Source organism: Rattus norvegicus, chromosome 1 (assembly GCF_036323735.1).
Source record: "Rattus norvegicus strain BN/NHsdMcwi chromosome 1, GRCr8, whole genome shotgun sequence".
NCBI classification, from domain to species: Eukaryota; Metazoa; Chordata; class Mammalia; order Rodentia; family Muridae; genus Rattus; species Rattus norvegicus.
Window position 1 is genome coordinate 133383922 of NC_086019.1, and position 144179 is coordinate 133528100.

At 43.8% G+C, this 144179-nt stretch overlaps 1 protein-coding gene and 3 long non-coding RNA genes across 9 annotated transcripts in view; 1 reads left to right on the top strand and 3 right to left on the bottom strand.

Moving 5' to 3' along the window:
* LOC102553173 (uncharacterized) overlaps positions 1–20317 on the bottom strand; it is a 49151-nt gene extending 28834 nt beyond the window's left edge. Inside the window, exon 1 of the long non-coding RNA XR_005499217.2 lies at positions 19371–20317. This is a non-coding gene — a long non-coding RNA (uncharacterized LOC102553173). The remainder of the gene's footprint in view (positions 1–19370) is intronic.
* Positions 20318–35239: 14922 nt separating this feature from the next.
* On the bottom strand, positions 35240–50369 carry Nr2f2 (nuclear receptor subfamily 2, group F, member 2). Of its 4 annotated transcripts, none has more exons than XM_006229366.5 (3): positions 47813–50369; positions 39502–40029; positions 35240–36722 (listed from the first exon to the last, which is right to left on the bottom strand). In XM_006229366.5, the coding sequence occupies exons 1-3, from the start codon at positions 47853–47855 to the stop codon at positions 36448–36450; spliced, it is 846 nt and encodes a 281-aa protein (XP_006229428.1). In that variant the 5' UTR covers positions 47856–50369; the 3' UTR covers positions 35240–36447. The 4 variants fall into 4 exon arrangements, with proteins under 4 accessions (XP_006229428.1, XP_017444132.1, XP_038961923.1 ...); XM_017588643.3 differs by lacking the exon at positions 47813–50369 and adding an exon at positions 41559–41686; XM_039105995.2 differs by lacking the exon at positions 47813–50369 and adding an exon at positions 40241–41530.
* LOC102553329 (uncharacterized) lies at positions 46704–117587 on the top strand. 3 transcript variants are annotated; one of them, XR_010063061.1, is made up of 12 exons: positions 46704–47216; positions 70069–70189; positions 70473–70649; positions 71983–72114; positions 72347–80684; positions 82155–82218; positions 83565–84364; positions 85999–86145; positions 88248–88379; positions 92084–92249; positions 94088–95620; positions 112883–117587. It is a non-coding gene; the product is annotated as an uncharacterized LOC102553329 (long non-coding RNA). The 3 variants fall into 3 exon arrangements; XR_010063060.1 differs by lacking the exon at positions 112883–117587 and having other exon boundaries at positions 94088–106588; XR_010063059.1 differs by lacking the exons at positions 94088–95620; positions 112883–117587 and having other exon boundaries at positions 72347–72418; positions 80551–80684; positions 92084–92640.
* Positions 53676–57496, bottom strand: LOC134485134 (uncharacterized). Its single transcript, XR_010063062.1, has 3 exons — positions 57312–57496; positions 54876–54946; positions 53676–54005 (listed from the first exon to the last, which is right to left on the bottom strand). It is a non-coding gene; the product is annotated as an uncharacterized LOC134485134 (long non-coding RNA).
* Positions 117588–144179: the final 26592 nt, after the last annotated feature.

Consider the following 144179-nt stretch of genomic DNA (forward strand, 5'->3'; position numbering starts at 1 on the left):
GTCTATGAAGAGAAAAAGTTAACTGGGTTCCCAATTTTGAAGTTTCTGGTCTATGAGTGGTCCCTATTTCTTTGGAGACCTTAGTGAGGGGTTGTCCTGTGGAGGGAGCATATTGGCAGAACATATCCCAAGTTCAGAAAGGAAAAGAGCCAGAGAGCCAGAATGAGGACTGAGGCCAGCACTCCCTTTATGCGTATACCCCAGTGACTTAAGGCTTTCTACTAAATCCATTCTCTTAAAGGTTCTACTATTGCAACAGGATGTATTGTGTTGGGGGGACTTCGGGGGGTACTTGAAATAGAACCACAGGAAGTTCATATCGGAACCATAAAAGTAAAGTCAGTCCATGCTGCTTCATCGCCTGTACAGACAAGAGTTAGAAAAGACCTGATAAGCTGCACGCGTACCTGTGTCAGCTATTTCCACCTGAATCTCTGAAAATAGGCTACAGAGAACTACAGTGTAGTGTTGACAGCCAAAGTTTGATTCTGTCCTGTCTTCTGAGTCTCACAGTTTTGCCTGTCTTTGAGTCATGTGTGAGTGGCTAGACATTCGTACATTTTCTCAATTGTCCGGATGCCGAGATGCAGGCGAGTATCTGGGTGATGATTATTAAGGCTACACAGCCTTTTCAACTCAAAGCGAACAAAAGTCAGAAACTTCTTTATTGAAAATTTCAACTGTTCCCTAGAGCTGTGAACACCAGAAGGCATATTGTCCAAAAGAAAAAAAAAAGATGAATTCTGCCTCACTCCTGAAGCCCTTTGCAATTTGAGTTCTTAAAATACAATTCACACGGGAGATGGGGTGGTATGGGGAATTTTTAAAGGAGGAGTGTGTCTACAAAAGAATAAGAAGATCTCTTGCCACTAAGCCAGTGGGAATTTGAAATTACTCCAAGCCAGCCAGCCAGTAGAGTAGCTAAACATAAGGTAGAATTCAGAGGAAGCTGATCATGTTTTGATTTAATTTAATGCTTTTCTCCATGCTTCTTTCTGAGGTCTAATTGATGCCTGTGTTGGAACATGTTAACACGGGGCAGTGTTATAAAAGAACTGCATTAAAGCATCTTAGGTACATGGATCTTCCCCTGCGTGGATCTTGCCCTCTGCTCGAGACTCTGGCAGTAAGACATTAGCTCTTAAGAATCCAGGTCACCGCCATTTTCTAGGCCATTCAAAGTCATAAGGAAGCTATGTGAAGAAAAGTCTTCCACCCACTCTTTTGCTCAACTAAGAAAGTATCTTCACAATTGCCAAAGCTATACACAAAGTGATAGATAGAGACGAGAAGATCAGGTTGTAGTCCTGTGAGGTTTTACCACGGCTCTGAGTTGTAGAGACACTGGTTTGCAAACCATGGTGGAGCTCAACCATCGGGGTAAGACCTGACTTCAGCCACAGATCAGAAGGCATTGATTTGAAGCCTCTTGACTAGTGTTCCTTACACTTGAGTTTCTTGAAAGTGAGTGTCCAAGGCGAGGTCAAGTGTCCAGTTCAATGTCTATACTCAGACTCTATCATTTTACCATGCTGGCCACACCAATAATAATAACCAGTTAACAACGACTTACGCAATCATGATTACAAATGACAAATTTATAAAGATAGCCAGATGCACCCACCATCATTACACAAATTAAAAACCTATATTCTTCAACTTGTATCATTCATTCATTCACAATATGCTGAGCTCTGATTATGAGCCCGGCACAATGCCAGGAACTGGGACTATATTATGTGAAATCAGCCAGCCTCCCAGTCTCCGAGGAGCTTACAGCCCTGGGGGAGAGACCCATTGAGAACTAAACCAAAACAGTGTTTTTCATCTGTTCTGGTGGGGGCACAAACTCTGAAGAGGACGCCAAAGGTGCCAATGTTTTTGGCACCTGTACAAAGTTAGTACAGGATTCTGGCAGGATTGCCTTTGGACACTCTTCCTCCTGTACGAACCGCCTCTGTGGCTTCTACATTGTGTCTACTTTGATGTGTTCTTCTCTCTGCCTTAATTTCATATACCAATATTCAGGACACAAAAAAACTGAATTGATCCTATCTAAATGTGAAGAAAATAGAAACTTCAAATTCTAGGCTACCGTTTTAACTCTGACCCACTAAGAAAGGACAGAGAAAAGACACGCTGGGATTCAAAACCATGTAGAATTTTGTAGCTTTTTTACACAAAATCTAGTGATCTAAGGAACAATGATTTTTTGACTATTTCTCCCTCCATGAGAGGAAGTCAAGCATGGCTGGCCTCTGCCTTTATTCTTTTCCCAGAAGCAGTATACTCATACTTTTCTGACTGACATCCTTGTCTTTGGTCTGTCCTTACCACCCACAATTTCCAAGTCCCAAGTCAAAGGCCCTTCCCTCTAGCATGTAACTTTCCTCCACATAGTTGACTGTGTCAGAAGGAACTTCTCTTCCAAGTGTCTAATGTTCTTGGCATTAGCTATAAAGATACATCATAATGTTACGTTTCCTTGCGTCTCTATTGCATCATGATGAACATCTCTTACCTATCCAATAAGTACATAAATGTAAGTAAGAGTGTTCTCCTGGAAAAGAGTGAAGTAATCATTATTTCTCGGCTACTAGATCCTTACCTCTAGTTACAGTCCCACACTCTCCAGATGTCCAAAGTCTGGGTAGCCTTGAAGTATAAATAAGTAGGTACATTTTAACTTGACTTTTCATATTTTCCTGAGATATTCGGACCTTGCCTTCAGTGGACAAATAAGGAATACAAACAGGGATAAGTCCTCCCTACAACTTCAAACTTGAAGTTTTGAATACTATCCCATTTGAATCAATAAAAAAATAAGTAGATACACTTAGTTTTCTTTCAGGATAGCTTTATAAATAAAAGCCTCAATGATGTGTCACACTGCTGTTGCACAGGAAACAAATTGGACTCTGAATCACTAATCTTCTTTGTCTGGGTTATCCCTTATGTTTGGTTGACCATGTACATTCAGTGTGCTTCCAGTACCACCACTGATCAGCCATGCAGGTCAATTAGAGAAGGCTGGAGTTATCCCAAGTTGGTGAGCCAAGGTTTGAAGTTTTGCTGGGTACCTCAGAATGTAGAATTAGCCTGAGGCCGACTCTCCAGTAGACAAGGTATTGACTGCCTAGCATTTTTTTTTTTTGGCATTTATTTATACAGCTCCCCCGCCCAAGAATCCTTTCTCAAGTACTGGATGGCACCCATATCACAGATGTTGTTCTTTCTTTCCCATTCTCCTATAAATGTAAGGCTCTCTAATATGCTCTCACAAAGGAATGGTTATCCTAGACTTCTTGAAAAGAACATCATAGCTACTAGTTCATCTCTAGAATATGAAAAGAATGGTGTCACAGTGGCCCAGCCCAGAACAATAGGCTGTGATGTGGAGGGGTCTTCCTCACCTATCTGTATTGCTTTACTACTGAGCAGTCAATGAGCCAAAGATCTTTCTAGGCTCTCTGCAGCCTCACACAGACTTCTTGATATGGGTATTGCTCTGCCCCCAGTGAGACAGAGCTCTCCCCTTAGCACCTAAGAGAGCTGAATTCTTTCCTGAATCCCTTTGAGAATGAAGTTGGCTCCTGTCAGGGGTCAGCATGGCTGTATTCAGGGTAAGTTTTATCCTAGCTGTTTCACCTTGAAATGGTGTTGTTTACCGCCCTATGCAAGTTTTCCTAATAACAAAGATCTCTCTCTCTCTCTCTCTCTCTCTCACACACACACACAGAGAGAGAGAGAGAGAGAGAGAGAGAGAGAGAGAGAGAACTTAAACCTGGTGGGTGTTGTAGGGCTGTGAGTAAATAGCAGGTATAGGCTGAAAAAGCAGCTTGCTGTGGAGTGCTTGTTTTCTATGCATGAAGCCCTGGGTTCAATTCCTAGTGGAGGTGAACGAAACAGGAAGTTCTAGGTTAGCATCAGTTACAAGTTCGAGGCCAGCCTTGGCTACGTGAGACCCTATCTCACACACAAAGAAGTTGGGATAGTGTGTATAGAAAGGGAAGGAGAGGAAGAAAAGAAAGAAGGGGATGGGAGTGGGTAAGGAGCTTAGTTCCAGAGGGCTCAGAACTCCATTTGGCACTTCCTTCTGTTTTCTTGGATGTCTTCAAACGAGTCTTGGCAATTCGGGGCAATGGTTTTTATCGAGAAGGTCAAACTGTGAATAATGCAGCCAAATCTAGAGATGGGCAAGTCAAGACTGCAAGGATGTAGGTTCTATCAGGACAGGTGGCAGGGGCTGGAATAGAGCAGTGCAGTGAAGCCAGGGCAGGTGACAAGAGTTCCCCTGCTTGGCTGCTATTCCTTTCTCAGAGTGTCTCAGAGCGGCTTGACTACTGAGCCCACAGAGGAGGATTTTCTCTGGACCCTTACGGAGATCTGGAGCCATTTATGCCTTGAGTACCTCCTTGCTCTTGCAAGGAAACCTAGAAAGCCAGGCACAGACCTGCCAGGTCTTGAGGATGCTAAAGAAATGCAAATCAAGTATTCTTGAACTCCCTGCTGAAGGTAGGACCTGTTTTTTTCCTGGTGGTTTCTTACCACAATTCATCCTGACCACAGCACCCAGGGCAGCTCAGAGCCAGAGCCCAGCACTCCAGCCTTGCAGGCACTCAGCACTCCAACTCCAGTTTCCAACTCCATCTCAACCATTTCTCCTCCTCTGAAGTCTGGAGCAGTGGCAATAACTCACCTGCTCCACCTCCAGGACACGCAGGAAAAATCAGAATTCTCTTTTAAAGAAAGGTGGATGTGTGACTCTTGGTGGTGTGGTGGAGTTGGGGGGTGTAATTGTGTAGCACATCCATTCTCTTTCTGGACTTTATAGGACGCTTTCAAGAGCAATGGACCTGTGGTCTCTGGGAAGGACAACTGAGGGTCTCCCAACAAAGAGAGGTCAAATGGAGACCCACACACTGGCTTATGGTAGGGGTTTCTCCCCAACCTTGGTCCCTGAGTAGTTCCAAGACAGAGGCCCTTGCCTCACACATAATCAGGTATTGAGGTGCATTGTGGGCTGGAAATGTTTGTGTAGGAGTAAGACTGAAGATGATTAAGCCAGTTTGTACTTCTCAGCCTCTTTGGCTGTGCCCAACCACACTTGGGTCGCCCTCCCAGGGTCCACCTGCTGCTTTTTCCGTGGAGCCTTCCAAAACCCTGATGCTGAACGCCGAACGGTGAACAAATGACATCCTACACACCTTTGTACCTAAAGCTATGAGGCCAGTGAGCCAAAGATTACACTGAAGGCTGGGAGGGTCCTGGCTGTCGTGATAGAGCGGAAACTACAAGGTGTTCTCTGTACCCAGAAAACTCTGCGCTATGAGGGTGGAGGGAGTGAAGAGTGAGAAGTGGCAGAGAAAAAGGTTTGTTCTTCCCATCAGCGGGGCAGACCGGGCAGAGGAGAAAGCAGGTTTGAAGAAGAGTGTGAAAGGTGAATAAGGACCGGGTAGGGGTGGGGGTGGGGGTGTATCGAAGTTGGGAATCAAAGTGGTCACTCTGGCAAAACAGGAGGAAAGTGGAGTGTGGAAGGTGGATTCAGCGAGAGAGATGGTGGCGGGCACTGTATGAAGCAAATAATTCAGCTCTTGGAAGGTGGGGGTAGCTATCTCTGGCCCCTAACCAATCGGCAACCAACCTTATCGGAAAGTGGGTGTGCCGCTCTCCAGCTCCGGTGCCAGCAAATAGCTCCGGAGTTCAAATTAAACGGAGACATAAAGGCAAAAGCCTAGGCTATGTGGAACTCCTATCAAAATGATTTTTCCCTCGCTTTCTGCCTTTCCACAGCTCAAGTCGTCCACTTCTGTAGTTCAGCTTTGGATCTAAGTTCGAAAAGGACATCTACCCTCCCAGGAGTTCCTCGAGTATTAGAAAGAACAGACGCACATGTGTCTCAGCATGAATTCTCCTAGGACCGGCTTCTGGGCTTTCTTGCAGGGTCTGACAAGAGGTGCCCCATCCCCCTGAAGCAGCTCTGCCTGGAGTGTGGTCTGCTACTCCAACAGAGGCACAAGAAGCCTCAGGCCGCAAACACAACTTTTTTTTTTTTTGAAAAGCATTACTGGCCTCTGAAAGGTGTTACAACAGCAATTCAATTACAGTAAATGGCGCGCATGGTCGCACAGCTGGGAAGTCGGTAACTAACTGCCACTGAATCCGGATAGATACAAGTCACCTTTTTTTTTTTTACCCCCATCCTTAGGATTAACCCCAAAGCGCTTAGTCTATCTGGATCAAAACCAAACAAACAAAAAATTAGCATGAAGTCCTAAACACTGGACACGGAATCAGAAAGATCTCCTGAAGTTTTCCCCCTTCCTTGTTTCCTAGTGGAGAATATCCGTAGTTTGTGGCGACATTGCTTGGGGTGATCCCCCGAAGCCCTGAACTCACTGACCTGCCAATTTGTGCAATTAAATGATAGAGTTCCCTATCTTTGGGAAATGGTCCCCAATGAACACCAGCCAGCATGGTCTGCAGGCCCCTGAGGAAGGGTTCAGTTCGTTCCTGGTGGGTTTTCAGTCTAGGTTCTCTGCAGATACCATGGACACTTGGAAAGTCAAGGCTCATGCCTCCCTCCATGAAATGAGTATCAACAGACATGAAGCAGAGAGAGAGGAGCTGGATGGAGTAGGAAGAGACCCTCTCCAGTCAGCCACAGCAAGCTCTTAAGTAAAAGATAAAATTGTCGTTCCTTCCTTTGAAGTTGAAGATAACTTGAAAGAGGATTTTATTTACTAGGTGTCATATCACCCACCCACCAGAAAGAAAGAAAAGAAAGAGAAAGAGAGAGAGAAGAAAGGAAGAAAGAAAGGAAGGAAATGAAGGAAGGGAGAAGATAACAAGAAGAAAGGTGTTGCCAGCAGTTTGCCGGTTCTTCTTACTTCAAAAAATAAACAATAAGTAAACAAAACATTCTCAGAATGCCCAGATGATTACTCAGAGATCCTAGCATATTGTCCCCAACTCAGCAGGACAATACGGGGCCTGAGGTGGCAGAAGCTTTCCTGTGAGAGGTGTGATAGAGCTTCAAGTGGTTTGGAGACAGTCTCTTTTCACCCAACTGGTGGATACGGCCCGCCAAGGCTTTCGGTGTTTGCCTTGGAGAGGGCACCCTTTATGGTGAGGACACAAAGCGGCTGCCTAGCCTCAGGTGCCCCTTACTGGGTTCTCCACTTGAGCCAGCTCCGTCCTGCTGTGGGCTGCGCCCTTCTCTGGCAGCCAGCTTTTTGAGAGGGTGAGCAGTGTGTGCTCAGGGTCTCTTGATCCCAGAGCCACTTGGCAAGGCAATGCCAAGGTGAAGCCTGAGAGTTTGGATTCCTAATGTGCCCCGCCTTCGTTCTGCCCTAAAAGCAACAAGGGACCCCAGGTCCACGCACCAGGAGAAGTGTTTCGGCTTTGTTTGCTTTAAAACGTAGGTGCTGTGTTTCATCCCAAGCTCAGAGAAGCCTCTGACCTCCAATGTACGATCCTTTTCTAAGTTATTGGGTGTGTGTGTGTGTGTGTGTGTGTGTGTGTGTGTGTGTGTGTTCTTCTTGTATTTTATTTTTTTAAAGAGAGTGGAACAGTGGAGAAAAGGTTATCCTAAGCTGGCAGTTGTTTAAAAAAAAAATGTTACAATCATCAGAGGTCTCTGGTTGCCTGTGATCTGGGTTTGCTGCCCTCCAGGGTTCTTGCCCCTGAAGAGCTTGGCTAAGAAGTTGCCCGCGCCAGTCCTTAGCAAGGTCTAGGTTGTATGGGTCTCATTTCCACCCAGGATGGGAACACTTCTGTTGTATGAACAAAGTGGCTTGCCTATAGATCAATACATTAAAGTGTTTTTGTTGTTGTTGTTTTTAAAGAGAGTCGGGCCAGCTCTAAACACTGCAGGACCTCTGTCCAAGACCTCTCATTCTGCGGCCAGTTTCGAAAGAACTCTGGGGCTGTAGGGCAGGGTGCCCTACTCTACTCGGAACCCGGATAGGGACTCGGTTCCTTCTCTAGCTACGCAGTCCCGGGCCAGTCAGGAGCCCCTTTCCAGCTCTCCGCACTCCCTTAAATTTTTACTTCCAGCCCATTTTCTAACGTAAGCGCCCATCCAGACAGAACTCCAGCAGAAACCCCCGCAAATTCAGAGCGCAAAATCTTTCTTTCAAAGTCCACTTGAGTGCCTCCATTCTTCCCAGCGGGAGACAGAGAGCCGGGGAGCCTGGGAGGCGGGTAGGTAGGTGGCCCCTCTCCGAACACACTGCACACACACACACACACACACACACACACACACACACACACACACACACACACACACCATTTGCACCTCTGTTCAAGTATTTTACTGTGTGCCTAGAGCTTCTCTGTATTCCTCTACTGTGGATTTGAGGACCTGAGAGTAGCAACAGATCCCATGGATACCGGACCAGTCTTCTAAACTTCCAGAACGCGAAGTTTCCTGGCTCGCATAGGCAACTTGAGTGCTTTTGGTGGGCTCCGGATTGGAGTCCGAATTTTCTTCGGCTTTGCACAGGAGACCTGACCAGCCTGTCAGTCGGCCTGTATAGTTTAGCCTTTGCACCCCAACCCTAGAGTGTTTCCCTTGACCGGGACAAGATTCAAATCTTGAAAGATTTGAATTTAGGAAACCTATCAGAGCAATGTCTCTGCACAGTTCTCCCCCCCCCCCGCCCCAACCCCACCTACGTACATCATTGTGTTCAAAAAGCAGAAGATCTTTCCCGTCCCCTGCCACCACCCCCACTCCCACCCCCACCCCGTCTTCTCTTCCACACTTCTCAACACATAATATGTTCACTGCAGAGACACACACAGAAATCTCCCTTCTAATGGTCATGATTTGGGGCTCAAGAAGATTCAAATTCATTCATAGTATTCGGAAAAAAAAAAAAAAAAACCTCCCTATTTGTTTCCCTGAGATAGCCAGGCAAAGTTAAAACAGTCAAAGCAACATTAAATCAGTTCCCTTTTCTGTTCCTGAAGTTTGTCCAATCACGTATAGTAATCGTTTTTCTGGTTCTCATTTTTGCTTCTTTGCAGTTGTTGTTGTTGTTGTTGTTGTTGTTGTTGTTGTTGTTGTTGTTGTTGTTGTTTCCCAGGGTGGTGTCTGGCTGCTCCCCTTTCTGTCTGTCTGGCTGTCTACCCAATCCCTTGCTTCTCCTTTCAGAGTTTCTTAGATTATTCTATTCACATTTAAGTCAGTGTCATCGGGATTTTCTTATTGTTTTCCTCCTAGTGGGCCAATCGTTGGGACAATTGATTTATTTGATCCAGGAAGTGCTGATATCTTGGGGAGAGGGAGCAAAATTCGAGTGAGCGCTTACTCACGATATTTTTTTAAATGACAGTCAGGTCAATCTTACGAGGATTGAAGGGGATGTGCCTGTGTTTAAGTATATATTCATGGGCATACGTATATAATAATGACTGTAGACGCTGATATGTATAGAGTTGCCAATGTTGACGAGTTGTCTAGTGTCAAAGTGGAGATTGATCTTAGAGTGTAAACTAAATGAGGAATCATCCCAGTGAGGGAAATGAGAAGCAAAATAATCTAAACATGTAATAGTCAGTCATTAATTATGAAGTCCAAAATTCTTTTGAACGTCCTATGCTTGCTAGAAATGAACCATTCAGGGTGGTTTTGTTGTTTGCTTTTGTTGTTTTGGTTGATGTTTGCTTGTTGTTTCTGTCTTTTATTGGAAATAAGAACCCAAATTCTTGTTAACTAAATGGAAGTTTTAGGACTAAGATGTAGTTTTCTCTTTCCTTTCTTACTACGACTTTTTCATCCACAGGATCACAGGCATGTCAGAATATCTGGAGAGAGACAGAGAGTAGGCAGACAGACAGACACACATGCTCACACACGGGATGGGGGGGAGAGACAGGCAGACAGACAGAAAGACAGAAAACCTAGGGAGTGAAGTCCTACAGCCATGGCCATCTTTGCATCAAAAATTTTCCAGACCTCTATTTTTTATTGTGATCCTACTGATCTGAGTTTGAAATGCGAGCGCAGTGAAGCCCCTAAGCCTTCAATCCTGTGAAATTTTCAAAAGATCTCTAGAAGCAATCTCAAGCCGTCTGACCCCTGACAGGCACCGATCTCTTTATTCCTCCGGCTGCCAGCACTTCATTTGTTGGGATATCTTTCAGATTTGCACCTCCGGATGACAAACCTGAGTGTTTATTATGTGAACATGAATCGGAAATCTCCAAGCCCGTACAAAAGCACCATCTTAAACATAATATTTAATTTCTCAGTCTAAGTGCCAGCCTCTGTATTTGGTTTTCATTAGCTTAAATATTTTTCCAGGTCTCCTCGTGTGTCACTTTGATATTTAGATGATTCTCTTTTTTAATCATCATTTCCCCCTTGAAAAAAAAATCTTCTCTCTCCAGTGTCTGAAAGTGCTCTTACAACCTCAGGCAACCAGGATGAACTGCCTGGCATCTAGCCTTGGGAAGCAAGTGACATGGGACACTTCTCTAAGCAAGATGAGGGTTTAGTTCCTCTCTCCCTCTCTCTCCGTCTCTCTCTCTCTCACCACACACACACACACACACACACACACACACACACACACACACACACACTCAGCTTGTTTTTTAACCAGCAGTCAGTGCTGGCTGTGGACCAATGATGACCCTCCATTTGATTCCATTTTATTTTCTTCCTGGCTTTTTAGATTCCTTTTATTTTTATTTAAAACAAAACAAAACCTCAGAAAGTGCAGGGAAAACCTTCCATGTTTCAAACATGTCTCGTTTGGGGGAGGCAGTATATCCCTGAGTGTATTGAGTTTTAAATTTTCTATCCAAATCAATGATTCCTGCCCTGGGCATTCATTCCTGCCCTGCTGCTGTGGAGCTAGAGGGCACTGAGGAGGGACAGGGAGTAGATTGGCATATTTCCTGAGATAGAACTGCTGTATTTAAATTGCCATCTGCCAAATAAATATTCCACCTATAAGCCATTGGGGTAGAGACATTGAAGGCCCTTGTCCTAGTCTCAGCCTCTGACCGGAGTTTTAGAGCCCAACAGGTCGCCCTGTTGAATGAGTTTAGACAGAGACAAAACTGCACCCAAGCGGACCCTGAGGATGATTCACCAATATGAAGCAGTCCCGGGTCCAGAGAAGGTGGGCTGACACCCCCTCTACGTGTTTGGATGCCGTGCTGCTATGATTAACTTATTAAACCCCCTCGTAATTATTTTAATTTGACTGGAAAAATACTTTGGGCAGAGATAGGACATGTTTGTATTTACCTCCCCCCCACACACCACACACACCCATAAAACCTGTGTTAAAACAAATGTTACTTTCCTCTCTGGGTACATGGGCCCTCCCTTTTTGAAATAGACCAGAGGAACTGCCATTAGATCGAATGGCAAGTCTTTATGGAAAGTGTTTTGCATAATTACATACCAAAGCCAGAACAGTCACCTCCACATTTTATGGGTCACAAACCATCAACAATTGCCACATTATTGTCCACGAAACCTTCGTCCCTTCATTGATGGAGCGGACTCCACTGCCTAATCTAGAACGGGAGAGGATGGAAATTTCTTCTAATAAGAACCCAAGAAGATTATGTCCTCAGTGACGCCGTGTTTACATATAGTTATAAAGTTCAGAGAAGCGAAGGGGAGTGGGAAGGAAATCGGACTAGGCCTGATTAAGAACGCGCATCCGTGTAATATAGATAGTGCCTCAAAAGCGGAGGCTGAATACCTCTCCCCTTTCAGTTTCGACCCCTTTTCTACCTTTGTGATGCTGTAATTAAGATATTCTTATTTAGACAGCTTCTCTGGTAACTGAATAATATTAGCCCCTTTGATGTCAAACTTTTGACAGTTATCACACCAGCACTGGGCAATTTAGCACAAATGCCCTCCTTTAAAAAAAAAAAAAAAAGAAGAGAGAGAGATAGAAACCCCCAGCGTCTTTGAAGAAATCTAATAAGTGTGATCCTTATCACCAGACGATTTAAATCGCCGCCGACAGGCCGCCCAGCTATGAATTACATTCGCTTTATACATAATAAAGCCGAATTTGGGTTTCAGTTCATTGCTGCGGTCCTAGGGTGGAAGAACTAACTGCATCACCTCTCGTCTGAATCTCTAAACACTTGCTCAGATGAGGAGAGAGCACCCAAGATTACCAGGCCAGGGAGAGGACGTTGCGGAGATGGGGACTAGCGAAGGCAAAGCCAAGCGCCCTCTCCCCAGTTCCAGGGAGTTGGGCAGGACCAGACACCCACTCTCGGGATGAGAAGTCGCCTTGCTTTCCTAGCCTGGCCGCCAAATTTGGGATTTGCCAGATGGTGGGATTATCTTCGCGTCTGTTACTGTGTGTGTGTGTGTGTGTGTGTGTGTGTGTGTGTGTGTGTGAGAGAGAGAGAGAGAGAGAGAGAGAGAGAGAGAGAGAGAGAGAGAGAGAGAAGTAAAGAAAAGAGAGTCAATACTGAGAAATCCAGAGACTGAGCTGGCTCATATAAAATGCTCACTCGTTTTCCCTTTAACCGCTTTGGGCCCTGCCACCTTCTGGACCCTCACCCGAGCCCTTGGCATCTCGGATTGGCCTCGCCTCAGGCACAAACAACACCAGTGCCATCCGTGTCCCTGGGCGTCGGCTCCCTGCCTAAGTCTCAGGACCCGAAGCCTAGTGCCCAGATGCAAAGAGCAAGGAGTTGGGGGGTGGGGTACGAGCAAGTCTCCAGGAAAGAAGAGTGGGTGGGTATGAGAGTTGTTAAGGGAGTGGAGCAAAGGGCGGATTGGGAGAAGCGGGACTGGAATAAGGACACCTGGAAGGCATTGTCTTTGCTAGAGACACCTGTCAATCTCTGCTCAGGGGTCTTGGGGCCAGGGGCGGGGAGGCCGCCGCTCTCCTTGGTGATGTCATCTCGGAGTCTCGTCCCTAAGGAGGGTGGGAATGGCTCCGAGGGCGCAGAGCCCAGAGGGCTTAGAAAAGCGTGGGGGAGGAAAAGAGAAAATAAACAGAAGTAGCTCTCTCGGCTGGCAATTTACATGGAAATCAATAATCCAACTTTAATGTTATTTTTAATCTTCCCTGACCGTCTTGCCTTTTCACTGGGGGAGAGGGGATGGGGTTACAGCAGCCCATCCCTCAACCCACACAATCGCTGGGGAAGCCTTGTTATCTCAAATCCTGATGCAACCGACCCTTCCCCCAGATCCACACCCCACCCCCCTTTTCTGCGGGTCGTTCCAAACGCTGCCTTCAGGCATGAGAAGGAAACACTTGGGGACGAGTTTTGAAAGTCTTCCGATACTGCACCGGGTGAAGGGGGAGTTAATTAACGCCAGGCTTGCTCAGCGAGTGGGAGAGGGGGCCTCGGCGTGGGTGGGCGGGCCAGGTCGCATGCTGAGGTGCGCGCGGTGCGGGAGGCGCGGGATCTGGAGGCCCGAACTTGCAGGCCTTTGCTAGCAGGAGGTGATCAGAGGTGGCTTGGGCAGGGAGCGCTGAGATGCCCCCAAGGAGATCCCCAGTTAATCCTGGGGAATTCTGATCTCCCACCTACTGGGTCCCCACTCCCAACCCACCCTGTGCTACAGAACTCTCATTCTTTTCGGCCGGAGCTAATTAGCAGCCTGCCAGCGGCCTGATTTATGGAAACGCTCGGGCGGGCGGAGACGCACCGCTAGCGGAGCTCCGGCTGCCTCCGGGCGGAGCGAAGGAGGAGTCTCCACCGACCTCCTCCGACGAATTTCCCTCCTCCCTGCCGGTTGGGGGGGTGGGGGGGAAGAAGTTGCTGTTTCATTGCTTCGACCTGGCTAGTCCAGGAGCCTACCCCTCGCCCTAACTACCTTAGCCTACGGCGCAGGGATGTCTAGGTTCCTGTGGGCAAGGCGGGGACTGTGACCCAGCCTCAGCTCCCCGCCAGTGTTGAGGCCACCAGGTTTCAGCTCCAGCTGACCAGAAGTTCAGCTAGAATCGGACCCTTTCAGCCCTGGGTTGAATTTCAGTCCAAGGTCCCCAGTGAAGGGACACCGGATCTGAAGGCTCTTAGGACGCCGCTGGAGGACCAAATCAAATCTCCAGGCATGAAGGAGAGATGGGCATCCGTAAAGGGACAGACTCATATGTCTTTGTGTGGATCCTAGAGGCCACCAGCAGTGTTCCTTTCCAGTTTCTAGTTTCTATTTGGTGTTGTCCTCCAATGAGAGCCTCTCTTCGGTCCAAGCGAGTGCCCAGCCAGCGAAAGGCCATTACTAGAAGTATTTAGCCAGTGGTTTACCCCCCCCCAAAAAAAACCCAGCAAAATCTGATGTTTGCCTTCCTGGGTTGTTGTGCGGGACCGAGGAGGAAGGGGAAAAGCAGATCTCCCCTTTTCCCATTGACCCCAGTAGTGAGGGTGGAGGGAAAGGGGGAGGTGAAGGACAGAGGAATCTCAGCATGGACCTGTTGCTGGCATTCAAGCAACCCTTCTGCTCTTCAGGAAGGCACTGTTTGCCCATGTTTCTCCAAAATGCACCAGAGGGACTCGATCGACCTTGAGAGCATCTGTACCCACTGGAAGCATTTGAAAGGGGCAAAATAGGCAGACCCAGGGGCCAGAGGCTCGGAGTTAAACTGGACTGCACCCCGTTTCTCTCTCAAACCTCACCCTAACAACCCAGGCCTTTCTGGGTTGAAATGGAAGTGGTAGTGACAGATTATCTCTACAAGCTCGTGTAAACTTAAAAACAATGCATCGCTCTGCCCTTTTCAGAAGTTTTTTGATCTCCTGGCTGCTACAAGAGCAGCATCAGCAACCTTCCCCTCAAACCTGCAGGCACCTGTCATCTCCCACCTATAGGCCCTCAGTTCCCCTCTCTTTATGGAGACCAGTTTGTGTTTGAAAGCCCTAAGTTTCCTAACAGATTGAGAAAATTTAGTAAAACACACACACACACACACACACACAGAGAGAGAGAGAGAGAGAGAGAGAGAGAGAGAGAGAGAGAGAGAGAGAGGAGAGGAGAGAGACACACAGAGAGGAAGGAGCGACACAGAGAAAAAAGCAGAAATAAAAAACATTTTCAAATGGTAATCGTTAATTCGTAAAGTTTTCCAAACCCATGAAAGACTGTGGAACTGAGCCTTGCTCTCCCTCTATAATGTGACATTCAGAACCTTGAGTGTCTGTGGCCTCTCTGAATTCCCCACTGTCCTAAGGCCTGTCATCTGCCTGGCCTGGACACATTATGGTAACCCAAATCTACCCCTGGTATGAGTACCAGGGGAGGCCCACAGGTTCACCAGCCTATCTCCCTTTGGCTCACTGTGGAGCTTGAACCTCTCCTTGCTCCCGTGACGTTCTCCAGACCAAAGCCTCACTGCATCAGGTTGCTGATGGGCCAACTGCAGCCCAACGAATGCAGGAGGTTAGGTGCCCAAATAACATCCCCACCCCACCCCCGTTTGTCTTTCTCAAAGCTGATTTATAGCAATCGACAGGTTAAAGGCTCCTCTGACATCATTATTTTTAAAAGCTGTCTATTTCTCAACCGTCACCTTTCATCACTTAGCACAAATAAATACTCGAAGAAATGAATTGGAAAAGACTTTCAGAGCATGTTTATAATTCTTGATCATCCGTTAACATTCCTAATGACCTGGCCCTCTTAGTTTCTGTAGATTCCTACGTTGGGTTCAAAATCCTGCCGTTTCTGCTTTAAAATTTCGAGGAAAGTAGGCGAAGTGGGGGCTAAAAGAGACAAGTTTGCAACGGGGTGAGGGGAAAGGAAAGTTTCCTGGCAGCCTGAAGGCACAGGCCAGTTCTGAAGGCCACTGAGGAAGGGGCATCCCATGAGTCAGGAGACCCAGTAGAACCAGAAGAAGAGGCCCTCGGAGCAGGAGCACCAATTTGCATGACTGTTGGTCCTCCTAGCCCCACTGCAAAGCCACAGTGACGTCTCCATTTTACAGGAGTGCTGCTCAGGGGGACCACTGCCACTGTCACGTCGATCACCATTTCCGAAGGGTTAGTCTAAGGGGCTTTTTCCTCTCCTGCAGCTTTTAACTTGGCGTTTATGAGCCTGAGACCCGGCAAATGTAGAAGCGAGGTGGAAACGAAACCGCGTGGATTGAAATTCACGCGATATATCCAAATTGTTTCTTCACTTTTGCTGCCATTTATTAGGGATCTCCCTCTCCAGCAATGGGGTGCAAAATATAACTAAATAAAGGAAGGAAAGAAAATGTACAGAAAAGAAAACAGAAAAGAAATGGCAGTAAAGAAAAAAAGAAAAGCTAAAAGAAAAAAAAAGATCCAGTTTGAGAAACAAAATGAAGGCCATCAGATGCACACACACACACTCACGCACGCACGCGCGCGCACACGCACGCTTCTCATTCCTCATCCTCCTCTTCTTTCTTGTTCTTTCTTTGATGGGGTGTATGTGGAGGTGAGAGGATGGGAGGCTGAGTCGATAGAGCTGGGTGGATGGCGAAGAAACCTCCGTGTTTTTAGCCAGCCCATCGCAGATGGGAAGACAGGGAGAACGACTCCAGCCTGAGGTCCCTCTGCAGCATTCTAGACCGGGTTCCGGTCCCACCACGAGTTGGAACTTTACAGATACCAGGAAAGACCCAACACAGAGCCCGGCCAGGGCCTTGGTGGGGCTGCTCTCCCTGCAGCCACTCCCATTCCCCCCGCCAGAAGTGACTTAGGGTTTTCTCTTACTCATGTGGCCACTAGGCCTTGGAGGGTCCGAGTACCCTTGTACTCTGCACCCAACGTTTAGGAACTCTGCGTTTACATCGCGCTAAGGACTGCAGCCTTCTAGAGCAAACTCGACGAAGCTGGTGCTCGGCTGCGGAAACCCGGGCGCAGTGCAGTGCCCTGGAGCGCCACCTCGCTTCGGAAACTGGAATAACGCGACCAAGACTTCCACTCTCCTGCAGCCTAACTTGTTCTTTTTCCTTTATTAAAATCTCCAAAGAAGCCGAAACGTACAGGCCTCTTTCCCCACTGGTGCAAAATCAAAACAAAAACCACCCCATCGTCTGTGACCCACAAATCTTAGAATAGATGAGTAATGGAAGAAAAACACAGAAGCATACTTTCACTAATCAACTGTAGTCACCTAAGCTGCATTCAGAGAAAAGATGAAATGAATGAAACACGTAGTCAGGAGGCCACCAGGTCAGGCTGCGGTGTGCTTTAAGTCATTCCACTGTGGCCAATGCAAATGTCTTCCATGAAACAGGGGCCCATGGAGTTAAAAACCTCCCAGATACGATTTCCACAGAAATCCATTCATTCTGACCCCTGGGGTATCACAGAGGCTTTGCCAGGCCAGTGGCTGGTCTATCAGAGCCTGGCTCCTCTCCGTTTTCAGTCTTGCCGAGACATAATCAGCAAACACAATCCTCAGCACGTCTGCCTTTCGACCAATGAAAGTAGCAACAGCCAGGAATTATGAATTACACAGCATTATTTTCCTCCAATATGCAACTGGCTATTTGCCCTTGTTTCAGCCAGTGGGTCAGTTAAGAGGTTTATCTACCCTTAAATATATCCACTAGACTAGACTATAAAATATACAGAATTAACTCACTGATGAGCTGTGGTGAGTCTTTGTTTCATTTTCTTTTTCACCCCAGAGGCAAGTGTAATAAGAAACAACACCCTTTCCATGCTGAAAATAAGTTTTGGATGTGTAGCACTTGATTTTAGACCAGTGAGGTTTATCTGTTTTGAAAGGAACATCGAACTTCCATCTAACTTAGTTTTTACGTACATATTTGACTGATTCTCTCTCTCTCTCTCTCTCTCTCTCTCTCTCTCTCTCTCTCTGTGTGTGTGTGTGTGTGTGTGTGTGTGTGTAATGTTCAATAGATTCCACAGGTAATCCGATGACCAACCTGAGGACTGTGAGTGGAGGGAAAGATAAGGTGGTGGCATTGAAACTTCTATATTTTTCTACCTGAGCAAGCCAAACTTAGCCTTTTAGAAAACTTCGTGTTTCTTGGAGTTGGTAGCAGCTGGGCAGGAGATGGAGTGAGTGTCCTGCCTCTCTACATGCTAGGCAGATTAGAAGGCTCTCAGGGCTCCCACTCAGAAATTATAGGGCTGCACCAGGAAAATAGCCAGTTTAGTTTTCTGGCTGGCTTGTCCCTTTTCCATTAAGCTAAAAGAGGTTCCTGAGAGATCATACCAGAAAGAGATCTTAGATTCCTAGCAGGACTTAAGGGGTATCCTTTAAGGAGCCAACTGCAGAGGGGTGGTTGGGTTCTCAGGAGTTCCTAGGCTTTGGGGTGGGGGGGGGATGCTAACTTGTGGAGAAGACGGTGGCTGGCAGACTCTGGGAGCTAAATGGCAATTCCTGAGAGGGCCCTAACATCCACTGAGAAGTGGCAATAAGGTACAGAGACGAAAACAGAAGGAAGAACGTTCATAAGAACTTCAAGTCACAGGGCTCCAATTTGAAGGAGGTTCTGAATCCTAAATCGGAAACGTTCTCTTCTCTCTTTCCCTCTTTCCTGCTCTCTCCATTTCTTTCTCTTCCACCGGCCTCTTCTCGATTCATATTTTCTGAGATCAGCCACCTCCAATCCCACCCCACCCCCACATACAGACAGGCGCACACAAAATAAAGCCTTTGGATTAAAAAAAAATATTTTCTTGCTATTACACTTCCTACCGCAAGATGCGGTGCAAGAGTTAGTGTTATGGCTATGCCAGTGTTCCCCCACACAAGCAATGCTCGCACAGGATGTTGCTAATGACTCGGGAATTAGAGTGAGCCTGAGCCTGGGAGAAGGAAGAGAGAAAAGAGAACTACCGAGGAGAGGGACATTTTCATTAGAGAACGGGGGTGGGAGCGAATCACATTTAATCAGCTCTAATAATCTCATCAGTATATCAGATTTCAAGGTTCTCTCTGCTTAAGAGTGTGAGCTAGAGAGAATCCAGTATCCTTTTAACCACCACTTTTGGGGGGCATATTAATAACAATCATGTTTACAGTTATATGAAGAACTCTCCTTTGGGAGGGATCAAACATTAGAAATCGCTTAGTACTAGATTCAAGGCTAGTCCAGGACTCGGGCCCTTTGAAGGCTGTGGGGACCTGGTCATCAATTACCCAAGGGCCTTTATGCAAGGCAGAGAGGCCAAAGAAACTCAAGGCTCGCTCATCTATTAGGACACACAAATGGACAAGCGCCTGTGAAGTAGTAGGGGGTAATCCAGGGTAACGCAGTTGGGCTCTGGAGCAGCCGGCAGGTGCAGCAGCCAGCGGTCGCCTGCCAGGCCTGCGCTAGATGGAGGCGAAATGTCCCTCCGGGCTCGGAACTCCCCTGTGCCCTCCCTTGGGACCAGCTATTTAGGGGTGCATGAGGTTTCGAGATTCCTACCGTGGCCCAGGCTGGTCCCACCGCCCTGCAGTCTGCTTCTGCACCCCGGGGCATACGAGGAGGGCATCCCCTCGGGGCTGCGGCCCTTTGAACCAGGGAGCCCTTAGCTCCCTCTCGGACGCGAGGAGCTCGCTGGAGGCCCGGCAGCGGAGCCGAGTGTGGGTGGCGGGTGGGGTTGAAGGGGAGTGGGGGAGGCGGGAGGGACAGAGGGGCGGAGGCGGGAGCGGGGCGTTAAGCCTGGAAGCTTGGCTGTTTACCCAAATGATTTTCTTTTCAGGCCGGAGACGCCAATGAGACAAGATCAAACTGCCCTCCAAGCAGTGCATGTGGGGCGTGAGTGTGTGTGTGTGTGTGTGTGTGTGTGTGTGTGTGTGTGTCCCCTTTGCAAGCAGGGCTTTGTGAATGGGGGCTCCAGAACTCTGGCTGGGAGGAAGGAGAAGCGCGACCCGGCCACCAGCGCCTCCTCCCGGGGACTGGGAAAAGCTTGGTGTGTAGCGTGCCTTAGTGCAGGGAAGGACCGCCCAGGCGTGCATTAGTCCTAAGAGATTGAGAAAGAGAACCAACTACAGAGGCGAGATGCAGAGAGCTAAGGCCCGCATCCTTAAAGGTCAAGACGGGAGATTCAAGGTCATGTGAGGGTAGAAGGACAGAATAAAACCCCATCGTCCTTCTAACCGGTTGATTTTTGACCCATTTAAAGCGTCCGTCTAGTCCGTCTAACTCGTTAGGCCATTGGTTTCTTCCTGACTCCTGGCTCCAGATCTATTGCCTGAAAATTGGGGCAAGGTTTCAGCGACTTAGGTACAATGCAGACTGTGAAATGCACTGTTAGGACGGCGCCTGGGTCTTCACATCACAAAATGGTTAAGGATCAATAGGGCAAAGGTTGTCTATCTTACCAAAATTTTTGATTTTTAAAGGAAGCTAGACCCAAAATTATCCGTTAGCTGGGCAGAAAGAAAGAAAGAAAGAAAGAGAAAAGAAGGAAGAAGGAAAGAAGAAAGAAAAGAAAGGAGAGAGGGAGGGACAGAGGGAGGGAGGGAGGGAGGGAGGGAGGGAGGGAGAGAGAGAGAGAGAGAGAGAGAGAGAGAGAGAGAGAGAGAGAGAGAGAGAAGAGGAGAGGAGCATAATCTGGCTAAATTTGAGCTACAGCACCATTATGCTGGATGTGACTCCTGCAGCTGACCCAAGGAGCCACATGGGGGCTAAAAGGTCGTTTGAGATAATAATGGCATGATGTGTGTGCCAATAAAAAGAATGGTAAGACAGAACTCTATTTCTTGAGGTGGAACTACAATTAAAATATGGTAACATGGCCATTGTACCTATATGTTCTACTTTTCATAGTTCATTCTCTAGAAGGTGCCACACCGAAAGCTTACCCAAGCAATCTGGAAGAAAACAGCTTCATTTCAATGTAGTTAAGGTCTTGGTCTCTGTTACTCCTTGATGTCCTCATCCTTACATACTTTGCCACTGGATTCCTTTAGAAGATTGGGGCTAGACTGGAAGCCAGGTTCTGCTGCTTCTTCTTCTTCTTCATCAAGAGTAGCACCTGCTTCCCCCCCCCCACTCTCTTTTGAACAGAAACTCCATTGCCCCATTCTCAGAAAGCTCTTATTTAATGAAAATCCTCCTTTCTTTGTGCTGACCCAAGGAAGGCACACTGGGGACCTGCTGAGACTTGCTTCAGGCTCACTGTGACAGTCCACATCTGCACCAACATCTTGTGAGAGTCTAAAGGCCTCCACCCTCCTGCTTGCCCTCCAGAATGTCTCCCTTTGGATGTTTTAAGTCTAGGCCTGAAAGACCAGAGGCAGCCAATACCTAGTCACCCTAAGACAAAGTAAAGATTTGGTCTGAAGACCTACCTGAATGGTGGCTGGTCTGAAGTGTGTGTGTGTGTGTGTGTGTGTGTGTGTGTGTGTGTGTGTGTGTGTGTGTGTGTGTGTTATATTAGCAGAAGGTTACTTATAAAGGAAGATGGATGTGCCTAATTTTGGCATGAAAAACAGCTGCATTTCGAGACTACTCTCTCAATGTGTCCATCACTGACCTTTATCTGGGGGAGTTTCCAGACCTTACAATAAATGGTTCTTGCCAAAGAAGGGTAGACCTTGGAGCAAGGCAGCCAGGCTGGGGAAGCAGGCAACCAGATAAATGAGGTTACATGGCTAGGTCTAGATCATGGTTTCTATGCTGGACATACTGCTCAGTACAGGGCAGCAGGGTGCTATAGGACGTTGAAGAGGTTACAATTCCAAGGCATGCCCATCTGGAATCCCATTCCTTGGGATTGTAACCTCCCTTGACAACTGTGGCTCCTGTGGCTCCAAGCCTCTGGCCTGGGAAGACAGAAAGACCGTACTGTATTCCTATTTCCTCTTCTTGCTGGAATCCTGAGAGGAAAGTCTGGTGAAGGCCTGCGGTGTCCGAGTGTGGGTAGGTGCCAATTGCTAGTCGCCCAGAGGTTAGGTCCACACCTTGGGCTTCCAACTGCCCAGGTGTCTGCTACTACCTCTGCTCCAAGCTAGATGAGCTTCTCTTGAGTGCCAGGGGGCGCTTGACTGACTCCTGTGTGTGACTAGCCAGAGAGGGGTCTCCATTGGCTGCCTCCGGGTGTTTGCAAGAGCCCAGGGACAAGGGACTGGGACAAGACACAAGGCACTGCCCTGGACGCGCCTTGCCACACACAGGTCTTTCCAGGCCCCACCTCGCTGGGCTTCTCCGGCTTCCAGACACAGGGAGAGTCTCCCCATTCTCCCAAAGCTGGGGGTCAGAGACTAGAGGATAACCCGGTGCCAGTGGCATGCCTCCTGAGTGTCAAAAACTCCAGGCGCTACACTGTCTGGAGACAAAGGACCTGAGCTGGCTGGCTCCAACAGGCCCAGACACTGCGTCTTTCGCACCAGCCTCCACCTTTGCAGAGGCAGCAGGAGCAGGTGGAGGAAGGGGCGCTAAGGAGCAGAGAACTTTTATTGATTCCCTAAATTGAACACCTCCGAGTCCGCAGGCAGAGGCAGGGGCAGGCATCTGTTCCAGAAAAAAAATAAAATCTGCCCCCGGAACCCAGCCACCCATCCTCCTATAAAGGCTGTTTTTTTTCCCTCCTACATGTCTCATAGAAAATCACCTGGCAGCTAGGAAATGCTCGCCCCTGATATCGACCTGCAGGGCGTTACTTCTCCCCCCCCCCAAAAGAAGGCTCTTGTCTTCTCTTTCTCTACTAGCCCCCAGGGAGAATTCACTGGCTTTAGCATTAAGGAGTGGGGGGGGGGGAATCTTTACATTCTCTCTAGGTGTATAAGAATTCAGGAGGGCTGCTGGCACTCCACACCTCTCTCTCACTGCTGCACCTGGAAAGCCAGCTCTGAGAAGAAGAAATAGTCTTTTCCTGCAGTCTGTCACTCCGCTACCACAAATAACCCAATGTGAGAAATACCCCAGGCTTGAGAATATTGATAGATGATAGTAGCGATATTCACCATCGATCCTTTAATAGGCAGACGTCATAAATCATGTTCAGTACCCTGACAGAATGGTACTTCACTTAATCATATAATTAAGATTAAAACTCCAGAGGTACTGAGGCAGCGGCTATTGATAGCCTTAAAAAAATGCATTCTGGGTACCATTGTGGGATACAATAGGACTTTGCCTTGATTACCAGCCCCACCCCCAACACATCTTTTTCCTCCAGTCATACAGACTAAGGATAGACCTTTTAACCTTTTAAGAATTCTCAAGAGACTTACAGAAAATGGCTTGTTGTTATTTTCAACGCACTGAAATCCCTTAATAAAGTATTGTTTTTCAAATAACACATAGAAGACAGCACATACAGCTTTGTCAGGCAGCTCCTGAACCCTAGCCTGTGCCCTCTCCCATGGACTGTTCCTCCAGTCCAAGCCATGGGCCTCAGGAGAGGTAACAAGGTCCTGAGAATATTGTAAAGTGGTAGGTTCCTATCCCAGGTTGGGAGCCTGCCATCTGTATCATGGGTAGAGTTGATTGAAAGTGCAGCTTGAAATAATTCTAAAGAGTAGAATATTAATCAAATCAATCAGAGCTGACAAATGAGAAATATCTTACAGTTAGTAGCAATTTACAACTTTGTTATTAGTTAAGAATCACCTGCCTTGTAAGAGTAATTAATAACACAGAGAGGAGCCATTCGGAAATCCCCCTGCAATTCTTCACATTTCCCTCCGTCGCTTGAGGAAGGAAGGGGAAAAAGAAGCAAATGAGTGATCAGCAAAAACGGGGGAAAAAACCCTGCTGCATCTGTGGGGAGAACAAAACTGGAAAATATAAAAGGGGGTGGGTGGGAGGGAAAGGAGATTTACCCCATGGGAAGCTATCAGGAAATAGAGAGAATAAAGAGGGAGGGCTAATAAATCAAAAAAATAAATTCTGTAACCATATAGCATGAGCTGGCTAAAGGTTGAGTTTCAAATGGCCCAGAAATGCCATCAAAATGAACGGTGCTGCAGCAACCCACAGCCTGACTCTGCCTGAATTCCAGGCCAAGCTCAGGGCATTGTCTGTCTTGCTGTCCTTAACAATGTATTTCTTTACGGCCCAGGAGCAGACTTGTGCAGGCTCTTTCCCAAATTCCATCCCTGGAGACCCAACAGGCTTTCATGTGTCTGGTAGCAGCTCTCTTTTAGGTCCTAAACCATCCTCCTCTGTCCCAGCTCGCTCTTTTTCGATCTCTCTCTCTCTCTCTCTCTCTCTCTCTCTCTCTCTCTCTCTCTCACACACACACACACACACACATTTTACATTGATTATCAAACGGTTTCAGCCCCCACCAAAATCACAATCCAAAATAAAGATTTCTTGAAAGACTATAACCTTTTTCAGCATTGTTGTTTGGGAAATCGTTTCAATCAATAAGACTCCTGTTTTTTTTGGGGGGGGGGACCAACCTCAAGAAATACCCAGCTTTCTGCACACAGAGAGGGAACTACTGCTTTGTAGATTTTGTTGTTGTTGTTGTTGTTGTTGTTGTTGTTGTTGTTGTTGTTGTTAAATGGAGGATATTTTCAGATTTTCTTTTTGGATGAAAGAAAAGAAAACTACTCTTAACTTTGGAAAACTTTATCTGGTCATTACTCTAAGCCCCGGTCCTGCTTCACTAAGTCCAGGCTGGATCAACAATAGGTAGCTAGGAATTGAGATTTATTGGTCTCTAAATGAAAAGATTCACTTGATATTGAGGTTAACTCTGGGTTCCTTCGCTGTGACTGCCTTCCTCAAATACCTTCGTGGAGCCAGCATCAAAGCAGTTGAGAGAAGCCTTCAAAAGACACAGGGAAGGAGCATTTAAACACACTCACTCACTTAAACCACACGCACCTCTTCCTTTGTCATCCCCACTGTGGCTACAGATCTCCAGCTTCTCTCCAGGTAGCGAGCATCATCTCCTCCCCACCACTTTGCCATTTTGTATGTTTTGCTTTCCCTAGCAATTATTGAAAGAAGAGGGATGGTGGTGGGGGTGGGGTGGGGTGGGGGATAGAAAGGGAGAAAGGGACTAACTCAGATCAACCAGAATGTGTTTGTAAATAATGTGTATGGTAAGGAAAGATACCAAGGTGAAAGATGGCTCCTGGATAAAAATAGGCAAATTGGTTGGAAACTGATGAAATGGGCTTTCAGGAAATGGAGTTGGTGGTGGGAAGGAAGGGAGAGTGAGAGGAGGAGGGAGGGGGAGAGAGAGAATATGAATATGAATATACCAGCAATATTAAGCTTAGAGAAAAACAGCAAACAGCAGCCTGAATCCGAGCAGACTATGGAGATGCTAATGAGAGGAAATTAACCTTCGGGTTGGGTCCCTGACATGGGCTCTCCACTGAAAGTCTGACCCAGGGGCTGCCAGCAGCTTCTCTCTGCACCAGGGAAATTAGATAATCACTCTGAAACCCACCAGCCTTGGTACAAAGTAGCTAAGCTACTGATATGGGCAGCATCGAGCAACCAGCAGCTCTTTGCAATGAAAAGAAAAACAAATACACAGCTACTAACCCTGCAGTCAGAAGCAGAGAGCAAACGAAACCTGTCTAGGTTCTAGCTTTTTCTGGATGGTGGGAGTCACAAAGTCAAGGAAATTTGAAGTCACTTTCTCCTTTTGGCTCTAGTCAACCACCAAAGAATTCTGAGACCAGGGCCTCAGCGAGAACACGTAAGGGACAAAATGAATTTTTAGGTCTAGGAGCACTACCACTGGGCCGGAGAATTTCTGACTGGCCAGAAGGAACTTAGTGGGTCAGGGTGGTGTTTGGTAAAGAAGAGAGCTGATGAAGAGAAAGGACACAGAAACAACAAACCAGACTACAACAGGAAATTCTTAAAAGTGGTCCTCTGTTTTACATACATACATACATACACACACACACACACACACACACACACACACACACACACACACACACACAGGGGGGGGGTGGATTTTATTAAACAAGTAAACCAACAACTGAACTAAACACATTTCTGCTTCCACCATAGGCTAAGAGGCATTGGAATCTTGGGCCTCCGATGACTGCTCATTCTCTCCCTCTCCCTTCCCCTTTTTTTCTCTGTAGTGTCACAATACCCCAGAAGTTCCTGATGAGGAGGTGGTTGGCTAAGCCAGGGACGACTCCTTATTGGAGTCTAGGAGGTCGTGTTTCCAAGTAGAGACATCAGCAAACCGCAATCTTAGTGACACTGACAGCGCAAAATTATGTTTGATGTTGGAAGGGGGAAAGGGGAAATATAAAATTAGCGCAGAGAAAATGTTTCCCAGACCTTCCAGCAATTAGGGCAGAAGTTTTCCGTGGTCATATCAGCGGGGAGTCTATGGAGCAGGGAGCTGTGACCTGCCTGGCTTGTGCCCTGGGTCTAAGCAAACGGCCCACCTGCCATGGAGTCTTCACTCCCTGGGAAGAAAAGAGACACTTCTGAAGGCCAATAGGGACACTACACTCTGCCCAGACACTTCGATAGGTTCTGAACCTTTTTGGAAAGGAAGGGATGTTCTAAACAGCCCATCCCGGAGTAGGTGATAGTTTAGCCTTGGGCTGGAGAAGGAGACAAGGGTGTAGATGTACTTACTGTCCTAGACACGCCCCTACAAGTGGGCGGTGATGGTGAGAACGTATTGAGGGGAAAGGTTTTTAAAATATATCAACACCCTTCTTTCCAGAACTATCTGCCTGCCTTTGCAGCCACTTATGGGCTATGTTGCTCCTCCTCTTTGTCTTCCAGGCTAGATATGCACCCCTCTATTTTCATGAAGGGGGAGGCAAAAAAAAAAAAGTGTACCAATATCTGAAGAGACTGCCCCAGAGACCGGCAGAGAAATGGAAATGGTGACACTTTGACAGAAGCAGCAATTTCTGCTCAATGTAGGTGATTACTCATGAAATTATTTTTAAGAGAGAAAAGGGGAGAAACAAGAAAGACCCTCCCTTTGCACTGGTTGTAAAGACTAAATTTTTGGGGGCGAGGGGGAAAAAAAAGAATAAACTTTGCCTTTGTTGGAAAAACTGTGTACATTGCTGGATATTAAGCAGTTTCTCTACTTGGTGTAAGACTACAGGAGTACGAAAAAGAAAGTAATGAATGAAAAACCCATTGCAAATAATACAATTAAAAAGTAAATTTACTAAGAAAACCCGAAAACAGAAGCTAAAAACGGGAGACAAGAAACTACCATGAAGACAGAGAGGAAATAGAAAAAAAATTTTGATTACCATTGAAGAATTCAAAGGGTAAACTGGAGGCAGAGCAGCCATCATTCCTTACGACATTCCTAACTAGACCACCTTCCTTTTTAAAAGGAGGGGAGCAGCTAGCCCTGGAGGTTGTAGTTTTACACTTGTATTTTAGCAACAAGTATCAAAAGATCTAAACTAATTGATTGCCGAGTCCCTTGGCCCTCCTCCAAACAGCAATATAGATTTAATTGTATGTTGCTTAAAACTCCATTTCTTGAACAGTGTGAAACATGTAATAAAAGCCATACGCCATATTGAAGATCCCCCCCCCCTCCGCAAAAGCATAAATACTCAACTGACACTTGGAAGAAAAGCAAAACAGCTAATACCCCTAATGGGTTAAAATTGGGGGGAGCATCTGAAAGGGGTAGCTACATAATAAAATTTAAACTGTTAATCCATTTTAACTCGTTCAAAATAACCTGCGGTTGTGGGTGGTGTTTTACTTCGGAGGGGTCATGGCGAGGAGACCCCACACCATACACCTGACTTGTTCAGAAGCGGTCCATCAAAACCGCATTCCACTTAAGGAAAGAAGTTCTGTCCTTCCGAACAGGGCTAGAACAAATCCGAAAGTTGTATCTCAACTACCGGGCCAGGAGTTCTCTGGCCAAGAGCCTTGGGAAGCCCCTCAGCCGTCCTCCTTCTCCTCTGGCCTCAGTCAAATCTCCCTGCAGTCGTTGCCGAGAGCTCCTAAACGCACGGCGACAGTCTCCTTCTGCCCCTCCCGGACAGGCCCTGTTCGCCCCATTGTCCTCTGTTATCCGTGACCCGTGGTGGCTTTCCCAGTATAAAGCCAACCCAGGTGCCCCCTCGGGCAACAGCATCAAGAAGAAGGGAAGAGCCCCGGCGCCACGCCTGCGATTTGGTCCGGGATCAAGCGCGGCAGCCAAGTTCCTGGCCGCCATAAAGCAGGAGGCTCCGAGCATCGCATCGCGGGCCGTGCCCTGTCGCGGCCACGAGGGCTGGCTGCAGGCGGAGAGCCGTAAAAATCCACGTGAGCTGCCCCTCCTCCTGCTACCCGCAGCGGCCCCTGACACTGCAGCATTGAAGCCAGTCCGGAGGTCCCCAAGGTCTCCAAGTGTGACAGTACTCAGCATAGCGGGTAGATGGCACAATTTTCTAACATTTAGAGAGAGGAACCCACGCTGGGAGCAATAAGTCCATTTAAAAGCCCTTTATTTAAGAGGAACAAAGATAACTGACAAGCGAAGTACAGAGACATCTCAATGAAATTTCCAAAGAAGAAAGAGAATTCAGAGGCCAAAGCAAATTCGAACTGGGCTTGATGGAACAGGCCAGCACTTTCTCCCCCGCCTCAGGAAAAAAAAAAATAGGGGGTAGAAAGAGAAAAGACAAAAAAAGAAAAGAAAAAGGGAAAATGTGGTAGTTCATGGGACTGTGGGTGTTAAAGATCACAACTCAAACCGATTTCTGAAAATCCGTGGTCCAGAGAACTTTAATTGGCCGGGTGGACACGGCTGGGTCAGGTTTTAGAGAAACAGGATCAGTTTAGGGGGAAAGGTCTCAAAGTTTTGCTCCACTCTTGAAGGTTACCTCTGGTTGGTCTCAGTGGGATTAAGGAGTCCGAGGTAAGGTGGAGAGGCCTACTGGAGCCTCTACGGAGGCCTGAAGACGGGAATCGTCTGTCCTAGAGCTGTACCCATAAGCCATCCAGCCAGGATCCTAGGCCTCTAGAATCTGGTCAAAGCCAGGACATTTAGGCTTCACAATTGCAGATTCAGGAACAATTGCTATCTCTGCCAAACCAAGAAGGATGCTGGGGCACTCAGTGATGTCTCACAGCAAAGCCAAGACACTTCATCTTGCTCCCTAGAACCCTTCTCCCCCACTGCCCACCTGCAAATCTGTAAGCTAGGTACCCCCACACTCTCCCAGAGAAAGACCGAAGGCCTTTGACGGAGGAGGAAGGGGTTAGACACCAGGAGATGGATGAGACCTCCCTTCTAGTCCTCCCAGGTCGGGAGTTGGCCCTAGCGACCCTGACCTGCCTGCCTAGCTTTGGGAAGGGGCACAGCGGCTAACGCCCGCAGGGGGTCAAATGATTGTATTTGGGTGGGTGCTCTCCGACATATTTGCTGAGTAAACCTCCCTCGCTGTGCTGAAGGCGAATCCCCGTTGATAAATCCATCATTACCGTTTGGATTCAGGGAGGCAGCCGCGCCACTAAATTCATCTTACATTTGTAGCGCTTTAATAGACATTTATTAAATGCTTTTAGAGAGAGGCATGGGGCGCGTGATTACATCCTAGTTATAGACAGAACATAAAGACCCACGTTAACACCCATTTGCAGGAAGGAAGGAAGAGGTGGGGAGGGGGTGGTAAGGCAGAGGGATGAAGCGTGGAGAGATGGGGAGGGCGGGGGCCATCGAGCCTGGGCGTTATTAACAAGGCTTGCCTGGCGAGGCGAGGCGCAAGGCAAGAGCCACGGGAAGTCTCGGGCTGTGGAGAGAAGCATCCGCTCCACTAGCAGTTCAGGGTTTCCCTTTCCTTGTCCCCATCAATTCCCGCATGGGGGTCTCCTATTCTCTCTGCCAGAGCACAAGGGATGCCCACACTGCCTCCGCCCCTCTCTTCACTTTATATCATGTCTCACCAGCTAAACTAGGAAGACATGGGGGGGGGCTTACCGAACTTCAGAGTCCTAAGACCCTGTTTAGGACACCCTTTGCCTTACATCTCCCAACAAAATAAGTACAGAGCTAGGCCAGACCTTTAGTAGTATAAGCAGATGTTTCCACCACCCAACAGTGCATCCCCGCTGGCTTAGAGGGCTCTTAGACCTGGCAAGTTGGACGGCAGGATTCCTCCTCTGCCCATCACCTCCGAATAGTCCCTATAAGCCTTGGACGATCTCTTAACTGAGAACTTGTCCTGGGCTACACCACCACCACCACTCCCACTCTGAATGCTGAGCCTGAAGGAGTGCCCAAGACGTTAAAGGGCCTAACGCTTTCCAGAGAGCCCCAAATGGCACAGTGCTTCTATTCCGAGAGCCTTGCGATGGCTCTCAGCTCGTCCTCACTCCCTGGGGACACAGCCGCCGACCCCATCCAGCTTAGCAGCGGACCGAACTCTCGGCCCTTCCTGGCTCCCGGTAAGGAGCACTTCCGCTATCTCAAAGTTGCCATAAGAAAATAAATACAAGTGACATTGTACTGGGCCACAAAGCTCATTAGTTCGTTGTCCAGGCCTAATAAAGGAACAGAAGCGCAAATTATAGAGTTCAGCTTCAACACACGCTCTGTCACCCGAGATCAACGTAGCGCGAGCCTGATTCCAATTGCCCCGAACTTGCTGTGCAGTTCGCCCCCCCACCCCCTCCTCACAAGCAGGAGGTTGGGTGGAAAAATATAGTTCCAAAGGGAGTAATGATCAAGCTTTTCCTCTCGGAAGCCTGCGCCACCTCATTTCCCATCAGTAATCCCAATAAAATTAACGTCGTGGCTGCAATTGAAAAGAGGAGAGCCCGCGACACTCCTGAAATAACACACTCTTCCCAGCAAAAGGTAAAAAGCAAAACGGCCCTTTGTTCAGCTAATTAACGAAGGACCAACTCCGAAAGCACATGTGTTTGCTTAGCTAATCACAAGCATGTTTCTTTCAAGAAATGTCATTTTCAGGGGCCAATGGGGTGGGGTGGGGGTTGGAGAGAGGGACACTACTCCCATAGGCCCTTTTTGCCTTGGGCATCTCTCACCCGGCCTAAGATCCTGAGGTGGAATCCAGCAACCATCTCTGACACCTTTTTTCTCCTCTGCCCAACCCCAGAAGCCCAGTAGTAAGGGACCTCCCCAGTTAGCCTCAAAGCCAGACCTGCAAGTCACTAGGCTGAGGCGGGGGGAGGGGTAGTTTTAATGGCACAGATGCCATATTAAATGAGGCACTTTTACAATTCACATTGAATGGGACGCTAACTTATTACAAGTGTGTTATCAGAAGGACGATAAGATTTATAACTCCAAGAGTCAGCTTTGCGCCTTAATGACAATGGATACTGGGGAGGAAATCTGTTCTGGATTAGAGGAGTTGGGAGTCCCTTCCCAGTTTTCAAGTCTTTACGGATGCATCCAAGAGGGCGCATACCAGTCTGGCCCTTTGTGTGTGTGTGTGTGTGTGTGTGTGTGTGTGTGTGTGTGTGTCTCCAAAGGATAGATTCTCCCTTTCCTGTTTCATCAGGAAACTGGGGCTGCTTGAAGAGTTAGCACCCAGCTCAGCTTTTTAGCTGGAGCGTGAAAGGGAAAACAAGAGGAGAGAGAAAGGAGACTGAATAGGACTTAGGAGTGAGGGTGGGATGGCAAACAGTCCTGAGCCCTCCCCTTCGGAGCAGGAAAGCCCTTCCCCATCTTTCTTTACCATACAAAAGATAGCTTTCCCCTAAACCAATACAGTCAACAAACTTTAAAAAACCGGGGTCCTATTACAAACCAACGCCCAGCACTAACTGCTTTAAAATTACTGCATAATTAGATTTAGTTGAATTTCACCATTAATTAGGCAGCCGCACTGCGGGGAGCCTTTGAAATCTGAGAAAATGGGAAAAATCATCTGAAGCACGTTTTTTTTTTTTTTTAAACCCAACTTCAATAAATCTTGACGGGGCCTGGGATTCAGAGTAGCTCACTCCCCACCCAGGTGGTTGATGGGGTTCCCTGGGCCCAGGCTAGGTTTGGAACTGGACAGGGAAGATGATTTCCCCCATCGAACCATGGTGGATGGGTCCCAATTTAGGGTCTCTAAAGAGGCCTGGGAAGACTTTCTGGGAGGCCAATCTGTGCTCCTGCCGTCCTGGCCTGCTCTCAAGCCTACTAGAGAAAGTGATTCTCTCTCTGAAGATGCTCTCTAATCAGGAGGCTCGTTTTAGGAGAACTCTCACAGAACTGGACCCTGCGATCACTCTCATGGAAGCGGGTCTAGGCCCTTTTTCGGTTCTACCCACCAGTCACATCTCTAACAAATCTCTATCAAAGCCACCCTTCTCACAACTTTGACGAGTAAGCAGCAAGTTGTACGAACGTCAAGCGAGGTTCGCAGCTCTTTCCCCCTCTTCCCTGCCCCCAAGCGGGTCCCAGGCCCGCTTGAAGCCTAGCGCAGCCTCTGCTTTAATGAGCGCGGGGAACTGACCCAGGTCTGTAAATACTGGCTTCTCCCCCTCCCCCTATACCATTCAAACACTTAAGATCGTTTGTGGGTACCGATTTTTATTCTTCGCATTTGATTCTGGAAGGAGAGGGTGCATGAAATCAACTCTCCAGAATATATGGAGGGGGGATGGGGACGTCAAAAAAGAGGGGTTAGGGTCCTCGGTCACCAACATTTTCTCTGCAAACGCTATTGCTTTAATTACACAATAATCGAGGGCTGCTCTCACTTGCCAGCCAGAGTTTAAAAGAGGGATTTCTGCCTGCAGACCGAATGGCCCTTAGTCCTCCCTCTACCCCCTTTTTTTTTTTTCTTCCTTTTTGGTAACCAATGTGTTTTCTATTACTCGGCCGTGCGGTGCCTGGCAGCCGGCGCTCGCGGTGCATTGGGAGACGCCATGTTGGCTCAGCTCATAGGACCAAGTCAAAAGCAGGCTTACAGGCAGAGTTTTCACACGCTCAAGCTCCCCCTGACCGCCCCCCGCCCCCACCCCCCGCCCGTCGCCGCTCGGTGCACGTCCCGGGAGAGCAGCTGGGCGCTCTCGGCACCCCGGACTTTCCCGGGCTAGGGCGGAACACTGCAGCGCAGGCGTTGGGGGCGGGGGCGGGGGGCCAGGCACTTTCCCGCAGCCGCTGCCAACTCCCGACCCCGTCCCCGCCGCCCGCCCGATGCTACACCAGGCCATCGCCACTGACCCAGCTCCGGACATCGCCCGCTAACTTTGAGCCCCAGCCGCTCGCCCCCCGCCCCCCTCCCCGGGCCAGGCCAAGCACTACGTGAAAGGCCGAGGTAGGGCAACCGTGAGCCAAGCGAACTGGGTAGAACCCCCCTCCTTCTCCCCCGAAGCTCAATCTTCTCCCAGGTTTGTTTGAAAGTGGCAAGAAGGAGCGATCGCCCCTCTCTCTCTCCTCGGACCATTGTTGCATTTCGCGTCTAACTGGGTTCTCTCACACCACCGAGCGCCAGGAGGAGGGGGAGTGGGGTTGGGAAAAGAAATAAAGCGAGCTCAGATCAGATGGAGGAGGAAAAAAAAAAAAAAACCCCAGCAAGGAAAAAGAGACACTTAAAGGGAAAGAGTCGCCATGTTTAGCAGCTTTTTAAAAAGATCTCGTCAATTTCACACAGAACGCACTCGCTGGGTCCCAGCCCTCGTCTTTTGTCTAATTCAGTCGCAGCAAAGATCTTTTGTTCTAACTCAGCGTGAAAAGAAAAACTTTCTTTAAATGCAATAAACTTAAACCGAACTCAAGACTCTAAACAGATCCTCCTCCGGCCACTCTAAACGTATACAAGGGGTTTTATTTTAACCCGTTGAAAAATTTTGAGTCCTGTTTTTTCTGCCTCGAATACCCCCAAGCTCATCGCTGAAACTTAAGAGTCAGAGATTTTTTTTTCAACGCCTAGAACACATACTTAAAGGCATAATGAAACAGGGACTGTCTTTTGCTTTGAAAATCATAAATTATAATTTAATGCCAATAATAATTTACAACAAATGGCTGTTTACAATAAGCTAACACAAAACAAACAAGGAAAAGGGCCCGTGTTTTGCTTAGTGGAGAAACTTCACACACTCACATGGGTAGCACTTGCAAGAGGGGAAAATAAGCAACCAACAAACCCTCCATCTACAGGTCAGATGCTGTGCTGTAAAACATACTTATCTTCGTATTCATATTTATATATATATCTATATATCTACAGAGGGAAGTTGGGGGTCAGACAGAGATATCTGCCTAAATCAGGGGAGTTTTCAGGTCTGCACTTTATGCACCAGAACTGAGCATCAAACTTTAATGTACTTGGCAGACCGATCTCTTTTCTTTCACCTCTGTCATCAGCCCCCTCCCTCGTTTTAGGATTAAACCACAACAAGGTAAAAGTATTGTCAGGGAGGGCAGCTTGGAAAATCTAAATAAAAACAAATTACAAGTTCCCAGCACTAAGCTTTCTCCAAACCAGGAAAAGAGAATAAGGGACTGAACTGAATAGTTGACTTCCCAAATCAGCACACCCTGTAAAAGTTTTCTTTATTCTCTCTCTCTCTCTCTCTCTCTCTCTCTCTCTCTCTCTCTCTCTCTCTCTCTCTCTCCCTCCCTCTCAAAGAAAAATTGGTTTCTAAGACCTAAGGATCCTAGAGCAGTGCAGATTTTTATACAAGCTGAAATGTCCAAATTTTCATGGTTTATGGTTTTTGTTTTTGTTTTTGTACATAACTCCAATGATAAAGAGTCCCTTGACCTGTGGCCATGCTCTCACAGACTGAAGAGGGAGGGGGAGGGGAAAGGAAGGGCAACTCAAGTTATCATATATATATATATATATATATATATATATATATATATATATATATATGAAGTAACAGACCCTTCATCGCTAGCAGCTACATTACTGTATTCAAAATCGTCTCAACAGTCACGCTAGATGAGAACCACAGGATATTTTTTTTTTAAATCACACTTACTTAAGGAAAAACTCATTGCAAACAACTGCCTTCTATTTAGAGTTCTGTGATTAGCTTTCTTGAACAGTCCTCTGCATAACTGTCAGAAATGTACAAAAGAGCATTTTTTCTGATCATAAAATAGATACTGATCTCAAGATTTCTAATACTTTTCACAATACCTTCCCTAAGCAGGCACTTAAGTGTGACTAATATAAGGGCCCTTTTTTTTTTCCTGGAAAATCCATTTTTAATTAAAAGGAGGATTAGGTGAATGGGGGTGGCTTACTATATCAGTGTGGCACTTCCTAAACCATAGATAAACCATTAACTTCAGCTCCCCCCCACACACCCAAATTAAACAGGCAAATACACTAGTCTACCTTTGAACAAACTGATTGAAGGAGTAAACAAACGGGGCCCCCGCTGGCCCAGTGAGAACTCACAGGGGCTCAGCTCGATGCACAGACAGTGAGTGGGGACAGCCAAGCAGGTTTCAGATATCAAATAATATTTTAATTTCTGAATACTTTCAATTTTCCTTGGAATATAACACACAAAGACTCGACCAAACAGTTCAGTTATTATAACTTTTACAGTATACAGAAAGGTTGCACTTAAAAAAAAAAAACCTTCAGTTTTTTTAAAAACACAAAGTGTAAACTCTAAGATACTGAATCAATCACGTCACCTATAAGTGCCAACAGTGTTATTTTGTCATGCTGATTTCAATGGTACTTTTTAAAAAGGGGGAAATATCAACAATTATAATACAAAGGGCTTGCAAATATACAAACAGATATAGGATTCATAACAATTCAAGAACTAAGGGGGGGGGACCCAATTCAAATTACAAAAGTTCACTTTTTATTCAAAACCTCAGCTTGTGTCTTGGACACGTTCCTTGGCTGCCAATAAATGCCACAGTTCCTTCTCTTAAAATATTTTTTTTAAAAAGCTAGGTTTGTCATGGTATGGGGTGGGGGTGGGGAAGCTAAGTGTTGATGTGATCCCTCCAGCTTGCTAATTAGAGTGCTCAACTTCTCCTAAAAAAAAAAAATTTGGCCACCACTTGTAAGTGCATTTCCACAATCTCTGAGTTGCCTTTTAAAGTTTTAGGTCTTCCTATGCTATTTTCATGGACTCAGTTTTAATTCTTGCAGAACATATATTTTAATGATACACAGTTTTTAAGAAGCCAAGATTATATCAAAACTTATTATAGAACCACAGAATAAACTGGTTTGGAACCAGAAAAGTTAAAAAAAAAAAAAAAACAGCTAGAGGTACATAGACACAGGACAATTAATAATTTGGAAAAAAAATGACTTACTTTGTCCATTCTGCTAATTTTCTCCCAATCTCTTAAATGCACTTTTAGCAATATTTTTCAAAAATTTACCAAAAAGAAAAAAAAGACTAATTTTCTTTTTATACAAAAATGATAAGTAGCAAGTTGTTCTGCCCAACACAGGAGTTGTTTTCTTTTTTTTAATGCATTCTGTAAAAGTTCATTTGGCAGTCTCTTTCTCTTTCTTTCTCTCTGTCCTTTTTTTGAAATCAAAGTCCATTAAGTTCTTCCCCTCTCTTCTTTTAGCAAACTTGTAACATCCTTTCTTAACAGAAGGAAATTAAGCAAACAAAAACCAGTCTTTTGCCTTTTCTTTCTCTGTTTCACTCCCCCTTATTTTGATTTATTTATTTATTGAATTGCCATGTATGGCCAGTTAAAACTGCTGCCGGACAGTAACATATCCCGGATGAGGGTTTCGATGGGGGTTTTACCTACCAAACGGACGAAAAACAATTGCTCTATGACTGAGGAGGAGACCGTGCGGAGGGAAGGGAGACGAAGCAAAAGCTTTCCGAACCGTGTTGGCTGGTTGGGGTACTGGCTCCTAACGTACTCTTCCAAAGCACACTGGGACTTTTCCTGCAAACTTTCCACGTGGGCTACATCAGACAGACCACAGGCATCTGGAAGAAAGTTTTTAAAAAAAGTGGGAAAAGGGGGGAGGGAGAGAATTCATCAGATTAAGAGGTTTGAAATGGGTCACCTGAGGTGTGCCTACAGTGCCCTGTCAAACTGCCCCATCCAGAGTTGGAGGAAATGCTTGTACACTGAGAACTTCAAGGAGGAGGAGGGAGGTGACAAAGCTTGAGATGGTCCTGGAGTGTTTACTTTAAAATAAAACACGCTTGGGTGGTGGCAGTGTTTCATTGCCCCAGTCCTCAGGCTGGGTCATTGGGGGGCCCAGGAAAGAGTTCACCGATGCAAAGTACCCAGACAGACAGACAGAACCCAACTATTAATACTTCTTTCCCCATCCTCTGAATTTGGCTTATTATATAGTGTGCATAGGGGTGTGTGTGTGTGTGTGTGTGTGTGTGTGTGTGTGTGTGTGTGTGTGTGTGTGACAACCTGGCCCAGCTTTCAGTAATGGCGTCCAAGACCCTGCCTCAGATTCTCCCCAAAGAGGGCGACTCATTTTTCTCCAGTCTTTGAAACTGATTTAAGTGGCCCTTTAAAACTGATCTTGTCAGTTTAGCCTATTGAAGGGCAGCCATGCAAACTGTGATCTCTCTGTTCATTTGAGCTGTTTCTTTCCCCTCCTTTTCTTCTCTCTCCCTTTTCTCCCACCCCCCTTTATATATTTTTTTAAAGCTCAGGTCTCTCCAAGAAGCATCCCCCCTCCCTGTTATCTTCAGGAAAACACCCCCCCCCATACGTGAAATTACAATAAGTGCCTTTGAAATGAGAGGCTTCTTGGTGAAGGCAGCTCAGGTTGTGACCTGACCTTTCAGGGCTCCCCAGACAAGACTGGGGTTAAGACATGCATATTGTGAATCATTAGAACAGATATTCAAAAACAGTCACCAGCACCAGAACACACATGTAACCTCCTCCACTGTGTCCAGGACTTCATGTGTCTACAGAATGCCTAGGTGTCTGTGGTCAGGAATGAAAGATCTGTTTGTCTAGAGCGCCTTCCCTCCTGCTTGGAACTGTGTGTCTCCCTCTGAATCAGATAACAGGGACCTTTATCTCTTTGTGAGGCCATCTGCATTCTCCACACAGGCCTCCACATCTTGCAAACAGTAATAAATTAAACTGTTTCGTCAGTGCCAGGCAATTCTTCCCTTGAAAGACCAAGGGGAAAGGGGAAGAATTAACAATGATATCAAGAAATTAGCAACCACCTCCATCATCTGAGAACATGGACCCGTATCAAGTTATGAGAAGGTGGCTAGGGGACAGGACGAGCCTGCCACTACATTTGTGTCAAGCAGACAGTCTCTGGATAGGACAGGTTCATGAGAAGAATAAGCCAGACTCAACTCTCTGCATATAGCTCTGGCCTGGCCAGAGTGGTGCCCTCTGATTGATTATCTGAGGACTTTGGATGGCAGGGTTTGGGGTGACCTGGTGTGTGTGTGTGTGTGTGTGTGTGTGTGTGTGTGTGTGTGTGTGAAAAAGTAACTCATACAAGACAGCAGGTTCAGAATGAGTCTGTAGGACATTCAGCTAAGGATTTGGTTACAGAGTTCTTTAAACAATAAAGAAGAGACCGTGGTCCTCCTATCAGTTGGTCCCATAAATTCACAGTCTTTTCTAGTTTTCTGATTTTAAGGTTAAAGATCTGGAGTGAGTAACTAGGTTTCAGGCCTTGACAATGTCCAAATGTTTGTAGCCAGGGATTCCTTTTGATTCTCGTCCATGACAAAGAAATCAGCTGGAAGTTAGTACAAGAATGTGAAGGGTGGGGAGACATTCCCACCCACCTGGGCTATGGCTGAACTGAGACTGGAGGCAGCCAAAAGTCTCAGGTGTGGCCCGAAATGGAAAGCCAGACACTTTTCAGACATCATTTGGCCTCAAGAGTTAATGGATATCAGATCTGTTACTCACACAGGTTAAACTGCATGCAAACTCATTAGATTTCCTAATGCAGTCAATGATGGTTTATATCTCCAGCAACATATTCAGATCCAGCCCAAGTTGGCACACACTTTGGGTTGCTTCAAAATTGCCTGAAGTATTTGCCTGAGCAGGGAATGCAAGAGGCCAGCCTTCAGCCCCCTGCAGACACTCTGGGATTATCATAGTCCTTTAGCCCCTCCTGTCCCATTCTGACAGCACCCCCACCCCCGTTTCTCCTGACGGTCTGCATTATTTTTAATGAGAATGTGATTTTGAAAATGACTGCTCTCAGGTTGCAGTTGCCTGGAGCCCCCAACTCCTACTGAGTTCACAGGCAAACTTTCTCCTTGCAGGGACAAAGTTTCTCCTACAGAGATCATGCCAGGGCAGCAATGTGCCCAGGGCCATCTTTTCGAGGTCCCATTCAGGGTGAAGAAGAAGAAGAAGAAGAAAAAAAGAAGCCCAGAGCATGAGGAGATTGCCTGGGGGCCAACTAGGCCCAGAAGGCCTGGGCTTAGGGAGGAAGCGACAGAGTACATTCTAGGTTGGCTACTGCATGAGAGGAAGGGGCCTGAGGAGTCCTAAGGCCTCGTATGTATGTATGTATGTATGTATGTATGTATGTATGTATGTATGTATGTACGTCTCCATACATAAGGACGTATGGAGCAACCTTCTGCATCCCAGGACAAGCCAGCAGTTATATCATGTCCTCACCTCAAAATGCACTCTACACTTTGATCTTTTAAGGGGGAAGTTGGGCTGGCCATTTTTCCAAGGCCTTAACTCTGCCCTGGCAGTTCTTGGGTACCTGAGAACAGGTCTCCTTCCTACCTGAGGTGAACAGGACTATGGCCTTGAGGCAGCTGTACTCGGCGGAGTCGACGTGCAGTGCCTTGAGCTTCTCCACTTGCTCTTGGAAGATCCGTATGTGGTCCATAAAGGCGACCACCCGGTCGGCTGACATGGGTGAAGCGTGCAGGCCAGCAGCGGCAAGGAGCGGGGCAACATGGAGGGGCATGGAGCACTGTGCTGCATTCAACACGAACAGCTCGCTCCAGGTGAGGCGAAGGAGGGCCACCTGGTCCGTGATCTGCAGGTCAGGGAAGAAGGGGATGTTCCGGGCCCACTCAACGGCGCTGAAGAGCATCCGTGCGGCCAGTTCGCAAATGTTCTCGATGCCCATGATGTTGTTAGGCTGCATGCACTGACTGCCGAAGCGCGACGTGGGGTAGGGCTCCGCGCGCAGCAGCAGGGAAATATATCCGGACAGGTACGAGTGGCAGTTGAGGGGGTCCCCGTTGGTCAGTGCAAACTGCCCGTGAGTAGGCTGGGTGGGCGGCATCCTGCCCCTCTGTACAGCTGCAGGAGGAAAGGAGACACTCCACAGTTAATGATCAGCCTTAGTCCCGCATCCTTCTACAAGACACCAACCTGTCCCAGGCCCTAGAACAGCCAAGAAACAGGCAGGCCAGCTACAGAAAGACCAAGAGTCTGTTGGCCGGTTGGCCCGCAACCACTCCTCACAAATCACTTCCCCGGCCAGCTCTGATCGCCAGAGATCAACACTTGCCTGTGAGGCCCATCTACCGTTGGTCCGCCGAGGGCCCAGAATTGGTCACTTTGAATGGGGGGTCCCTGGAGCTGCAAGCAGTATGTAGTATATTCTGAGGGCACCTTTCATTTCATTTCATTTCTTCCTTTCTTTTTTTTTTAAACTGCTAAACAGCTTATATTTCTTATTGATTGGAAAAGGAACGAGATGAGAGTGTAGGGGGAGGGTGAGACGCTTTTGCACAAGACGTTAAGGTTTACCCCAGATGGCCTGTGGCCACCTCCGAACGACTGTCCCCAAACCTTGTAACCTCAATCCCAGCCCAGGAGGGAAACCCTGGCGAGAGACAGATCCTAGGTCTGGCGTCTTTGTCGGATCCGTGAGCTCAGCTCGGAGGAGTAGAGACCAGGGAGAAGAGGGCGGAGAGAGAGAGAGAGGCCGTCAGAGAGGAGAGGAAGCCGGAGAGAGGCTGGGAGCAGGAGTGGGGCGCTGGCGGAGCCCAGGCAAGGCCCGTGACGACCGGAGAAAGCCAGCGAGGCTCAGTCACCCGCTGTTATCTGACTGAGGACCCGGAGAGTCGCTCTCGCAGAAACACAAAGAAATCCCGGCAGTGGCTCGCTCCAACCCGCAGCCCGCGCCCGGCGCGGAGCGCGCCATTGGTAGAGCACTGTTCCCGGCTCTGGGATAATTTTATATCACAAAGACCCAACTGGCGCAGAGGGAAAGCAGCGGCCCAAGGCCCCTTGCCCACACTTTCCTACTCCCTACAGTGCTCTCAACGTTTCAAAAGTGAAAGGAAAAAAAGAAAACAAGAGGTATTTTTTTAAGCAGAATGTTAATCCATAGAGGGGTCACATGAGCTCTGCCCAGGCGGCAGCGTTAATACGGCGAAGTGCATAAAATTGCCATTTGTAATTTGAACCTCCTGTACAAAAGTACAATCTCAGGTTGGTTTTTTTTTTTTTTTTTTGAGAAGGTGGGGGTTGGGAGAGTGGTAAGGAGGAGGGACATATGTTGAACATGCAGGAAAAACAAGGAAAGGGAGAAAGAGAAGAGAGTGAGAGGGGACTTTAAAACAACAACAAACAACAACCCCATTCCTTGCAGAAAGGTGAACTCGAATGAACTCTCAATCAATGCAAAGGAAGGGAAAGCAGCCCGAAGAGAGAGGGAGAGAGGGAGAGAGAGGGAGAAAGAGTGGAGAAGGAAAGTCTGCTAAAGCATGCGGACTGTAGTGGGGGGTGGGGGCTGATCTGGGTTGCAGTGCAGACCCCGCTCCTAGTACCAAATCCCCTCCGACTGCAACACGGAGAGCTCGGGGCTTCTGTGTCCTTACCCAGAGCAGGCTAGCCAAACGCACCCAGGGCCCCGGGACCACGGGCGAAGGGGGAAGAAATGAGAAGCCGATACCTTCCCGTCTCATGCCCACTTTGAGGCACTTTTTGAGGCGGCAGTACTGGCACTGGTTGCGGTGGTGCTGGTCGATGGGACAGTTCCGGTTGGCGCGGCACGTGTAGCTCAGGTTCCTCCGCACGCTGCGCTTGAAGAAGCTCTTGCAGCCCTCGCACGTGAACTGGCCGTAGTGCTTGCCGCTCGACTTGTCCCCGCACACCACGCACTCGATGTGCTGCTGCTGCTGCTGTTTGTCGCTGCCTGGGCCGCCAGGGCCGCCCTGGCTGCCAGCCGCTGTCTGGGCCGGCGTGCTGGCCGGGCCCCCTTGGCCCGGCGTCTGTGGCGTGTGCGGGGCGCCAGGCGGCGGGCCCGGCACGGGCGGCGCCTGCGAGGCCTGGCTGCCCTGAGAGCCGGGCACCTCGTCCTGGGGGTCGCGCCACGTGCTGACTACCATTGCCATATCTATGGGGGCCGCGTCCGGACTTCTGCTCCCCTGGCTGCGGGCGGCGGCGGGGTGGCGGCGGCTCCCGGGTCTCGGGCTCCGGCGCGCCGCCTTTTGTGTGTGCGAGGGTGCGAGAGGGCGCGGGAGGGCGCCCCGGGTGGCTCAGGGCTAGTTGATTGAGGTTAGTTAGTTTTTCCTTTTTTGTTTTTGTTTTTGCTTTTGCAAAGTTTTGTCGATTGCTTGTCTGGCCCGGTGTGTTTTGTTTGTTTCCCTCGGCTCAGCTTTGTTGGTTTCGGGGGGCTTTCCGTCAAGAGGGGAGGGCAAGGGGACAGGGGAAAGCGAATGGGAGCAGAACGTGGAGAGAGGGAGGGGAGGGAGAGCTGCAAGTCGATTGTCTGGCTTCAAGACAGAAGTAGGAGGCAAAAAAAAAAAAAATCTCTCTAAAGATCTCGCTCGCTCTCACTCTCCCTCCCTCTCTCCCTCTCGTTCACTCTCTCGCTCTCAGATCTAGTGTGCAGCGGAGGAGTTGGAGGAGGAGAAGGAGGAGGAGGAAGAGGAGGAGAAGGAGGAAGAGGAGAAGGGAAGGCGACTGTCCGGGGGCCAAGTCCAGGGCAGCCCACAGTCAGCCATTCAGGAAAGCCATCGAAATCAGGAGGACTGGGAGAGCGAAGGCGCCGGGCGCGGGCGCGCCCTGGGAGCCAGGCAGGCCGGGGCGGAGGCCGGCGGCCCGCGGAGTGGCCGGAGCTCTGCCCGGGTCCGGGGGAATCAGCATGAAAGTGGTCCGCGTCCGGCGCTGCGCGGCGTCGTCCTGGCGCTGGGCCGCCGCCGCCTCTTGCCCCGGGCGCCTGGCGCGCGCCGCGCTCGCTCCGGACGCCGCCGCCGCCGCTCTCGGAGGCCGCTCGCTGCTCCCCGCGGGCCGCCCGGGCCGCCGCCGCCGCCGAAACCTCCGGGTCGGGCCCGGAGCCGCCGCGTCTAGCGCCGCCGCCGCCGGTGGAGTCGCTGCTGCTGCCGCTGCTGCCGCCGCCGGTGGAGCCGCTGCTGCTGCTGCTGCTGCTGCCGCCGCCGCCTCACACACATAGGGAAAGAGTCAACTCGCCGGCGGCGGGGGAGAGATGATAAGAGAGAAAGGAGGGCAGATCAGCACCTAGAAGCGCATCCTTCGTGCGCAGAGGGGGGAGAAACGGAGAGAAAGAATGAAAGAGGGAAGAGCAGCGCGGCACCCGGAGAAAGGAGGCAACTCCGGCAGAGGAGGAGGAGGAGAAGAAAACACACACGCGCGCACGCACGCACACACCGCGGAGAGAAAAGAGCAGAATCAAAGTGATCAAATATGCTAAAAAGGGGGGCGCGGGAGGGAATGCGATTTATAGGCGCCGGGGCTGGCAGAAGTGGCTTCTCCGCGATCAGCTCACTGAGCTCTCTATATAGTGAACTTTGACACGACTGCTGCAACTTAGCGCACGTTGCCATGGCGACGGCGCGCCTTATAAGGCAGCCGCCGGGGTTGGCCTGGCCCGGCGCGCGCGCGCCGCCCCCTCGTCGTCATTGGCCGGAGCGCAGCGGCCCCGCCACGGCGGCAGAGGGAACAGCCCGGTCCTAGCGCGAGCGGCGTCGCGACAGCCGCGCGGGGCGCGCGGGGACGGAGGGGGGCGGGGACGGGTGGCCGCGCTGCCCGGGCCACAGAGAGGGGGATGGGCCCGTGCGGGCCCCGGAACGCGGACCCCAGTCGCTCCGCACCCGGCACCCGAGGTTTCCGCCCGGGCGGCAAGACTAGCGCGCGGCGCACACAGTACGCCTCTTAAAGGCTCCGCGAGGGGTTGAGGATGGAGCCAAAGACTTAGTCTCTCTCAACTTGGCGATGCCTCTAAATGCGCAGCTCGCCGTCCACCCGGGACTCCCGGCGCATTATGTAGAGCCCACGATGCCAAAGACTGAATAATGCGCTTCCCTTCTTTGTAGAGGGGTACGCAGTGGAGGTGGCAAGGTGCCGGGATCTGGGCTTGCAAACGAAAGATTTGGCTGGATCGAGTGGTGGCAAATCCTTTGCTTAATGAACTCTCATCACTTGCTCGGTTTGGTAGCTCCTTTTTGTTTGTTTGTTTGTTTGTTTGTTTATAGGAAGAGAAACCGTTCCATATCTGCCTTTTTCTTTAGAGGGTTAATATTTTATAGATTTGTGGCCTGACATTTTAATTGCTCAAATGAAGCATCTCGGATGCTGAGAAACACCAGTAGACTTCACCTCATTGTTATGACGCAATTAAAATAAATTCCTCTCAACTTTATCCTCTCTTATTGGTTTTAGCTAGCTGGCCAGCCAGTGACCTGTCACACACTCGGTCATGAAAAGAGGGAGAAAGACCTTTCTGTCCGCTGATGGACAGGCGGAGGCAGCCGCTCAGCCTCGCCTGTGCACACCCTCTGTACACACATGTAAACGCACATGTATCAGATGCACATTAGTCAATGTACACAGACAAAGACGTCCGAGACGACGCTTCTAGGTCATGGAACAGTTGAATATGGACTTCATTGTAAATTCCCTTTAAATACCCATATAGTCATTAAAACACACTCAGAGAGCCTGCTCCAAATTGGAAATAATACCAGCATAACTCACAAGAGCCACAAACACGCCATAGTCTACCTCAAGAGAGCCATTGCAGAAAAAAACATCCCCAACTGCCCATGTCATTCTTCTCAAGACGCTCAAACCATTAATATTGCTGTGTCTTTGACTTTGTGCCTTAGTTTTAACCATAAAGTATACAGAATCAACCTCCAGGACACATTATATTCCACTGACTAAACTTGCTGTTTGATTAGGACCAGTTAGTTGATTGTGAGAATTCCATATTTGTATGAGAAATTTGTTTTTAATAGGGAATACTTTGAACCAAGTCAAAATTAAATTATAAGTCAAACAGGCTTACCTGTTTCAATTATGTTTTTATATATGTATCTATAAAAGACGCTGAGCTACAGGAGGGAAAAGAGGACACTACAAAGAGCAAATCAACAACTTTAGAAAGCATCCTTGGTAACAGAAATTTTTGCAGTACAACGTTACTTTAGTAAAATGAACTGAACGTGTAATTGACATGAGAAAGCTACGCGTTGGGGCAGTTCCTTTTATACATACAGGCAGAGTTCGAGACAAGGAGAACATGAAGACATGGGCAGGCAGAGGCTGACTTTTCGGCAAAGAAAAAAAATCATCCTATTGAAGCTCCAACCTGAAATCTTCCTTAGCCTTTTCCTTCTCTACTGAAATCACATATCGCACTAAGGTGGCAGGTGCTGTGACTATTTGAATGTTTTAGGAAATAACAATCTACAGCAGGTACTAGCCTATCATAGACCTGGTGGGTGATAAAGGTGACCAGAGTGAAGCCAGACTGAGCATTTCTGGCTGATTAGAGACACCATATAACTTTCTCCTACAAAGGACAAGAAAGATAAAAAATAAATCATTTCGGATAAGTCTTTTTTTTAAACATCTCTGATTTAAGGGATTATTTGATGCTACAAATGTCAGATGAGAGGCAAGCTCAGCATATAGTGAGACTGAGGTTGACACAGGAAATCTAATAGGTATCCCCATCTCAACTTAATATATGAGCATAATTGATTATGGAGAAATGTTAATGTTGCCTCTCTAGTGCAGCCATTTTTATGGCAAGATTACTTTTTATACACAACACACACACACACACACACACACAAACACGAAGAGATAATTTTTGGGGAGAAGTTTCATGTGTGTATGTTCTTCATTTTTCTAGCTAAAGAGATTACAGCCTTCAAATATCATATATATGTATGTATGTATGTATGTGTGTATATATATATATATATATATATATATATATATGAATTGTAGAATTACAGCTAGCTAGGCACATAGTCACATAACTACCACGAAGTCAGAGGTGCTTCACTTGGTATTTTAGGACTCATTTAGCTATAGAAATGCTATTTAGAAAGGGAAGAAAAAAATCACCATATGAATTGTAGTTAATTTTACTGAGAGGTTGAAGAGACAAGACAGCCGAATTGGGGGTGGGGAGGAGCAAAAATATTTTTAAATGCCCTTCTTAAAGATGCTCAGCTGTCTTCACTCTAAGATTTAAAAGTCCTAAGGCTAACAGATACACATCTATGTATTATTATTTTTAAAAACTCAGTCAAGCCCTTTATAGCAAATGTAAATTTATTTTAATGAGAATGGTGGCAGTCTTTATTTGACTGGTCAAAGTTAGGGAAAAACATTTGTCTTAATTTGAAAAAAAAATCCTCAACTCCCAGGAATATGGTTTCCTTGCAGAAAGTGGTTGGCTGGTCTGTAATTCTTTACAGATTAAATCACAATATGAATACAGACCCCAGCAATGCCGAGTTTAACTCTAGGCTCAGTAGAATCCAGGATCCATTGAATTTCTCCTTTCCCTCAATCTAGTCGTGTGTGTTTTTCTCTTCCACCACACTGGAGCTCCGTGAATAGGGAAGGGGCTTCCATTGTGTCCCTCTGAACTTCCAAGTCAATGCAATTTTTAACCACTGGCTTGTGGTACTTTGAAAATCACCAGGGGCTGTCAGAGTTGGGTCCTCTGAAAAATTTACAGTGCTAAATCAGAGCATATGCTGGGAGGGAAAAAATTGCTTAAGATTGGAGTAAGTACAGTATCTGTCTGCCCCCTAGTGTAAGAGTCCTCGCTGCCTAAAATCCAACTTTAAAAGAAAAGGAGCCCTTAAAGGGAAACGACTTGGGGCTCATGTAGGCATAGGAGAATGAAACTTCTGTACATTTTAATCTGAATAATTCCTCAGGATTGAAAATTATTTGGCTGTGGCTTGGTTGGACCGCGCTGAGATCTCGCTGCCTCTACGTTTCCGGAGTCTCTAGTGAAGAGGTGATTTTTTTTTTTTTGAACTGGGTTTATGTGCGTCCTCCTCACCCCTCCTCTCTTTTTTCTTTCTGCCTCTGTCGTCTCTCTCGCTGGCTTTTTTTTTTTTTTTTTTAATGAAGAACCGTTCCATGAACATTTTGCACAGAGCACAGAATTGCTTCTAAAGTCAGTCCGGCGCGGTTGCAATAGACAGCAAAAAGGTAAACGTTTGCCTGAAATCCGCACGCCAGCTCCACCACCCCGCCCGATGGTGAGTACCCTTCTCCTTGCGATTCTCCTAGCTTAACAGAGCGCTCTCCTTCCGGAACCGCGGCCGAGGGCGCCAGGCAAGGCTTTGGTCCCTGCCCGCCTGCCTGCTTGCCTGCCTGTCAGCAGCACAAGGTTGCAAAATGAAGCGCAGAGGCAAATCGAACAGGAAATTCTGATACCCAAAGCCAGCCTAGCAGCCTCTTCGCTAGCAAACCCAGTCAATCTGCTGCTTGGAAAACCAGGCATATAGGATTGGTTTTAAGTCAGTTCTATGGAAGGAAATGAATTGAGAAGACAGGATGAGGAGATGGGAGGCAACCGCAGTCTTTATGCTTCGGTTTAATCATATTTTGGCAGCTTTGCAATTGTATCCCCCCCCTTCCACCTCTGCTACCGCACACATGTAATAAAATATGGCAACGCACTGAAATGACTGCCCCCAACCCCCCCAGACCCCTTCAACCACAGTCCGAGGCATTGCATACACGTTAGCAAAGCGATTTTCTGAAAAGCCCCAAGTCATCCCCAACCCCACACAGCACAAGGAGAAAAGTGAGAAAGAAGAGAAAGAGAAAAAAATACAGTAAGCAAACATACCAAAACCATATTTGCCTTGTTCAAGGTCCCAAACCGCTTGCATCTTCCTTCTAAACTGGAATAACTCTCCTTTAGTTTGGCGGGTGAAATAAACGCTTTGTTGGCCCCCTGAAAAGATGTGTCTTTGATAATTAAAGAGACTCTCCTCCTCGGTGTTTATCTAAGCGATTGTGCAAACTGATAAAAAAGTAGGCATTAGTCTGCAGGGAAAAAGAAAGGTGAAAGGAGAGATCCTCCACCTCAAGGAAGTGCTTCCCTGTGTACCAGGCGCTCTCAGCCGTTGGAAAAGCCTGCACACTAACTTTAGAGAGAGAGACGGCTTCAGGGAGCTTTGTACATAGCTGCTGAGGAATGCAAGCCTCGCCTTTAAGAAAAAAAACCCCAAACCGTAGGTAGGAGATGTCTGGAGTGATCCTTGTCTCTCATCTGATGCCTTAGAAGGAAGAGTGCGTTGTTACACCTTGTTTGGGGCTGGAAAGAGGAGACTTTAAAAACACCCTTCCAATTGAAAAAAAAAAAAAACCCTCCCAACTTAATGAGTTTAGTCGGAGGCTGGAGCAACCTTGCTCAGCCTTAGCAGAAAACCGAAAACAACTATAGACAATATTGTAAAGCAGGACAGCCGGAGACACAGCCAAATTCCACTGTTTGGGGTCGAGAGGGATGGAGGCTAATCCTAAAGCAAGTTGGGAAGAAAAAAAAACACAGAGGTGGGAGAGGAGGAGGGGAAGCTGCAGCCTAAGACTGGCAGATAGGGTCCTCTCACCCTGGATCAAAGATAGAACTTGAAATAGGAGGCCAACATTTTTTCCTAGAAATCAGTTGGAATCCTCATCTTCTACTTTTAACTTAAGCCCCCCCCCCCCATGATTTTTCTCCCTCTCCCCTGTGGATTAGTGCCTCCCTCCCCTTTCTACTATCCATTCTAGAACTTTCCTGAAGAGGAAATCTATTTCTTGGGGGGGGAGGGGTTCCCCATTTCATGCCTTCAAATAATGAATACTTAACTCATTTCCTCCCTTTATCAATCCCCCCAAACGGATAAAAGAAACAGAATACAATAACTGGCAAAAATTGAGAAGAGACTGAGCTGTCTCCTGCAGTTTAGTACAGTTTTAACTGATGAATTTTTGTTGTTTTGTTTTGTTTTGTTTTAAGAGGAGAATAATGGGGAAACATGGATCTTTTATTTTAGGAAACCGTGATGGTAAGATGTATGTCAGACTTGACAAATGGAACGAACGCTCTTCACTGCTTCTTGTCCTTGTCTTAAACAGGAATTAAGTTAAACACAGTGCTGAATGTTAATTACATGTTTACTGGCTAATGAAAATTACAAATGATTTTGCCACCTCAAACAATGATGAAACTCTGAAGACACTGTAATTATATACTTTGAGGGAAATAACTCAGAATATTGATCATAAGAAGTGTAAATCTTTTTTTAACTATTCATTAATACCATAAATATGGGCTACAGAAGTTTTTCCTTGCGGCTTGTCTCATCAGTTACAATGAGTGGATGGCTGGTGGGACTCCTCCCGAGAGGAGGTGAACTCTGTCTCTTAGAAGGAGGCCACGTGTGTGATTCAGTAATGCCCCCTCCCTTCTGCCCCGCCCCCTTCATCCCAGTTGAAGGTCGAGGGATCTCCAACAGGGAGGCCGGGCTCTGGGCAGGTGAAGGTGATCTCAGTCTGGGCCTCTCTCCTCCCCTTTCTCTGGCCCTCTCCTCTCCTCTCCCGCCTCCTTTTCTTTTCATGCCAGGTCTGATCGATGACCACCTTCCCCAGCCTGGGCGCCTGGGATAACCTAATGAAAGACCAATTAGACCTGGCAACTCATCGCCACCCAGAGACGTAGTCCTGATCATTTTAGCTCCTTCCTTCAGAGGTGGCTAGTGGGGCAGGCATTGCCAGAGTAGAAGAGGGTGGGGGAGTATAGGGATGGAGGTGACTGTTGGGTAAGGTGGCTCAGGCGCTGAACCAGAACTGAGCTTTAGAGTAATTATTTTGTGGTCATTTTCTTTCAACTTTGGCCAAATTTAGAACACTGGTAGCCATTCCAATCTTGAGGGTCAAAGGTGAGAGATGCACTAACCCTAAAAGGAAGGCCCGCCCTGACCCGAAAGGCGGGCAGTGGCATGGGGTTGGGGTGAGGGATAGCAAAATTGCATGGCTCCTCCGGGTTGGGGCCAGGATGGGGGCTGAAACCCTCATGCCCATCATCAAGGGCAGGTTTAAAGTGAAATATTGAAAATTTTAAAGAACTGTTCAAGGCTTGTGGGACTGGAGTTCTCCTTTTCCCTGTGAATTCCCAAGGCTCTGGTCTTTGTCTTAGAAGGAATGGAGTTTCTGAATGGTGTGAAAAGGACAGAGAGGGTCGCTTCCAATCGATTTTACTTGTCCTTTCTGCCTTTTCGGATCAACGCCCTTCAATGGACACAGAGGTGCTCTTTCAACCAAAACCTTGTGCTACATTTTCTGCCTGTATTGGTGCTAAATACAATAAGCATCGGGCAGATTTTCTTCTCTTTGCTCTCCAAAGCCAAAAAAAAAAAAAAAATCATACAACCCCCCCAAAAAAACCCACCCTAATTAAATTGTTTTATATGGACAGTGAAGACAGAGGCAATTGAGTATGTATTAGTATAAAGATAGACTGCAGATATGGCGTTTTAGAAAGCCACGGTTGTGACAACAACGAGGGTATAAGGATATGGGGAGGGGTGCATAGACACAGCCCGGTAGCATCTTCTTCTCTGGGCCCCAGGAGAATGCAAAGGCCCAAGTCTCAGGTGAGGGGAAAACAGGTCAGCTAACAACAGGTGGGTAGCATCAATTGAAGACTTGTAGACCTGAAACCCCAAGTTTAAGAGCAGAGGAGCCACTGAGGAATGGCTGGATAGTCCTCGCTGACTACAACCAACTCTGGTAATTTAGCAGCCCCAGGTGGCAAGAATCGTAGGACAAGGTGAGGCCGTGCAGTGTCCTACTCCGCATCGAGCCCACTTCCTGGGGTCCCCCGGTCAAAGTGTGGTAATGTAATCATGAGGTTGTGTGAGCACACCCTGGGCAAGCGCTGGCATCCTAGCCACCTGGACTCCAGCCCCCTAGCTGCCAAGAGTAGGCCCCCTCTCAACACTTCACAACTAAGAGCCTTTTTGCTTCTAAGGAAAGGGGCGTCTGGTAGAGAAGAAAGTAAAGTTCCCACCCGACGACCTGCGCGGCCCGACTGGCAGCAGGAACAAGATGCTGGAGGAGCAGAAAGAGTAGGGGCTGCAGAAAGGATACTGGGGAAGCAGATCTCTAACTGCAGCAGCAGCTTTGAGCTCCTCCACCTCTTTTCGGCCTTAGGAGGAGTGGGCGGGCGAGGGGCTTCGTGCCCCGAAGGGGACAACCCTCAAAGCAGGGGCTGGGGCCTCCCTGCGTGGCTACGCAGGACTCTGATAGGTGGTCCTGGGTCATAGGGTTGCTAGCGCGTCTCAGGAGCTCCGGAAAGGGCTCTCGGGGTGCACCGCGCTCCCTAGGGAAGGAGTGGGGGAGGTGTGGAGGAGACAGTGCCAACGTGGGGGAAGTCACCGAATGTCAAAAGTAAAAAGGTTGAAAAGGCAATTTTCCCGACGCGCTTTGCCCCCCTGACTTCTCTCCTCCTTGGGCCTCCCGCCCGGGCTGTAAATCTGCGGCCGGCCGGTGGCCAGGACACTAGAAGTCCCCTCGGCGGACCCGAAGCGGCCCCGCCCGCAGAGCGCACACCTCCCGGTGGGCCCTGCATCGATCCGAAGCCTAGCTGAGGATGTCACCGCACTAAATATTTACTGATCACACACAAATAGCCAGAGCTCGAACGATTTTCCTCTGTGAGGAGAGCGCAGAGAGCAGGGTAAATCATTTTATTAGTGTGGATAAAGCCCAGAGCACACTCCGGGCTGGAGTGTTTTAAGATGTGTCTTCAACGGGATGAAAAGAGTTAGGGAAATCGATACCGAGTGATTAGAAGCCCCCGGGGTGACGAAGGGGGACCTGACTTGCGGGGATTTGGCCGGGCCGAGAAGGAGGAAGCCAACTCCGAGGGGGGACCGCCCGACCACCGCCAGGGAGCTTAAGCGCAGGCCTCCGTCCCTCTGTCTTCGACGGAAAAGGTGGCAGCGCGGCTAGAGATAGGAGTCTGCCGCCTGGCTTCGCAGATAGAGCTGAGCCGGCCGCCGCGGGCCGAAGGCTTGGGAGCCATCCGCTGTACATCAGAGTGGAATGGTCAGGTGGCCACCGGAGTTGATGGCTTTGCTCGCGCGAAGCGAGGACAAGGGCGTACAGTCTGGTCAGCCTAGGTAGACAAGGTGTGGCCCCAGTGGATTGCTTTCTTCCCTTGCCATTTTGGAGACTCCTTTTAGGTGCCACTCCAGGCTTTTCCAACTTTCTTCTTGATCAATCTCCACCTCTCGTCCTCTTTAGCTTCTCTAAAGAGGACCCAGTAGCCCAGCTCCATCAACGGCTTTCCCTGCTATCCGCCCAGTGTCCAGGGCAGCCACCGGGTGGCGAGACAACCCACCCCCCTATGGAATCTGCAGAACAGTGGATTCCAGGTTCGTGGCTCAGCTCCCAGGCAGGTGGAACGAAGTCTAAGGCCAAGGATTAAGGCAGGGGCACCCATGGAAGCCGCAGGGCTGCGGTTTTGTTTTTTTTTTTTTTTTTTTTTTTTCTTCTAGGCGAGAGTGAATCAGCATCTGAAAGATCAGGCCCCAACACAGCCAGTGGGGACCGGTCTAGGACCCAAAAGATAAGATGCTGGGAACTAAAGTGCACTTCACGGGGCATTGAATAAAATTTACTGGGAGTAGAAAACCTCCGCAAAGCCAAGCAGCAATGTTCTGGCTCGAGAATGGCTTCTCACTCTGAAGCGAACAGTCTTGCTGCTGTGAACAAACCCAGAGCTTCGAGAAACAGCTGTAAACAACCTAGTAGGCTCTAATTTCTTGGAGGTGGAGGGTTAGGGCACAAGGTGAGGAAAGAGAACAAGTCTTTGCCTTTTCCTGCTTCTGACCTTTTTGTCAAAAAGGGGGGGGGCTCTTTCAAAACAAACGGATAGCTGCCTACTGTGTGCATGCGTGTACATGTTTCTTATGTGCATCTGTGTGTCAAAGGTGTAGATTCCCATTGCTCAATTTTTTTAGCAGCTTGGGCTACTAAATCCAGGCTACCCTGCTTGTGCTTCGGCGCAACAGGAAACATAGATGCAGACCCAATTAGCCGTTTTCCAGAGGGGAATTTTTTTTAAATGAATCCCAGTGGGTTAGAATGGTGTGTTCAGGTGTGAAGGGATCAGCCTCCTGCTCCCTCCTTAGTAATCCTCTCATTCCTGTGTTGGAGGCTGGCAGAACCGCTGACCTGGAGGAGTGTCAGCTTAGTCTCCTTTAACCCTTCTTGGTCTTGACTACAGAATGAAGGCTAACTGCACCAAACTGCCGAAAGATTGATTTAAGAAAGGATGAAAGGAGGGATACAAAGGAGGAGGAGGGGGGGAGGAATGGAAGCGGTTCGGGGGGGGGGAAGGATGTGGGAGTAAATGCACTTTAGCTGTAAGGGTTTTAGAGCACTTCACTTATGCCCCACCCCATCTTCTCTCCAAACCCCTGCAAGCAGGGATTTCTATTCAAAGACAACAGTCTCATCTATCAAGGCATACACAAGGAAGATGGACTTAGAAGAATAAGAAAGTAGGACGGAGTGAATTCCCCCTCCCCTGTTTAACTGATCACCCAAATCGCTTTAACAATATTTAACTATATATATATATATATATATCATTATGATAACACACACATACGGTATATATGATTGTTGTGTAAAAAAAAAAATGAATCCCAAGATACGGTTTACCTTCTTTCATTGAAGCAAAACCTAATTTAAAATGATGTCAGCAGCCAAATTATAGCCATAGAGTCTGGATGAGATTAGGAAAATACATTCAGCTGGCTTCCAATGTGGTGGCATTTCTGTGGGTCCCAAGATGATGGGTTTGTGCAGAGAGGTATAAGCATATGGTGGAGGTACTCTCTCAGTTCTGGAAGCTCCTTGATGGATTAAGGGTTCATATACTCAAACACTAGATAGAGGTTGTCACTCATGTGTACGGTCCTGGAGGCTGGCAGAAGGCAGTGCAGAAAGACTTCTGAATGAGCTCTCTGGAATCACCAGTGCTGGAAGACAAGCCGAAGCAGCTTAGCTAGGGTAATGCTATTATGGTTTGCAAAAATCACAGAAAGACACTTCAAGGTGCAAGCTTCAGATTTCCAGTTCGTAGCTTTGGCAGGGTGTTTAAGCAAACAGTGAATGTCTTTTGCTTGGTATATTTATTTTAAAATTCAAGGCTCTGTAATGTGCGTGCAGGAACTCACAGTGTGTGTGTGTGTGTGTGTGTGTGTGTGTGTGTGTGTATGCACTTTTCAGTTTATTGATAACTTAAATTTTAAATACTGGACTATAGATGATGGCACTGCCCATTTCACCAAGCCTGGTATGAGCTATGTATGATTTTAATATCAACATTACATTTCGAGGCGCCTATCACCGAGAAAGTTCCAAAGTCGTCTGAGATCATGTGAGCACCAGTTCTTATTTAAACCTGGACAAAGTCAAGAATGATGTTTGGACACTCTGTTTTCTTTCTCCAGAGCCTGTAATGAAATCTTTAAAACAAGAGTTAATTTTTATTATGTTAAAAAATACTAATCGATGGTATCAAGTGCTACATGAAGGTGTTAGATAGGAAAATATCCAGAAAAATTAATATTGTTAATTAGCTGCATGAGTGAACTTCAGGCAAATACCAGCAGCACAACAAATGAGAATTTATTTGATTTACATTCCTTTACACACTCAAAGTCAACTTTAGAAGGAGAAATAGAATGCATGGGTTTGTTTGTTTGGTTGGTTGGTTTTTTAGAACATTCACCCACCTCACTTTCAGTATAAAGATGGAATTCAAGAATAAGTTGATATCCAGAGGTTGATGAGCTGTCATAAAAGAGCAATATTATGTATCAATCTAGAGAAATTCAGGTACTTACATCATCAGTTTAATTTTTTTCTTCAAAGGCTGCTTTCTTCAAGATGAATAGGTGCATGTTAAAGATGAATCCTGTACAAAGTGTAAAAGGGATTAAAAAAAAATCACATTTAGTTTCTTCGTTATACAAAGAATTATCTTGTGGCTTTGCAAACTGTATTGTTTGAAAACAAATTGCATTAGCCTTGTTTTTTTGGAGTACAAAATAGAGAACAGTAACTTCCCTCCCTATCTGTTAGAATTTATTATACATTGGTTAATTTTATTTAAGGGACTCTTAAATACACGACTATGGTGAATTGATTGAGATGCTACCCTTTAAACATTCAAAGTAAAACTGAAACCATTAAAGGAAAGAAATATTGATTTCAGTGACAGATGTCACATGGAGTATCTCTTGACAGGACCATAGCACCTCATACATCAAATGTCAAAGACAAGAAGTTAAAAACATTAAGGCAGCCTATGTCTTTGCCTATTATGTATTAACTTATTTAGTCTCAGTGATGCTGCAGTTCTCTGTTCCATAGTTTCTTGGTGCTGGCTACATTTCCAATCACCCAAAAAAATGTAATGCCATAAAATTTCAGCACTGGGAGCTTTTAAAGTTTTATTATTATTATTATTATTATTATTATTATTATTATTATTATTATTTTGTTCTGTTTGTTTTTTGGTTTTGATAGCCTTCTCTGGGTGATAAAGACTTAGCTTATCTGATTATTTTTTTCCCCAAGTGATTTCAGTTAATTTAATGGCCTACAGAATCATGTGTTATCTTGCAAAAATCTATATTTCCTATATAAGTTGAAGTCTAATAAAAGACGTGTGGTCTTATAAAGAACGTACAGTTCAGTGTTCTTCAGTTACTGAAGAACTACTGTTTCATCCCCCCAGGGTTTGATAGAAAGGAAAAGACACCCTAATCTCTCTCTCTCTCTCTCTCTCTCTCTCTCTCTGTGTGTTTATTTATGTGCACATGTATATAAGTGCCTGTTGAGGCTATAAGAGGGGATCCAGTACCCTAGAACCAGAGTTACAGGAAGCTGTGAACAACCCAACATGGGTGCTGGGAACCAAACTCTGATCCCCTGCAAAAACAGCAAGTGTTCTTAACAACGGACCCATCTCTCCAGCCCCTACTTCATTATAAACAAGTCTTAAAATTGATACTGATATGGCACACATGAATGTACGATAGGAAAGCCGTGGACCATTCCTATTTACTCTGCAAATGTCTTTGATTCTTATGTACTGTAAAGGTCAGAATTATCTAGCCCCTTTAAAGAGCAGCAAATCAAATTTCTAATTATGGACCAGAGGTATAATGTTTGCTTTGAAGTTTCAGTGACACAAAAAAGTTTTCCTAATGAAACTGAAGGAACTCTATCCTACATGCAGCAAAATGGGGCACATCTCAGACATGGTTTGGGTTTATGTACTTCTGCCCTATTGCTTCTGATAATAAGTAGATGGCCTTTTCTCTTCAGTTACTGTCTTATTTGTTAACAAAGTAAATGTTTGGAATTAAGAATGGTTCCAATGGTCTTCCTCCTAGAAGTAAAAACATTATTAAGTATAATTTATATTAAATAATTATATAAATTACAGAATTTAATTTAATTAATAATGTATTAATAATTAAATTAATAACATATCTTATTTATGTATATACTCACATAAATTATATTGTTCGTATAAATTATATTAAATATCTAAATTAAAATATTAAGCAAATATTTTTATTCATATTTGTCTGTCCAGTCAGTAATGAGCAGTTTTTAGCCTCTTTCCTTCAAACAAAATAATACTACATATGGTGGCTAAAGAGAAACCCTTCCAACACAAACAAACAGACAGACAAACAGACAAACAAACAAACAAACAGGAAGCCTTAGAATTCAATGTCTTGGAAATACAGGCACATTGTTTTTACAAATCAAATTAGTTTTTAAATTTAATTAATTAATTTAATTTTACTTATTCACTTTACAAACCACTCGATGCCCCCCTCTGGGTTACCCACTCCCAGAATCCTTCCCCACAATTGAATTCTTAATAAGGTTTTGTCTCATCTCATCTACTTACCAATATGGTACAGTTCTGTATTATGCAATTCCTACCTTGAAAACCAAATTGTAACAACATGCCATCGTAGGCTTTTCTGATGTGAAGGAAGTTTTGAAAACTCTATCTCCAAAATTAAAAAAACAAAAAGTGACAATTGGCAGGACAGGTTATCACACCTCACCTTTTTTTTTTTTTTTTTTTAACGATGCCAGAAAGATTTTCCTTTAAAAAATGACTTTATCATCTTGCTCACCCAATGCAAACTGAAGTGATAATGTGAGATCCACAAAAGGAAAGATTCTCTTCCATTCTTTACCACTCGAGATCCCAACAACAACAAACAAAGCAAAACCTATTCCCCACCTACCTCCAAAAGTGGCCCCTAGCAGTTTGGGAAGAGTTTCTGTGTAACCAGCTGGATAACTTCCAGTCCTCTCAGCCCCTGAACTTTTCAAAGGCACCAGGCAGTGGTCAGCCTGGAGGAGGAAACAGGGACCCCTCACTTGGATGCAAACTGAGAAAGTAACTGTTGAGAGTTTCCAAAGGAGGTTTGAAGAGGCAGGACAGTAAGAGCTGATAGAACCAATTTTATTCTTTTCCAGGCATTTCTAACTTTTATGACTATCCCCCCCCCCACCCTCCACTATCTGTCTTTGTGCCTCCAGGGCCAGTGAAAGAGCAGGGCAGATTCAAGATTGCTTTCAGGGTTTGCCTTCTCTGATGATGGATTACCATGTCAATTTAAACGGCATAGGATTAATTTGTTTCAATGATTTCTCTTTAGGCTGAATGCCAGCCGTTTTCTATCTCTCCCCTTGCTCTTCAGAACCACAACGAGAGAGAGAGAGAGAGAGAGAGAGAGAGAGAGAGAGAGAGAGAGAGAGAGAGAGAGATTTTCCATATTTTAAGTTGAGAGACAGTAATGAAAATAGACAAGTTGTGTGTACTGTTGCAACAGTTAGAGGTTTGAGTCCTTTTATCTCTGAAACATACAGTCACTCACATTAAAATGAAATTGGTTCCAACATTTATTCAATAAGCACTTGTCTTGTAGATAATCCACTACAGAGGGCTTTTGTCATATAAGGATTTAATTTCTCTTGGACAAGTTATTAGCACGAAACTTTTAAACTCACCACCTACGATGAGGTTATTGAGATCCCTAACAACCTTAAATGCTTGTTGCAAAAAGCCGAGTTTGTTCAAGGGAGCGGGGGACGCTTTTTGAGAATTCATATTTTGCACACGCACACGTACACACAAGCAACACAGGCAGCCATGCGTGTACACACAGAGCTCCCTACTTCGTGTGGCCACATTCTCCTGTGTTGCTAAAAAAGAAATCTCTTCCGCTATGCAGATGTATCTTAGCTTTCCAAACTGAGAGTATACAGACGTTTCATCTCAGAAGGATTTCTAAAGTACACAAGGAAAAAAAAAGTGCCACCCAAATTCACTTTCTCTGTGAGGCCATATCTATAGGGAAGTAGAAAGTGGTTCTAGAAAACACTTAGGAACCATCCAAAAATCAAGCGCCCCACCTCCACACTTCACACACACCCTAAACTTGCAGGTGGCTACAGGATGCTCCTGGAAGAGTAAAGGCAATTTGGAGTTTATTTCCCAGTTTCAAGGATGTTTTTCCAGCAGGCTCAGAAAGATAGGAGAAGGATTCCAGTCTACGGACTGACCATCTTGGGCAAACATGACTGTTCCCATTCCATTTCCCTAATGGTCTCTCCTTATTCCAGACTCCCCACCCCAACCCCACCCCCCGCCACACACACACACAACATGAAATTTAGCATCATAGTTCAGAATAATAAATTGCATTTGAAATCTGAATACAAATAGATTGTATAGCCTTCCCCCTTTCTCTCGCCCTCTCAATGCACGGCCGCTCTTTATTTGTGTAGCTTCCACTTTCTAAGGACAGACACAATCAGAGTCCAATCAATGGCTGTCAGAACTGAATCTATGCAATTTTAATTTGTAAAAAAAAAAGTTGTTGGTTGCTAACCTTGTGGGGAGACTGTGCATCCCTGAGAAAAACAACAAAATCTTGGAGAGTTCTCCCTGAGAAACGATGTTACACATGAGCAGAAAATTCAGGCAAGAAAGTCTAATTGAATAGAGAGAGAGAGGAGAGAGAGGAATTAGGTTAAAAAATAGAGTACAATCTAGTATCACATTTTCACTAGTGTAACTTGAAATGAAGGTGTCTTCGAGTCGCCCATGATGCCAGAACGTTTAGATGTCGGCCACAGATGGGAACACCTATTGAAATGTGTCTGAGGAAGATTAATAGGGCTTGTCACTGTTAGGAAAGCACTGCTTGGCTGTAACTTTCCACAAGCCCAAGATGAATTACCGATGAACGCTCACTTATCAACCTCATCACTAGCGTTCGACACTAAATCAAATTGAGAAGTTATCTGCAATCAGAAAATTTCTTTTTAAAATAGACGTATACCTTTAAGCCCCAACTCCTTAATAACCCTACTCACAAAACAACCCCCCCCAGCCCTAGGTGCTTCTTATTCCTTGGCTTATGCTGAATTATAGCTCAATAATGAATATATTTTTAAAGTTCACACACAAATGGACATCTGGTCAGACTGCGAAGTTTGACAGCATTTTAATGAGTATGAAGGCTTCTTGGAAATCCTTGTTTAAAATTTCGGCAAATGTGCTCTCTTTTACTTTTTAGATACCCCACTTCGCCCCCTTAATGGAAGAGAAAAAGTGTGAGTGGATTTGACGTTGTAAACCCTGTGACTGCATAGTTGTCTAATGATCTCGTAGAATGGAATTAAGGGAATTTTGAGTTTGGGTAGATAACAGAAGAACAAGATTAAATGGACAATGGAGAGGGATAGCCGTGCGCAGGTTTTTAATGCTTAAATGATGATGCATGTGGCTTATTTGGGGGATATGTTGAAACCTCTATTAGACTACACATGTAGTCTATGATTGAGCTAAACTCAGTCCCCACCTGTGCATCCCTGTCACCTGTCTTTTTAAACAGCATCTCGCTATGTCACTATGTAGCCCTGGCTGGCCTGAAACTCAGAGACTCTCCTGCCTCTGCCTCTGCACTGGTATGACTAAAGGCCTGAACCCCACGCTCAGCCTCCAGGTCTCGTTTTTAGGGTGACTGGAGAAGTAGCACAAAGTCAGTATCTCCTTTTATTGTTTATTAATTCTGAGCATCTAGAGTCTTTCCAACCTTAGGCTCATTATGTTTTAATAAAACCACCAACTGCTGTATTTTATAGATTCTATTTATACTTTATATATTCTATTTTCAGAGCGCCTTCACGTGCAGGGTTCATTTTGTTTCTACTGAAATTCCATTCGGGCAGATTTTTTTAAGTTTCTATTTTGCTGATGAGTAAACTGAGGCCAGGTTGTTTAAAGTCAGGGGGTCGATGGGAACATAGAATTGGAAACTATGTCACTGTGTCTTTTAAAAGCTTTCTTCGGCACCCCCCCCCCCGCCCAGTCATCATGTAAATAGAGATTAAAAGATAGTGACAATGCTAACTGCAGCTTACATCTAATACATACTATAACAGGAACACTAACATGCTGTTCAATCCTGGCACAACTTTCCTCTTCGATAGATACTGAATTATTTCAATAACCCGAGAGGACAAAATGAGACCTGGATTTTAGGACTTGTCTAAAACTCACATTGCTGGGAAACGGGGCCCTCGGGAAGTTTGAGTGCAAAGGTCCTTATGGTAGCCTACCCTAGGTTCCAGTTTTTAATTGCAAGGAGCCTTGAATTACACTGCATGGGACCTAGACACCTCCATTATTATCCAACCATGCAAGTGTCTCCGATTCGGAGGCAGCTCAGAGTAGTTCATGCGTTGGTTCCTTTGTCTCTACTTACTGTTTATTTATGTATTTTGCAGTGCTCGCATCCAACCCTAGAACCTCACATGTGCAGAGAAAGGAATTTACCCCTGAGCTTCACTGCCCAGCCTTGAGTCCTGGCTGTAAAGTCTGGGTTTTGCCAGTTACTCAGTATACGGCCTCCATTACACTGACCTTTACTGTCCTCCTCTCCAAATTGGGATGATTGGATCCAATGTACCGGACTATGATGTTTTGGTGAACTTTTCTCATTCCTGAGAGTGAGGAGAGGAACCGAGAAGCAGGAATCATGACTGAGATGTGTGGCTACAAGACATACTCAGGGCTGGGCAAGAGGGGCAGCCTCACCATCCCGGGCACTGTCTTTCTATTTATCTATTTGTCTGTCATCTGTCTGTCTGTCTGACTGTCAGTCTGTCTGACTGTCATTTGTCTGTCTGTCTATGTTGCCTCTAAAGATCATGGAATGCCATGCATGCTCAGGTGTCTTCCCCTAACCAGCATGGTATTTGTCAGCAATTTTTATATTTTTATAAATAGTCTCTGCTTATTTTGAATCAGCTTGGAATTCGTCATGATCCTTAATACAATAAAAACCTCAGTAAAGAGTTATACTATACAGTTTAGGGAGTAAACAAAAAGAGGTTGTATGTATTTGGTAAAGAGACAATGTCCTTCCTCCCCTCCCTCCCTCTCTTCCTCTTTTCATCCCCTTTTCCTATCTGTTTGTCTTGATTTTCAGACAAAGTCTCAGGTTCACACTGGCCTCTTAGTCAAGATCCTCTGCCCTGGACTTCCTGAATGCACCAGGTTTAATATGTTAAAATTACATTTTGAACTTTGGTTGTTTGACCTAACTAATGTCTAAGCAGGCAAGGTTGCTTAGAACACCATATAATTTAAAATGGTGAGGAAAAACCTTTGGCCCCTTTATTTTCCAGACAGGATTAAGAAGACTCAAGGTCTGGAGAGGCATGGGGGAATTTACTCAACTAATTGGTTACAACACTGACATGAACCCCTTTTCTCTTGATCCCCAAACCATGAATCAATACTCCTCTGAAAATACTATGTTTTCTGTTCAACCAGTACCCCTAGTTATTTATGCATTATAACTTGTGTGTGTATGCATACACATATGCACCTCACTCTCTCTCTCTCTCTCTCTCTCTCTCTGTGTGTGTGTGTGTGTGTGTGTGGTGTGTGTGATGTGATACTTTGTCTAAGTTGTTACTGATTGTAATAAGAAAAACATTTCTAAGTCTCTGTCACAATCATTTCTTGTAAAACTTACAAAGCTGACAGCTAGATGGCTGGAGTGCTGGTAAAGAATCCTACAGTGAGAATGCTTTGTCAACAGATGTGATGATACATTCCTGCAACCTAAGTCCTCTCCTACCTGAGAGCCTGTGTACAAAAGGAAATAAGCAAATAAAAACAATCTCTAATTTCTATTAGATCTCAGCAATACTCCATCCAATCTGTATTTGTTGCAACTCTCTTCTTATAGTTCCTCAGCAAGGAAAGCTTACCTTTTAAATCTTCCCTTTCCTCTGGTCCCACACTTTGTCTTTTCTTGGTCATTGCTTGCTTTGGGAAAGCCCGTCTGGGTTTAATCAGAAGTTACAAGACAAAATGTGCATTATTAAGAAATATAAATATTTTCAGAAGCAATTAAAGGGATGAAAGATCGATTCAGCCTGTAGATTAGACGTAATTTGAAGCGTCTTGTTCTAATGAGAGCTACTGGGATCTAAAGTCAGGAGCTGGGCCCGGCCACCAGTTAGAAACCTCAAAGCATTTGAGTAATCTGTCAGTGATTCTCACTCACGATATATCCAGACACCTTTTTTTTTTTCCTTGCCAATCTCTGGGTTAAAATTCCTTCCATAGTCCCCTTAGGGACTTGTAATAGTCACCTTTGAGAAATCATGACTAATTCTTCTCTTTGGCGTTTAGAAGGGAGTTACCTCCCTTTTCACAACTCGGAAGTTGGCTTAGCATTAACTTTCATAAGAACATATTGGCCTGGAGGCGTCTTATTACAATTTCTTTCTTGGCTTAATAAAAGGTATCACATTATCTACCTGGTCAATCTCTATTGGCTTTCAAAATTGAGACATGGAAAATCCTAACAAGCCTCATTAGGATATCTGCTTTTAAAAAAGAAGGCAGCCTCATTTAGCGCATTACTCAACAGAGCTGGGTGGCCGGGATTTGACACAGGTATTCCTACTTTGGTAGTTAAAAAAAAAAAGTGGGGGTGGGGAGGGCTGATGCCTGATATGTACATGGAATTTTAACACACAGGGGATCAAAACCTGATCGTTGTATTTTGTTTTTATTTTCTTTCTTTCTTCCCTTTAATCCCACCTTTTGTCCCCATGACTGTGTGTGAGAGATGGCTTGATTTCCTTGAGTTGCTTCACCCATCCACAGCTGGAAGTCCAAAGAGGACCAAAAATGTCTTTAAAACCAACACAAGTCCGGGAGCCTGAGAGAACAAGTTTTCCTTTGTAGTGGGGGATAGTATTATTTGCTGTAGGTTTTTTTTTTTTTTTTTTGATATACATTCTAAATTAGGCCTGCAAAGGCAGGCTTCATCTTTAATTCATCACTCTCAGCTGAAAGAGATTAGCAATGTCTAGCACGCACCCCTCGTATGGTGCTGACCTCATCAAGTATGGCCTGAAATTAATTAGCCTCATTCATTCCAAATGGAAAGGGATAATGGAGCAGCGTCTTAGCGATGACCATCACACATTGTATGCAGCATATTTAAAAGGCCTCTATTTTCAAACCGTGTAGATTAAAATTCTTTCCAGAGCGCACAATATGCCTGAGTTATCAAGGACCTAGAAGAGAGCCCAGTTGGCTTTGTGCATACCACCGTGTGCCTGCGGAGTAGTGTGTGTGTGTGTGTGTGTGTGTGTGTGTGTGTGTGTGTGTGTGTGTGTGTTGCTTGGGTCTTTACCCTGTTCTTATAGCTATGTCCATTCTCAGCTGGTTTGCTCTCCAGAATCACACCTGGAGTACTTGACTAGCAGAAAAACTTGACATTCAATCCTCTGTTAAATGACCTGTTAGCCCGGTATGCTACGAGCACATTTTTGATTGCTAGTCAGAAGAAAATTCCAGAAGAAAGGCTGTAGCTATTTTCTACTATGACTCTAGTTGGTCTCTAATTTGGACACAGAAAAGCTCCTTAAAGAGACACTCAACTTTTATGAGTTATTTTTGAGCTTTCGATGTCTTTTCCCAGTCTTTACTGTTTGGATCATATTTTAAAATATGACCGAGGATCATGCTAGAAGACCAAATCCCTTCAATTTACCATCTTACTAAGATTAGCTGATTTTTTTCCCCTTCTGGGGATTGACTTAGAGAGGCCAAATTTTTGAATATCAAAACCGCTTTCTTTTTGAGCCAAAAAAAATCTTGACTAGAGTTCTTTGGGATCCTCAAAGACATTGTAAAGTTTATTTTTATGAACAGTAGTTTGGGACCATAGATCAGAAGAAGAAAGAGCCCATGACTTTTGTGTTTCCAGTTTTTAATTTTTAAATAGTATGAAACATAGGCAGTGTCTGAAAAGGTACCAGTAGTATTTCAGGGGATAGGATCTTTACATCGTGCACATTTCTTGAGAAAAGAATTATCCCAGAATAACTTTGTTTGGTGAAAGAAAGAAATAGATCTTCAGTGTAATTTAGCAGCAAAGCTTCCATTTAACTTTAAGAATCAAACTTGTAGTTTTAGAGAAATCATCTTTCAGGCCTCTTTGATGTCCTAAATCTTTATATACGTCATTTAAGATTAGTTTATCTTGCGATACAGCAAAAGTTGAAAGTAAGCTTCTCCTCTGTTTACAGACAGAAGAGGAGGAGATTTCACCCAGCTCGCTTCTTGCAAGCAGTCCTCTTTCTGTAATGGTCAGCGTGTAGAAGCTCACCAACCAGGAACTGTGAGCCCATCATTCGGATGTAAAGGATTTACCCAATATGGATATGCCCAATTATCTAGTATATAATGGGAGGAAATTTGCCAACTTAAAGTCTAGGGGGATAAGATGTGAAAAACAGAGAAGGAATAATTCATACCCATTTGATTTTGAAGTCGCAGTTTAACAGAACCTGGGATGAGCAGTGCTGTGCTGTGGAACTTCAAAGGGTGAGAGAAGTAGACAAATTGCAAATTATCCTCTAGTCAACTTGGAATGTCACGGCAAGTAAAGGCGGTTGTAAATACAGGAAGATGATCTCCAGCAGCAGTGACTCATAGAAACATGCTCTATACTACGTTTTCCTAATACTAACGCTCGTGTTACATTTACTCTCGAGACAAGGAGATGCGAACATTCTGTACACTGTAGCTTGTGTACATCAAGTACCTCTCCTATTTCACTTAAGATATTATATGATTTTAGTCAACAGAGGTAAAGATAGCAGCCATGCTCTGAACGTAAGGGTTGGCTACACGAAATGTGACTTCATTCAAATGAAAGCCTCACAGTAGGCTTCAGACTAACTGAATACCCACATGAAACTGCAAACGGTCACTGTTCGGGCATTCGAAAGTAGGAAAGACGGCCATTAAAAGTCAAGTGGGCTTTTCCTATCCACACCTCCACTGGGTAACATGGGGGTAAGCTGCGGTTGTCGACTGGGTTCATGATGAAACTTTGAGGCTGTTTTAGCTCATGATGACTAGAAGATAGGTTAGACCAGACAGAACTGGAAGGCGTTTGGGGAACATCTTTGTCTTATTTTGTGTTCCTTGAAATTCACTGAGAGATGGAGAGAGCGGTGTATACGACGAGACTTTCGGTGACAGATGTGGCAATAGCCAACTAGGAGCACCCAGAGAGATGTCTTTGGGTTGCTAAATATGCCTGTCATTTTGTGTCTGAACCCAGGATTTTGCACATGCTTGGGTAATCCTTCTGCCATGGAGTGAAAACTCAGTCTGGAGAGCAGTTTTTAGTAAGGGAAACTTGGATGACGAATTATCGGCTACCGCCTCCAGGGTACTTAGCAAGCAAGGCCCTCTGTTATGCTGTACATTAAGATGACTCGGTTGTTCACCACAGTGCCAGGCAAGCATGACTGTTTGCACTCCTCAGCCGAAGGTGCCAGAGCACAGGGACACTATACGACTTGCTCAAGATCACCCTGTTCACAAAAATGACCTAATGCAGCATGTCCCGTTTTGTCTCTCAGTGCTTCTGTCCAATGCTAGGCTGCTTGTGAGAATACAAGTGTAATTGTGTTGCTTGCAAAACAAATTGCTACAAGCTATGCATGAGAGAATGAACTTCCCATTTCTGGACAACGGAAGGCAGTAGGAAGCACTGAGGAAAATTTGGGTGGGGGGAACCATAGTAAGGAGATGGTGTCTCATCTCATTGTCTGATCCCTCAGACCAGAAGGGCTTGGCTTCCCAATCCTCCCATGAACCTCTGATCTTCTGCCTGGCAAGCCGGATTAGTTAGATACATGATTTGCAAGAGTTGAGTATTGGAGGGAGAAAGGAAAGGGAGGGAGGAAGAGAGGAAGAGAAAGAAAGAAAGAGAGAGGACTGAAAAATGGAATGGTGTTTAAAGAAAAAGGTTTAAAAAGGTCACAGCAAGAGATTGACTTAGAAGGAAAGTTCAGAAGGAGAAAGGGCAGACTCTAAACAATATTTAACAGAGTTTGGCCACACACTCTGGTGATATTCAGAAGAAAATGTGACCAAGGAAGTTTTGAAGAAGCAGGAACCAAGGCTTAAGAGGGGGGAAGAAAAAAGGAAGAAACGAACAAACTAAAGGCACTCTGAGATTTTATGACTGCCTTTTGTCACAAAGCTGTACTTTTTTTTCCCTTCTTCCTACTAAAATTTAAGCAAAAGATTTCCCAATATAAAGAAATTTCATCCCTTGTGCTGTGCAAGTTGCAGCATAAATATGGCCTAGCAAACGTGCTTTACAAAATGCTTTCTCTCATGTAGTAATATATGAAGCACCCTTATATCTTTTCTGGCCCGTGTCTTTTATCTCATTTAATGTCCCCTTGAATCTGCAAGGTGTATGTAATTATCTGGGCAGATATGGAAACAGGGTCAGAGGTTATGGAGTCAGCCCTCCACCAAACAGCTTAAATCACTTAAGAGTCCTTCCCAGTCTTTTTCCAGAACATCTCAGTGTCTTCCTCACACAGAGCGAGTGACACAATTGTAACCTGAAAATGACGTCACAGAACAACGGGCTAAAGCCTGAGTCATGATGGTCCACGCTGGTAACCATCTATTATGCTGGGCTGGGGTTCGGGCTTGCTCTGAAACCTTCCTTGTTGTCTTGCCGGTGTCGTTCAGACTACACAACTTAGGCAAAAGCTGTTTGCATAGATTGAACACACACTTTTACCTGCTAGGATTGGGGGACAATGCGAGAAAGGTGGATGACTGTAGAGAAAGGAAGTGGAGTCTGCAAGGAGGCTCTCATAGCCACCTGTGTCTTGGCCCGGCGACCCGGGGCCGTTTCCAGAGATCGTGGTGCTGGTGAAAAGGTTGAATTAACACTCCCAACTGTTCCCTGCCAATTGAGGCCAAATTCCAGATTCCTTAAAAAGCGTGTAAAGCTTCTATCTGGGAAGGGGCAACTGCATTTGGGAGCAATTACCCAGATTAGGAGGCCACAGTGATCTGTTTACACTTTGTAGCCCAGGGCCCTTTGGCTCTGGTCCACAAGCAGGATATTGTAAACGGCAAGGAATTTCAGCCTAACGTTGACTTCCCTCTTGACCTGTGTGTCTGAACTAGAGGAAAACAGAATAGAAAGCCCTGTTGTCACTTGCCCCAGACATCCAAGCAAGTAGGACACAGAACACCGTGTTCCAGGTAAAGGAGTTGACACAGAGGTTCCTCCTGTAGTGAAGACACTGGGTTTTTATCACTCAGGATACAGTCTGACTGTGAGCGCTGTGTCAGGATACAGTTATTCAGGTGGACGCTCCTCCAAAGGGTTTTTTTTTTTTCAAAAGAAATTAGGAAGGAACAGTTTCCTGACAACTTCTGCTTAATTACTACAATGCTTCGATTTAACTTTGCTTCTGAATACCTTACAGGTTAATCAGTGACCAAGGGGGGGGGGGAATAGAGAGGTTATCACCATTTGAACTGTCACAATTGTGAATGTTTTAAAAAAATTAGGTGGTAATAGGAAGGTTTAATTTTTCATTTAAAATTTTTTTTTTCAAGACAAGGTCTCGTCTCACTATGTGGCACTTGCTTGCCTAGAACTGCTCTGTAGTCCAAGAAGACATGAACTCACAGAGCTAGTCCTGCTTCTATCTCCCAAGTGCTCAGACTGAGGGTGCACACTACAGTGCCTGGCAAATACAGACATCTTGACCGAAATAGAACCATCTAGAACACTTACTTGGTCTAAACTCCGAAGGTGACCATGGTTAAACTGTATGAGATTGAGGCTCAGACTCCTCCCCGAATTCAGAGGACAAACTGTACTCATTTTTCAGAACTTTGGTAATTTCAAAATTGTTCGAAGGTACAATTAAGAAGGTATCTTCTTAATGTGATCCCGAGGCTAGCGGCTTGCTCTTGCCTGTTGACATGCGCACAGAGCTGAAGAAGCATGAAGAATGGGAGATATTCATCCTAGACCAGCAGGCCTGACAATTGTAGCAGGGCGGAAGAAACAGGAAGCTTCCCCTGCGTTCACAATGCCTGCGTGCAGGAATTTTAAACCAGACCGCACTAAATACCACTGGTTGCCGGAGACACTGTAAATAGCCAGAAGCTGGATTCTTCCTTCTACAGTGCACCCCTCTCTCCCCCTGCCCCCCATCGTTCTAAGAGTTGGTATCTTTTCTGCTGATATTTAAAACATTTATTCTGTGTTCCAGGCATGGTGGTGTATACCTTCAATCCCGGCATTTGGGAGACAGAGACAGGTAGATGCTGTGATTTCAAAACCTCTCTAGTCTACACAAGTTCCAGGCTAGCCTTGGCTACAGAGTGTGACCTGTGACCCTGTCTCAAATTGTATGTATGTATGTATGTGTGGTGGTGGTGGTGGTGGTGGTGGTGGTGGTGGTGGTGGTGGTGGTGGTGTGTGTGTGTGTGTGTGTGTGTGTGTGTGAGAGAGAGAGAGAGAGAGAGAGAGAGAGAGAGAGAGAGAGAGAGAGAAAGACAGAGCGTGTAAATCAGAGGAGAGGGAACTTTTAGGATAAGTTCTTGTTTTCCACCTCACTGAGCCAGCATCTCTCTTGTTTCTGTTATTTCATTATGCACTACTGGCTATGTGGTTTCTGGGTGATCCTCCTGCCTGCTTTCCATCTCCCAGGAAGAGCGTTTGGGTTACAGACGTGTGCACACAGCCTTTTACTCTGGGATTGAAATTATGTAGTGAAGCTTGCACAGCTAGAAATTTTATCTGGTGAGTCATCTCCCCAGTCCTCTAAAATCCTCTAAAGATGACTTAAATAAGAAACTGAAGAGATAGTTTAGTAAATAAGAGAGCTTTTTGCTCTGCTTCTTAAATTTTTGACCCAAGTTTAGCTCCCAGCACCCATGCTCTCACAACTGCCTGTAACTGCAGCTCCAGGAGTCGTCCCCAATGCCTTTAGCCTCTGCAGGCTTTTGCATTTAAGTGTGTGCGTGCGCACACACACACACACACACACACACACACACACACAGATACATATACACAATTAAAGATTAAAAACCATAAAAATAAATTCTAACCTAAGGAACTTAGACAGAAGTTGTGACGTGGACCCTGAGGCATTCTGACCCCATCGTCCAGCAACATTGAAGGCAACTATGAGAGTGCCACTCTAGTCCAGTGTAAAGCTGCTCACAGAACCCCACCTTGTTCCATGTAGGGTTTTTTGATCCTGGCTTATCTCAACAATTTACCTTCTTATTTTTTTTACAAGGTCAGAGCCCCTGACATTCACAATTAGCTTCCAAATTAACTTAGAAATGATAGTAAGCTCTCAGCTAAATGATAGGGTGGCCACTAGGGACCAGACCAATTTCCTAGAATAAGGTTAGGACTAAGCTGTTGTGTGGCGATGCCAAGGTGGATCACATCAAAGTGCTTATTCTGAAGTGAGCAGGGATTCCTCGTGGTACCAGAGACCCCATCTACAGTTCCACACGCTTATTTGGCACGCTGACCTCCGATTAACTGTAAACCAGATAATCCTTAAGTAGTGTCTTTGTTTGCATTTAAGGTTCTGTAACAATCAAGAATGTGTGGACACCTACCTGTGGGAGGAGGCTTTCAGGGACATTGTGTCTGGTTCCTGCTGACGCCAGCATTCTGGAGATGGACAGCTGTTCAAGGGAATGAAGGTGGGTTTTGTAAATTGCAGATTCTATGCAGGTAACACACATGCGTGAAGCCTGGACCAGGTCCACTAGGCAGAGAAGGCTTACTCTCCTACAGGCACCATTCTTAGAATGGTTTGTTTATTAATGGCTTTGATTGTGAACGGCAGCAGAGATCATACTGGGTTGGATTTTGTCCTCAGAGGCACCATTTTTTTTTTTTACCCTAAGAGAAAAATTTTCTGTACTTAGATACCAGACACACTTGTTAACACACTCTTTTTGTTTTACTGGATCCATTTTCTAGATTCCCCCACAGGACAAGGACTATTGCCTCCCTGAGTATCCTAAAAGGTCTCTTGAAACAAACCAAACACTCAGAACTTCTGTGACTGTCATGGACAGTGTCCTGTTACTGGCTTTAAACAGAGCCCCTCATGCAGAAGAAGCCCTGTATCCTGGAGTTAGATGTCAATCATCCTGGGTATGTACAGGGGATTTAATGCTTTTAAGAATGTTTCATGTTTATCCCCATTAAATTTCAGTTTTCTCTGGATTTTGGGGAGCTTTTAGTATCTATAACTCTCAACTTTTGTTGCTTTGTAGACCGACTAGCACCAATTTTTCCCCCCATAGTTTCACTTAATTACTGAACTAAATTTTTACCGTATCAGGGATTCTGGAGTTTCTGAGGTCATTGTGGCAAAAATAAGTGTATACTTATTCTGTCAGCTCATAAGTGTGGTTAATAGAATGGTCTCCAGAGTGAGATTTACTTCTACAAGTCTTGAGCTTGCTGGCAGGTCATGCATGTAGGCATCTTAATTTAGTTGTGCCTCAGCTTCTTACCTGTAAAATGGAAACATAGTAGAACTACCTCATGCTACCTTTATAACATTGTTATCATGATTAAATGAATTAACACATGCAAAGCACTTGCATGAGCGCCTGAGACTGCACAGGCCTTGTTTATTATAAAGATAAAGTTCTGACGAATGAAGGCAACGCCTTGCTTATAATTCTACCTCCTGAAAGATATAACAATAATGCATTTGCTGTCATTATGCTGAGTTTTTGAATTCATACATTCCCACAGTGCTAGCAGAAGGTAATATAATCAACTCTGTATTTTTAACCATAACCGACATTCAATGTTCTAAACCACGAAGTCTTTGGCCAGAGAGGCCAGAGAGGCAGCTCAGTAGAGTAAAGGTTTTTGTTTTTGTTTTTGTTTTTGTTTTTGTTTTCTGTCAGCCTGAAGAGCTGAGTTTGCTCCCAATAAACCAATAAAAGGGGAGAATAGATTCCCATGGCTTTAGGATCTCTACACATGGATTGAGGCACATGTACACATGCATGTACACACACACACACACATACACACACACACACACGCACACACAAAAGAAAGAAAAAAATAACTAACAATAAAGATGTAATCTTGGCCATGAAAAGAAAAGAGTGTGTGTTGAGCATTAAGACTGCCTCAGTGGTGATCAGTTATTCTGGGAGAGAACACCGCTAGGGCTTTAGACACACTAGGCAAATAGTCCACCACTGAGCTAGAGCCCCAACCCCAACCCCAGTCCAAGGTGATTCTACTGTGTTTCTATTCTGCTGAGGAAAGCAGAAACATCCTGCACGTAAGTCCAGTCTGTATTATGAGAGGAACCCATTCTGCTGAGGTTGTGCCCACAGCAAGCTGAGAACAAACAAACAATTTAGTTATTTTTAATACAAAAAAAGGGCTGAATGAAAATGATTGTGTTTCATAGATCTTCATTTTCCTTAAACGTCTGTACCTGTCTTGGTCCTAGGAAGGCTCGTCCAAGAACGCATGCTTAGAAGAAAACTGTTTTAGGCATCATCATCTATCACGTGGATGTCTCTGCCCAGTCCTCCCTTTCCACAATCACCAACAATGAAGCCCCAACGCGGGGAGTCCCCGAGTAAGTACGTGGCCCCATGATTCCTGCCCTCGCTTCAGGGCCCTATGTTAAACCAAGTTCTCATGGTGCTAGAAATTTCAGTCTTTCAGAGACATTGTTCACAGGTGATCCCCTTGGAACTCCCCTCCATGCTCATTTAGATAGGTTGGGCATTTCCCTGTTTCTGTGTTAATACAGGGGAGCTCAAAGAATGAAAGTCAGCAGCCTTTGTTCCTTTGTGTGTGTTCAATAGGTAGCCCCCAATGCACACACCTGCTGCACGACGTGGGAGGAGCTTTTCTGTGGGAGCCGAGGCCACACACAGGTAATGTGATCCATAGTTGTTGTGTGTGTGTGTGACATGCTAATGCTTTTGACAGCAACCATCTGAAAGGGGTGTGGCGAGTCATTTGAAATTTGTACACAGACGGCCCTATCCATTACGCTCGCCCATATCATACCCATAATCTCCGAGGGCGGAGATGCTGTGACACTCGGCAGGCCAAGATCGTCTGTGCCTGTGTACACACAACTCCCACCAACTGGGCCGTGGAGATACTTCAATGGGAGTTTTCAGCCGCATAAATTTAACCCAGTTCAGTCGTGACCGCAGCAGGCCTGGCTAGTCAGAGAGACCTGGCCCCGTGTTTAAAAGGGCTGAAGGCTTTCAAAAAGGCTGCTGGGTTTCATAAGAAATTTTATCCCTGGAGCATTGAGAACTGTAGTCGGATACCCAACACCCTCCTTCTCCTTCTCCCACCATCAGCGGGCCCCAGGCTGGTATCAGAAGCAGAAACAGAATGGACATTAAAAGAAAGTGTATACCATGCAATGAGACCATACGTAGCAGCCTAGCTTATTATGTGAGGGGGGAAACAGCATTTATATGGAACCTTTATTTACCTATCAAATATAAAGGAACACCTTGGAAGCAGCCACCGTTTTGTTTGTTAGTTTGTTTGAATCATAGAACAAAAGCACAAACGCCACATTGCTTCGAGTGCTATAGAGTATACATACTTTCACCCTGAAAAGAGTCATAGGGCTTTCCAATGTGATTCCTGGGAAGCTTTTTAGGGTCTCAAATCATATTGTCAAAGTGATCAGACATTCCTGACCTCAAGCCTTGGTTGCAATAATACCAGGATGTAATCCTAAGCCCTTGGCATTGCAACCCTCCAGGCTGTGAACATTCAAGTCCCATTTATTCCTGACCATTTGAAAGTGGTACTTTGACAAGCAGAGCCTGGGTTTGAATCCCTGCTTTGTACTCTGATAATTATATATCTTGGAGATGTTGCTTGACATCTGGAAGCCCTATTTTTTTTTTCTCATCTGTATTCAGAGGCTGACAATAACTTATTCATGGTGGCACTGTGTGGAAGCCCTCAGAGGAAGGGACATGCTCTGGTGAATGGCTGCAGGCCACTGTTGAACATGTGTTGGGATTCTTAGTAGACATTCAGCAAAACCTTCCTTCTACATTTTGAGTTGGTACTCCTCCAGATCGGTGGATAATAAGGAGACGACCCCTTTGAAGAAATATTCTAATTAGCATCTAGACACAGTGGCACAAACCTGCAATCTGAGTTCTGGGGAGGCCGAGGCAGGAGCATCACCTTGAGTAACAGTGAGACCTTGTTACAAAGAAATAAAAAACTCAAAAAAACAAACAAACAAAAACAACCGGTTTTTGAGTTTGAGGCTAGCCTGGTCTACAAAGTGAGTTTTAGGACCTCCAAGGCTCTTGAACAACAACAGCAAACCAAGCCAACACCTACACATAGAGCCAAAGAACAATTATTAATTTGAAGTTCACATGCAACTTTTTTTTTTACCTCTTCATTTTGGTGAGATCAAAGCCAGAAAGAATTCTTTCAATGTTACAAAACTAATAGGTTTCACTATTCTTCGTTTAGTAACGAAAAATTACCCCTTTTTAGACTTGTTTCTTTCTTCATTAAAAGCAAACCCAAGCAAACGAAAAGAGAGTTGACAATATGCGTACCTCAGTTTGGAATCACATGGCAAAATAAAAAAAAAAAATTCATCGCTCTGCATGACAATGTCCAAAAGGTACTCTAAACACATTAAAAAGAAAGAAAAAGATGTGTTCTTGACTGAGTAAAAGTACAATGGGTTAATTCGAAAGATATGAATAATTCAACATAGAATCATGGGCTTCTTGCATAGTTTCTTATGTGAAAGCACTGCTTTATCACTGTTAAGGAAAACTCAACCCGAGACCTCTCTCCATAGTTGCAGCCACATAGTCATGCATTTCTTTTAAAGAAGAAAGTAACAGCCAAAATTGGTATGTTTGTGGAGAGCACTTGCGGGGGGGGGGGTAGTGGTACATTTGTGTGTGTGTGTGTGTGTGTGTGTGTGTGTGTGTGTGAGAGAGAGAGAGAGAGAGAGACAGAGAGACAGAGAGAGACAGAGAGACAGAGAGAGACAGAGAGAGAGACAGAGAGACAGAGAGAGACAGAGACAGAGAGACAGAGACAGAGAGAGACAGAGAGAGGGGGGAGGGAGAGAAAGAGAGAAGTGGTTGCAATATAACAATTTATATTTGTATAATAAAGTCAGAAGAAATGGGACAATTTGCGTCTGCATGACGGCTCAGCAGGAAAAACACCAAACCTCATGATGGGGGCTCTAGAATCCACATGGCGGAAGGAGAGAACTGACTCCTGCAAATTGTCCTCTTTCCTTCCCATGAATGTGAGGCACGAGTGCCCCTTATACCCTACACTCACAAAATGGATAAATAAAATGTGCTTTTTTTTTTAAAGTAAAAGATTTGCTGCGAACATAAATCCAGGAGATCAATCGATCTCTAAATGGAACATAAAGTGGATGCACAGATAGCGAAACCTAAGCTCATCCCTGTCATCTAACCATCATCAAGTTTACAGGCTTCACAGGTGATGCTAAGTTTAGTTTGTAACCAAGTGTTAAAATACTAAAGTAGAAACCTGTATTCTATCTCTCCCCTCATATCTATTCGTTTTATTTTGCCTCTCAAGTTCTGGCTGAGTTTCAGGTGGGTGTCGCTAGTCTAAGACAAAGTCATGAGAAAGACAAGGCACCTTCCTGCTTTTTTGTTCATGTTTTGCCCCACTTTTGGGTATCCCTTCATTCTCCCTTGCCTGTGTGGAATATCACAGGACTGTACTGGCTGCATCAAATCGATTTAGGACACTAAGCGTTTTCTTAAAAATTAAATTTCCCATGAAAACGTAACAGGACCAGCAACATTGAAACAGGATTATGGGAAAAGTGCCAGAGGTTAAGCTAAAATTCAGGCTGACCGCTTTGTGTCAGGGAGGAGGGGAAAAGGGTCAGAGAGGAGGGCTGAAAGAGAAAGCAGGGCAGCAGGAGAGGCATGGAGGAGAGGAGGGACCAAAATTAGAACAAGAGGCGCTGTTTATTAATAACCTTAGTGACCCACAGGCCCCTGACACAAAATACATTAAGGATTCTTGGGACACTCTGGCCTGTCACTCACAGGAGGAGCCAATAAAATGGTGCTGGAGACTGCAAGAGTGTTCTGAGACCACAGGAAAAAGTAAAAGAAATCAGAATAAGAAGAGGCACGGAGTCAGAAGCATCAAAATATCCTTGTGGTGCTCCATGATCCCCTTCCTTCCCCTCCAGCACTCTACTGGAGTCAGTACGTAGCCCAGGCTGGCCTGGAACTTTCAGCAACACTCTTACACAAGACTCACATTCCTAAAGTTGCAGTAGCATGCCCGTGTGCCCAGTTTTCCTTGCATTTCTTGGTTATTTACCTTGCTTTGTATATAAAGTCATTTCTGTGCACTGAAAGATTTTTATATATTTAACTTTTGCCTGGCAGTTCTATGGAGTGATTTGTTGGTTTAAAATTGCCTATGTTTTAAAAAAATGTAATTTTGGGTTCATTATTAGTATCTAACATTAATATGTAATTCCAGTGCTCAGGAGGCTGAGGTAGGAAGATTGCTCACAATTCAAGGCCAGCCTGACAGTAAGTCGGTTCCAGGTCTCAAAAAGTCAACCAATTGATCAGATCCATCTATCAATCTTAAGTCTATTAACCCTTCACTATCTGATATCGGGAACACTGTTCTGAGAAGTTAGCTGTTGACACACTTCTGTGAGTTCACGAATGCAGACGATAACTGCCTTCTGCTCTTCTCTCTGGTTTTGGGGCTGACTAGGCTCTGTGGGTCTCAAGGTGGGGTCATGTGAACCTGCTCTTTCTTCTAGCATATTTACAATGGGACTTTTTCCATTTGGGAACCATTTAAGAATCTCAGTTCTCTGAAGACAGTTCGTTTTTGGTCCTGTGGTAAGAATTCATTTAATAAAATGATTTCTCTAAGAGCTGTATGCTAGTGGCCCTCTTTCTGTGTCTTTATATCTTATCTCCTCATCTTTCCATCTTCATGGTCCCCCAGTGCTTCTCTTTTTGTTAAGTACCCTTCCCCTTTTGGTAAGCTCTTTCTGGCTGAGTAGTTCCCTGGGAGTTGTGACCTTGTGTGCTACTCTTTAAGACTCTGCTATACTCAAAATGTGAGAGAATGCATTTGTCCATTTATGTTAGCAGTCTAAGGTTTCCAGTTTTGAGGTATTTCATGCAGAAATAAACCACATATTCTCATATTCTCATTTATCTTTTTATATGACCTATACATTTGGAACTACTTCTTCTTCTTCTTCTTCTTCTTCTTCTTCTTCTTCTTCTTCTTCTTCTTCTTCTTCTTCTTCTTCTTCTTCTTCTTCTTCTTCTTCTTCTTCTTCTCCCCCTCCTCCTCCCCCTCCTCTTCTTCCTCCTCCTCCTACTCCTCCTCCCCCCTCCTTCTCTTCTCCTCCTCCTTCTTTTCCTCTTCCTCTTCTTTCCTCTCCTCCTTCTCTTCCACCTTTTCTTCATAAGATGATCTCACATGCCGTGCTTTCCCACATGTAATTTTTCTATTATATTTTACTACTGTTTTCTGGGAAAATTTATTTGTTTATTCATTTGCCATTTGACTGGTTCCTTACTTCAATAATTAGCTAATTTTGGTTCTTTTTGAGTTGTCTAGACAGATAATATTACCCATAGACAATGAATTTTCTGTTCCTCCTACTGCCTAAAAAAATGTAACTTCTTGATTTTTTTCCCTGTCTTACTTCAAGGCAAGAAACACCATGCTATTTAAAGTATTCCTTATTGGAAGTGCCTCTAACATTTTGCTAGTGAGAACGCAATCCCAAACACATTGTGCTTTTGGTCAGTTCTGGTGTTGGATATCCCGCCCCCATTTAACTTTAAATCTCCCTTCCTGAGCCTTCTGCTTGTCAGCCCTCACACTGGAAGCCTCCTGGGACATTTTTCCAAATATTGAATAAGTGTGACCCCTTTTCTACTTGAGTGTTCCCTGGATATACAGACATCTCCTGCAAGTATCATCCCTTCCTCTTCTCATGCATGAATACCCATTGTCCCCTGGCAGTAGCGGTCTCCTTTAATTCTCAGACAGCAAAGTTCTGAGCTGCTCTTGTTTTCTTTCATGTGACAACACCAGGCTATTTTCTGCCAACTGAAAAGTTAGTGTCTTTGCATGAGATTTTTTATATTTTCACATTTTAAGGAAATGCTAAACTATTTTTCTCACATAGAAATTATCATTTCATTTGAATTTGCTGACTTTTTGCCAGTGGGAAGTAAAAATAACCCAGTTTTGCATATGCCAAGCAAAAAGAATTGGTTACATGGGTTTAGGTTGGTTAAAACAATAACCGAGAAGAGGCTGAGGGAGGGAAAAGCCTCCTACACCATCAGCGTCTGACAAAGCTGGGGTACCTATCTCAGGGCAGGCTGGTGGATGCCTCCTGAGTGGGTGGGGGCCTAATGATGGGGGTTCCTTGAGCATGTCACGGTGTCACTCTCTGCCTGCATATCTTCACCTACAAATTGTGAGATAATGCAGGAACTCCAATTAAGCGTTTAGTTTGACACATGTCACCCAGCACACACTTACTACAGTGACTGTTAGGACTATTGAATTTGAAGGCAGAAACGTGGATGGTATTTTAGTCAACAAATAGAAAGTGAAGCTCCTTCTCCACCATGACTCCTCCCTTCATAGAGCCAATTCCTCAGATATTCAAGAGTTTTACGATTTAGGCAATAGAAAGAGAAGTAGTGGCAGTTCAGGTTAAACTTCTACCCAACGTAGAAGGAACAGGTAGTTTTATCCTTTCTCTACTGCCTGTCAGGTTCCCTTGGACCTAACTTGTTGTTTCACACTACCAGGACAAGCCGTTTTTTGCTCATGAAGACCCAGCTTTTCTCCAAGGAAGACATTTTGATACTGGCGGTCTATTAAATCACTGTGCTCATGTGCTCAGAGTTTAAGAAACTTGTCAGCATGTCTTAATTTCTCCAATTTGTTTGCCCAGGGAAACACCCCTATTAGTATGAAACTTAGACCCTGAGAAAGGATATGAACTTTTTTCTGTCTTTCCCTACACAAAGACTGAAATCTACTTTAAAAAAATATGGTGGGAGGTAACTGTATTATTATTGTTTAAAATTAATTATCCTTTGCTCCATATTTTACCTTGTTTATTTTATCTGTCCAGCTTTCCCGGAGGGGCAGACTCGAGGCCCCCATTTGGTTTTTATTAGTGTAATCAGTTAATAGCTGTTCTATAACGCTTTACTTATTGTGTTAATTTTCTCTAGTTATGTCCAGAGGCAGTTTCCTGGAAGACCACATTAAAAAAAACAAAACAAAACAAAACAACCCCAAAATCCCCCTAGCTTCTTCTTTAATGGCTTTGGTTACCACTTACAGCCTCAGCTTGGTCCACCAAGGTACTGAAAATACATCTAAACTGTGGCTAGTATTTTAAATGTATATCTGTGTATAAATGTATGAATGTGTAGCCTATGTCAACCCTAATGTCTGCAGAGACATCAGTACAATCTATCAGCTCCTTGAACTCACTCAGTTACATGCAAATCCTTTTCACAGCTGGGGCCTGGGACAAGAGTGTCCACTGCCACTTAGAGGTTTTCATGGGAATGTACCCCATGTGAGTTTTGATGTTTACAGGACTAGTCCTTGAATATAAATGAGCTTCATAGCAGGCTACATTGACAAACTTCCCTGTGTGCAATAGATTATACCCTCCCATGGCTTACATCCTGAATTAGATAGAAATCATCTTCAGAGTTAACACCACGCATTAGGAGCAGGCTGGACCAGCTCTCTGGATGGCAAGGATCTCAGCTGAGTACCTTCACTGCCTCTGGTTCTGTTTGCTCTTTGTAGTGGCCCTTGGGAAAGAATCCTTTGCAGATGATGGGTCTACATCACACGCTTATGGTTTGCTGTTCAGTCTCTGGCAATGATCAGGGGTCCACACAAAACAAGTTTTCATTAAGGCTTTAAAGAAGTCTTTATGTGACGTGCTGGCTATGAAAACTGACCCATGTTTTATTCCTATTTTGGAACATTTGTACGCACATAATGATCTGTGTTCCGGATGGGACTCGAGTCTAAAGGGAGTTTGGTTTGTTTTTTGTACACCTTGGACCACATATTTACCACAGCTGCCTTTCCTTTGTGACTTGCCACATGAAATTAAGTGTAGGACTTTTCACCTGTGGCATCACATCAGCGCTCAAAACGTTTTGGGGTGTGGAGCAATCCAGACTTTGGATTTTGAATTATACAGGTCCAGCCTGAAGTAAATCTGGGCTGAAGTTAAATACAAAGTAAGATTCTAGGTTAAGAACTGTGCTGACTAGTTACTTGTTAGTTTGACACAAGCTGTACTCATCGTGGAAGACAGAGCTTCACTTGGGGGAAACGTCTCCATCTTATTCACTTGTCAGCAAGTCTGTAGGGCATTCTCTTGATCAATGATTGATGTAGGAGGGCCCAGTCCACTGTGGGTGGTGTCACCTCTAGGCAAGTGGTCCTAGGCTGTACAAAACGCAACCTCAGGGGCTGGAGAGGTAGCTCGGCAGTTTAGTGAATTTGTTGCTTTTGCAGAGGACCCAGGTTTAACTTCTATCACTCACATGGTGGCTCACAGCTTCAGGGCATCTAGCGCCCTCTACTGATCTCTTCAGACACCAGGCACATGCGTGGTGCATATACATACATGTAGGTAAAGCAGCTAGCCAGTAAGCAGCATTCCTCCATAGCCTCTGCTTCAGTTCCTGCCTCCAGGCTCCTGCTCAGAATTGTCTCAGTGTGTGACTTGGGCACGTAAACCAAATAAACCTTTTCCTCCCTAAGTTGTTCTGGTCATGGTGTTTTATCACAGCAATAGAAACCTGACCAGAACTGTTGCAAGTAATGCCTGTGAGAGAAGAGGAACAGAACATGGGACTATAAATGACAGGGAAGAGCTGTATGCCTGGGCAAGTCACTTCTTTCTCAATCTTTTTCCTTCCTTTTTCCACATGAGGACCCTGGGGAAGAACTCCCAAAGAGACTTACTTTTACGGAAGCCTGTGATCCTTTAAGAATGACCAACAGTGCAAATCAAGTCAAAAGACTTAGATGCTCTCTCCACTACTCCATCTCCAGCACCTAGAACAGGTAGAGTATGTAACTGATGACTGACTGAATGGCCCTGGGGAGAGATTCACAAGATCACTATGGGGGGGGAGGTGGGCAGAAGGGAATGTAAGGATAGGGAGGTGTGTGCCAAGGTGTTGCTGGCAATGTTGTGTGCAAAAGAAGATAAGATCTCTTGTTGACTGTTGTAAAAAGAAGATGAACGAAGTGTTGTGTTCAAATGAGTCCAGTTGAGTGTACCACAGACAATGATTGACTTCTTCCCAGTCCCTCACGGGGTAGTATAGTTTGAGAGGTTTACATTAAGCTTATCCCCTCAGAGGCCCTCAGAGGAGGCAATGAATAGATTTGCAAGGAAAAACAACAACAACAACAACAACAACAACAACAACAACAATAATAACAACAGGGACCCCACATGCAATTCAGGGGAAGTACTTTGAAGCATTTCAAGGAAGACTCTGAGAAATGATAATAAAGTTTAACGGGAAGGAATATTAACTGATATGATTTTCTTCCAAGAAGCAATTTTGGATATAATATTTCAAGCTCTAAGTTACAAACTCAGTGACTAGACCTTGAATGCTTTTATTTGTGTCTTGGGGTTTCTGTTCCTTCAATTGAAAAAGAAAATTATTAAGATGATTTTTTTTCCAGAAAGATTAATGGGTATAGCATTGGCTGACCAGTTTCCATAAAACTATAGTAGCATAGAATCACCTAGATTAAGAACTAGGTTTAAATCCTGGGACGGCTTAGTAATACCAGTGCTCAATTAAAAATTCCGTAGCATTGATTTGATGAAGAAAAACGTCATGGTATGACTGCAACTTTCCCTTCCAGTTGTTATTGGACACGTTAATGGAGGGATGTCCTACATAGGCTTTGGCAGTCAGAAGGCCAGTTCTCAAATTAAAATGAAGTTTCAAATCCGAGCATAGGGACAAAATAATTTACTTGAAGGGTAACAAAGGAGGTTCTTGCCTAAAAATAAATGTGATAGATTTGGCTTCAATGTTAGGTGGCACTTCTTTATAATTTTTGTAAACCTGAAATCTTTCATAATTCACACAGATAGAAATGCTAGCCACTTGAAGGTGAAAAATGGTACTGTATTTTATTTTACATTCTCAATGTCTAGCACCTGTTTCTTGGTATGTAAACAATCTATTTAACTGTTTTTGAAAGAGCAGACTAAAAATATTTTGTCAATGTGTGTGTGTGTGTGTGTGTGTGTGTGTGTGTGTGTGTGTGTGTGGTGTATGCATGTGTGGTATATGTGTACATATGTGGGCAGATGCAGAGGCCACAGGAGGACATTGGGTGTCATGTTCTATCTTTTGAGACAGGACTTCTCATTGAATGTGGGGCTAGGCTGACAGTCATCAAGCCCCATTCATTCTCTCTCTCTCTCTCTCTCTCTCTCTCTCTCTCTCTCTCTCTCTCTCTCTCTCGTGCTGATACACACTGAACTCCTAATCCAAATCCAAGTTGTTAATTTTTGACAGAGTCGCAGAATGTGATGTCTTGCTGTGCACACCCTTCCGATAACGAGGTAAGTCTGCCACTTGTACACCAACAAGCAAGCAGTCAAAGCCAGGCTGCATTTGGGGAGTGTGGCTCTAATCCTGAAAACCAGAGAAACGTTAATGGTACATTATAAATTTCTAGTTCTCTTTGAAATATTCAAAGGCGTGGTTCCATGGTTCACAGACTCCTGTGATGACAATTCCTGGGACACAGGAATAGCTGATCTTATTACACAACACTTCTTCACCGGATGATACCTTTAATAAGTGTGAATGGGGGACCAGGAGTAACGGTGTGTGCCTGTAATCCAAACACTAGGGCGACTGAGGCAGGAGGATTAGGAGATTAAGGCCAGTCTAGGTTACATAGTTTGTAACTAGTTTGGGCTATAAAGTAAGACTCTGTCTTTAAAAATAGGACTGGCTGCATTGCCGCTGTTAGGGTCATTCCCAGATCCTAGAATCCCTAACAAAGTACGATCAACAACCTCGCCTCAATTGGCCAACTCAAGAGACAATTTAGTAGAGAAATGTAATAGAAGGAGATTTGATTGATGTCTCATGAGGAGAAGAACAAAGAGGTGACACTTCCTCGTCCATCTCTGAGGTTCTGCCATGAGATTTAGGTTTTTTTTTTTAAGATTTATTATATTTCCAATGTTCTGACTGCATGTATGCCTGCACACCAGACCTCATTACAGATGGTTGTGAGCCACCATGTGGTTGCTGGGAACTGAACTCAGGACCTCTGGAAGAGCAGTCAGTGCTCTTAACCGCTGAGCCATCTCTCCAGCCCCAAGATTTAGGTCTAAATGGAAGGCAGAAGCTGTGTCTGACTAATCAGTCCTGGTCAGGATGCGGCCCTGCCCATGATCACCATTTTTGCTTCAGTTCCTTCTAATAAGGTGGTCTGCAAAGGTGAAATCTCTTCTGGGGAGACACGCTGCTTGTCTGGTTGACACCAGGCTATAAATCTTTTTCTTCTCCCTAAATAAGATTCCTGGAGAAATTTCAGTTTGCCTCAAGAGCTTGATAGCCAAGGAGTAACAAGTGTTCTTAGATTGTCTTCATTGTACCCCCTCCTTGAGGTCACAAGCTGCATTCATGCATGGGGGCATTCCCTTGTTCATGACCTCAGCCTGACTTCAGTGTCTTGCTTCCTAGCCTGGCCTAATGGACGATGCCCAGCTCTGCTGTAGTTTGAATCTGGAGTATCCTCCTAAGGCCCATGTTGTAGAGGGCTTGTCCTTCAGCTGATGTGGTTTTTGAGAAGTGGTGGTGCTCTTAAGAGGTTGGATCTACTGGAAGGAAGTTAGGCCATTTGGAGGCTTGCCTTGGAGGGGGATATTCAGACCCTTCATCTTCCTTTTAGGTGCTGTCATGATTTGAATATGCTTGTCCGAAGAAGTGGCACTATTTGGAGGTGTGACCTTATTGGAGTGGGTGTGTCACCGTGACCATGGGCTTAAGACCCATGTCCTAACTTCCTAGAAGTCAGTCTTCCACCAGCAGCCTTCAGATGAAGATGTAGAACTCTCAGCAATGCCTGCCCCATGCCTGCCTGGATGCTGCCATGTTCCTCCCTTGATGATAACGAACTGAACCTCTAAACCTGTAAACCAGCCCCAATTAAATGTTGTCCTTATAAGACTTGCCTTGGTCATGGTGTCTGTTCACAGTGGTAAAACCCTAACAAGACAGGTGCCATATGTGGTTTTTCCTCTGCCACATCTTCCAACGATGATGTTATCTGTCATTAAAAGCCCAGAGCAATGAGATCACCTCATGGTGGACAGATAACCACTGTAACTGTAAGCTAAACTAAAAGTTTCTTTCTTAACAGCTAATTTTCTCAATATTTTAAAGAATTAAGTAATTAAATTTTTTTAGAGTAGTGAACATTGAGTAATTATTTTTTTTTTTCTTTTTTACAATAGTGAAGAGCTGAGCGGCAGGGCCCATCAGGATTGGAAGACAGCGTTGGGTGCATTGCATCGACTTCAACAAGCTAAAAATCTAACCATGAGCTTAATTGTTTCTTCCAGCCCAGCATAAAAAGAAAGCATGACCCTAGACGTGGAGTGAATGGAGTGTGCAGGTTCCGACGAGTTCACTGCGGCTCCAGTGGGGATCGGGCAGGCTCCAAGCACTAAATAACCCTAATGATATCAGGTAGGGGCTCACCAGGGAGCTGTTTGAGAGTTTGTCAGGGCATATTAAAATACAATACATCCCCATAATCCAAAATGGAACATCAGTCCATCTGTCCATACATTCTTTCCTGATATTAAATTAGTCCAGGGGCTTTTAAAAATTACATCATCTACTCAGACCCCCTTCTTTAGCGAATGGAAATGTGGTGAGAATGGAGAGAAAATCAGAATAACGCACGCTGGTGGAAGTTCCATAATTGAAATCATTATTGCTTCAGACACCAGTGCTTTAATCAGCAGAATCATAAATCAATGCTTCTCACATGTGAAGGTTGAAAAATAAAGGGATGTTAAACAAATTGCTCCTCTTAAAAGGCATGATGCAATTGGAAGCCACTGGAAATGGATAAAAAAGTGCTTTCTGAAGGGACACGTCGCTCTAGCATTTTATCTTCCACTTAATTAAAAAAAATATATTACCTGGTCCTTTCTTAGAAATTACATATTGGAGGTCTATAATGGCTGAGCCTTTAACCCATTTAAAAAATTTACTCCTAGGAACAGTTAATATTTGACGTTTAATTGCTTTTACTTGTTGGAGAAGAAAATATGTTTCTTTCCTTCCTTTCTTGATTGACTTTTCCAAAACTCACCTTGTGGGCTGTGAAGATGGTAGGAAAAATTGACTTTAAGAAATACTCAGTACAGACATATGTGTAGGCAGACATTTTGAGTGTGTGTAGGACTTCTCCGTGAGAGGGTCTGGTAGTTCTCTCTGCACGACTCTGACATGGAGGTGAGATTATCTCCAGTGAATGGTCCAGGTGCTGAGGAGAGGTCTAGAAAGTGTATATGTGTGCACAGGGTTACCTAGGTAGTAAATCAAGGGCATCCTTATTCCATCCACCATGAACAAGTTGCGTGTTTCTAGACATATCTTTTGGTAGGTGTAAGGGGATCAGTGGAGCCAGGACAGACTGCCATGTTGGTGTAGCTAATTCTCACAAGCTACTAGCCAGCACGTGATTCTGAGACATTCACCATATTATCTGTGTGTGTGCACTCGCGTGTGCGCATGCACACACACACACACACACACACACACACACACACACAAAGGCAAGACTTGTGCCTTTCCTGAGAGTGCTTCATGGTGATGGACCTAAAAGAGCTGCCGAATGAACTGTATCAGTCATGTTGACTTGGAAGAGAATCTAATCAGAGTCTTTGCAGAGATGAGCATGAAGGTTGGGCTTCTTCTAGAACAATGCCTGTGTAGACTTTGTGTGAATGTGCTGGCCTTGGTGTCCAAAGGAGGAAAGAAACCATTTATTTGATTTCCACAAGTCAAAAGATTTCCATGTCTGTGCTGTTTGCTTTCCTCCTTTTCCAGGCAATAAATTTAGCACCATAGAGCAAAGTGCTTGCGCTTTCTTTTCTTTTTCTGTCATCCCTTCCCAAAGCTGGTTATTAGCAGAGGCTCTTGAAAAGCTGCTCAAACCAACTGCTTCTCCACATTATCCCTCCAGAGCTCGGGTGACAGGCCTCATCAGGTTTCACCTTCTGTGGCTTGTGGTCACATATGGGCTGGGCTTCCTCCACCTCAAAGGAAAATATTTGTGTGTTGGTCTCATCAGGTTCCTTTTCTCTTAGGACTGGTCCTGCTTGCTCCATCTACACACTGTTGGTTAACAGTGGACCCTCTGACTCTCATGAGGATGACTGGACATGTGACAGAAGACCAGGAGTCCGGGAGGCTGCCCTTTCCTGCTTTAACTTTGTTCTGTCAGAATTGATAAGGTTAGCAACTGTAGAATCAGAGCATGTGGAGAGGGAGAAGGGGAGAAGGAGGAGGAAGAGAGAGAGAGAGAGAGAGAGAGAGAGAGAGAGAGACAGACAGACAGACAGACACACACACACACACACACACACACACAGAAAGACGCTGGAGAAAGTCATTATTTAGGTGTCCTTTTGTTTATTCTCCATCTCAAGCTCCAGTCATCCTTCTGAACCTCCCGCCCCCATCCCTGGGCTAGGATTACAGCCTGGAAAGGCCACACCTGGGCTTTTCCTGAGGGATCTGAACTGAGGTTCTCATGCTCGCTCAGCAGGCATTCTGACCCATTGAGCCGCCTCCCCACCCCTGAGCTGTTTCTGAGATGGGTTGGTACAAGGCTGGGAGAAGGCTCCAGGGAGGAACCTGGTTTGGGACCCGAGAATGGAAATCTACATGATTTACACGTTCGTCCCCATGGATAGGAGACACACAGAAGCCAAAGGTCACCTTTTTAAAAAGTTGTTGTTTTTCCTTTCTTACTCCTTTTCTCTTCTTTTCTGTTTCCTTTTTGCTCATCAATACTAATTCTTATTGTCTAATGAAGAAGAGTGACAAGGTCGTGCCATATTGCTGTCGTAGGGACTGTTGTCAAACCCAAGGACTACACTAATGGCTGCCTCCCCTATCCCTTCCCTCCCCAACCCCTGGGTCTCTTCTGTCTTAGGCTGACCTTAAACTGTCTGTAGCCAAGAACATCCTAAATGTACTGGTACAAAGAGTGCGTGACTGTACTCTTATGTCCAATTTATGCAAGGATGTGGAACGAACCCAGGACTTCATGCATGCAAGACAAGCAGTTCGTAAACTTGAGCTGCGTCTCCAGCCCTTAAATCTTTATAAAAACATGGTTTTGAGCTACCTATGATCTGATGATAATAAGATTGTATAATAATCATGTGGAAAAAGTAAACAGAAGAGCTTATATCCAGGGAAAATAGGCAAATTTGTAAGTGCTTATCTGCAACTAATTAACAAAATGTCCAGTGGTATCAGGAGCTAGGCTTAAAGCTTTCCTGTGCATGAGATGTAGGCGCTGTGTGAATAATCTTCAGCCGAGAGGATCTAATTGATATTCTGCCAGTTTAAGGGAGGCCCGAAGAAACAACTCTTACATAGCGAGGTCCAAAGGTCACAGAAAGGAAAGCATCTAGATCCATTTGAGACTTTTGTCTTGGACTGGGGCCCAGAACAGTGTTTTTAAAAACTTGTTTTATGTGAGAACATATCTGGAAATATTAGTGGAATTTGTGGACACTTTCTCCAGAAAAACACATCCATCAATAACATCTTTGGTGTATCTGTTTACTTTAAGATTTGCCCTGTAAGTTTTCTTTTATCTCTACATACATACATGCATCTATCTATCTATCTATCTATCTATCTATCTATCTATCTATCTATCAATCATTAATCTTACCCACCAATATATCTATCATCTATCTATTTGTATGGAATGTAACACACACACACACACACAGAGAGAGAGAGAGAGAGAGAGAGAGAGAGAGAGAGAGAGAGAGAGAGAGAGAGAGAGAGTCCTTTTCCTAGTGCTCCAAACATAGACACAGTTTCTTCAGAACGCATTTCACCCTTGGATGGGTGGCTGAGACTATAAAGTAATGATTCTGAATAATTTAGGCTTCCCCTCCCCCTGTCTCTGACACAGGATTTTTCAGTGTATCCCTGAGTGTTCGGGAACTCATTCTGTAGACCAGGCTAGCCTACAACTCACAGATGACTGCCTGCCTCTAGCTCCCACATGCTGGGATTAAAGGCGAGCACCACGATTGCTCAGCACGTTTCAGTACTTTCAATTATATCATGTTTTTAAACTTTAATTCCCATTTGTTTATTTATGTGTCACACACACACACACACACACACACACACACACACACACACACACCACTGTTCATGTGTAAATCAAAGGAGTCAGTTGTCTCGTGTGGGTTACAGGGGTAAAACTCAGTCTGTGAGGCTTTATGGTGAGCCGTGTAGCTGGTGGGCTAGCTATCCGTCTGCCCTTCAGCATTCTGTTTAATATGACACTTTGTTCTTGTAGATTTCGATTTCCAGTTAAAACCCGCCATCGGGTGTTCAGCAGGACAGTGAAAGAACGCCCGGCACACTGAACCAACAGTCAGAGGTTGAACCTACCAGCAAAGCTGGCTCTGATGGACAAACGCTTCCTAGGGTGAGATTAAGAGCTGCTCTTGTTGGTACACGGAGAAAGGTAGTGTTGTTCCATGCATACGTCATAAGTGCACATGTGTAAGACATAACAGTCCTAGATGACACAATGGGGCAGATGATGCCTGTGTGTGAGTCTCCATGAGGATTCTGAGGCGCAGGGCTCTGGAAGTAGCCTGCCAACTCTCGTTCCCGTGCCTCTGATGAGATTATGCCCACCCCATGACTACTCCGTCTCACAATATTTTTATCATCTGGAAGACGGAAATTATTTTTGCTATTTCCATTTTCTGAAATTGAAAAAATAAAAAAAAAAAACTCTCAGGTGAAATCCCTGAAGACACCAAGTGCTCTCTCCCTATCATGCTTAGAGGTCATCGTCTACCCCAGAAACCATCATCGTCTACCCCAGAAACGTCTCCCCTAGCCGTGCTCTCTGCCTCTGCTACGAAAGATGGCAAAAATTATGTGCACTCATGCATCTGGTCAATTACACAATGCTCCACCAGCAAGGGAAATTCCTTCCCCACTTCAGGTGGTGCACAGTTATGCCCCGGAGCCCAGGACGGGCATGCCTTGTAACTTTTTAACCTAGTTAGTGTAACTGCCAATATTATTCCCGTTCATATAAATGTCTAATCCTTTCTTGAATCTTGCTAGACTATTTCCCTCAATAATATCCTGCAGCAGTGAATTCCAAAGGTGCATTATACGCTGCTTTAAAAATATTTCCTTTATTCGTTTTAAATTTGTTGCCTTTTAACATCGCAACGTGGCCAGTGCTCCTGACTTAAGTGGAACAGGATAAAGACAGGGCTTCACGTCTCCTGGCACTTTCTTACCTATTACTAAACCCCATCTTCTCTCACTATTTTCTGTCTTGTCACTTATAATAGTGATTAAGCGAGGTGATTTGACTAAGTGGTTTTATGCTACCTGGGACACAGAGCAGGCATTGGTCCAAAAGCTGTTCTTGATACTCAGTGTGATTTATTAAATAAATATTTACCCAGTACCTATTTGTGTAGGAACTGTTTCAGTTTTGGAGAGACAGCTTTGAATAAGACTAGGCCATTGTTCAGAAGGACCTGACTTTTCTTGAGAGGAAATGGGCAGTAACATAGTGTATAAATTATAAGGTGCCATTTCAGGGTCAAAAAAGATCTATCCATCCTCCACATCCTCAAAGTCTACCCGACTTGGCCTGGTTTCTTGCTGGTTTTTTCCCCCCCTTCTAAAATCTGTAGCACTACAATTATTTACATAGCATCTACATTGCATTGAGTATAACTATCTGCAAATCATTAACGTGCACGCAAGCATGCGCATACATTATATCAAGTTCCATATCATGCAATTGAAGGGACTTGAACACTGTGTGAGTTCAGGGTCCTTGGGTGAACAGGGGGTAGTTGGGTCAGGCCACCTCTCAGACGTCTATATGACATCCCAGAAGATGTCTCTGTGGCTCTGTGGTTTTTGTTAAGTATGTGAATGAACCAAGACTATGAAAGGTCATTTTAGTAACCTTGTCACACTAGGTCTGGAAGGAACAGTTCTCTAATGCTTCTCATAACTCCCAAGCGTGTTGGAGTAGATGAAGGAAGGAATTTAGCCAGAAAGATTCCAGTTGCAAGACCTAAGGTGCTCTATCTAAGCAGCTAGGTGACCTTGGGCAGGTCACCTTATTGCTTGCACCCAAATCATTCTTCTTCATAAAAATAGGAAGAAAGTTTTCTTCTTTCTTGGGACTTTAAGTATTTAGGTACCGTTATCTGAAGTTCTCTCTCTCTCTCTCTCTCTCTCTCTCTCTCTCTCTCTCTCTCTCTCTTACATTCTTTCTACAGTCTAGTCATTATTTGCCTCCATGTCCACCTTCTGACAGTTCCTCATCCCATTCCTCCTCCTCTGTCTCCAAGAGGGATGTTCCCACCCCCCCCCAGGCCTCCCCACTCCCTGGGGCCTTGGAAGTTCTTTAAAAACTGCCAAATGATGTAAATGCTGTAGAACTTTGGACTTCATTTTATTTAAAAAATTGTTTCTAGATAAGGTCTTGAGCAGTCCAGGCTGACCTCACATTCATTAAAAAGCTGGGGATGACCTTGAACGCCTGATTCTTCACATTTGCCTCTCAAGTGCTGGGATGACAGGTGTGTGCCTCCATGTCCCTTTATATAGTGCTGGGAGTCAATGCCAGGACTTCCTGCATTCTAGTCAAACACTTTCCAGACCAAGGTACATCCTGCGACTAAGAGATCTGGTTATCCTTGCAATCGTTCTTACACAGGATTTACTTCAGCCGTGTGCCAAAAGCCACGCCCACAGCTGCACCAACTATCTGGTCTTTGATTCTTCCTTGTTTTCTCTGTGCTTTCTCAGTTCCTTAACTTATCCCTGCTTCTACTGACTGCCCATCAATGGCTCCTTGAAAGTGTCCGCCCTCAGCGCTAGCTTTGGGCATCTTCCTGAGCTTGTGATCTGTTTCTTAAGGATTTCAAAGATGGAGTCACACGGAGTTCTTACTCGTTGGCACTGAAGGTGATTGCTTGCTTTTACTTTAGTTAATGCTTCTTCATCTGGGGTCAGATTATCCTGCTGTCTACACATAAAGGCAGAGTCCTTGCCTGAATTTCTGAGTCAATCCCTCCCTAGAAACCACACTTTGACCCAATTACCTGTCTTTAGCTTTCCCAGGACTACATTCCAATGTGGTATGTATATACCACTTCCTTGTGTAGCCTCTCACGATTCTTTCTACTTGTTCCTTAATGTAACCCCCGTCCCCCCCTTACAGAGGGAATTTGAAGTAGAGTCATGCACCACCCTGCATAATCATGTATTTAAAAGGCATCTCAATAAATTATTAGGATTGTTTACATGCATGGTTCGAATTTACTGGCAAATTGCTCGGGCCTTGGTTTGAGGATGTAGCTGCAGGCCAGGCTCCTTCTGGGTGAAAGTCTGAAATAGGAGAGGTTGCCCTTTAGTGTCGCTCACCAGCACTTCCTCTGCCTGGTTCCTGGCCTTTCAACACTTCCCTCCTTTCCCTGCCCTGAATAACTCGGAGGGGCTGACAGGCCTTTTGCACCTTCATGTGAAGACATTTTGTGGGTCTCTTCCCAGATCCACCCCTAACCAAGGTGAGGTGCGCAAAGAAATAAATCTTCAATGGTATAATTTTAGATGCTCTGGCAGCTGGAGAGGGCAGCTATTTTGAGCTGTAGGGCTTTCTCCTTGACCCGAGGCGACACGGTTTTGCCTGTTGCTAGAGTAGCCAGCCAACCCTGCAGAGTGTCCTTTTAGCCGCATGCTTGCAGTTCCTGGGGTAGCTTCTTCATGCCCTCTACTGAGGTCCGCGCTCATCCAGAATTTTGTGTCCTCGCCTCGTGCAGGGACAAGCGTCTGTTGACAGGTGCTGATGTTAGGCTCGTTGCAGTGTAACACTCCAGCACAGTCTTTGGAGTCACTATAGATGGAGCAGACCCCTCCATGCAGAAGATGGAGGAAAACTGATGGTCCAGTTTCTGTGTGTTCCCCAGTCTCCATGGTTTATCAGCTGCTTGGCCACCATGGTATGAGTCACCTCAACTTGGATCCAGGCAGGTCTCCAGACCACAGTGTCTCTGCCTCACCACCTACACTGCCTGGCTGGAGGCTGTGTGTGTTCATGATGTCTCTTCTGACCACCCTGCTTGCTGTCTTCCGCAGGCTCCTTCCTGATGCAGCTGCTATCTGCAGACCTCCTGGACTGCCCTGGGAAGGGAGTGGGAGCTCCTGCCACAGATGGGCGGAACATCGGCAAGAAGGGTTAAAAGTGGCCAAAAATAACAGTGCCTTCCAGATGAGGTGACCTCAGAGCCAAGAGCATCATGGGGTAGAGTATCTTGTTCTTAGTTTTATGACCTAAAAAGTACACAGAAGATGCAAAGATACTACAGAGAGAAGGAACAAAGTCTGCAGGGAACAGGGAAAGGCGATTAGCTATCATATTTTTTTTTAATTGAATTTTGTTGCGCATGAACGCAAAAGAAAACACGGCCTTTTAATACATGTTTGAAGAGAGACCTAGCTATATAGATAGATAGATGATAGATAAGTAGATAGGTGATAGATGATCGATAGATAGGAAAGTAGATAGATAGAATAGATGATAGATAGACAAAACTATGCACACTAGAAGAGCAAAAGGAGAAAAAGGTAGAGACAAGACTGCCTTCCTTCGTTTGCTATTGAAACAAACTTAATAAATCCTCATTGAGAATCAAGTATGTGTGGTTCTATTACCTTTCGGTACAACATACCACCCTAAAACTTACTAATATAAAAACACGACCTTCACTGTATCACAACCAGTCGTGGTTCTGAGGGTCACCTGGGAGGAGCTGGGTGGTCTCAGAGGCTTTCCTGACATTGAGGCTGGCAGGTAGCTAAGGCTGACTTTTCTATGGCTCCCTTTTGCACTTCTGGTGCTTGATGCTGGTCAGCGATTGTCGCTCCCTCAGATGGGGGAATGCCCGAACAGGGTCATTCCCTGCAGTCTGAGTTGCCTTGCCATCTCGTTGTTATCCTTCTTGCAGCTGCTCAGTGGTTAAAAAGTGAATGTCCCAGGACAAGGTAGAAACGTAATCATGGTGTAGCTGAGTTGGCTTCACCACTCACGAGGCCAGCTCAGGTTCAAGAGGTGGACACAGAGATCTCAGAGATGCATCTCTGGAGTTTCAAAATGTTGCGGCACCTGTAAACATCTTAAACCTTCCAAGACATTTAACCAAACCAGGATGTCAGCTGACCTGATGCCAATTTTCTAAGATCATGTGTCTAGCTGAAGCTATAAAAAAATCAGTAAAGGACCGGGAATGTAGTCCAGTAGTACAGCACTTGCCCTACGTACAAGGAGCACTACCTCTGCAAAGAAAGTAACCAAGGGTATGTTCTGTGGGAAGGAATAAAATATCTACAGGCCAGGGCTATGCGGCAGTGGATGAGTGTATTTAAGGAATACGCTCGAAGAACTGTGTGCTGTGGTGCACACCTATAATCACAGCATGGTGTGTGTGTGTGTGTGTGTGTGTGTGTGTGTGTGTGGCCAGACGGGGCCTTATAGAGGAAAACTCTGAGTTGAAACAAACAAACAAACAAAGAAACAAATGCAACAAACAAAACCTCCCAACCTTTGCATATGTAGAGATCATAGGCCCAAAGCCATTAGGAAAGGCCTATGGCTACTTCCTACCGTTGGAGAGACTTGAAAAGGCCAACTGAAGGACACTGAGACATAGTGTCTAGCATCTTTAAAAGGAAGAGTGGGTGTTTTTGCCAGCCATGCTCAGGCCTGCACTCTTGCTGGCAGTAACTTTGCTGTATGTTCCCGGCCTTCTGCTGTCCTGCCTCACCTGGCTCCCGCCAGCTGTTCTGTGTTTCGAGCACATTGTTCTGCTCTGGTTGTAAAACTCTTCCCGCTCCCTGAGTGTTCTGAAGTGGAGGTCGTCCTTTATTGTATGAAGACCAGCCTTCTCTCTCTCTGCTTACTGAAGAACAGTGGGCATCTCCCGGTCCTTTCATATCTCATTCCTCAAGCTCATCGCTTGCAATATCTATTTTTACTTTGCTCCCCCGCTTGGTGACCCCTGTCTCTTGTTCTCTAGAATCCTGTCTTGTTTTCTGCATGTCTCACACTTTTCCTCTCTGCTCTGATCTGTCTTAACCTAGCAGCTAGTGGCCTGCCAATCACAGGACATCAGCATGCGCAGAGCCCAGCATCTTCTCCAGGTTCAGCTTTTACATCTTCCTTTGGAGGGCCTACTCCGATCTCAGGACCGCAGGTGAGGTGCTATCTTTGGTAAGCATTTTCTCCGTCTAGTCACCACTAAAAGCACTTTTCATCTGGACCTTTAGTCTCTGAATACCAACCAGGGTGGAAGTCACCTTTAATCCTCACAGAGGTTGAGTTTCTTTCCTCTTAGTACAAAGCCACATATATCCACTGTGGAGAATTTAGAACACACAGAAAAGCAAAATTATATTTGTGTGCACCATGACTACCCTTTGATGTGGGCCCTGCTCGATATGATGATTTTTATAGACAAAACCCAGCCACACTTAGATGGGAAATACTTTCTTCTGAGCTGCTTGCTGGCTGGTAGAACCAGTTCCATGGAATGTCAGTGCCAGGCCCCAGCTGATTGGCATAGGGCTGGCTATCGCCCTGGTTGGGCATGTATCTGCTCTTTCTTTCAGATTCAATCAGATAGTGTCTGAGACTGGACCTATAATATCTCACTGAGGTAGGATTAGTCACTGTGCCTGGAAACTTAGCGCTTTGCTGGGGAAGGTGGTTTGTAGGAGAGAATAGGGGAGACTGTGAGACACTGAGGGAAAGTCAGAGTTAAAGGAAGCAGAACACCACACACCTGGTCCCAGTGTTCTCCGTGACTTTTCTCAGGTGGCCTTGCCTCCGGATCTTGACTCTGTCCTTGAGCAGTGTCTCTGAGATGCCGGTACCTGCATCTAACCATGCCTGCCCAAGAGGATTGCTTTTTGTAAACTCCCTTTGCAATGAATAATAGACTTTCTCTGTGTATCATCTGATCATCCAGATTATAATTTTCAATATGGTAGGTCAAGTGCTGTGGGGGGAGGGGCACTGCAGCTAATGTGAGCAGCTTGAGCTCTGGTTTGGAATAACACTGAGTTCACAGGCCCTTCCTCATCTCCTTTGCTGTGTGATTCAGTCAGCCGATGAACACTATTTATCTCAGTATTTTCATCTGTAAAATGGAAAATCTCAAGAAATCTTAGAGTTCCTAGACTTAAACTTGCAGTATAGCAGAGGGTGACCTTACATTCCTGACTCTCTTGCCCTCATGTCCACGACGTGCTGGGTGATCTGACCTGGTGCTGTTGTTAACAATCACAAACGGTTCTCTGTCAACAGTCTTCCTAGTTTTAAAACACGACAGTAAGAATTCTTTCAGAGCTGAGCCTTTAGGCATTGGTACTCCTTGGGCTGAGTGACCCCCACCCTGAAACACTGGACCAGAGATCATGAGCATGAAAAATGCCTAAGTGTGGTTCCCGCATCACTGCTGCCTGTGGAGTGTCTGCTACCCAAGTCTCTGCCATCCTTATCCCTGCCCTTTCTGTGGCTTTGGAGAAAGTGCATTTCCTTCCATGTCTGCGGTGTGATCTATACTCAACTTCCAACGAAACAAAGACTGTCACATCTGACCTCCGGAGCTCTTTCAGGTGAGATTTAAAACCACTCAGCTATGCCACTTTCCTGTCAGTTAGGCTCAGCGATAAGACAGGGCCTATGGGTTTGATTTCCAGGTTGCCAACCACATTGGGCGCTTTGCAACTCTAGTGTGGAAAGTTCCAGATGGCTCTAACGAAGTCAGATATTGGTTGACTTTTAACCATACCGATAAGCTGTTTAGATTTTATTACGTGTTCTGAGAAATAGGATCGTTCAGAATGTGAACACTTTTATTCTATGCTGTGTCTGGAGTCACCTGCAGACCTCACAGCTTGGGAGAACGTGGGTGTGGGACTTAGTGAGCTACTTTTATTTATTTTCTTAGGTTTAGTTTTTAAAAAGACAACATCTCATTGTGCAGCCTGGAATTTGTCGCACATTTCAGGCTGGTCTTGAACTCTTGGAGATCTGCCTGCCTCTGCCAATCAGTGCTGGGACTAAGGGTGTGCACCACCACTCCTGGCTTGTGGCCTGCTTTTCGAGGTCCACATTATGCTGTGCACTCAGGGGAAGGAAAAGACTACCCACGTGACCCTCGTCCTTAAGGACCAGAATGTATTGGGGAAATGGATATATGGTCAACTATAAGGGAAAGGAATCCTATCAGGATGGGGCCGTGCATCTTTGAGAAAGTCCAGAATCAAGTATTTCAAGAGTCAAGGTCTATAAATTTAGTCATCCAGTCCTTTAAATTTTTTATTTGGCTCAAAGTGATAGAATTCCGGTTGGTCTTTTTGTCTGCTTGCTTGATTGCTTTGTTAACGTCCAACAAGGATCACCAGGAAATATTTAGGCAAAGATTTTTGTCTTTGGAAACATGAAGGAATTGGCAATATTGAGATGCAGTCTAATAGGTAGTAGGCAGAGGGAGTTTCAGTAGCAAAGAGAGGTTAGTGTTTTAGTTCATAAAGGAGTTTTTCATTGTTGTTGTCTTAAACCATTGACATACCTTGAATAAGGCCTGTTGTCTGAGGCCTTATTCATTTCTGCTAGCTATATGTGAGATGCAGCCAGAGCTTAGGGGAGAAGACCTTGTTCTCTTACAAGGTGTCAGGGAAGGCTTAGCAGATTCTGCCAGAGAGAGGGCAGGTAGGATGAGAAGGAATTTGAAAATGATGGGGTTAAATACAGAAGGGCCTTCGAACAACGGGAAAGAGACTAAGACTGCATAGATGTGTACTGTATGACTCAGAGAATGACAGCTATGGATCTTTCTTGAGACTTGTGTTCTACACATCTGTGGGCAGGAACTGGCGAAAGCCGGACCTACAGCAATATAAGGGAGAAGATGCAGGTGGGAGGAATGGCTGAAGAGATTGTCCGTAACCATCACAGGATAAAGCTGGAAGAGAGTCCCAGGCTTTGTTAACTACAAAACTGACAACCCTACTGTTAGGATGCTGTGCTTACAAGGGCTTCAGAACAGTTCCCAAGGCACATTTGAAGCATCATTGGGACTCACTGTAGGGATGCTGGGAGAGCAGAGTGGTTAGAGACAAGTGCCCTGGCCATGGGAGAGCAGAGTGGTTAGAGACAAGTGCCCTGGCCATGGGAGAGCAGAGTGGTTAGAGGCAACTGCTCTGGCCATGCAATGGAGCTGGTGGTTCTTCCCCAAGGTAACCTCTGCTCTTTTAGAGAAAGGTCTTGAAGTGGGAATTCCCAGCCTCATAGACCAGGCCTTTTTCATGGAACCTCTAGCCATAGGTTTTCCCTTCCTTCTTTTAATTCTCAGACGCTCTGTGCATGTTGGTGCCATAACTCCAAACAGCTACATGCAAGGTATTGCAAACAGTGTATTTTAAGTTCCTTAGGGACAGGAGGAATTATGTTTTATTTATATATGTGTATATATACATACATATCTGCTATATATATGCTATATATGTATATATATGTTTTAAATATACACATTTGTATGTGTGCCTGTGTGTGTGTGTGTGTGTGTGTGTGTGTGTGTGTGTGTGTGTGTGTGTGATAAATTGCTTTGTTGAGTCCAGTCCTTCGGTAAATGAATAAATTTCAAAATTATTTTTTCTAGATCATTCCTCCTTCAGCATATAATGTGGAAGTTAGTGGCAAGTTAAATACTCTTTCTTTCAAAATGTGAAAATAATTTCCTTAAACAATCTACTCGAAACTATCTTGAACTATAAAGAAAAGGAAGCCTGGGAAGTTGTTTCGAAACGGCAAAGCCTTTAAGAGTCAATGTCACATTTATTGCTATAAAATATTTTTCTCTCTCTGTTAGACATCTGGATCCCATTACGTACAGTATTGGGTACTTGAGTTCAGCAGCCATTTTGCATACTAAGCAGGGTGCACACAAAATCCCCACAGACATCACCAGTACACATTTGCTCCGTGTGATTCTTACTTTACATTCACAGGCGACTCCCCTCTCACCGACTCAGTGCTTACCGTTAACATTTTTTGAAGTTCTTTTTTTCCTCACTTATCTGAAGGACCAAGTTCTGTATATTTGAAAGATAAAGAGTGTCAAATTCATGGTGCCTTTTGCTTTCTGTCTTGTATGGGCCAACTCTCTATAATCTGGTGCCGAAGTCAAGGAAACAGCTAGATCTTAAAGTCTATCTTCACTAGTAACGCTGACCCAGAAATGAGAAACACAATATGGAATGTTTGCTAATGAGTCATGAATTTTCTTATAATTGCTTCCACATTCAGGATAGTTCCCTTAAACCATGTAATCTCGACATATCCTCAAACAATCCCATGTGTTGTAAATGATTTTGTTTTATTTCTTGGGTTACTGTTAAGGGCTTATTTTCTGGTTCATTTCATTTTCTTAAAGAAAACCACATACTCATGTGCTTTTATACACATGCAACAAGGGAAACATACATGCTCCTGTGATTTCTTTTTTTGCCTCAGTTTCCACCTATGGTCTGGAAATCAAAATAATCACATCGGTGAAGACTATATTCGGGTCCCAACTCAAGCCTGTGAGAACTAGAGCTAGCGCCGAGCGATGCATCAGCCAACGGGCGTCTGCCCCTTTGCTAGGCTTCGGTATCCATAGTGGGAGAGACAGATACAAGCAGCCTTCAGTACAGTAATAATGGAGAATTAAATACGACTTTTAAAAACTGCTCACATTATAAAGTGATCTATTAGCATTATGTGACTGGAGCACTTAACGTGACTGATTCTAATTGCAAGACTTGGCCCACAGCAAGCGTTAAAGAGCTGCAAGGGTGTGAAGGCATTTCATCTCTTTGGAGATATTTTTAAGTGGGTTTTCTTCGGAATAAAGCTTCATTCCTGCTGCACAAAGGTTGTGTGGATGGAATCTCTCAGCTCAGATGGAATCAGGGGTAATTATCGTTTCTTCTTTGATTCAGTCAATCAATAAACCGAGGAACAGCAGCGTCTTTGCACGCATCCTCCTTTGCATTCAGAGCTCACGAATGTCATGCAGAGGATGCAGGGCTTGATGCCCACCCCTGATGAGCTTTACCAGGGAGTAGAAAGATTCTCTTATAAGTCTGTTTCCGTAAAACCATCTTTGAGCCATGATGGTGGGTCTGTGAGATGAAACTATTCTGTAACATCTTGAACTGAGCCTAAAATGCATAGGTTATCACAACAGTGGGGATCCTGGGTACACACACACACACACACACACACACACACACACACACACACACACACACAGACTCTAGGTATACCTAATAAGGAGTTTACAGGTTTCAGAAAAAGTAGGAAAAGAGAGGAATGCCATTCAGCCTTGGGTGGAATTGTAATTTGTTTATGCTACTTAGGGTTTTTAGTTAGTTTGTTTTTGCTTTCGTCCCATCAAAGACAGACGTTCTATTAACTATACACCATTGGAAACCGTAGATGTGGTACTGAAGGCATCCTTGTTGAATGCCCACGTTTAAGTAGGTTAAGCTTTGCTGGAATAGTTCCTTGATCGGCATGCATAGGGATTTCCGGTTGGTGGTTTTCAGATCTCCCAGCTAATGAAAAAAATCGCCAGACTATACTTCCCAAATTTAAAGTGATGACCCACATAGTTATCCAAGTAGCCAACAGCAAGCTTTTGAATAATTGATTAAAAACCCCAGTGAAACTGTTAGGCTGTGGATTTCAACTTTATGTTAAATGCATTGTCCTGAGCAGTAAACCCAGGGCCTTAGGCATGCTCGGCAAGTGTTCAACCGTCCAGCTACAGTTCCAATCAGCAACCTTGTGTATTGAAAAGGTCTACTTTTTAAAAATTAACATTATTTTGCAAAGGGCAGCACCTGGTAGAAAGACATTTAAAGGCAGTCAGACTTACTGCCAAGTGGTTTTTGGTTTTGTTTTCATGTAAAGGTTTTGTTAATTGATCCTTGTAGCTTCTAAGTGTTTTTTGGGTTCCCAAACCTTGAATCTGCAGAATGGAGTGGACATGCATGTCATTGACCTGGATTAGGAGAGCAGGCAATGAGAAGAGGATCAGAACCATTGGCACTTTGTTAACAGAAACACCATTTTAAGGATATCCTCGAATTGGGCAAAAATAATGCTTCTTCCTCTTAAATGCCAACAATGTGAAGAATGCAATGTGAAGAATGGTGGCCAGCATCTGGCCACTGCTTTTCTCACATAGAGTCTAATATGAATAAATAAGTCTAAAAATTGCTTGTTTGAAGGGGGCAAAATGGCTTGCTGGGGGAAATGTATGATGAACAAATGTGAGATCCCAGTCTGAATCCCTGGAACCCACATAAATCTGGTCACGGTATCCCATCTGTAATCCCATGACTCTGACAATGAAATGGGAGCTGGGGAATTTTTGGAAGCTCATGGGTGAGCTATCCTGGTATACTCAGAGGTGAATGAAAACAGACCTTGTTTCACATGAGGTAGGAGGCAAGGACCAACATCCAAGATTATTGTCTGACCTCCCCATATGTACCTTGGAGTACTTCACATGCACATGCACGCACACACACACACACACACACACACACACACACACACACATATCCCATATACATGAATATATATATCCCACATACATAAGACTATTTTATTGATTTATACATAAGACTGATTTATTGATAGTGGTGGTGTGAATGAGAAGCAGGGCCTTGTGCATGGTGCTCCTTAGACCCGATGCACCAACAGGAAGAGCATCTCTCATCAGTGAATATTGGCAGTGTGCAGGATTTTTCAATGTTGTGGTTTTATGCATCTTGTGGTGGGCTAATGAGGCAGTGCTGGTCCCATTAAAGCAGATCTTTTATGTTTTGTTATTTCAATAAACTTAAAAGACTTGCATTAACAACCAACCATGGAAAAGCCCCTTTGACAAACATGTGATACAGGGATGAAAATGGGGATGATTCCTTCCAGAAACTCACAGGGAAGGGTAGGAAGAAGCCACAACTGAAACAGAAGGTCACGTATCATAGCACACACCCAACAAATCACACACATGCACTTCTCCAAGTGCTGGGTGCTATGTTCAGTCATTAAGGGTAGAATTGGAAAATGAGATGAGGGCTACTTTCCTTTCTTCTTCATTTCCCTTTTCCCCACGGATTCATGGCCAAGTGGAGTGCAGGAGGGGTCAAGACTGTGAAGAGGCAACGTCAACCACACACGGTCATAGGAAGCTTGGATTCTGAGTGGGTACCTAGTAGTCAGATAAAAGGCTGTGAGAAAGTGACTAAGGGGCATGGCATGTGCTCAAAGTGAGTGTGTAAGGATATAGAAAATAATGAGATCTTAGGCTCCATCTAGTCCCATGGTTCTCAACCTGGGGGTCACGACTCCTTTGGGGGGTGTGTCACAGACCCGTTCACAGGGGTCATCTAAAACCATCAAAAACACAAATGTTTACATCACAGTCCGTAACAGGAGCAAAGTTGCAGTAATGAAAATAGTTTTATGGTTGGGGGGGGTCACCACAATGTGAGAGACTGTATTAAAGGGCCACAGTATTGGGAAGGTTGGGGACCATTGACCTAGTCCATTTCCGAAGCTCCTCTCTAGCAGAAGTGAACTTCTGCATTGTCTCCGATGGCTTTCAGTCACAAGGGCATCTGTTCTTTCCCAGATCAGACTCAACAGCTCTTCGACTTTATGCCTGATATCACATCTTCTATTCTGGGCTGACAGGCCTGGTGCTAGGTTCACCCAAGCCCTGGCAAGCAACAGGCCTGCTTTACAGCACTCTTCATCTCGATCTCACCTTATTCCTCTCTACTACCAGGTCCTGGAGGTCTAGTCCTGCTGTCCTCCTAATAGTGCTCCTTTATTCTTCCAGGCTGCTACCTACTTACCTGGACCTGTGCACATTACGGTCTCATAAATGCCTTTCCCTTCAGCATGCCTCCATCTCTACTTTCACTCTTCTGACTTGTCTTGTATAAATATTCTATACAGAAGCACTTGTTTAAATTAACATTCCACCTTGAGTCCTACTATACTGTTGCTACATTTTGTGTACAAACTATAGCACACTGTTTCACACTCACTGTTGTGAACATAGAATGCTTGTCTCTAAACTGAAAGTCCCAAGGAGTGTGGCATGATGTCCATCTTTTGTAAGGGTTTTCTAGAGAAGCATAACTGACATGGGCTGTGGTCTAGCTAGTCCAACAATGGTTTTTACTAATAGAAAATCTAGAAATCCAGTAATTGTACAGTCCACAGGACTTGGATGTCTATGCTATTCTTTAGCATTTGTCAAATTCCTGAAAAAGTAGGCCCATGAAGGAAGAAACTTGCCAGAGAGAGTGAAGGCAAACAGAAAGTCTCCTTTTTCCATATCCTTTATGTAGGCTGCCATTAGAAGGTGTGGCTCAGATGTAAGGTGGATCTTTCCACTTCTAAATATTCCAAGTAAGGGTGAGTCCTCTCAGCTCAAGGAAAAGTCTCTCAGAGATGTACCCAGTCACTTGAGTTTTAGTTTATTTCCCATGTAGTAGAATTGACAACCAAGAATAACCAGCACAGTAGATAATCTACAATACACTGTTGAATGTATGATTGAGAAATCTAAAGAAACATGCCTCGTTATTACTGTAAGGTACAGTATTCTAAGTATTGTAAGGTTTCCTCTGATCTCAGGCAATACTTATATACTATTCTGACCTCATTTGTTACAAATTTATCTCTGGGGTATTGTTCTCAACTTGTTCAGGTATCATGATTCTCATAGGGAATTGTGGCTTATTGATTTTCTTATCCCAGTCATTTCTACTTTGGATGTATTATCTCAAGACCCTTCCAAAATGGAGCCAACCATTTATTGAGTGCCTGACTCTGGTTGAAGCTGTTGCCATTCCTTTGCCAGGATCACTGCATAGCTGCTTTGCTAAGAGCTCTAAGGATGGCTACTGGCACACTGGCAGCCCTAAACATGGGAGGGTCATTGAAGCAGACAGGTCCAGCATATCCTTGAAAAATATATGTGAAGTCATCATGACTTCAGGAAGGGAAAGAACACTGATGGAATGAAGGAGACTTGTAGATAGAGATGATAAAAGATGGTGTTTAGGACAAGGATAAGGAGACATCTCTGAAAACAAGTGATCTCTGAGCTGACTTCATTGGTGATGAGGACTGAGTCACTTACAGGGGAATATGGGACACAGGGCACAGTGAGGCTGGCAGCAATGTTTGATGAAAAGACTCCGTCAGGCTTCTGGCCATACAGATTCACATTACTTGGAACATCTAATTTCTTAATTGTGGAAGGAATTATCATCCTCGTGACCCTCAAATACGAATTGGCTATATAATGGCTTTTGGCTTTCAGTTCTGCATCTGAGGTGCACCCGTTCTAAGTGTGTGTTTAGAACACACCATAAGTTTCCTATCTGAAATATAAGTGGATAGCTAGCAGTACAGCGGGATTTGCGACTTTCTAGTTTTTTTTGAAGTATCTCTGTATGTGCGCATTCATGTGTGCAACACGTATATGTACATGTATGCCCATGTACGCATGTATGTGTTCAAGTGTACATGTATTTGCATGTACATATGCACATCTTAATTTCACTCATTAACATTGGCCACATGTACATTAGGATCATGAGATTTACTCATACTGAGAACTGTGCCATTCTGCCCAGAGAGCATCCACCTAGGAAAGAGACAGCAGAGCACTCCAGAGAGGGCCAGGATCTCGGAGTTGCCAATCTGAGGATAAGGCTTGCCTTTCCACTGACTAGTGTGTCGCTTTGGGCAAGTCACACCACCTTTCTGATTTTCAGTTTGCTGCTCTTACTTTTAGATAATAACAAAATTGTTAGAGGCTTGCTAATGCAGACTTATAATTCCAGCTACCCAGGATACTGAGGCAGAAAGATCTGAAGTTGCAGAGTAATGCTTGATCTGTCCAACAACCAACCAACCAACCAACCAACCAACCAACCAACCAACCAACCAACTGAACGAATGAACAGCAAATTAAACAAGGGCGAACCAGAAGGGTTACCACAAACCTGAGACTATTCTGAGCTAAGTAAGAAGTACCTGAATAGTTAGGCTCTATAGATAGTCAGGCCCTGTCTAAAAATGCATATGGAAAGTAGTTTTTTTTTAAAAAAAAGACCCAAACAACTGCTCTCAGAAAATAGCACATCTAATACTATTAAAATGGTTGAGGTCATTTTCTCAATTGTGAAAATAACTTCCTAGAAGTTCAAATAGGATTCATTTTGTGAAGACAAGGATGAGATTTTTTTCCATATAATATCAGTCCAGTAAGTAATCCAAACTGGGTCAGTGCTGACTGACAGGGAACTAAAATGTGCGTTTGAAATACAGTCACCATAAATCTAAATTACTGAGACCAAGACATTTTTTTCCTTTTCTCCTTCATTTATTAATTTCCTTGCTATTTTTTCCTTGGGTCATATCTATTTTAGTTTATTATCATGTTTTTAGAAGTTATCTCTGGCATGAAAGTGACTGTATAGACCAGACTGGTCACAGAGATCTATTTATTTCTTCTGACACAGTGTTGGGACCAAAGGTATATGCTATCACACCCAGCAAAGGAATGTAGGGAATGTTCTTTTCCTTTCAAAATCTTTATAATCTCCTCAAAAATAAAAAGAAACAAGAAAGGATTGAATACAAAGAAGGCTCCAAATAGTGTTGGGCATGCTCTACTGCAAGGAACTAGTTGGGTATCTACTTGAAGCTTCTGCCTCCTGATGCTTGTAGGAAGCCGAACAATGTTTTCTTGCTATCAGAGGCTTGGAAAACACTTTTGGATTTTGAAAGAGACAAGACTTCTTTTGAAATGGGGGTGTATAATTCACTAAAAAAATTACAAGTTCCCATCCAATATTAGAGACCCTCCCACAGCCAACTGGGAAGATGAAGGTCACAACACAGTCCACCTGTATCCTGCTTGCCACAGTCACCTCTCCATGCTTCATGCCTTCACTATGCTGAGTATTGGCATGTCTGTTCTGGTTTGCATTTATTCATAGCAGCCCCCATGACCAGGTGCCACTTCTATGTCAGAATAATGCTTTCCACAGCAACTGGGGAGTTTCCTTATCTTGAATGGTAAGATGGTTACTTTGGAAGGTCAACTTGCCACAATTTGGAACCATCTGAAGGGAGAGTTCAGTTGAGGAATTATCTTAATTAAGTTAGGCTCCGTGCATTTCTGTGAGGAACTATCTTGACTATAAATTAATACACGAAGACTTAATCCACTGTGGGTGGCACCATTCCCTAGGTGAACAGATCCTGAACCATATAGGACAGGAACATTTTTGATGAAAGCAAACAAGCAAGCAGGCAACACGGGCACCTGTCCTTTGCTTTTGAATGTAGCTGTTGTGGGACTAATAGCTTTGCCTTGCCTTCCTCTCAGGGATGGACTCCAACATGTAACTGTAAGCCCCAGAAACCCTCTCCACCCCTAAGCTACTTTTTGTCAATGCATTTGTCACTGCAGCAGAAATGAAATTAGAAAAAGTCCTTTACATGGAGGTTCACCCACAGAGGTTGCTTAACTCAGGCTCAGAAAGCACACACTGTATCTTTAAGAAATAGTTTACTTGTGAATCAGTAAACGTACTAGACAAAGCAGCCATTACTTATGCATTCTTGCATACCCGGCAAGGTGAAAATAATAGAATAAACATCATATACTTCATTATGATATCGGTTTACACTTCCAGGGTATACAAAAAGAGGCCATTTCATCAAGCTAATTGCCTGAAAGTAAAAGAGAGAGAACTTTGGCTATTAGTCTATTATGGGGCTTTTTTCTTAATCACAAATAGGGGCCGTGTGTCCCTGGGGGGATGTGTATTCTAATTTACAATTGAACTACAGATCAGAGCAATCAATCTTGGGCAGCACTTTCACTGTGTAATTGCTGCAACATAACAAATAATAATAATATAAAAAAAAGCCAAAGAAAGAAAAGAAGAAGAAGAAGGCTGGAGCTCAGCTTCTGCTCGAGGTAGAGATATTTCCAGGCACTAGTTCAGAGAGGGAGGGGGAGAACTGCCATGTCCATGAATATACAATGAGGGCTCATTAGCAGCCTAGTGTTGCCATGACGAATGGCATTATCCCCGGCCTGGTGCTGCCTAAACATGAATTTTATAAGGACTCATTTATCATGACTTGTCATGGGCTTCTCTACAGTTCTTTCTCCAGCTCACACACCTTTCCCTATTATAGCACTAGAAAATCTTTCCTTATTATTATTGTTTCCTTTTGTATTGATTTCTGGCACTTTGAAGCAAGTGTTCAAATATAGTAACATACTAATGAGAGATTTGTGACTTCAAAGTTGGAGAACTAAAACTTGATTATTCTCACATCTTTGGTGTAGTTGTGGGGTAGAGAAGAAAGTTAGGCTACACATTGGAAGAAATTTCCCAATGTGTGAGGCTTTTTGAAAACAACAACAATAACAACAGCAACAACATCCCCCCGAAACCCAATCCTTTTTTAATGCCACAGTTTCACACAACAGACTTTTCAAATTTAAAATGAACTGAGTTGCATTCTTTTTGTTTCTTTTTCTGTAGCTCTCAGACCTTCTTGAAGAATTTTTTTTCCAAAAATTTTGGAACTATCAAAACAAAATTTAATGTTAAAGTTTTTGATAGAGTCTGTAGCTCTTAGAGTTTTACAAGTGTCTAAGCTTATTTCTTTCCAAGGAACAGTGCAGAGTAGAAAGAAAGGATGTTCAAAAGCTTGGTCATTGATGACAACTTATTAATAGCAAAATAAAAACATGGAAACAGTCTCCCATGGCAAACACCAAGAGTTTGGTTGGGTTGCCCTGTAGCCACAAAACTGCTACAAAGTCTTGAGCTTTTGCCTTAGGAGGAAGGCTGAGAGGTAGATGTATAAAGTCACCAAACTTAAATCTACCAGTTGGCCAAGAACACTGTCCTAGGTTGACAGAAAGCCCTGCTGTAACCAGAGACACCATGGCTGTTGTGATTAGTCAATTTAGTCACCATAGAAGAGAGAGGTGCAAGACTTGTCTTACGGTCAGCTAAGCAGAGCACAGAGAAACTCAGGTGGGCTCAGGTTCAGCCCATAATTGTAGTCATTGTCCTATAGAATTTATGTATAGAGAATAGTTGTATGGGTTTTTTTTTTTAGTGCGACTTTCTCTCCTGTGCTGCCTTAGTTTGAGTTCACAGAAATTACTTTTTTATGCCATGATCGTGTTTATGTAATAAGATAGACAATGAACCATTATACCCATGATGATTTTGTATCGATGAAGGATCTTGGCCATTCTGAGTTCTTGTATACGGTTCTTGAGTCAGCCTGAAGCAGTCTTATGATTCCCTTCTCCTCCGGGCTGGAGGGCTAGGGATCAAACCTAGAGTTTCACGTGTGTTATAGACCAATGCTTCCTCACTAACCTCAGACAGCTCTATCCCATTTCAAAGATGAGAAGCATCTAGACTCAGAAGTAAAAGGAATCAGTCAAGGTCACACAGAAAATGTAAACACTGGGTCCATCACCAACTCTGTAGATTCTTAAGTGGCTACTTTATTGTACCCAAAGTCACAGAGCAGAAATCATTCTTTATGTGTCAAGGACAGCTGTCCTTCATAATCTACAGGGGATTGCTTCCAGTCACTTTATCTCCCATCCCTGATAAAAAGATCTGTGAATTCCCAAGTCTCTGTATAAAAGTCTAATATTTGCATATAACCTATACACAACCTCCTGTATACATTCTATGATAGCTAGCTGGCTTATTACACCTCTTACCTGTGAATACTAGGCAAATAGTTGTTACACTGTATCGATTAGGGAAAAATGACAAGGGAAAACATTTATTACACATTCAATAACGACACACTTTTTAAAGATATTTTTCTATCCATAGTTTGTAGAATCTGTAGATATAGAACCCACAGATATGAAGGGCCCAGGGAATGTATGTTGAGATTTAATAATTAGTACACTGGGAAAGTAGTCCATTGAAATGATGACTGTCATTGACGTTTAAGAGCTTTTTGGTTCTCCAAAGCTACTTATTAGAGTACAAACAAGCCCAGGCATCCCAACTAATATCAAGTTATCACTCCAATCATGTAAGTTGAATTGTCTTTCACCTTCTAAAAAAGACAGATATAGGGGCTGGGGATCTGGCTCGGCAGTTAAGAGAGTTTATTGTTCTTGCAGAAGACCTGTGTTTGGTTCTCAGCACCACACGATGGCTTACGACTATCTGTAACTTTATTTCCACGGAATGTGATATCCTCTTCTGACATCCTTGGGCATTAGGCATGCATGTAGAGAATAAAGGCAGGCAAAATTACCAATACACATAAAATTCAATAAAAATGTAATAGTACAGGTTTGCAATGTTTTCAATATATACACTGGTGCCTCCTGGTTGGTCCCTTTATGTTGTAAGTCTACTGGATATTGTGTTTTTGTTTCCAAAGAAGTTAGCCCTAACCCTTTCCTTTAAGTGATGGTTTAGTGGGTAAAGTGCACACCATGCAAGTTTGAGGACATGAATTTGGGTTCCCAGAACCCATGTAAAGCTAGGTATGGTATTGTATGTTTGTAATTCCAGTGCTTCTATTGTAAGACAGGAGTCTGAGTTAGGCGATTGGAAGAGGCTCAAAGGCTCGCCAGCCTGGCACACAGGGAGAGTCTTTTTGCAGTGAGGTGGTTCTCTGGCGTCTATACACATGCCCCAGCACACACGTGCCCACATTTACACACACAGACATGCACACACATATGCACACAGAGGACAAAGGTTGAAAAACGAAAGATAGCCTGGGTTTTTCTCCATCAGTGAAGTCAGTAAAATTTTGGGGGGAGATTTTCTTTAAAATCCGTTGAGACATAATGGGCCATGACACCGAACATCTGAATAAAAAAGAAAGCATAGTTTGGAAAGAGTTTGGTGATTTGTTTACTTGACATCATAGATCTGGATCTGACAAACATCTGGATTTCAACTCTTCCCCTCCCCACGCCCCACTGGGCTTCACTGGAGGATTGTGAACGGAAAAATGAAAGAGCAGGCTTACTATCAATATCAGTACATTTATTGATGAAACTATCAAGCTCAATTAATCTCTGAATAAAACCCTCTCTCAGGTAAATAACTACAGAAAGATAGAGTCACTCAATTTAAGAGGAAAATTTGGCCAGGTGAGGTGGTGCACACCTTTGATCCCAGCACTTGGGAAGGAGAGGCAGGTAGACCTCTGTGAAGGTTGGTCTACAGAGCGAATTCTAGGACAGCCGGAGCTACACAGTGGGACCCTGTCTCGAAATAACAACAACAACAACAACAACAACAACAACAACAACAACAACAACAACTAAAATTTGGCTTGAAACATATTTAAATTTTGATCATAGTTTGCTGACTTCAATTTCTGTGGGCAAACATCTTTAAAGTGCTCAACTCTGTATTTTTTTTTTTCATCCAGGGAATGCTTCTCTGTGTTTTACTAGGCTCTGTTAATTCACAATGTGTTTTGACAAAAGTAAAATTTAGTAAACACTTAGTAACATATGAAATACATCTAGTAATAGATGTCTCCTTTGCCAAATGAATTATCTGAGCTGATAAACATCAGTGTAAACCTGCTCTCTTAGCTGCCTTCTTCATGCCCGAGGCTGAACCCGGAAGAGGAGTCAACTCAGCCTGAACTTCAAAGAGGCCAAGACAATGAACAGTACCTTATATAGACGGTGGATAGTTTTCTATGTGTGAGCATGCACTGGAACAAGCCCACCTGAGGAAGTTAGCATGATTATAGGACATTACCTCTCGAGCTTATTCTCCATCCAATCAGTTGTAATGAAAATAGACTGCTTGCTTTTTAGACTCTCGACTTCTCCAAATGATTAGTGCTTCCTTGAGATACTCCATTAATTGGCCACACAATCCAGACTGGAAAGGCTGAAGCCTGAGAATATATGAGATTAAAAAAAAAGTATGGTTGTTGCGATTTAAGGGCCTTCAAAAGATCTAATTTGATTTTTAAACGTGATCTTGAAGATGGGAAAATTAAAAGTGCGTGGAAACAAGATCCAGTTTAATGACAGTGTAGGTTCAAAAGCATTTAAAGGTTTTGGGAGCCTTGGGCCAAATTCTCTTTATTTAGCTGTTAGTTTGGAATGATTGGGTCGACCACGGGAGAGCATCGTATGCAGGATTTTAGGGGCAGTTATTTCTGTGATCAAATCATTCCATTCTTCCCCAGCTTACTTTTGAAGTCAGTTGCTATCTCTGTGTGTAGATTTTCAATCCCAGCAATCTTTAGCGATATCTCAGATTTTTAAGAAAATAAGTCTCCTTGCTTGGTTTGTCTTAACTATTTCATGATTGAGCCAATTCTTACCCTTTTGGCACATGGTACATTTGTACATTCATTCTCACTTAGAAAAGAACAACACAATAAAACAAAACTCAAAACCAAAAACCAAACATCCCATCCATTCCAATGACATGTTCAGTCATTAATGAGTTAATAAAAAATCTCAAAATCATCTGGGCTGGATAAGGGGGAGTAAAGAAAGCATTGTTCAGGGTCAGGCTTTCGGGGCTGCCCTTCCAGATGTCATGGGTCAGTCATGTTGAGAATGTGTGCCTCCAATCATCTGCTGATTTTTATCAGCAGGCTCTCTAGGAGGAGCTGACAAGGGCCGGTTTGAAAGTCCTGACGTATAAACAATGCCTTTTTGGATTGTTGAGGACTGTGTAATAGAGCGAGGGGTTTATGTATACTAAAGCATGATGACACTAGCAGTCAATATGCCAATTACCAGACAAGTTATTGGAGGAGGCACTCACGTGTCTTCAGCCTCCTGCTGCTTTGATGGGGCCCCTAGGAGGGAGAGGCCCTGTTCTCAGAGGCAGGCGGGGTCTAGGTCTTGGAGTTCAGACCTGGATGAAGAGTCAGTCCAGGAGCTGAGTGAAAAGCCACAAGATTGCATGTCCTTAGAAATCCCATCTGGGTGTGTGTGGGAGGTGGGACTTGGGCTAGGTGTTTATCTTGGTGCGTGCGTGTGTGTGTGTGTGTGTGTGTGTGTGTGTGTGTTTGTGTGTGTGTTTGTGTGTGTGTGTGTGTTTGTGCCTGTGTGTAATGCAGTGTACATGTTTGTGCATGCACTTGTGCTTGTATGTGGCAGCCAGTGGTTGATATTATACAGCTTGGCTCTCAACCTGAGGGTTTCAACTGCCTTTAGGGGTATGAGCATCCCTTTCAATGGAAAACACAGATATTTGCATTACTATTCATAGTAGTATCAAAATTACAGTTATGGAGTAGTAGTAAAATAATTTTATGGCTGGGGAGGTCACCACAATATAAAGAACTATATTAGAGGGTGACAGCATTAGGAACGTTGAGAACCCCTACTCACCCCGAACCCCCAGCCTTCCCCCTCATTTTTTGAGACAAAGCTCTCATGATATCTGGAGCTTACCTTTATAGGTACACTGGCTGGCTAGCACTCTCTGAGGGTCCACCTCTTTCTACTTTCTTTCCCTGCCTCACAGTGCTAGGGTTGTAAGTGTGTGTGCGTGTGTGTGTGTGTGTGTGTGTGTGTGTGTGTGTGTGTGTGTAGGGGAGGTTTGCATGCTGTGTGCTGTGGTGTGCTTGAGGAGGTCAGAGGAACATTGAGGAAGTCAGTTCTCTATTTCTACAATGTGGGCCCCAGGATCTTGGTGGCAAGTACCTTCACCTGTTGGACCATCTTTCTGGCCTCATTAACATCCTTAATGAAGGGAAATCAGAAAAAAAACCCCAACAGATATGGAGTAATCATTGGATGTTTATCTAGTGTTTATTTGGCACCCAGTGCTGTGTTTGAAGGACATAGGCCTTTGAGTAACGGAGGTCGGCCTACTGCTTTCATCATAGTAGCTGCCGAACACCCAACCTGCCTTACTGAGGGGAGGCCTAACAATCACCTATGTACGGAGGAGTTTCTGACTTCTTATATTTTGATCGAGAATCTTCCTAAAAAGGCAGCTGAGAGTGTGCTGAACTTTCATGAAAGGTGGACTAGTGTACCATATGTGCCCTAGGTGTTAATGTCTCACAGAGGACATTTTGAAGCATGGTTGCATAGTCCCAAGCAAATTTTTTAATACAAAAATTTAAAAAGTATTTGGGTCAAATTGAATTAAGCAGAGCTGTTTGCATGCAGCAGGCTTTCCCAAGGCTCGAACACATTACTATGTGTTCTCTGTTAGGGAGTTGGCTGCCGCTGGATTTGATTATCAAAACTCCTTTTTTAAAGGTGGTGGCACACACCTTTATTCCCAGCACTCAGGAGGCAGAGTCAGGCACATCTTGGAGTTTGAGGTCAGCAAGATCTATAGAGTGAGTTTCAGGATAGCTAGGGCTATACATAGAAGCTCTGTCTTGGGGGTTGGGGGGAGGGAAGAGAGAGTGACAAAGACAGAGAGAGAGAGAGAGAGAGAGAGAGAGAGAGAGAGAGAGAGAGAGAGAGAGCTGTTCAAATGTAAATATGCCAGGATCAACTTTCAGGTGTCATGGGTTTAGATCCTTAAGATGTCAAATCCTCATGGGCAGAAGCTCAACCTATGTGTTGTACAGAGAAGAACATTAGTATGATAAATCATCAAACCTTCTTCATATGACATCAGGATTACTTAAGTGGTGGCTTCATGCCAACAAGAAGGGTCATGTAACCATCACCAAAGAGTTAAATAAGTTGTCTAGCTGTTGATGGTCTGCTTAAATCATCCCTGAATTGTTGGCATCTTTCCCAGAATAGGTACTTGTTTGAAAAAAGGAAAATGAAAAAAGAAGAAGAAAGAGGAAAGCGTGGTATGTCTCATCATGTTTGTGGATCCTAGATTGTATATAGTTGCAGAAGATCATGTATGCATATATGACACAAGAGCCAAGTGAGGGACCTGAGAGAGCAGCTCAGTTGATAACATACTTGCTTTGACTGTAAGAAGACATGAGTTCAATCCCCAGAAGCCACATCAAGAAAGGTATGGTGGTACATGCTTTATTCCAGCCCCGAGGAGGTAGAGACAGAAAGCTCCTTAGACTTGTTGACTGACCAGCCTACTCTACTTGAAAAATTGCAGGCAAGTGAGGGTCTGTCTCAGAAGCAAACAAACAAGCAAACAAAGAAAAAACAAAAAAAATTTCCTTAGTAAGGTGCCTTTCTGAGCAATGGCACCTAAGGTTGTTCTATGACACCTTTCCATATGCATACATACATGTTGTACTCCATCATAGGAACATGCGCAGATGCACACGTGTCTGCTCACGCACATGCGCACATTATACAAAAGAGAATTGAAATTGTCTAAGGTATAAAGAGGATTAATAGGAAGGGGAGAGAGAGAGTAGGAGGATGGAGAAGAATATACTAAAAAAGTATGCTATACTCTTGAAAATACCCTTATATCTCGTACCATGTGTAATGAACATATGCCAACTAGAAGAAAGAAACAAATCAACAGGTTTTACTAGTAAGACTACAAGATGGTCGATCACTAAGTGTGCCTAGGAAGTGCAAAGGAAGCACACTTGTCTCAGGCTGGGCCTGGTGTTGGAAAACTTCTCCTGACAATTCCCACCTCAGTGGGCTTTGGCCTGCCCTAGCTACAGTGGCCATCTCTGTCCTTGCCCTTATTGTTTCTGAATATGGCGGACGTTGGGCTTATTCCACAGCCACGAGAGCAGTAGGGGTTTTACCCCTATCCCTGGTTGTAAACCTTCTTCTCTGGAAATTCCTGCCAGATCCGTGCATTAATGCCAAATGTTAATTCTTGCTTAGGACATGATGTCCTATAAACGTTATGAAGGAATATCATTTTTCCTGTAGAAGTGAAGGTATTTTGCAGGCCATGTTACAGAAGGTTAGTTTCCCAAGTAACATCTGCAGCTCACCTGCTTGCCTGCAAATTGCTTCTAGGCTAACTCCCTGCCCCCAACGTTATAGAATCCTTAGAAGGAATTCTCACGTGCAAGAGAGAATAGAACATCATCAACATCTGAAAGATGCATAAAGATTTAAACCAAAACAAAGCCTCCCAAATAAAACAGTCCCACCCATCCCTCGTAATACTTGTCGACCTCTCTACATGGTCCTACCAGCGTGTTCAGGACTCCTACGCTCTAGGATGCGCCCTTCTGAACTAAAAATAAGAGAGCAGACTCAGCTTTTGGGAGGTCTCAATGGCTTTGTTTCATGTCCTTTGTAAATATATCCCTGTTGACACCACATGTGCTTCCCAGCTTTCGAAGCCCAGGCATTTGTATGGGGAGTATCCCTGTGCCCCGAGCAGACAACAAGATGTTGAACAGCCTGAGCTGAAGTCTACCCAGCTAGGCTGGTTTGCTATGCTGTTGAATATTTCTCCCCTTTATAGTCTTTGAAATGTTTTGAATTAAAATAGCTTACTCAAGGTCACTGAAGGCATATGGTCCTGCTCAAAACTTTAAACAAAACATTAGTTTTTACAACCTTTTGTAATTTGGTATTGTATACAACATGGTCATATGCGGAGTTTCTGTAATCTTTCCAGTGGGTGATAGAAATATGAGAAGCAAATTTATAAGCCATTTAGCGAAGCATTTAATCAATTTCATGCATAGGAAACAACTCTGATGCCTTGGCTTTATCAATCTTTCTCTCCAGCAGAACCACTAACCCACTCAGTCTACAAACACAGGCTGATGGGGGATGGGTGGAGACCGAGGAGGAACCTTTTCCTGTGGCAGAATGGAAATGTCAGGGCTTCTGAAGCCGGCCTGACGCACTTAGCAGCGTCTCAAAACCTTCTGGAGGCTGTTAACGTATTTTAGACAGGGAGCTGGGATCTAATGTTCGGAGGAAGTTTTCAAGGCCTTTTACTGCAAAGTTATTCATTAAACACCCTTTACCAGAGTGACTCTCACGTGCTCAGCCATACAGATTGGACTCAGCTTTGGGCTCCAAGAAATATTTTTAACAAATCCATTGCTTTCAAATGCATGGAAAAGAAAAAAAAACTATTTACATTACAAGGTAACTTCTAAATCATGGAGTCAGAACAATTGTTTCAGAGTGACTGAAACCCACCCGAGTGCTAGGGTTTCCTTAGTACTTTGCAGAATTTTCTATCTTATATGGTTTGTGTTCTGGAGGGGCCCCGACTTGGTTACAGAATGAATTCTGTTCTAGGGCAACATAATGGGTTAGTACTTTTCTTGCTGCTGTGTTAGCATCTCCCTTATGATGCTTTACTCCAAATCATCGTGTTCTTCAGTGACGATGTCTTGAGGGAGCAGAAGGTGATTTGCCGATAATCATTATCTTCTAAACGCTATTAAAATTGCAGTAGGTCCATCTTGTCCTCTAAAATTGTAATTAGTACAAAGGTACACCATATCCCTCTCTCCTTCCTTCCCTCCCTCCCCCTTCCTTCCTTTTTTCCTTCCTTCTTTCCTTCTTTCCTTCGTTCCTTCGTTCCTTCGTTCCTTCCTTCCTTCCTTCCTTCCTTCGTTCCTTCCTTCCTTCCTTCCTTCCTTCCTTTCTTCCTTCCTTCTTTCCTTCTTGAGACAGAGTCTAACCCTGACTGTCCTGTAACTTTCTGTGCAAACCAGGATGGTTTTAAACTCTGTCTCCTAAGTGCTGGGATTAAAGGTATGCACCCCCATGTTTGACTATTATTTATAACTTAGAAAATGATTTTCTGCTATTCATTCTGGAGCCTCAAAAAATAGTTCTGTGAATAATTCCAATTGAGATGAGTTTACTCTGGTTTAAAGAGAGCTCCATTCTTGTGTCTCCTGTACCCTACTAATGTCTCATACTCCTGGAAACTGTCATATGCCTTCCCACCTTGTCAATTCATTGGCAGGAGTGTGCATGCACATGCACACACACACAGACACAGGCATACACGCTTACACACATAAATGTGCACATACACAAGCATATGTATCTCCTCACCATTTAAGCTGCAAATGTCCCATGACGATAATAAACCAAGTTGCCTTGGCAATCCAGTGTAAAGATTGTGCCTTTCATGGAGGCTGGAAGTTCCTGGTCAGGAGATTGGAGTTATCTTTGGTCAATCTGCTGTTAGTCTGTCAGTCTGTCTATCTCTATCTGTCTGTCTGTCTGTCTGTCTGTCTATCTATCTATCTATCTATCTATCTATCTATCTATCTATCATCTATCACTTTTCCCTACCAATTGAAAATTGCATCTATCCATGTATCTGTTATCTATTAACTATCAATCTGTTTGTCATCTGTCATCTTTAAACACTTATCTGTAATTATCTACAGTCTATTTTAAATAGTAGATAACATTCAACGTTTAACTTTGGTTTAAACTAGCACCTTATTGGGTTTTTTTTCTTTTTCTTTTTTTTCTTTTTCGTTTTTTCAGAGCTGGGGATCGAACGCAGGGCCTTGCACTTGCTAGGCAAGCGCTCTACCACTGAGCTAAATCCCCAAACCTGGGTTCTTTTTTTTTTTTTAATCAATCATTTTCGAGGAAAGTTTTATGTGGTAGAAGATCATAGAAGCAAAGAGATAATAATCAACGTTTTAGAACCAAGGGACTTAATATTCTCAAATATAATCTGGAGGACAAGCCATTTGTCTTATTTTCATTTACCTCATTAGCATGAAGGTGGTAGAAGATAGAGCTGGGGTCTTTGGCATTGCTTTCAATTCCAGTTGCCTTTCCACCTCAGGGATGTAAACCGTCAATGATGTCATCTTGACAGTCCCCACCCCTCCAGAGGAATTTAGAGGACAGGCATCATATTAGATCACTGCTCAGCTGAAACTTCCTTCATTGAAGTCTTGGCAACCATTCTTGTTAGTAGAAATAGATGTACTCTCTACAGGCTTTATGGTTGGCTGGGACAATTGTTCTCCTCCTGTATGACCCCAGGTTTACCCCACCTTTGAGTTATTACAACAGTATTTTCATGAACCTCTGTGATTGTTTGTACATGCTAGGCCCAGAGAGTGGCAGTATTAGAAGGTGTGACCCTGTTAGAGTAGGTATGGCCTTGTTGGAGTAGGTGTGTCACCATAGGTGTGGACTTTAAGACCCTCATCCTACCTGCCTGGAAGCCAGTCTTCTGCTAGCAGCCTTCAGATGAAGACGTAGAACTCTCAGCTCCTCCTGCACCAGGCCTGCTTGGACGATGCTCTTGCCTTGATGATAATGGAACAACCTTTGAACCTGTAAGCCAGCCCCAATTAAATGTTCTTTTTAAGAGTTGCCTTGGTCATGGTGTCTGTTCATAGCAGTAAAACCTCAACTAAGATTCTGTACATAGGTACATTCTTTGAGTTTTCTCATACATCAGTGTGCACCACACACAGTGCCCACTCATTATGAGTGCTTTAAGTGAAGTTGTGAGTCCTAAGTAATACACTTTCTGTTTTACTACCCATTCCTTTTTTTAAATTTTTTTATTTATTTTTATTTTTTTATTAACTTGAGTATTTCTTATATACATTTCGAGTGTTATTCCCTTTCCCGGTATCCGGGCAAACATACCCCTCCCCCCTCCCCTTCCTTATGGGTGTTCCCCTCCCAACCCTCCCCCCATTGCCACCCTCCCCCCACCAGTCTAGTTCACTGGGGGTTCAGTCTTAGCAGGACCCAGGGCTTCCCCTTCCACTGGTGCTCTAACTAGGATATTCATTGCTACCTATGAGGTCAGAGTCCAGGGTCAGTCCATGTATACTCTTTGGGTAGTGGCTTAGTCCCTGGAAGCTCTGGTTGCTTGACATTGTTGTACATATGGGGTCTCGAGCACCTTCAAGCTCTTCCAGTTCTTTCTCTGATTCCTTCAATGGGGGTCCTATTCTCAGTTCAGTGGTTTGCTGCTGGCATTCGCCTCTGTATTTGCTGTATTCTGGCTGTGTCTCTCAGGAGCGATCTACATCCGGCTCCTGTCAGTCTGCACTTCTTTGCTTCATCCATCTTGTCTAATTGGATGGCTGTATATGCATGGGCCACATGTGGGGCAGGCTCTGAATGGGTGTTCCTTCAGTCTCTGTTTTAATCTTTGCCTCTCCCTTCCCTGCCAAGGGTATTCTTGTTCCCCTTTTAAAGAAGGAGTGAAGCGTTCACATTTTGATCATCTGTCTTGAGTTTCATTTGTTCTAGGCATCTAGGGTAATTCAAGCATTTGGGCTAATAGCCACTTATCAATGAGTTCATACCATGTATGTCTTTCTGTGATTGGGTTAGCTCACTCAGGATGATGTTTTGCAGTTCCAACCATTTGCCTACGAATTTCATAAAGTCGTTGTTTTTGATAGCTGAGTAATATTCCATTGTGTAGATGTACCACATTTTCTGTATCCATTCCTCTGTTGAAGGGCATCTGGGTTCTTTCCAGCTTCTGGCTATTATAAATAAGGCTGCTATTAAAAAATGGGGTTCAGAGCTGAACAAAGAATTCACAGCTGAGGAATGCCGAATGGCTGAGAAACACCTAAAGAAATGTTCAACATCTTTAGTCATAAGGGAAATGCAAATCAAAACAACCCTGAGATTTCACCTCACACCAGTGAGAATGGCTAAGATCAAAAACTCAGGTGACAGCAGATGCTGTCGAGGATGTGGAGAAAGAGGAACACTCCTCCATTGTTGGTGGGATTGCAGACTGGTAAAACCATTCTGGAAATCAGTCTGGAGGTTCCTCAGAAAATTGGACATTGAACTGCCTGAGGATCCAGCCATACCTCTCTTGGGCATATACCCAAAAGATGCCTCAACATATAAAAGAGACACGTGCTCCACTATGTTCATCGCAGCCTTATTTATAATAGCCAGAAACTGGAAAGAACCCAGATGCCCTTCAACAGAGGAATGGATACAGAAAATGTGGTACATCTACACAATGGAATATTACTCAGCTATCAAAAACAACGAGTTTATGAAATTCGTAGGCAAATGGTTGGAACTGGAAAATATCATCCTGAGTGAGCTAACCCACTCACAGAAAGACATACATGGTATGCACTCATTGATAAGTGGTTATTAGCCCAAATGCTTGAATTACCCTAGATCCCTAGAACAAAGGAAACTCAAGACGGATGATCAAAATGTGAATGCTTCACTCCTTCTTTAAATGAGGAAAAAGAATACCCTTGGCAGGGAAGGGAGAGGCAAAGATTAAAACAGAGACTGAAGGAACACCCATTCAGAGCCTGCCCCACATGTGGCCCATACATATACAGCCACCCAATTAGACAAGATGGATGAAGCAAAGAAGTGCAGACCGACAGGAGCCGGATGTAGATCGCTCCTGAGAGACACAGCCAGAATACAGCAAATACAGAGGCGAATGCCAGCAGCAAACCACTGAACTGAGAATAGGTCCCCCGTTGAAGGAATCAGAGAAAGAACTGGAAGAGCTTGAAGGTGCTCGAGACCCCAAAAGTACAACAATGTCAAGCAACCAGAGCTTCCAGGGACTAAGCCACTACCTAAAGACTATACATGGACTGACCCTGGACTCTGTCCCCATAGGTAGCAATGAATATCCTAGTAAGAGCACCAGTGGAAGGGGAAGCCCTGGGTCCTGCTAAGACTGAACCCCCAGTGAACTAGACTATGCAGGGAGGGTGGCAATGGGGGGAGGTTTGTGAGGGGAACACCCACAAGGAAGGGGAGGGGGGAGGGTGATGTCTGTCCGGAAACCGGGAAAGGGAATAACACTTGAAATGTATATAAGAAATACTCAAGATAATAAAAAAAAATAAATAAGGCTGCAATGAACATAGTGGAGCACGTGTCTTTTTTATATGTTGGGGCATCTTTTGGGTATATGCCCAAGAGAGGTATAGCTGGATCCTCAGGCAGTTCAATGTCCAATTTTCTGAGGATCCTCCAGACTGATTTCCAGAATGGTTTTACCAGTTTGCAATCCCACCAACAATGGAGGAGTGTTCCTCTTCCTCCACATCCTCGACAGCATCTGTTGTCCCCTGAGTTTTTGATCTTAGCCATTCTCACTGGTGTGAGGTGAAATCTCAGAGTTGTTTTGATTTGCATTTCCCTTATGACTAAAGATGTTGAACATTTCTTTAGGTGTTTCTCAGCCATTCGGCATTCCTCAGCTGTGAATTCTTTGTTTAGCTCTGAACCCCATTTTTTAATAGGGTTATTTGTTTCCCTGCGGTCTAACTTCTTGAGTTCTTTGTATATTTTGGATATAAGGCCTCTATCTGTTGTAGGATTGGTAAAGATCTTTTCCCAATCTGTTGGTTGCCGTTTTGTCCTAACCACAGTGTCCTTTGCCTTACAGAAGCTTTGCAGTTTTATGAGATCCCATTTGTCGATTCTTGATCTTAGAGCGTAAGCCATTGGTGTTTTGTTTAGGAAATTTTTTCCAGTGCCCATGTGTTCCAGATGCTTCCCTAGTTTTTCTTCTATTAGTTTGAGTGTGTCTGCTTTGATGTGGAGGTCCTTGATCCACTTGGACTTAAGCTTTGTACAGGGTGATAAGCATGGATCGATCTGCATTCTTCTACATGTTGACCTCCAGTTGAACCAGCACCATTTGCTGAAAATGCTATCTTTTTTCCATTGGATGGTTTTGGCTCCTTTGTCAAAAATCAAGTGACCATAGGTGTGTGGGTTCATTTCTGGGTCTTCAATTCTATTCCATTGGTCTATCTGTCTGTCTCTGTACCAATACCATGCAGTTTTTATCACTATTGCTCTGTAATACTGCTTGAGTTCAGGGATAGTGATTCCCCCTGAAGTCCTTTTATTGTTGAGGATAGCTTTAGCTATCCTGGGTTTTTTGTTATTCCAGATGAATTTGCAAATTGTTCTGTCTAACTCTTTGAAGAATTGGATTGGTATTTTGATGGGGATTGCATTGAATCTGTAGATTGCTTTTGGTAAAATGGCCATTTTTACTATATTAATCCTGCCAATCCATGAGCATGGGAGATCTTTCCATCTTCTGAGGTCTTCTTCAATTTCCTTCTTCAGTGTCTTGAAGTTCTTATTGTACAGATATTTTACTTGCTTGGTTAAAGTCACACTGAGGTACTTTATATTATTTGGCTCTATTATGAAGGGTGTCGTTTCCCTAATTTCTTTCTCGGCTTGTTTCTCTTTTGTGTAGAGGAAGGCTACTGATTTATTTGAGTTAATTTTATACCCAGCCACTTTGCTGAAGTTGTTTATCAGCTTTAGTAGTTCTCTGGTGGAACTTTTGTGATCACTTAAATACACTATCATATCATCTGCAAACAGTGATATTTTGACTTCTTCTTTTCCAATCTGTATCCCCTTGACCTCCTTTTGTTGTCTGATTGCTCTGGCTAGAACTTCAAGAACTATATTGAATAAGTAGGGAGAGAGTGGGCAGCCTTGTCTAGTCCCTGATTTTAGTGGGATTGCTTCAAGTTTCTCTCCATTTAGTTTAATGTTAGCAACTGGTTTGCTGTATATGGCTTTTACTATGTTCAGGTATGGGCCTTGAATTCCTATTCTTTCCAGGACTTTTATCATGAAGGGGTGTTGAATTTTGTCAAATGCTTTCTCAGCGTCTAATGAAATGATCATGTGGTTTTGTTCTTTCAGTTTGTTTATATAATGGATCACGTTGATGGTTTTCCGTATATTAAACCATCCCTGCATGCCTGGGATGAAGCCTACTTGGTCATGGTGGATGATTGTTTTGATGTGCTCTTGGATTTGGTTTGCCAGAATTTTATTGAGTATTTTTGCGTCGATATTCATAAGGGAAATTGGTCTGAAGTTCTCTTTCTTTGTTGTGTCTTTGTGTGGTTTAGGTATAAGAGTAATTGTGGCTTCGTAGAAGGTATTCGGTAGTGATCCATCTGTTTCAATTTTGTGGAATAGTTTGGATAATATTGGTATGAGGTCTTCTATGAAGGTTTGATAGAATTCTGCACTAAACCTGTCTGGACCTGGGCTCTTTTTGGTTGGGAGACCTTTAATGACTGCTTCTATTTCCTTAGGAGTTATGGGGTTGTTTAACTGGTTTATCTGTTCCTGATTTAACTTCGATACCTGGTATCTGTCTAGGAAATTGTCCATTTCCTGAAGATTTTCAAGTTTTGTTGAATATAGGTTTTTATAGTAAGATCTGATGATTTTTTTGAATTTCCTCTGAATCTGTAGTTATGTCTCCCTTTTCATTTCTGATTTTGTTAATTTGGACGCACTCTCTGTGTCCTCTCGTTAGTCTGGCTAAGGGTTTATCTATCTTGTTGATTTTCTCAAAGAACCAACTTTTGGTTCTGTTGATTCTTTCTATGGTCCTTTTTGTTTCTACTTGGTTGATTTCAGCTCTGAGTTTGATTATTTCCTGCCTTCTACTCCTCCTGGGTGTATTTGCTTCTTTTTGTTCTAGAGCTTTTAGCATATGTCAAGCTGCTGACATATGCTCTTTCCTGTTTCTTTCTGCAGGCACTCAGCACTATGAGTTTTCCTCTTAGCACAGCTTTCATTGTGTCCCATAAGTTTGGGTATGTTGTACCTTCATTTTCATTAAATTCTAAAAAGTTTTTAATTTCTTTCTTTATTTCTTCCTTGACCAGGTTATCATTGAGTAGAGCATTGTTCAATTTCCAAGTATATGTGGGCATTCTTCCTTGATTGTTTTGAAGACCAGTTTTAGGCCGTGGTGGTCCGATAGCACGCATGGGATTATTTCTATCTTTCTGTACCTGTTGAGGCCCGTTTTTTGACCAATTATATGGTCAATTTTGGAGAAAGTACCATGAGGAGCTGAGAAGAAGGTATATCCTTTTGCTTTAGGATAGAATGTTCTATAAATATCCCTTAAGTCCATTTGGCTCATGACTTCTCTTAGTCTGTCTACATCTCTGTTTAATTTCTGTTTCCATGATCTGTCCATTGATGAGAGTGGGGTGTTGAAATCTCCCACTATTATTGTGTGAGGTGCAATGTGTGTTTTGAGCTTTAGTAAGGTTTCTTTTACATATGTAGGTGCCCTTGTATTTGGGGCATAGATATTTAGGATTGAGAGTTCATCTTGGTGGTTTTTTCCTTTGATGAATATGAAGTGTCCTTCCTTATCTTTTTTGATGACTTTTAATTGAAAATTGATTTTATTTGATATTAGAATGGCTACTCCAGCTTGCTTCTTCTGACCATTTGCTTGGAAAATTGTTTTCCAGCCTTTTACTCTGAGGTAATATCTGTCTTTGTCTCTGAGGTGTGTTTCCTGTAGGCAGCAGAATGCAGGGTCCTCGTTGTGTATCCAGTTTGTTAATCTATGTCTTTTTATTGGGGAGTTGAGGCCATTGATGTTGAGAGATATTAAGGAATAGTGATTATTGCTTCCCGTTATATTCATATTTGGATGTGAGGTTATGTTTGTGTGCTTTCATTCTCCTTGTTTTGTTGCCAAGACGATTAGTTTCTTGCTTCTTCTAGGGTATAGCTTGCCTCCTTATGTTGGGCTTTACCATTTATTATCCTTTGTAGTGCTGGATTTGTAGAAAGATATTGTGTAAATTTGGTTTTGTCATGGAATATCTTGGTTTCTCCATCTATGTTAATTGAGAGTTTTGCAGGATACAGTAACCTGGGCTGGCATTTGTGTTCTCTTAGGGTCTGTATGACATCAGTCCAGGATCTTCTGGCCTTCATAGTTTCTCGAGAGAAGTCTGGTGTGATTCTGATAGGTCTGCCTTTATATGTTACTTGACTTTTTTCCCTTACTGCTTTTAATATTCTTTCTTTATTTTGTGAATTTGGTGTTTTGACTATTATGTGACAGGAGGTGTTTCTTTTCTGGTCCAATCTATTTGGAGTTCTGTAGGCTTCTTGTATGCCTATGGGTATCTCTTTTTTTAGATTAGGGAAGTTTTCTTCTATGATTTTGTTGAAGATATTTACTGGTCCTTTGAGCTGGGAGTCTTCACTCTCTTCTATACCTATTATCCTTAGGTTTGATCTTCTCATTGAGTCCTGGATTTCCTGTATGTTTTTGACCAGTAGCTTTTTCCGCTTTACATTATCTTTGACAGTTGAGTCAATGATTTCTATGGAATCTTCTGCTCCTGAGATTCTCTCTTCCATCTCTTGTATTCTGTTGGTGAAGCTTGTATCTACAGCTTCTTGTCTCTTCTTTTGGTTTTCTATATCCAGGGTTGTTTCCATGTGTTCTTTCTTGATTGCTTCTATTTCCATTTTTAATTCCTTCAACTGTTTGATTGTGTTTTCCTGGAATTCTTTCAGGGATTTTTGCGATTCCTCTCTGTAGGCTTCTACTTGTTTATTAATGTTTTCCTGTGTTTCCCTAAGGGAGTTCTTCACGTCTTTTTTGAAGTCCTCCAGCATCATGATCAAATATGATTTTGAAACTAGATCTTGCTTTTCTGGTGTATTTGGATATTCCATGTTTGTTTTTGGTGGGAGAATTGGGCTCCGATGATGCCATGTAGTCTTGGTTTCTGTTGCTTGGGTTCCTGCGCTTGCCTCTCGCCATCAGATTATCTCTAGTGTTACTTTGTTCTGCTATTTCTGACAGTGGCTAGATTGTCCTATAAGCCTGTGTGTCAGGAGTGCTGTAGACCTGTTTTCCTCTCTTTCAGTCAGTTATGGGGATAGAGTGTTCTGCTTTCGGGCGTGTAGTTTTTCCTCTCTACAGGTCTTCAGCTGTTCCTGTGGGCCTGTGTCTTGAGTTCACCAGGCAGCTTTCTTGCAGCAGAAAAGTTGGTCTTACCTGTGGTCCTGAGGCTCAAGTTCACTCGAGGGGTGCTGCCCTCGGGCTCCCTGTGGCGGCAGCAACCAGGAAGATCTGCACCGCCTCCTCCGGGAGCCTCAGTGCATCAGGGTTCCAGATGGCCTTTGGTGTTTTCCTCTGGTGTCTGAGATGTGTGTGCAGAGAGCAGTCTCTTCTGTTTTCCCAGGCTTGTCTGCCTCTCTGAAGGTTTAGCTCTCCCTCCCACGGGATTTGGGTGCAGAGAACTTACTACCCATTCCTAATGACTCAAACGTTGTCTTTTTAGGTGCATAGTCTCACAAACATTTTTAGCTCCGTTTAGCCCACAAGTCAGTTTAGCCTCTCATCTTTTCTCAATAGCCTCTCTACGAAGGTGGAGACCATAGCCAGAACCTTCCTCATTGGGTTTCCTAGAGCAAGCTGGGATCAGAAACCCAACGAATCACAGGGATGCAGTCAGATGCTGAAAAACTAGTTTGTCCTGGATCACATTCTGAGATTGGGGGTAACATTTAGTCAAAAAGAAGCAAACAGAATAGGTTCATCTTTGTAGTGTGTACTGTTGACCGCACTGACTCATTCTCATTCACTCATGATAATGATGCCAGACTTAAAAGACTGATGATATGTCTAGCTTACACCTAGAGGTATATATTCACATTTACCCCCGTCTCTCTATTTTTAGACAGGACTCATTTTATAGGTCATACCGGCCTCAAACTCATGTTGATCCTCCTGCCTTAATCTGACAAATGCTACAAATGCATTTACCCCTCTTTTATCCTCTCCTCTCTTCTCCCCTCTTCCCCCTCCCTTACCCCTCTTTTTGACTCTCCTGCCCTCTCTCTTCCCCTCTCCTATCCTTTCTGTCTGTCTTTCTTTCTGGTTGAACCCAGGGTCTCATGCATACTACCCTTGAGCTATGCATTAATTTCTTTACTATCTTGATGATAAAGAGTCTGATGATAACGTATGATTTGGTGAGGGTTTGGGACCCAGGAAGAGGAGTGTCTTGGTTAATACTGTAAAAAACACAACTTTCTTTGTAGCAGTCACATAGTGCACAAGTTCTGTCCCTCTTTTGCCTCTCTCCTCACTCTTCTTTCAGACCCATCATAGCTACCACTCTGGAAGCTCTGTATTTACCTTGCTCCTGCAGGCGCACTCTTTCGTCATCCCACCCTGCCAAGCCTTCATGGGGCCCAACACTCATTTCTATCTGCTGTTGTTTAGAATAACTACTTCATAACTTGACCTGGCTCTTGCCATTCAACATCCTCTAAGATTTCTTCCCAAATTCATCTTTTGCAATTTATATCCTCCCCTTTCCTTTGCTTTTATTTTACTTTAGGAAAATTAAATGGTGCCATCGCTTTGACATTTATGTTTCTCTGCAGTGCTCTTTGCTAATACAGAACAGCCCTTACCTTGCAAGTCTGGCTATGCCATAGGCTTCCACTGTCTTTCTCATGCTTTGCAAAATCAGTGAGACCTTTACTAGGCTGGTAATGGCATACGTTAGAACAGGGTGGAAGAGACAGATGTTAGCTGCTACCCTAATTATAATAAAAAATGGTTGGCCTATGTACAATCTAGGTAAAGGTTAAACAGATTCTAATTGCTGGGTATGTTTTCACAAGTACAGGATAAGCAGAATGTGCGGGTGTCACCCACCTGTTGCTGTATTAACTAATGTGTTAGGTGGCAACTCCATTCTGTTTTGTTCTGTGTGGTCACTTGGTCCAAAATGTTATTCTGGCATTATAACTCATTACCTGTAAGACCAGCAAAGTTAACCATGGTCACATCCATAATAGCTTTAGCATATGTTGTGTCTGAATTCAGAGCTGACAGTGATACTCCCAGCACATCACCAGGGCATGCCCTGTCACTGTCAGTTGGTGTTTCAGATAAGAACAATTGGTTTGACCCAATTTCCTTTGCATGTTTTTCTTTTTCTTTCTTTTCTTTTTGTCTGTTCTTCCTTGTTAATCATAGGATACTTTTACAAGCACCTTAGGGAAAGTTAACAATGTAATTCTGCTATGACCAGGATTGCTTTGTTGAAGATAACTGTCAAGGATTGGAAACAAATCTCTATACTCTCTCAAACTCAGCTTTTAGAGTCTATTTCTAGTGATGGAAATCCGGAGCCAACTGTATGTCCAAGAGCAGTAGATTGATTGTGCACATTTAACCAGGTTGTATTGAAACATTATATGGATGTTAACATGACATGAAGCTTATGATCATATCAAGAAACATTTTCTTTAAATTATTATGCCTATTAACACGTATTAACTGTACAGATTAATGTGTTTCGGAATGATATTTCCACATGTGTATATATCATTCACTCATCATGGCTCAACTTTATTCCTTTTCAGTTCCTCTTTTCCAGATTCTAATTAACTTAAAGGAGTGGAGACTAAAGAAAAAATTCAATGTGGTCTTAAGGAAAGCTAAGACACAAACTTGTATTTGAGCACTGCTTCTATGTACACAGACCATGATTTTGTGAGTTACTTGAATTTTTTGAGGTTCCTTTTAATCCTCTACTATTGAATGAATAGTGAACTCCAAGCATTACACTGTACCTGATGCTCCTGGTTGCACACTAAGGGCTGAATAGAAGAAGAATTCTATTGGCAATGGAGAGAAGCTGGAAGGGCTTGCACTAAGGAAGAATTCACAGCTCTCACTAGCAAGAAGTCCAGGATGAAAAACTTAGAAATTATCCCTGTTCTACCTAAAAAGCAGACATGAGAATGCTCAAAGCATCAGCACTATAGCAGAACTCACCATAGGAGTTTCTGCTGCCGGAAACATATCTATGTTATCTGACCTAGACAGACTGATCTTGTCGTGAGAGAGTGAGGAGAACTAGCAGATGAAATGACCAAAGTATCCCACTCATCCCCAGAGAACTGTGACTTCAGGAAATGACTGGAAACCAAAGGTATGCAAATACTGCTTTACTTACACATGTTTCAAAGGTAAATGTTGGAAACAGATGAGACACCTGATAGCCCACTTAATTAGATTGGGAACTTATTGAGGCAGAATTTAAGAGCTGTTTACAATGGGATCTTTTTGACATTGTGTAGTGGAAGAGGATTGAGCTATAGGACATGGGTTGAGAAGGAAACAGTGGGTAGGGTAGGAATAGAAACATTTAGTTTGTTCATGGTTCATAAGGGTGTCTTGTCTACTCACTTCTTGCTTTCTAGGGTGAGTGAGTAGCTAGGGAGAGATGATGTATGCCAGGCTTTTAAAGCTGTAGGTGCTCATGGACTCAAGGGCTCTTGTTAGACTTCTGATTCAGTATTTCTGGGCTGGGCCCTGCATTTCTAAGAGGTTCTTTGATGCTGTTCTTGTTCCTTGCATCACACATTGACTTCAGCCTATGGGTTAAAAACTAGCATTATAATTAGTTTCTGAATCAGTAAATGTGGTGGTTTGAATGTGCTTGGCCCAGGGAGGAGTGACACTATTGGGAGGTGTGGCCTTGTTGGAGTAGCTGTGGCCTTGTTGGAGGAAGGGTATCACTGAGGGGGTGGGTTTTAAGGCCCTCCTCTTAGCTGACTCAGTCTCCAGACTGAGCACATTTCTCCATCTCTAGTTGCCTCTGACGTCTGTGGGAATTTTTCCTCTCTGGGTTGCACAATCCCATTGTGAAGTGCACCACTTTCTGTTTGTGCCTCGCTATGGCAATAATTTCCTATCCATGTTTTGGATTGTCCAGAGAAACAAATTTAGACTACACATGGACATTGACTCCTGTTTGCAGGCCACTTCATCCATTTGGCCTGGGAATGCAACACTCTATGAAGCTTGTCTCATCTGAGCCTTTCTTTGCTAGAGTATTTTGTTTGTTTTGCTTTGTTTTCTATAATGAATTTCTTGGAGGAGGAAATACAACTGATCTTTTGTTTATTTATCTTTTAAAAAGTTGGCCTTTTAAAAAGATGAGGACTTCTACAGAAAAGTGTCCCAGATGCTTGGACACGGTGGCACACTCTTCTATTGCTAGTGCTCTGGAGGAGTACCACAGCAGTTCCTAGCACTTAGTAGGTACTGAATCAAGGAACCCTGTCTCTAAACAAACAAATAGCAAAGGAAAAGGTCAGTGTCCTGTGTCTACATATAAACTTTTCATATTTATATTTATTTTATGTATATGAGTATTTTGCCTGCATGTACGTATATGCACCACTAAGTGCCCTGGAACGGGAGATATAGATGACTATGAACTACCATGTGGGTTCTAGCCGAGCTAGGTGCCCCAAAATAGAGAGCACTAAGTGCTCCTAACCACTGAACTGTTCAGCCATTTAAATATAAACTCTTAAGGATGCTTAAGGAAGGTGAGTTAGAAATAATGAGGGGGGGAAGGGATGGGGGTTTGTAGAGGGAAAACTGGGAAGGGGGATAACATTTGAAATATAAATAAATAAAATAACCATTAAAAATGAAAAAAAAAAGAAATGGTGAAGCCAATTGGAATACACTGACTTAAGCCCATGAAAGGGGGCTGAGGTTGTATTGGACTTCCTTGCCTTCTCTGGGAAATCCTCAGCTTGTTATCTCACCTGAGAGCTGTTCTCTTTCCCACTGTTAAGGGGATTCATGGGGTCAGCTTGCTAGAATCTATACTTGGCAGGAGCAAGATAGCTTTGGTTTTATGCCCAAAGTACAACAGATGCCTAAAATAGTTCCTGGTACTTAGTAGGTATTTGTTTCGTATTTGTTGAGTAAATAGCTCCCTTGTAGAATGACTGAAATGCCCAAGTCTTTCTCTGATGCCTTTGCACCGTTTCTCTGTATGTTTCTTGGAAGGTATGGTTTCATTAGGATGTTCCCATTGTTCTTTAGCGTTAATAGTTAATGGAACCTGCCAGGAAAACAACCGAACCATTAACAACAACAGAAACCCAGTTTCAACAGCTTGAGTCTGTGGATTGTTATATGTAAAGTGCTTACTAGCTTGAATTGAAGCAGAGGCAACCATTTGAAGCTTCAGCCAAGTTTAGACTTTCCTCAAATTGTTTGCAAACCAAGATAGCTTATGAATATACTTTATCCATTGAAGGGAAGAATTCTAAAGATTATCTCTACTTTCCTCCCATAAATAGCAGATAATGCCAATAACCTAAATATTTACTGTGATTATTTTCGTGTGTGTGTGTGTGTGTGTGTGTGTGTGTGTGTGCATCACAGTGAAGTTATTGAGGTCAAAGGACAACTTTGCAGAAATTGGTTTTACTCCTTCCACCATGTGAGTCCTGGGGATTGAACTCAGGTCGTCAGGCTTTGCCGCCAGATATGTTTACCACCTGAGTTGCCTTGCTCATCCTATATTAGGTTTTGACAGAGTTTATGTGTTTTGTGTCATGCTAATGAAGTTAGTAGGAAGTAATGCACTGACTGCCAAGGACATAGGCCAGGATATGCATAGTTTGGCTTTGTTAACTAGAAAAGAAAAACATACTACTGGATTTGTAGTTTTTATTACATTCAAGAAACGAATTCTCATAAATAAAATTGCTTAGGCCAGCTTCTAATCAGAAAGTTGAAATTATCTATGGCAATGTAACCACTAAAACCTTGTATACTATGAAAGCATTTCAATAATTAATGCATGCTTCATCTAGAGTAATTGACAGTGAGGTCATAAATGTAATGGGCCATCTGTATTTGATTTGTACATGAGAATCCTTAAAGAGACAGGCAGGTAACTCTTGCACTTTTAGGCAAGCAAAATCTCTTCTAACTTCTTCAACTAGCAGAGCCATTTATAGATATTTTTGGAAGGCCTATCCATATTTTTATACAGTCTCCACTCTTCTCACTGCTTGTCATTCTTATGCCATAATCACCTTTAGGGATCTTACATATATAAATATATGTATACATAAAATAAGCTAAAAATATAAAAATATAAACTAAAAATATATACTTAGTATATAGTAAACAGTGTATGTATACACATATATACATAAACAGTGTAATATACATACATATACACATATATGTAATATACATATACATGTAAGTATATGTTTATATACATGTGTACATGTATTATACATATTGTTCATGTATATATGTATAATACTGTTTACTGAATACTGAGTGTATATATATGCTCATTTTATATTTTAATTTATTTTTACATATTCATATATATTATGTATACATATATCAAACTCCAAAAGCATATATAAGTGTATATATACATGTATATATGTATGTATACTTGTGTATATGTATGTATATGTATATTCGTATATACTTGTATATATACATGTATTTATGTTGTGATGGCTATTCCTGGATGTCAAATTGACTACATCTGAAATGAACTACAATCCAGAAATGGAGGGCACCCTTGTGATCCAAATCTTGAGGCTGGAAGACACAGGCTTCTGATCCAGATCTTGACATGGAGATATTGAAATATAATGGCCATGAAAAGCTTAGGCCCAGGCAAGGCAGTGCAAGCTTTTAATACCAGAAGCCTGAGGCAAGCAGCTCTCAAGATTCAAGGTCATCCTGGAACAAAACAAGTCCCAGATTCAGGCATGGTGGTACATACCTGTAATCTGAGCCGCATCTTCTATTGGAGGCCTACATAAGGACACTGGAAGAAGGAGGTTTCATGCTTCACCTGCTTGCACTTACTTGCCAGCACATCTGTTGGAACCTACTGCCTCAGGATTCCAGCTTATCCAGAAGAGCAGCTGAAACAACTTGCTTCATGGACTGAGCAACTACTAGACTCTTGGACTTCCCATTCCCAGCTGCCCGTTGTTGGATTAGTTGGACTACAGACTGTAAGTCATCACAATAAATTTCCTTAGTAGATAGAGACATTCCATAAGTTTTGTGATTCTATCTTCTAACTAATACATATGTATACATATATATACACATATAAATACATATATGCATATATACACAGACACATATACACATATAAACATACACATATACACATATACATATACATATACATATACACACTCATATATACATATATGAGAATATGTACATACGTATGTATATACATATACACACTGTTTTTAGTCTCCCTATATGATGAGTTTTGACATCCTAAGCACTTAAATGATACCTTGAAAGCTACCTATCTCATGTCAGTATGTTAGAAGTTCCTTCCAGTGCAATGAATTTATTCATTTCACTCAGTCCCACCACTTTAAACATTTAATATAACATAAACATGTAAAGCATTCTTGCTCCTTTGTGAATCCATCTACTTTGCTTACATTTGTTTATAAGACTATTGCATTCCGGTCTTAATGAGGTTGTTGTAATTGCACCCATTTGGTAGGAAATACAACATTCATATTCCTGGATATAACATGGGGAATACTAAAGGATGTACAAGACTTTCTGGGCAATAAACCCTAAAGGGCATTGCATAATTGTCTAGAACATAGTCCTCAGTGCAGACCCATAAACTCATCCAAACACAACCTTCATCCAGATTGCACTGTCCATTTATCATTGGCTTGGATACCAAAAAACCAACAAAGCCTCTCTCTGCCTGGTTCTTGTGTTGAATAAGTAAGATGTGTATATGTACATGTCATATGTATATGGTATATGCATATGTATATGCTATATGGTATACGTATATGCATAAGGCATCGTATACATGGCACGAACCTTGCAAGTACAAATCTGTTATGGTTACATAGGGATCCCACAACCTCCTCCTCTACCTCTATTGCCTCTATTTTCCATATTAGCAAAATAAAGTTATGTGGTCATCAAGGCAAGGACCTAAAGTTAACCATGCTGATTCTTTTCATCTTTCCTCTTCTTCCCAGCCACTCACAAGTTCTGCAGTGCTAACTGCTTACCCCTGCCCACCTCTGCTTTCCAGTCTCCATCCCTATGGTCATAACCTTTTCCCTAGTAATTTGAGAGAGGAAGGCTGGCATTTTTAAGAGTAAAGGTAAGCACTTGATCACATGGCAGAAGAGTTTCAACAAAGGACACTAGAACACCAGCTAGGGGCTGTGTCACTGCCTGATCTACATTGCTCCTACACATACATGTCACCTCTTTAGCTCTCTCCACTGTGACAGGATGGGAAACTTAATTTTCAAAGACATTTGGTGTAATAGTATTTAGCAAAAGAAGATCAACTAAAAATCCAACCTGTAGAAATGGAATTATTGTGGAAGGACTTAAAACATCTCTGATGCCCAGAGTTTTCGAGGTCACTGGATTAAGATTCAGGATTGAGGTTCTACTTCCTTGTCCTTCTCCTGGTTTGTTTCCCTTTCATTTCTTATGCTCTGCATATGCATTAGATGTTTATAATATCAATAATGCTTGTGACTAGAAGAAAATAATTAAAGGTGCCCAACATATAAAATGAAAATCTTTGAAGAGATAGGAAACCTTGATTTGATCATTACACATTTTTCATTTGATGAATTGTATATAACACTATACCCTAAAAATAAGTACAAATAATTTGGCAAATAAAAAAAGTACTTAAAAATAATGTTGTTAGCTCATAGTTATGAGTTCTTACTTTGTGTCAGGTACATCGATGTATTATCTCATTTAAGACTGTTGGCTATTCTGAGGAATGCCGAATGGCTGAGAACCACCTAAAGAAATGTTCAACATCTTTAGTCATAAGGGAAATGCAAATCAAAACAACCCTGAGATTTCACCTCACACCAGTGAGAATGGCTAAGATCAAAAACTCAGGTGACAGCAGATGCTGGCGAGGATGCAGAGAAAGAGGAACACTCCTCCATTGTTGGTGGGATTGCAGACTGGTACAACCATTCTGGAAATCAGTCTGGAGGTTCCTCAGAAAATTGGACATTGAACTGCCTGAGGATCCAGCTATACCTCTCTTGAGCATATACCCAAAAGATGCCCCAACATATAAAAAAGACACGTGCTCCACTATGTTCATCGAAGCCTTATTTATAATAGACAGAAGCTGGAAAGAACCCAGATGCCCTTCAACAGAGGAATGGATACAGAAAATGTGGTACATCTACACAATGGAATACTACTCAGCTATCAAAAACAATGACTTTATGAAATTCGTAGGCAAATGGTTGGAACTGGAAAATATCATCCTGAGTGAGGTAACCCAATCACAGAAAAACACACACGGTATGCACTCATTGATAAGTGGCTATTAGCCCAAATGCTTGAATTACCCTAGATGCCTAGAACACATGAAGCTCAAATGGATGATCAAAATGTGAATGCTTCACTCCTTCTTTAAAAGGGGAACAAGAATACCCTTGGCAGGGAATAGAGAGGCAAAAATTAAAACAGACACAGAAGGAACACCCATTCAGAGCCTGCCCCACACGTGGCCCATACATATACAGCCACCCAATTAGACAAGATGGATGAAGCAAAGAAGTGCAGGCCGACAGGAGCCGGATGTAGATCGCTTCTGAGAGACACAGCCAGAATACAGCAAATACAGAGGCGAATGCCAGCAGCAAACCACTGAACTGAGAATAGGACCCCCATTGAAGGAATCAGAGAAAGAACTGGAAGAGCTTGAAGGGGCTTGAGACCCCATATGTACAACAATGCCAAGCAACCGGAGCTTCCAGGGACTAAGCCACTACCCAAAGACTATACATGGACTGACCCTGGGCTCTGACCTCATAGGTAGCAATGAATATCCTAGTAAGAGCACCAGTGGAAAGGGAAGCCCTTGGTCCTGCTAAGACTGAACCCCCAGTGAACTAGATTGTTGGGGGGAGGGCAGCAATGGGGGGAGGAGGGGGAGGGGAACACCCATAAAGAAGGGGAGGGGGAGGAATTAGGGGGATGTTTGCCCGGAAACCGGGAAAGGGAATAATACTCGAAATGTATATAAGAAATACTCAAGTTAATAAAAAAAAAAAGACTGTTGGCTATTATATGAAGATAAAAAGTTTTAAAACCTAACTTATCAATGAAGAAATGGAGAGTTGAAGAAAAAAATCACCTTATTAGTGAGTGGGAAAGCTGATGTTATGTTTCAGATCCACCTTGATTAAATTCAGTGTCACATTTTGGGTTCTTATCTCCGTCTCTACTTGGCATTCACTGAACTCAACTCCTCTAATTCTTGAAAGCTAAGTGGGTTGTACATGAATTTCCTGAATTAGATATTTGAAGGAAAGTTGCAGAAAGAATTCTAACAATTTGAAATGTGAGTTTTCAGCTGCAGAGATGATGATGTGTAAATTAAGATCAGGGGATTGGTTGTTGCCAAGGCTCACACCTGGGAAATGAATAGCCACGATGCACTGGGCCATATGGGATAGCCACAAAGAAAAAAGTAGCATCATAGAAGACATGATTGCTGACTGCAAGAAACTCACCTTTTGAGACTCAAGATAGGACTACTTCATTATAAGTGGAGCTTATGTAAATCCAGGTGACTGAATTCTCATCTCTGAGACCATTCAAACCCGAATCATCATAATTGCCCGGGGGAAGAGTGAATCTGATAGTGAGGTAGGTCCTAGATGTTAAAGAAGACCTGATGGACCAAGGACAGAGAAAAGGAGTCTCACCTCAAGGCCTTGGAAATGTCAGTAAATTTTGTGACTCTGTAAGAAGAGCTTTTACATGGTTTTACCATAATGTGGTCCTGTAAGGACCATCTGTTTCTCTTAACTATAGTTGCCCTTCCCACAGTTGTAGGAAGAGGCAGCTAGAAACCAGATAAGCTTCTGCCTCTGATAGGTGAGGTATCCTGTCTATTCCAGTGCTTTAGCATGTATCACATGGGACATACCCTTCTGTGCCTTCTAACACTTTGAAGTCTCCCCATGCCTCAAATCAAACAGGTGACTCTCAATGGAGGCTTCAGGAGATACTACAACTACTTTAATGTGACTTAGGTACCAAAGACTATGACACTGAGGTGGTACCCACAGGGGAGAGAGAGAGAGAGAGAGAGAGAGAGAGAGAGAGAGAGAGAGAGAGAGAGAGAGAGAGAGAGAGAGAACTGAATGAGACACTAATAGGCGTTCTCAATGTGGTAACACTAAAACACCACAGAAATCTTTGAGTTCCAAAATACTAATTTTTGAATTACTATACCCATCAGGTGAATCAGAAGAAAAGCTATAACTCATACTGGCAAATGATTTAGATATCTGACAGAAGACATAGATGGAAGGACAATGTACCACAGCCACCAAAACCAAGGAGGGTAAGGTAAGTGATTGGGAGCACAGATTCTGGAAGTCTAACATGCCCACATGGGCTCAGAGGAGAATGAGAAACAGCAGAAGCAATCACCAAAACGTAAGTGAAAGTTGAGATTTCTGAACTGTGGGGATGGTAGTTTTCTGGTAAGAAGAGTTGAGTCGGAGACAGGATTAAGGTTACAAATCTAACAAAATCAAATAAAAACATACAACCAGACATGCTCAGGAAGCTCCTGAACATTCAGCAAAGATGACACTGGATTTGCTGCAGGGTCTCCTCTTTCAATTGCTACACCATCTTCCCTAACTACCGTCATTCATATTCAACGATACTGATGTGGGGGTGCTAAGGACTAGACTTCATGTCACAGAATTTCAAACCCCGTTACCACAAGGCTAACTGTGGCATCTGAGAACACTGTGCCTCAGCAATGCACTTCCCTCTCCATAGTCTTGCTTGCTCATTCCTTACCAGCACCAATCCCAAGAACACCATTCGGTGAAACTTCTGCAGGCAAATTCTCATTTCAGGAAGCCAAGGAAACCTGGCCTATGGTTCTAAGTACAAAGTTTCTGAAATCCCCAAACCAAACCAAAGCCCAAAACTGCCCCCTAAACCCCCATCCCCTAAACCAGTGCTGTTTTCTGATGGAGACATGGAATTAGTGAGTAAGGAAGGGATGTTAGATAGGTTTTATACTTGGGTATAACTTTGTAATCTGAAAGGCATTAAAACTGCATGCAATGAAAGCTAATGGTAGTAAAATAACAAAACACATGAGAAGAGTTTTGACTAAAAAGAAACGTAAATGTTAAAATTTTTACTCAGTTCAAAGGAAAAAGGTTTGGAGTAGGTGAGACATAATAGTGTATGCTACTTGTACCATCATTCTGACAGAAACGCCACAAGACATCTTCATGAGATCTAAATAAATAAAGATCAACAGGAATGGAAACCATGAACTACAAGGAGAATTCAGAGTTCTAGAGCAAGGGTAGATTACTGGACACAAGAATGCTTTGTTGAAATTAAAGGCTATGTGATATGTAGGAGAAGAAAGTGCTGTGAAAGTAACGTCATTTGTTAGTTATTGTTTTGATAAGGAGAGTGGACATTAACTTTAACAGTTAATGGTCAGAGAACAATCCAAAATGATTGTTCTATAAAATTGCCAGAAAGAATAAAAGACCAGCAAAATGAACGACCAACCAATCAAAACAACAACAACAACAACAAAAAATAAAACAAGTAGGACTGAGAATACAAGTTGGAGAAATGAAATAGTCATATGTAATGTAAATGAATATAATTCTCTAAGAAATGTCAGATTGGGTTGAAAGCAGAATTTAGCTATATGCACTAGATTCATAGCTGTGACAAGATGAAATATGAAGAAACGTTGGACAAAGGTTTCCTCCATGATTGTGCCTGCTAACAAAAGCGAAGCGAGAAACATTCAAGTTCAAAAGGATCTGAACACAGATCTAATCCTTTCAAAATGTCCACAAAAGGTAGTGTTACGATTTAAGGAATAACTCACTGAGGATGCTTGGTAGTCACAAAACAGTGAATAATATGGCAACCTGATATGAAAAGTTTCATGTCAAGAACCAGAATAACATATTGTTGGGACCATTTTATCAAACATTTTATGAACTGGATAGACCAAGCAAAGCATATGGGCATACTGAAGTTGAGCACAATGGTCCATTGTCTGGACTGCGCACAAGACAAAAATACATGCAAACATGTATGTATGCATCACCACACCTTGTGCTCGTGAAGCATTTGTAGAAGTTAATAGTTATTTTGACATACCTAAAAACCTAAATAATAATTTGATTAGCATTGTTACAGGCTGCTTCTCTGATCATAGTCCAGGAAAGCTAGAAATGGATATAAAAATCTGACAAATATTTCATAAAGTTAACAAGTATGGTTTTAAACAATTCTTGGATCCAATAAGAAAGTTATAAATTAGTGTCTGGGGAACTAGCTTGGAGGTGTAAAGCACTGGCTGCAGATGACTTGGGTTTGATGTCCAGCACCTTCATAGCAGCCAACCAGTTCTAGGAAATCTGATGATTTGGGCTCTACGGGGCCTGGGAAAATGTACACACCCCACATGAACACAAACGTATACACACAACTGATTTAAGAATAAAATAACACTTTAAATGTCCAAAGCAAATTAAAAGGTAACTAAATAAAGCAGGAATGTGGAGGATGAAATTAATGAAGACAAAAGTTAAAACTAGAAAGCAAACATGAAAGGAAGCAAAATTAAAATTGTACTCCCTAAAAGTGTTAATGAGCTATATATAATCATGGTGAGCTTGATTAAGGAGAAAGAGAAAGAAACTAAAATAAATACGACTTTAATATGGAAAATGTAATACCAAGTAAAGAGAAAATAAAATTTATGGTGATATTATATGCAACTGTTCTAGACATAATTATAAATATAAAGAGGCAATGGATGAATTTTGAGTAGAAACAGAAATTCTTAAAATTATTTAAAAAAAAGAGGGGAAGCACGAACAGATTCACTATTGCAGAACAATTGGAAGTTAAAAGGTCTGTCAACAAAAAGGCATCAGATCAAGATACTTCACAGATGATGCTGTAGTCTTTTAAGAATTCAGTTTCAGTGTATGTAAACTCTGTTTCACCAGAAAATGAAAGGTTATAATGGACCTGTCAATGTAGCTTCTAAGTGCAAAACTTGGTGACTAATTTTAGAAAGGAGCTATAAGCAGAAGACAGCCATACATCCCATAAGAATGTCAGACCAGGAGGATGACCATGGTCCCATAAGATTCAAAGGGAGCTGAAAATTCCCCATGATTTAATGACATCACAGCTGTCCTCACGCTATAAGGCCAAGCATAACTTCCATGTTGGCTGAGATGCTGTAAATGAATCTGTGCTGCCAGTTGTGTGAAGTGTAACAGTGCAGTTGTGAACCCGGCACAATGTTTGGATATGGACACTAAACAACTACGCTACTAGTTTATGTTTCTACTAGATTATATATCTTGTTGTTACCAAAGGAAGCTACTGTAAAGCCATCATTGCCTAATAATTCATTAGTCTTCATTTAGTCTTTAATTGAAATTTTTTTTCCGGAGCTGGGGACCGAACCCAGGGCCTTGCGCTTGCTAGGCAAGCGCTCTACCACTGAGCCAAATCCCCAACCCCTGAAATGTTTTTATATAGTATATTTGGCTGTATTTTTCCATTCCCCTAATTCTTTCTAAATCCTCCCATCCTCCCTTACCCATCCACCTTTGCTCTTTTCTCTTTCTCTTAAAACAAGACAACAACAACAAAACAACAAAACAACAACATTCAAGAAACACATGCTGCCCCAAGAAAAACACAAAAGTGAAATTAAAAATAAGCAAAAGATCTCCCATGCTCATGGATTGGCAGGATTAATATAGTAAAAATGGCCATTTTACCAAAAGCGATCTACAGATTCAATGCAATCCCCATCAAAATTCCAACCCAATTCTTCTTAGAGTTAGACAGAACAATTTGCAAATTCATCTGGAATAACAAATACCCAAGATAGCTAAAACTATCCTCAAGAATAAAAGAACTTCAGGGGGAATCACCATCCCTGAACTCAAGCGATATTACAGAGCAATAGTGATAAAAAACTGTATGGTATTGGTACAGAGACAGACAGATAGACCAGTGGAATAGTATTGAAGACCCAGAAATGAACCCACACACCTATGGGCACTTGATTTTTGACAAAGGAGCCAAAACCATTCAATGGAAAAAAGATAGCATTTTCAGCAAATAGTGCTGGTTCAACTGGAGGTCAGCATGTAGAAGAATGCAGATCGATCCATACTTATCACCCTGTACAAAGCTTAAGTCCAAGTGGATTAAGGACCTCCACATCAAACCAGATACACTCAAACTAATGGAAAAGGTGGGGAAGCATCTCAAACACATGGACACTGGGGAAAATTTCCTGAACAAAACACCAATGGTTTATGCTCTAAGATCAAGTATCAAAACACGAGATCTCATAAAGCTAAAAAGCTTCTGTAAGGCAAAGGACACTGGCCTTAGGACAAAATGGCAACCAACAGATTGGGAAAAGATCTTTACCAATCCTACAACTGATAGAGGGCTCATATCCAAAATATACAAAGAACTCACAAAGCTAGACCTCAGGGAGACAAATAACCCTATTAAAAATGGGGCTCAGAGTTAAACAAAGAATTCACAGCTGAGGAATGCCGAATGGCTGAGAAACACCTAAAGAAATGTTCAACATCTTTAGTCATAAGGGAAATGCAAATCAAAACAACCCTGAGATTCCACCTCACACCAGTCAGAATGGCTAAGATCAAAGACTCTGGCGATAGCAGATGCTGGCAAGGATGTGGAGAAAGAGGAACACTCCTCCATTGTTGATGGGATTGCAGACTGGTACAACCATTCTGGAAATCAGTCAGAAAATTGGACATTGCACTACCTGAGGACCCAGCTATACCTCTCTTGAGCATATACCTAAAAGATGCTCCAACATACAACAAAGACACGTCCTCCACTACGTTCATAGCAGCCTTATTTATAATAGCTAGAAGCTGGATAGAACCCAGATGCCCTTCAACAGAGGAATGGATACAGAAAATGTGGTACATCTACACAATGGAATACTACTCAGTTATCAAAAACAATAACTTTATGAAATTCGTAGGCAAATGGATGGAACTGGAAAATATCATCCTCAGTGAGGTAACCCAATCACAGATAAACACACATGGTATGCATTCATTGATAAGTGGATATTAGACCAAATGCTTGAATTACCCTAGATGCACAGAACACATGAAACTCAAGAAGGATGACGAAAATGTGGATGCTTCACTCTTTCTTTAAAAGGGGAACATGAATACCCTTAGGAGGGGATAGGGAGGGAAAGTTCAGAACAGAGACTGAAGGAATGCCCATTCAGAGCCTGCCCTACATGTGGCCCATACATAAACAGCCACCAAACTAGATAAAATGGATGAAGCAAACAGGTGCAGGCTGACAGGAACTGGATATTTATCTCTCCTGAAAGACACAGCCAGAATATGGCAAATACATAGGTGAATGCCAGCAACAAACCACTGAACTGAGAACAGGACCCCACTGAAGGAATCAGAGAAAGGACTGAAAGAGCTGAAGGGGCTCGAGACCCCATATGAACAACAATGCCAACCAACCAGAGCTTCCAGAGACTAAGCTACTACCCATGGACTGACCCTGGGCTCCAAATCCATAGGTAGCAATGAATAGCCTAGTAAGATCACCAATGGAAGGGGAAGCCCTTGGTCCTGCCAAGACTGAACCCCCAGTGAATGTGATTGTTTGGGGGAGGGCGGTATTGGGGGAGGATCGGGAGGGGAACACCCACATCGAAGGAGAAGGGGAGGGGTTAGGGGATGTTGGCGTGGAAACCAGAAAAGGGAATAACATTTGAAATGTAAATAAGAAATACCCAATTTAATAAAGATGGAGAAAAAATAAGCAAAAGAGAGATAAGACCAAAAAAATGCCCAAACAAATGAAAATGAGACAACAACTGCCTCCACAAATTATAACAACATCAAGATAACACAGGGTTCATTTTGTGTAGTACAACTACTCTTAGACTAGGTGCCTCTCCTAAGGTGTAGTTAATATACCTAGTAAGACCCTATTGGAGAAAAGTGATCTTTTCCTTTAGGAGTGAGTATCAGTTGCAGATAGATCCTTGGTTAAAGGTTGGAGCTCCTGCCCATTTTCCCTCTCAGTGCTAGGACCCCATCCACCTTGAACCTAAGCAGACCTTGTGTGCCTTGTGTGTACTGTCACAGTCTCTGAGTTTATATGTTCTTCAATCCTGTTGTATCCAGAAAGAACACCGTTTCTTTGGGGTCATCTACCACTTTAGCTCTTAGAATCTATTCACTCCCTCTTCCTCACAGATCCCTGATCCTTAAAGGGAAGGCTTTAATGGAGGCATACCATTTAAAACTCAGTGCTCTGAAGTTTCTCACTCTCTGCACTTTTTCTTCTTCTGGGTCTCTGGATTTGTTCTCAAGAAGCTTCTGCAAGAACCACCTTCTCTGATGTGGGCTGAGTGAGGTATTGGTCTACAGGTATAACAAAATGTCATTAACAGCCATTTAATTATTATATTCTTTAGCAGCATTATAGGGATTAGGCTTTTCTCTAGACCCAGGACCTATTTAACCTCAAGTTCTTGACCTCCCAATCAGTATAAGATATGGGTTCCATATGATGGAGAGGGCCTTAAATCCAATCATAAATTCATTGGATACTTCTGCAATGTTTGTGCCACTAATGCACTAGCTTGTCTAGAGCCAGGTCAGTGTCGTAGGCTGCAGGTTGTTTCACCTGGGAGATATTGACAATTTATCTTTCTCTTCTGGGAGAATGCAGAGTATCTTTCACTACTATGAATGCTAGTCAGTAGGGATGAAGCTTCTAGTTAGGTACCCACTCAACTTCTCTGATAACAACACACTTTTAAGGTAATACTTGTTATTAAGCAATAAATGGCCTATTAGCAAACTGAACCCATTCATATATGTAAAATGCAAGCATGTTATAGGACCACTAGATACGATTTATCACTAGTATACAAGAGTAAATTCTAACCATTACTAGGATACAACGGTTAGTATATCCTAACCATTACAGCTGTATATATACAAATTAGCTAATCATAACATGCATAAATAATGGGCAGATTTGATTGGTTGTAATTTAGGTGATGGTGGCTAGTGGGTGTCAAAACTCAGGATTCTGGCAGCTTGTATATTTCAGTGGTTGGAAGGAATCAAGGGTAGACATGGGGGTGGGGATGGAGTAATCTAACCTTAGAACAAGACTGTGGATCTTTGTGCTTATTGATTTATTTCCTGGTTTTTAAAGAATGTTTCCATTTTGAAAATACTTTGAGGAATTCATATAATGTATTTTTAAAATATTTATCCTCTACTTCTTCTAACACCTACTCTTGCCTCCCTATCCACAATGAACACACACACACACACACACACACACACACACACACACACATACACACACACAGAGTTCAATATCTGTTGTCCATATATTTTTTCATGGATGTCCATCCATTGGAACATCATCCATCTACCAGGACTGTATCTTTAAATAAAAACTACTTTCCCTCTTCCAGGAGCTATCAGTTCCCAACAGCTCCTCAACTAGGGATGAAACACAGTGTGCCCAACTCCCCTCTTCATGCTGAGATTTTGTTTCCTGGCTTGAGATTTCAAAGGCCATGTGCATGCTAACTAATGGTTGAGAAGCATTCCTTTAAGTTGTTCGCCATGATACTTTTTCACTTTGTAGGATACACTCGAGAGAGGAGTGGTAAATAAGAAGCACTGACAGGAATTTCACTAGGTGTCATGAGGACAGGGCAACTTAGAGTTTCAATGGACCTGGTGTTAATATAGGGCCACACATTTGTACATTCATCATTAGCATGCAGTTTACTCTATGCTTGGTCAAAGAGCAGAAAACAATATATTTAAAGGGAACTTTGTAAGCTTCCTTAGAGAATATGATTGTTTAAGTTGGTTACAAATAGTCACTTCAAATGCTGACGGATTTCACCCATGGCACAAGACCTCCTGGCAATGTTAGGCCCCCTCCTGAGCCTATAACTGCAGTCATTGTTTTTTGTAGGTCGTTAGAATGCTTTTGCTGCTGGTAATTCCAGAGGCACACATACAAATGCTGGGAAGATATCTGTGACCCCTGATTTTCTCAGCTGTCCTCGCTGGACACTTATCTGCAGGGTGCACCATCTCTGAGTGAAAAATCTTCTATCCTCACCAAGAGGAGATATTTTCTTTCCTACTCAGTATAGCTCTATTTGAGTCCCTGGGACTCCTATGGGACTCTAATGATGTCAGAGCAGGGAGGAGCTTTCCGGCTAGGTTTTTGTCACAGGCAGCCTTTAACCCTATTCTGAAGATTCTTTCTGCTTCATCTGTGTCTGGCATAGTCCGAGAGTTAATTTAAAGGATTTCCCTTTGGTTTACCTTGAGAAAGTGGACTC

Bases quoted from the DNA above. Each gene is read 5' to 3' on its own strand.
- Nr2f2 (NM_080778.2), bottom strand. From the start codon at position 42,074: ATGGCAATGGTAGTCAGCACGTGGCGCGACCCCCAGGACGAGGTGCCC. The intron at 40,030-41,632 runs GTATCGGCTTCT...TTCCTCCTGCAG, and splicing joins AGTGGGCATGAGACGGGAAG to CTGTACAGAGGGGCAGGATG. The intron at 36,723-39,501 runs GTAGGAAGGAGA...ACTTTCTTCCAG, and splicing joins CATAGTCCTGTTCACCTCAG to ATGCCTGTGGTCTGTCTGAT.